The sequence below is a fragment of the Callithrix jacchus genome, chromosome 6 (assembly GCF_049354715.1).
Source record: "Callithrix jacchus isolate 240 chromosome 6, calJac240_pri, whole genome shotgun sequence".
Taxonomy (NCBI): domain Eukaryota; kingdom Metazoa; phylum Chordata; class Mammalia; order Primates; family Cebidae; genus Callithrix; species Callithrix jacchus.
In genome coordinates this window covers 129,127,404-129,255,965 of record NC_133507.1, presented here as the reverse complement: position 1 = coordinate 129,255,965, position 128,562 = coordinate 129,127,404, and the positions used below count along the sequence as shown (strand labels likewise).

Below are 128,562 nucleotides of genomic sequence, written 5' to 3'. Positions count from 1 at the left end.
AAAGTGCTGGGATTATAGGCATGAGCCACCGCACCCCGCCAATATTTTTACTTTTTTACTGCAATTGTTCCTGTCACTCACCCCCTTACACTGGACCAATCAGGAAGGAAGAGGCAGCAGTCTGAATTTCTGATGCAATTATCGACTTGCTCCTTTCACATTAATTTGCACACTTTCAGACCCAATGGCATGTGGGTGGGAGCTTCTACATTGGGATGTCTTATTAGCAGGACTCACCTACACAAGCTCAGCTTTTCTTTCCTTTATTTTTTTAATTTTTTTATTTTTGAGACGAGGTCTTGCAATATTGCCCAGGCTGGAGTGCAGAGGTGCCATCATGGCTCACTGTAGTCTCCACCTCCCAGGCTCAAGCAAGTCTCCTGCCTCAGTCTCTCCAGTAGCTGGAACCACAGGTACATGCCACCACACCCAGGTAATTGTTAAGTTTTTTTTAGAGACTGGGTCTCCCTAAGTTGCCCAGTCTGGTCTTGAACTCCTTTGCTCAAGTGATTCTCCCACCTCGGCCTCTCAAAGTGCTGGGATTACAGGCATGAGACACCACACTCAGCCTTGAATTCCTTAAGAAAAAGACCATAAATTATCTTGTCTAAACTTTCTGCTTACCTCCACCAGGATCTCAAGAATTCTAGAGTCAAAAAAATTCTTTCGTATGTGCTTCCTAAATCTTCATTTTATTTCTATAATTGTACACCTCTAGTACCAGCTACTCAGGAGGCTGAGGCAGGATGTGATCACTTGAGCCTGGGAGCAGAGGTTGCAGTGAGCAGAAATTGCGCCACTGCACTCCAGCCTCATGTTAGACCCAAACCTTGTCTCAAAAAAAAAGAAAAAGAAAGAAACCAGGCTGGTCAACATGGCAAAACCCTATTTCTACCAAAAAATAATTTTAAAAATATTTGGCCAAGCACGGTGGCTCACGCCTGTAATCCCAGCACTTTGGGAGGCCAAGGTGGGCGGATCACCTGAGGTCAGGAGTTCGAGACCAGCCTGACCAATGTGGCGAAACCTAGTCTCTACTAAAAATACAAAAAAAATTAGCCAGGAATGGTGGTGGTTGCTTGTAATCCCAGCTACTCAGGAGGCTGAGGCAGGAGAATCACTGGAACCTGGGAGGCACAGGTTGCAGTGAGCCGAGATCATGCCACTGCACTCAGCCTAGGCAACAGAGCGAGACTCCATCTCAAACAAACAGAAGCAGGATGCACAGCTGAAGACGTAGGTTAGATTCCAAGAAGTTCTCAGAATACCAACTGTTGCAATACTATTTAGTAGGTCAGAAAATAAGTGAGACGAATGCAAGCTGAGTGAGACTGAATGCTTTCCCTAAGCCTCAAATGGTGACTGCTTTTTCCTCTGTATAGAGAAGAAGGATTGAGAGGAAAGTTCAGATCATTTGAGATCCACCTGAATGATTCCTCCTGCGCTGTCCATTAAGACAATATTCTTTTTTCTTTCACAAGGTGACCACATAGTGGAGCTGTCACCCCACCCATTCATTCTCATCATTTATCGTGAAGTTGTCCTGGCACAAATGTTTGGCAATACGGCTGCAAGATCTGCACTGGAATTGCTAGACTCTTGGAGGTGCAGCCAGAGGCAGCTCAATGGGACCTCTCCCAGGGAGAGGACTCCGGCCAGCAGACTCACAATCATGGCAGAAATATGCTCTTGGTAATTGAAGCCTAGTTGGGACTCTGTTTTTGGAAAAAGATAGCTTTTTATTTTTTTGGTCTATGCAACCCCACTTTGGAGCTAAACAAGCACATTCTTTAGAATACAAATTATTTCTTCACATGAATTCATGTCACCAATGTTTCTAAATGACTGGCAAATATAGAGTTCATAGCATGTTAGAGGCAAAGGGGCTCCACAGGACCCTCCAGTTGAATCTCCTAATTTTATAAATGAGAAAAATTAGGCCCGGAGAGGTTGAATTGTGTGCCCAAGGGCACATTGCTGGCTCCCAAACTGAGACTTTTTTTTTTTCAGAGACCAGGTCTTGCTATGTCGCCCAGGGTGGTCTTGAACTACTGGCCTCAAGGGATCCTCCCATCTCAGTCTCCCAAAGCACAAGGATTACAGGTGCGAGCCCCTGAGTCTAGCTTAAGCATTGACTTGAATCCAGATTGCCCATGTCCTGGTACAGTGTCTCTGACCATCCTGTTTTTCATTTACCACCCCTAAAGGAAGACACCCATTGCGTCTTGCAGAAATTTTTTTTTTTTTTTTTTTTTTTTTTTGAGACGGGGAGTTTCACTCTTGTTGCCCAGGCTGGAGTGCAATGGTGTGATCTCAGCTCACCACAACCTCCACTTCCCAGGTTCAAGCCATTCTCCTGCCTCAGCCTCCCAAGTAGCTAGGATTACAAGCATGTGCCACCATGCCCAGCTAGTTTTGTATTTTTAGTAGAGTCGGCATTTCTCCATGTTGGTCAGGCTGGTCTTAAACTCCCGACCTCAGGTGATCTGCCCACCTCAGCCTCCCAAAGTGCTGGGATTACAGGCATGAGCCACCGTGCCCAGGCTGCCTCTGGCAGAATTTAGAGACTATTTTTTTAAAAGCTTGGAACTAAATCTGTGACTAATTAGAATGGAGTGTTCCACCACCTTTAAGTCACCAACTAAAATCCACTGCTCCATGTCCCAGCGCTCCCGAGGCCTTCTGGGTGACCAGCTCAAAGGAAAATTATTGTCTCAACTCAGGTCTCTGTGCGTAGGTACCCACAAAATGGAAATCGTTTTACCTGGGGAAGAACAAGAGGACAAGATGAGATAAAAAGGAAGCATGTTTAAATGGATAAAAGGAGGTACTTTTTTCCCCCACGACACGCAATTGACCTGGGGAACTCACTGCAGCAGGATATTAAGATCAATGGTGAAGATTTGTGTTTTAAAGGATTAGACATTTCACATGCATATCATCAACAGTGAGACTCAATAGGATAAAAGTACAGTGGATGAAAGTTCTCCAGCTTCAGTGTATAAGTTGATCACCAACTGGGTCAGGCAAAAAGAAAAAAGTTGTCTACCTGATTATCTAAGATGTCACGGGATGGCAGGTTGGGGGGTATTCAGGTATTCCAGTTACCACAACTGTGTAACAAACCACTCCAAATTAGTAGGTAAAACAAGAGCCATTTAATGATGCTCACGGATATTGCAGATCAGGAAGCAGGAGAGAGTGTAGCAGAGTGGCTGGTCTCTGCCCCATGCTATCTGGGGCCTCAGATGAAAAGACACAAATGGTGGGGAGTGGCTTCAGGCTGGGGGCTAGAATCATCTAGGAGCTTCTTTAGTCATGTGCCAGACACCTGGCCTGGGATGACTTGAAGGCTCACTCAGCTGGAACCATCACATGAGGATTCTAAGAGGGAGTGTCCTGGGAGAACAGTGTTCTATTTTATTTATTTATTTATTTATTTTTGAGACAGAGTCTTGCTCTGTTGCCAGGCTAGAGTGCAGTGGCACAATCTCAGCTCACCACAGCCTCTGTCCCCCGGATTCAAGCAATTCTCCTGCCTCAGCCTCCCGAGTAGCTGGGACTACAGGCACGTGCCACCACACTGGGATGATTTTTGTGTTTTTAGTAGAGACAGGGTTTCACCATGTTGGCCAGGATGGTCTCCATCTCTTGACCTCACAATCTGCCCGCCTTGGCCTCTCAAAGTGCTGGGATTACAGGAGTGAGCCACTGCGCCTGGCCAGGAGAACAGTGTTCTAAGAGAACCAGGTAGAATCTGCATGGCCTTTTGTGACCTATCTGTAGAAGTCCCATAGCATTGCTTCCCACATATTCTATTGGTCAGAACCATCACAAGTTCACCCAGATTCCAGGAGAGGGGACCCAGGACATTCTACCTTCCCTCTCCCAAAGGGGGATGCAGAGTAACATTAGAGAAGACAAACGGATAGGAATTTTTCCAGTCATCTTTGGAAGATACAGGAGTGGGAAATGTGAGACTGCAAGAACATGCAATCTAGTGGAAAGAACTGGTGTATGAACAGATAATCGAACTACAATAAAATATCATAAGTAGTGATTTATTTTAAATGCTACCATAGACTTCTTTTTTTTTTTTTGAGACAGAATCTCATTTTGTCACCCAGGCTGGATTGCAGCGATGCAATCTCGGTTCACCGCAACCTCTGTCTCCTGGGTTCAAGAGATTTTCTTGCCTCAACTTCCTGAGTAGCTGGGATTACAGGCACATGCCACCACACCTGGCTAATTTTTGTATTTTTAGTAGAGATGGGGTTTCACCTTGTTGGTCAGGATGGTCTCAAACCCCTGACCTTCTGATTTGCCTGCCTGCCTTGGCCTCCCAAAGTGCTGGGATTACAGGCGTGAGCCGCCGACCCGGCTTTTTTTCCCTTTTAGGAGTCATCACATTTACATTTTTCATTCATTTTCTGTCGTCCCACAAGATTGTAATCTCCATGCGTCTAATTAGTTCCCTGCTGTCTATCCTATGCCTGAAAGAGTACCAAGTACATAATAAGTGCTCAGTAAAGATTTGTGGAAAGCATGGATGAGTAAAGTGCTGTTAATAGAGGAGGGGCAGAAAGGCTATGGGAGTACAGCAATGACAAATAGGAGGACAGAAGTGACATTTGAGTGGGTCTTGAATGTTTTGGGTAACAAACCGGAAATAAATTCCTATCCTTAAATCTCCTTCAGAGACTTCCATTAACCAACTGTAAGTGGGCATATTCTCATCCCAAGTGTACAGGCTGCATGAAGTAATCTGGATGCTACTGGTTGCAAAGGACAGAAAACATGGATTCCACTGGCTTTAAAAATAAGCAGTGTGCCAGGTGTGGTGGTTCATGGCTGAAATAGCAGCTCTTTGGGAGGCTGAGGAGGGCAGATCACCTGAAGTCGGAAGTTCAAGACCAGCCTGACCAACATGGGGAAACCCTGTCTCTACTAAAAATACAAAAAATTAACGACAAAAAATACAAAAAGTTGCCACATGCCTGTAATCCCAGCTACTCGGGAGGCTGAGGCAGGAGAATCGCTTGAACCCAAGAGGCGGAGGTTTCGGTGAGCCGAGATTGCGCCATTGCACTCCAGCCTGGGCAACAAGAGCAAAACTCCATCTCAAAAAAAAAAAAAAAACCCTAAAAAATTAAAAAACAAACAAAAAAGCAATGAATTGATTGTATCATCTAACAAGAAGTGTGGAGGCAGGCAGCCTCGGTACCACCCCGCCTCAATGTGTCCGCTTCACTCTTGGGTGGTTACAGTGTAGCTGCTGCAGGGGTAGGCACCGCATGCAGAAAAATAAATAAATAAATGCCCAGCAGGAGGAAGGACCCTTTCTTTTGAGTAAAGCCTTTCCCATAAGCCCCTTGATGGACTTACTCACATAGGTCCCTTCCTCTGTTGGCCAGAATTGTGTAACATGCACCCGTGTAACTTCAGTACTGATAAGAAACCGGGGAGCTGGTGTGGTGGCTCTTGACTGTAATCCCAGCACTTTGGGAGGCCAGGACGGCAGGATTACTTGAGCTCAGAAGTTTGAGGCCAGCCCTGGCAACACAGGGAGACCTCATCTCTGCAAAGAAAACAAACATTAGCCAGGCGTGGTGGTGTGTGCCTGCAGTTCCAGCTACTCAGGAATCTGGGGTGGGCGGATTGCTTGAGCCTGAGAGGTTGAGGCTGCAATGACTGTGGTCATACCACTGTACCCCAGCCTGAGAGACAGACCGAGATCCCATAGCAAAGGAGAAACAAAAAATGAAAAAATGGAAAAGAAGAGGGGGAGGAGGGAGCAACATGGTCAATTGACCAACTGTGTGTTACATATTTGGGCTTGGACTGGAGTTCCTGCCTCCACCTAAGCACATGGCTGTGAAGAGAAGGGTAGATGCCCACAAATCAAAAACAAAAAACAACTGGGCTTCTGTTAGGAAACTGAAGGGAGACACGACTCGGGTAGTAATCAATAGAGTTTGTAGCATGAAGCCTGGGGAAGGTTAAGGCTCTGTTTTCTTCGTGGGTATTACCCAACACTCTTGTTTTTTCTCTCTTGTGCTTTTTGCTCCTTTGCTCTGTACTTCTGCATTAGTAGTGACTTGAATAAATCAAACACTGTATAATAAAGAAGTGTTGGCCATGCTCAGTGGCTCATACCTGTAATCCCAGCACTTTGGGAGACCAAAGCCAGTGAATCACGAGGTCAGGAGATCAAGAGCATCCTGGCCAACATAGTGAAACTCCACCTCTACTAAAAATACACAAATTAGCCAGACATGGCGGCACTCGCCTGTAGTTTCAGGTACTTGGGAGGCTGAGGCAGGAGAATTGCTCGAATCTGGGAGCCGGAGGTTGTAGTGAGCCAAGATTGTGCCACTATTCTTCATCTTGGGTGACAGAGTGAGACTCTGTCTCAAAAAAAAAAAAAAAAAAGAAGTGTTTTAGGTAGAGTGTGTATATGAATTTAACTCATTGAAAAAGCACTTGAGCCAGACCAGACACAGTGGCTCACGTCAGTAATCCCAGCACTTTGGGAGGCCGAGTTGGGAGGATCACCTGAGGTCAGGAGTTCGAGACCAGCCTAGACAACATGGTAAAACGCCATCTCTACTAAAAATACAAAAAAATTAGCCAGGTGTGGTTGTGTGTGCCTGTAATCCCAGCTACTCAGGAGACTGAGGCAGGAGAATCGCTTGAACCCAGGAGGCGGAGGTTGCAGTGAGCCAAGATCACACCATGGCACTCCAGCCTGGGTAACAGAGCAAGACTCCATCTCAGGGAAAAAAAAAATACTTTGGCCAGATGTGGTGGCTTATACCCTGTAATCCCAGCACTTAGGAAGGCAGAGAGGTGGGAGGATAGCTTGAGCCCAGGAATTCGAGACCTGCCTGGGCAGTGAGTGAGACCCTGTTCTCCACAAAAAGGGGCGGGGGGTGCCAAAAAGAATACTTTGTGAGTGACTAATCAGATATAAGTGACTTTCAGATACAAACCTTGACTCAGTTGCTTCTGTCACTTCTTGATAACCTGGTAATCTCCAGCTGTTCACCACTGTGCCAGCCTCACTCCTGGCCCTATGCCCTTTGCCTGGGTTGATTCCTCCACCTGGGAAGTCCTTCTCACTTTCTTTGTGCACACATAGTAGACACCAAGTCTTCACTCTCCTGACCTCCAATCTATCCTTCTAGTAATCTAGTTGGAGAGACTGGAAACCTCAAAACTACATTTCCAAGAGCCAGGTGTGGCAGTGCGTGCCTGTAGTTCCAGCTACTCAGGAAGCTGAAGCAAGAGGCTCACTTGAGCCCAGTTCAAGACTCAGCCTGGGCAACATAGTGAGACCCCCATCTTTAAAAAAAAAATTATTCTGGGCATGGTGGCTCATGCCTGTAATGCCAGCATTTTGGGAGGCCAATGTGGGCAGATCTCCTGAGGTCAGGAGTTTGAAACCAGCCTGACCAACTTGGGGAAACTCCATCTCTACTAAAAATACAAAATCAGCCAGGCATGGTGACACATGCCTGTAATCCCAGCTACTCAGGAGGCTGAGGCAGGAGAATTGCTTGAACCCAGGAGGCAGAGGTTGTGGTGAGCTGAGATCGCACCATTGCACTCCAGCCTGGGCAATAAGAGTGAAACTCTGTCTCAAAACAACAACAACAACAACAACAAAATTACATTTCCCAGACTCCCTTGTAGCTCGGATATGGATCTGAAATAAGTTCTCGTGTGAGATTTGGCAGGCAGATGCAAAGCCACCATCCCACTATTGCTGCAATGGCTGCTGCGTGAAGCAAGCAGGGTGAAGGCATTGAACGCTGCTGACCTCAGTGTCCCTTCCGACTGTGTGGCCACCAGCTTTGTGTGGCAGTGGCCTTTGTCACAGGCAGTTGCAGCAGCAGTACCACCATCCTGCTTTCTGGAGCATAGCTACTGTGGCGGGCCCTTGAACTCAGTACTCCAGGGATAGCCCCCTGACATGTACTCCTCCAGCCCTCGAACAACTGTGTAATCTCTGCTTGATTCTCAGTATTAAATTTTTCTCTGCTTGAAATACCTAGAGAGGCCAGGCGTAGTGGCTCAGCCTGTCATCCCAGCATAGCACTTTGGGAGCCCAAGGCAGGTTGATGGCTTGAGCCCAAGAATTCCAGGCCAGCCTGAGCAACGTGGCAAAACCCCATCTATACAAAAACCAAAAAATTAGCAGGGCATGCTGACACATGCTTGTCGTCCCAACTACTCAGGAGGCTGAGGTGGGAGGATCACTTGAGCCCAGGAGGTCAAGGCTACAGTGAGCCTTAATTATGCCACTGCACTCCAGCCTGGGTGACAGAGCAAGACCCTGTCTCAAAAAAACAAAAACCCCAAAAACAAAACCCGAAAGAAGAAATACGTACAGAGGTTTCCACTTCCTATACTAAACCCTGACAGACCATCTAACTCATAGGCCAGGCTGGGTCTTCCCCGAACCACCAGGCTGTGCTGAGTGCCTCATCTGAGCTCCCACTATGCCCTGTGTTGTAAGCTCCTGCCTTTTTGTCTTGTGACCCTAGCATCAGTGCTCGGCTCCCAGCAGGTGCAGAGTCAATGTTTAATGAACTGAAGCTCCCTCTGCCAAGATACCAGGAGGTTCTAAAATCCAGCCTAAGGGGCACTCCACCTCGCTCCACCTCCTGCTTGCTGTGCAAAGCCCAAAGAACATGTTGCTTTTGGACGTTTACTGGATTCAGGATGAATCCCAGGTCCTCAGCTTTTCCACACTTGAACCACCCAACCACAAGAGGCCACACCAGAATTGGGGAGTTGACCTGGTCCCGGGAAAAAGGTGCTAAGGAACAAGAAAAATTGCTTATCTGAAGATTTACCATCTGGTGGTTCTTAGGGCCTGTACTTGATGAATGGCTGCTGCTAGGCCTGCAGTGAAGGCTGCAGTGGATGAGAGCATCAGCTTTGGGGTCAGGAAAATCCTCCCAGTTGGAAGGTGTGCAAAGTTCAGCAAGTTACTCAGCTTGTGTAAATCTCAGGTTTTTGTTTGCTTGTTTTCTAGACAGGGTCTCACTGTGTCGCCCAGGCTGGAGTGCAGTGCAGTGATGTGACCATGGGTCACTACATCCTCACCTTCTGGGGCTTAAGTGATCTTCCCACCTCAGCCTCCGGAGTAGCTGGGACTACAGGTGCATGCCACCATGCCCCACTAATTAAAAAAAAAAAAAACTTTTGGCCGGGCATGGTGGCTCATGCCTGTAATCTTAGCACTTTGGGAGGCCTAGGCAGGAGGATCACAGGGTCAGGAGTTCAAGACCAGCCTGGCCAATATGGTGAAAGCCCATTTTCTACTAAAAATACAAAAAATCAGCTGGGCATGGTGGCATGCACCTATAGTCCCAGGTACTTGGGAGGCTGAGGCAGAAGGATCACTTGAACCAAGGAGGTGGAAGTTACAGTGAGCTGAGATCATGCCACTGTACTCCCGCCTAGGTGACAGAGTGAGACTCTGTCTCTTTTTTTGTAGAGATAGAGGTCTTGCTATGTTGCCCAGGCTGGTCTTGAACCCTTGAGCTCAAGAGATCCTCCTACCTCAGCCTCTAAAGTCCTGGGATTACAGGTGTGAGCCACTTGCCCAGCCATGATTTTTTATCTATAAAATGGGAATAATAAAATCAATCTTACAGGATTCTTAGGCATAAAAAGGTATGCATAAAATATCAAATGCTTAGTACAGTGCATGCACATAGGAAGTGCTCAATATTTATCAGTCGTGTTGTTTGTTTTTGCTTTTTTGAGATGGAGTCTTGCTCTGTGGCCCAGGCTGAGTGCAGTGGTATGATCTTAACTCATTGCAACCTCCGCCTCCTGGGTTCAAGTGATTCTCCTGCCTCAGCCTCCCAAGTTCCTGGGACTACAGGCGCATGCCACCACACCCCGCTAATTTTTTGTATTTTTAGCAGAGTTTCACCATGTTGGCCAGGCTGGTCTCAGTCTCCTGATGATGTGATCCGCCTGCCTCAGCCTCCCAAAGTGCTGGGATTACAGGCGTGAGCCACCGTGCCCAGCATCAGTAGCTCTTATAATGGTATCGTTGTTACTTTATTGCAATTCTGTTGCTTTGCATATTTTTTCCTTCAGCCCAAACAGCCTCCAACACAATTAGCCTAGAATGCAGTTCTTGATAACTTTCCCGGTGTTCCATTTTATACACTGATGTGAATAACCTTCTTTGCAAAAGACTCAGCAAGGCCCAAGTTTGGGGCTGTACTAGGAAACGCCAAAACCATCTATGCCAGTGGTTCTCCACCCTCGCCAAAAACAGGGTTGAGACTTATAAACAAAACAACCACCAAAACAAACAAAGAAACCAAAACACAATGTCTGTCCCTCAACAAGAGACTCGGATGAAATAGGGCCCAAGTTTCAGTATTTCTAAAAGCTCCCCAGGTGATTGTAATGTGCAGCTGAGAGCCGCTATCAATGTGGGAAAGATTAGTCCAATACTTCCATTACCCCGGGGAGAAAAAGAAAGCTGCTTTACTATTCTGTAATCTCCATCACATTGTGGGAGAAGAGAGGACTGAAGATTACTTCAGTTGAATTATTCCACTTACAAAAGATATTCTCATTATGAACCCGGGAAAATGGCTCAATGGCTCATCGTGTTAATCCTCTGGTTTGTGTCTCGAGGTATCTGATATGATGGGAAGTGGTATGATCAGAGATGCCATAGAACATGTTGGGAGCTAGTCTGGAAATGCCTGTGAGGGAGTCGGGTTGACTGGTGGCTCTCTATCCTCAGCCGCTACTTGTGCACGCACATGGTTGCTGATATCAGGTGTGTGCACTTTGATCATGGGCAAGTGACATCAATCTTGCTTTGGCACTAAATTTACCAATATCTAAGTGCCAGAGATAGCTGGCGAGAGCTGGCAGCGTGCTCAGAAATGAAATACATCTGGAGAAAAAGTTTTGTTTTTTTTTTCCCCCAAGACGGAGTCTTGCTCTGTCACCCAGACTAGAGTACAGTGGCACAATCTCGGCTCACTGTAACTTCCGCCTTCCAGGTTCAAGCAATTCTCCTGCCTCAGCCTCCTGAGTAGCTGGGACTATAGGCACCCACCACCATGCCCAGCTAATTTTTGTATTATTATTTTTTTTATATATAAAGACAGGGTTTCACCATGTTGGCCAGGCTGGTCTTGAACTCCTGACCTCCAGTGATCCGCCCGCCTTGGCATCCCAAAGTGCTGAGATTACAGGCATGAGCCACCACACCCGGCCTAATTTTTGTTTTTTTAGTAAAGACGGTTTCACTATGTCGGCCAGGCTGGTCTCGAACTCCTGACCTTGTGATCCGCCCGCCTCAGCCTCCCAAAGTGCTGGGCTTTATATAGGTGTGAGCCACCGCGTCTGGCCTATTTTTTTCCATTGTTAAAGTAATATGAAAAAGAAAATACAGAAAACTGGAAACATAGAATGAACCCTAGAAGAAACTAATAATAATAGCCAAGACCTATGTAGACTTAGGGGCTAGACATGGTTCTAAGCTCTTTATCATATAAATGTACTTACTCCTCACTCTAGCTCTATGAGGTAGATAACTATTTCTAACTCTATTTTACAGAGAAGAAAGAGGGCCTGGAGCTGTTAGGTGACTTGTTTGAGGTTGTTTAGCTAGTAAAGGCAGATCCAAAATTTGGACTTAGGCTTCTTTTACAGGACCTGGTCAGCCTCAGAGAGAGAGTTCATAAGACAAGCTGCATTCAAAGACTCAATGCCAGTTGCTAAAGCTGAAAAAGTTAATATCAGTTGTCATTCACTCATTTATTTATTTCACAAGTATTTATTAAAGGTGTCTAAATGTAGCATAACATTCCAGGCTTGATTATCAAGATGCTGAGCTGGGCGCGGTGGCTCACGCCTGTAATCCCAGCACTTTGGGAGCCTGAGGAGGGTGGGTCACGAAGTCAGGAGTTCAAGACCAGCCTGGCCAAGATGTTGAAACCCTGTCTCTACTAAAAATACAAAAATTAACTGGGTGCAGTAGCAGGTGTCTGTAATCCCAAATACTCAGGAGGCTGAGGCAAGATAATTGCTTGAACCTGGGAGGCGGTGGTTGCAGTGAGCCGAGATTGTGCCATTGCACTCCAGCCTGGGTGACAGGGTGAGACTCCGTCTCAAAAAAAAAAAAAAAGATGTTGAATAGCAGGCCGGGTGCGATGGCTCACCCTGGTAATCTCAGCAGTTTGGGAGGCTGAGGCAGGCAGGTCACAAGGTCAGGAGTTTGAGACCAGCCTGGTCAATATGGTGAAACCTGTCTCTACTAAAAATACAAAAAATTAGCTGGGCATGATGGTGCATGCCTATAATCCCAGCTACTGGGGAGGCTGAGGCAGGAGAATTGCTTCAACATGGGAGGCAGAAGTTGCAGTGAGCCAAGATCATGCCACTGGACTCCAGCCTGGGTGACAGAGTGAGACTCCATCTCAAAAAAAAAAAAAAAAAAGATATTGAATAGTATACATAGAAAGGCTACATGTTTATTCATTCCTACAGCATTGAACTCTCAAGAATCTCAACAAAATAATGCATATATAAACAACACAAACCTAGAAAGTTTTAAAATGAGGTACCTGTTCCCTGATAGCAAAATCCAAAACCAATACTTCAAAACTTATGGAATGTCACACACCTATTAGATGGAATATTTAGCTTTATCCTCTATGTTTTCTTTCTCTTTTTTGGGGGACATAGTCTCACCCTATGGTCCAGGCTGCAGTGCAGTGGTGCAATCTCGGCTCACTGCAACTTCTGCCTCCCAGGTTCAAGTGATTCTCCTGCCTCAGCCTCCCGAATAGCTGGGATTACAGAGGCCTGCCACCATGCCTGGCTAATTTTTTGTATCTTTAGTAGTAGAAACAGGATTTCACCATGTTGGCCAGGCTGGTCTCGAACTCCTGACCTCATGATCCGACTACCTCAGCCTCCCAAAGTGCTGGGATTACAGACATGAGCCACTGTGCCTGGCCTCTATCCTCTATATTTTCATCAATTAATGCACACAACTTGGACAATAATTTCAGTTGAATTTAATGAGTTTGGCTTTGTCGAATTATGTTTTGTAAGGCAGTAGTGTCTTCAACTCAGAAATTTGATGTTTGCTGAATGGATGGATGAATTGATAGATGGAAGAATACATGAGTGAATAAATAGACAAGGATGCTTAGCAATGTTCTAAATGCTTAACATTGCATCTTTAAAAAAATTTGGCTGGGCACAGTGGCTCACACCTGTAATCCTAACACTTCAGGAACTGAGGTGGAAGGATTGCCTGAGTCCAGGAGTTCAAGACCAGCTTCAGCAACATAGTGAGACCTGGTCTCTACAAAAAGTTTTTTAAAAATTAGCCAAGCATGGTGGTGCATGCCTGTAGTCCCAGCTACTCAGGAGGCTGAGGAGGGAGGATCACTTGAGCCCAGGAGGCAGAGGCTGCAGTGAGTCGAGATCAAGCCACTGCATTCCAGCCTGGGTAACAGAGCAAGACCCTGTCCCCCCACCAAAAAAAAAAAAAAAATCAGTGTTTTCTAGTTTGTTGGGTAATAAAGTATGACTCAGATGAAAATTGTGAGGTATTTTGTTTTTTCATTGACAAATAACAATTGTATATATTTATGATGTACCACATGATGTTTTGACATATGTATACATTCTAGAATGGTTAAATCAAGCTATTAACATATGCATTACCTCTACATACTTTACATTTTTTTGTAGTGAGAACACTTAAGATCTACTCTCTTAGCAATTTTCCCCTTTACAATATGTTATTAATGAACTGTAGTCACCTTGGTGTATACTTTTTTTTTTTTGAGAGGGAGTCTTGTTCTGTCACCCAGGCTGGTGGTGAGATCTCGGCTCACTACAACCTCCCCCTCCCAGGTTCAGGCAATTCTCTACCTCAGCCTCCTGAGTAGCTGGGATTAGAGGCGACTACCCAGCTAATTTTTGCCTTTTTAGTAGAGACAGGGTTTCACTGTTTTGGCCAGGCTGGTCTTGAACTCCTGACCCCATGATCCTACCACCTCAGTCTCCCAAAGTGCTGGGATTTCAGGCGTGAGCCACCATGCCAGGCTGAAAATTTTTATTTCTACTTTTTCTATAGACTAAATAAATAGCTTCAAGCAAGTCATTAAAGTCATTATGGGGCCAGTTTCTCCATCTGAGGATAAAATGAGGTCTAGCACCTTTCCTAATACATGTTAAACAGTCAGCATATTTTAAACTGCCTTTAAAATAGAGAAAAAAAGCAACACACTCTTTTGCCGGGTGCGGCGGCTCAAGCCTGTAATCCCAGCACTTTGGGAGGCCGAGGCAGGTGGATCACAAGGTCAAGAGATCGAGACCATCCTGGTCAACATGGTGAAACCCCGTCTCTACTAAAAATACAAAAAATTAGCTGGGTATGGTGGCACGTGCCTGTAATCCCAGCTACTCAGGAGGCTGAGGCAGGAGAATTGCCTGAACCCAGGAGGCGGAGGTTGTGGTGAGCCAAGATCGCGCCATTGCACTCCAGCCTGGGTAAGGAGAGCAAAACTCCGTCTCAAAAAAAAAAAGCAACACGATACAATATAAAAAGGTATACAATATGAAATGTCTCTCTCTCTCTCTCTCTCTCTTTTTTTTGTTTTGTTTTCTTTTTAAACAAAGTCTCACTATATTGCCAAGCCTGGTCTTGAACTCCTGGGCCGTAGCGATCTTCCTGCATCACCTTCCCAAAGTGTTGAAATTACTGGCATGAGCCACCTTGCCCAGCTGAAATAAGTTTCTTTCCATAAAGTTTTCTTCTATAACTATTATTATTAGAGATCTCCAAGCAAAACTAAGATTTTGCTATTGATGAAGAAAAGGTTTACAAACCAGTGGATAATATTGTTTGCTCCAAAACCGTTGCTGGAAAAGGGTCCCGATCCAGACCCCAAGAGAGGGTTCTTGGATCTCATGCAAGAAAGAATTTGGGGCGAGTACATAGAGTAAAATGAAAGCAAGTTTGTTAAGAAAGGGCCGGGCGCGGTGGCTCAGGCGTGTAATCTCAGCACTTTGTGAGGCCGAGGTGGGTGGATCACCTGAGCCCAGGAGCTCCAGATCAGCCTGGTCAACATCGCGAAACCCCAACTCTACTAAAAATGCAAAAATTAGCCGGGTGTTGTGGCATAGGCCTGTCTTCCCAGCTTCCTGGGAGGCTGAGGCAGGAGAATCGCTTGAACTCGGGAGGTGGAGGTTGCAGTGAGCCGAGGTCGCGCCACTGCCCTCCAGACTGCGAGTCAGAGCAAGACTGACTCGAAAAAAGAAAAAAAGAAAGAATAGAAAAAGAAAAGTAAAGGATGGCTACTCCACAGGCAGAGCAGCAGCATGGGCTGCTGGTTGCCCATTTTTATGGTTATTTCTTGATTATATGCTAAACAAGGGGTGGCTTATTCATGAGTTTCAGGGAAAGGGGCAGGCAATTCCTGGAACTGAAGCTTCCTCCCCATCTTAGACCATACAGGATAACTTACAGACAGTAGCCATGGCATCTGTAAACAATGCCCTGGCATTGGTGGGAGTGTCTTTTAACATGCTAATCTATTATAATTAAGGTGTAAGGAGCAGTGAGGACCACCAGAGGTCACTCTCCCCGCCATCTTGGTTTTGGGTTTTAACTGGCTTCTGGGCTGCACCCTGTTTTATCAGCAAGGTCTCTATGACCTGTATGTTGTGCTGACCTCCTATCTCATTCTGTGATTTAGAATGCCTTTACCTCTGGGGAATGCAGCCCGGTAAGTCTCAGCCTTATTTTACCTAGTCCCTATCCAAGATGGAGTTGCTCTGGTTTAAATGCCTCTGACAGAACCACGTGAAATAACACAAATAGTCTGGCTAAATTCCAGTGTGAATGATTAACATTCTCCAACTTCAAATAATTTTTATTATTAGCCAACACTTGTCCATCCCCAGTAATATACACGTTACATAAAGAGCACAGAATGAGACGGGCCTCCCTTGGCATGTTCACAGTCTGCACATACTTTCCACTGAGGGCTGCCCTTTCTTCTTCACTGCTATGCCCACAGCTTTTCAACTCCCACTATTTTCAATCCTGGGATGCTCTCTGACCCAGATCGCCAAGTAGTTCCAAAACACAAGAGATAAAACATGAACACCTGTAGAATTCCAGAGAATAAAAGATGTCATGTATATTTATTCATTTATTTGTTTATGTATTTTAGAGTGGGGAGATCTTGCTATGTTGCTCAGGCTGGTCTACAATCTCCTGGGTTCAAGCCATCCTCCCACCTTAGCCTCCCAAAGTGTTAGGATTACAGGCGTGAGCCATGGAGCCTGGCCTTTTAAACATTTATTATTAACAGTTTTGATATCGCCTGTAATGCTAGAACTTTGGGAGGCCAAGGTGGGTGAATCACCTGAGGTCAGGAATTCAAGACCAGCCTGGCCATCATGGTGAAACCCCATCTTTAAAAAAAATAAAATTTAAATTTAAAAAATAGTTTTGATATCTGCGAAGTGATTGATATTTGTTGCTTTTTAACATGGAGGCTGGGATTCATACATTTTTCTTCATTATTGCCCACAAAGCCTTGTTGATAGGCAGGAGGGGAGTGGCACTTTCTTCCAACCTGTGCCTATGGGATCCAGGACAGAGGATCGATAATAAACCGCGGTTGATCTGGATCTGGTCCAGTCAGTCCAGTCCCTATTCCTTCAAGTGTCCCCAGGCCCCTTGCCTAGTTTCACCCTTTGCCTAGTGGAAGGAAGAGTTTGGGGAGAAGGAAACAATTTAAACCCTCTTCCTAAGCGTGTGAATGAATTTCAAGTATGCTAATACCGCAGTCTTCCAATCTAATTAGAACACATAGAAAAGAGGCATTTTTAGGAAATTTAAAACTTGCAGCATAATAGCTCAACTGAAGAGCGTCGCCGCGTCCCCGCCATCCTTGCGCCCTCCGCCCCCCGCGATGCGCGAGTGCGCGGCTAAGCAGCGGGCAGCCCGGGAACCGGAGGGGACGGGGAGGCCGGCGCTCTGCCCAGCACAGAGCCCTTAGTCGGTGTCGCTTCTCTCTGCTGGAGACTTCGGAACTGCCTGGGATTATAAACCTCGACTAATAAAGGACTCACATCTGAGTTTTCTAAAGGCAGAAAGAAATCCACTTTCTTGTCACATCAAGATTTTGTTCCGAGATGCAAAAGTAAAGGTCGAAGTCAGGGAGACTGCGATCGTATAGGGGGAGGGATGGCTACGACAGTGAATGCCGCCGCCTCTACCTGGGTTCGAATCCCAGGGTTGCCATTTAGGCGCCTACTATGTGCCAGGCGCTCGGAAAGCGGCGGTGAAGTCGCCAAGGTCGCCCTTTCTTGGGGAACTACGACTAGCTCGTTTGCCTTGGCCAAGTCGAAGTCTGCGTTTCTTCACCTGTAAGGAGTACGTGCCTCAGAATTGTACTGAGATCTCTCGTCTTAAGAGGTAAACGATGAACACTTGGTGGGCACACAGTAAAAGGCTCAGTAAGTATTCTCTTCTTTCACATAGCTCCAAGTCAGCGCAGAAGGAAGACAGGAGCCACGGCTAAGAATGGTTCTTTGAGCGGTTCTTTCAAAGAAGCACTGAACTCTATAAGGACGCTTCCCTGCAGCCAGAAAGGGCCGGGGCCCGGGGAGCAAAGGTGCAGAAGGCAGAACGTTACAGGAGCGAGTCCCGCACCCAGGGCGCGGGCAGAGAACTCCGGAGGGACTTCAGGCCAAGGCTTCCCGACCGGGTTCGGCATAATTAGCATTCGCCCCGCCGCCATTGCCTCTCGGCCCGCGATTGGTCAGCGCGCCTAGGCGGCCGGCTCCGGGCGGGGCCGGAGGGCGACGGGGGAAAGGCCGAGCCCGCGGGGCAGTGGGCGGGGACGCGCGGAGAGCGTGGCGAGGCGGCCCACCAACCGCGCCCGGGCCTGAGGGGGCGGGGCAGGGGCGGGGCCTCCCGGCAGGCATTAGAAGCAGGTGACCCGGGCGGGGCGGGAGAGGGCAGCCGGCCCGCGGCCGTGACTCTACTGTCGCCGCCACGCTAGGTTCCGTGCTCGCCAGAGGTGGGCAAAACGGTGCGAGAGCGTGGGGGAGGAGCCGAGCCAGGCGCGTCCCGAGAGCGCCGCCACCGCCCCCAGGAGTCCACTGGAGCGCGGAGCCCCCTGCAGGGGAAGAGGCGAGCGGCGGGCGGGACGCAGCGGCTAGCGCGCACCATGCAGTCCCGGCCCAGCCAGCGCCGGCTGCTAGTGGTGCTGTGAGTCGGTGGGATCCCCTGGCGCCCGCATCCCGCCTTCCTCCCGCCCAGGTCCTGCCAGACGCGCTCGCTTTCCGTCCGACTCCCGGCCCCGGGGAGAACGCACGGCCTGCCCCTGCCCGACCCCGTCTGGATCATGCGGGGGGCCCCCGAGGAGGAGAGGGTTATTGACCGGCCTGCGCCGCCCCTGTTCTGGTGGCGCCCCCATCTCTGAGTCGCCCCCACCTGCTGCCATGTGCCGCTGCCACGGGTACCCAGCCTGTCGCTAAACTTTCCCCGCGCCGGCCCAGCTCTGAGTCGCACTTCTCGGCGGAGTGTCCCAGGGACGGAGGACCCAGGCTGGCTGCGGACTGTCTGCTCCTCTCGGCGGGATCCGTGGAGGTGAGAGCCTTCCCTTTCTCCCTGTTCTTCTCCCTCCCGGTTCCTGTGCCATTTTCCGGGAGGCTGAGCCTTTTGGTCTCCGGGCACTGCCTGGAGGGCCCAGCTTGGAAAGAGAGGGTGGGGGAGTCAGTAGTTTGGTTCCAGGAGGCGGAGGGGGGAGGAAAAGAGAGGGGTTAACTTAGAGATTTAGAGACCGCTCGCGGGGACCGAGCCATTGACGCTCCTCTAACCGGGAGTGGTTGGTTGCAATCTTCTCACCCTTCTTTTTTAAAGAGTCCTTTCCCTGGAATCCAAGCCCTAACCGTCTCCCCAGCCCTACTCGGCGAGGAGCGGAGCGCTGCCAGCCGAGGCAGCGCCTTCCTGAAGCAGTTGATCTTTGGACGAATTTCTTTAAAGGAAAAAGCAACCAACAGGTTGCCAGCCCCGGCGCCACACACGAGACGCCAAAGGGAGAAGCCCCGGCCCGGATTCCGCCTGCGTGGGTCCCTCGCGGGCTGCTGGAGGGGAGGGGAGGGAGGGGGCGATGGCTCGGCCTGACCCGTCCGCGCCGCCGTCTCTGCTGCTGCTGCTCCTGGCGCAGCTGGCGGGCCGGGCGACCGCCGCATCCAAGGCCCCGGTGTGCCAAGAAATCACGGTGCCCATGTGCCGCGGCATCGGCTACAACCTGACGCACATGCCCAACCAGTTCAACCACGACACGCAGGACGAGGCGGGCCTGGAGGTGCACCAGTTCTGGCCGCTGGTGGAGATCCACTGTTCGCCGGACCTGCGCTTCTTCCTGTGCTCCATGTACACGCCCATCTGCCTGCCCGACTATCACAAGCCGCTACCGCCCTGCCGCTCGGTGTGCGAGCGCGCCAAGGCCGGCTGCTCGCCGCTCATGCGCCAGTACGGCTTCGCTTGGCCCGAGCGCATGAGCTGCGACCGCCTCCCGGTGCTGGGCCGCGACGCCGAGGTCCTGTGCATGGATTACAACCGCAGCGAGGCCACCACGGCTCCCCCCAGGGCCTTCCCAGCCAAGCCCACACTTCCAGGCCCACCAGGGGCGCCGGCCTCAGGGGGCGAATGCCCCGCTGGGGGCCCGTCTGTGTGCAAGTGTCGCGATCCCTTCGTGCCGATCCTGAAGGAGTCACACCCGCTCTACAACAAGGTGCGGACGGGGCAGGTGCCCAACTGCGCGGTACCCTGCTACCAGCCGTCCTTCAGTTCCGATGAGCGCACGTTCGCCACCTTCTGGATCGGCCTGTGGTCGGTGCTGTGCTTCATCTCCACGTCCACCACAGTGGCCACGTTCCTCATCGACATGGAACGCTTCCGCTATCCTGAGCGCCCCATCATCTTCCTGTCCGCCTGTTACCTATGCGTGTCGCTGGGCTTCCTAGTTCGCCTGGTCGTGGGCCATGCCAGCGTGGCCTGCAGCCGTGAGCACAACCACATCCACTACGAGACCACGGGCCCTGCGCTGTGCACCATTGTCTTCCTCCTGGTCTACTTCTTCGGCATGGCCAGCTCCATCTGGTGGGTCATCCTGTCGCTCACCTGGTTCCTGGCAGCCGGCATGAAGTGGGGCAATGAGGCCATCGCGGGCTACGCGCAGTACTTCCACCTGGCTGCGTGGCTCATCCCCAGCGTCAAATCCATCACGGCGCTGGCGCTGAGCTCCGTGGACGGGGACCCGGTGGCTGGCATCTGCTACGTGGGCAACCAGAACCTGAACTCGCTGCGCGGCTTCGTGCTGGGCCCGCTGGTGCTCTACCTGTTGGTGGGCACGCTCTTCCTGCTGGCGGGCTTTGTGTCGCTCTTCCGCATCCGTAGCGTCATCAAGCAGGGCGGCACCAAGACGGACAAGCTGGAGAAGCTCATGATCCGCATCGGCATCTTCACGCTGCTCTACACGGTGCCCGCCAGCATCGTGGTGGCCTGCTACCTGTACGAGCAGCACTATCGCGAGAGCTGGGAGGCGGCGCTCACCTGTGCCTGCCCGGCCCCCGACGCCGGCCAGCCGCGCGCCAAGCCCGAGTACTGGGTGCTCATGCTCAAGTACTTCATGTGCCTGGTGGTGGGCATCACGTCGGGTGTCTGGATCTGGTCGGGCAAGACGGTGGAGTCGTGGCGGCGTTTCACCAGCCGCTGCTGCTGCCGCCCGCGGCGCGGCCACAAGAGCGGGGGCGCCATGGCCGCCGGGGACTACCCCGAGGCCAGCGCGGCACTCACGGGCAGGACCGGGCCGCCGGGCCCCGCCGCCGCCTACCACAAACAGGTGTCCCTGTCGCACGTGTAGGAGGGACCCGGCCGGAGAGCTGAGGGGAGGGGGGCGTTTTGTTTGGTAGCTTTGCCAAGGTCACTTCCGTTTACCTTCATGGTGCTGTTGCCCCCTCCCGCGGCGACTTGGAGAGAGGGAAGTTCTTTTCCGGGAAGAACTTGTCCCAAGTCTTCTCCAAGAGGCCCAGCTCACGAGTATTCTATTTGCATTTCTTACTGCCTTCTTTATGGGAACCTTCTTTTTAATTTATATGTATTTTTCTTTGTAACTTTGTTGCATTTTGGCAACAAAATTTACCTTTGCTTTGGGGGCTTTACAATCCTGAGATTGGCCTTGTCATGAAGTTCCACTTAGTTCAGGTTTCTTTGAACTGTGTGTTCTCAATTGGGAAAATATATTTCCTATACGTGTGTCTTTTTAAAAAAAAAAAATGTGAACAGTGAACGTCGGTTGCTGTGACTGGGAAGTTGTTGCGTGTGCTTTTTCAGCTAGCTTCTCCTGCCACTGCTTGAAGTGTCCATGATTCTTTCAGGTGAGCTGCAGTTTATAGCCCCAGGTCATACCTAGGGGTGCGCATGTGCTTAGGCCCTCCCCAAAGTGAGAAGGTTAGGAAGTACTTAGCGATTTTGTGTTCATTTTTAGCTTTGTTTATAGAGGGAGGTTCAGTTTCTTTTCTGTAGTGCTTGTAATAATTCTCACTCCTAACCTCACCATCGTTATGTCTCCAATAAGTTAGAGGTAGCATTATAGAGAATCTGGCATAAATATTTGCAGTCGTGAGACCCAAAGCGATGGTTATTGGTGGAGCTTGAATTCTAGGCTGGAGAGTTGGCAGCTTTGTGCCTGAGAGGGAGTGGGTGGTTTTAGGCTTCAGTGATTCCCCCCACCTTTTTTTTTAAGGAACTTGTGTTATAATTTTGGTAAAAATATAAACCCACTCCCTCTGGACAGTACTTAATGGTAGTTGCTAAAGGGGGCTCCTTTTTAAATACAAGGACTAAAATGGATGTACTTCCAATAATTAAATTTCTAACACTTGCCGTACCCTCTCAACGCCCCCTTTATCATGTTAAACAGTCTTTTCTGCCTTTTTCTTATTCCTCCTCTCCTGGAGAGCTGTGATTAGAAACCACACCCACCCTTGAGTGAAATGCTTGAACTGGGAGAGGGAGACTGGCTACCTGTGAACAAACATTGGCCCAAATAAGGGAAAATAAGTGTCGCTGGACTTTGGACTAGTTTATAGCCAAATAGTCCAAAAGCAGCAAGATGTTGCTCTCTGCCCTCTCTGAAAACAAATGAGACCCATAACATGCTTGCACAACCTTTTAAAATATAGATCAGTGTTTTGCTACCTCTATAGTTTTCTGAGAAAGCCTGTATGCTGATGAACACACACACACTTCTTGGCAATTGGTTTGCTTTACTAATCTGTTTAACCATGCCTTCATTCATTATGAAAGCCTATATATTGATGAACACACACACACAGGTTTCTTTGCTGTTAGAAAATTCTGTTTGCTTTTCTAATCTGTTTAAGCATTTATTCATGAAGAGTGTGGGGCCATTAATGGGGAAGGGGGTGACAGTGCCTCAGCCAACAAAATTCCAGTGACCAGGACTGGGGACTAAATTTAGGAAGCTAAAATAGCCAGAGCAATTAACATTTGAGAAAGCCTGTCTAGGAAAACAACTGGAGTCTAGGCATGTGTAATTCACTTCTACCAAAGTTGGAAAAGTAAAATTTAAGCCTAGGTCAGTTTTTACTTCATGGACGTTAATTTGACAAATGCGTAGTTCCCAGAGGGTATTGAAACACTTTACTGGTGGGAAGAAACCTAGTATTAAGTTTTAAGGACTCTCAAAAACATTTATTAAAATGCACTGCTCTTACCCAACTTATCCTCCAAATCAAAATTAAAATTTCAATGGATTCTACAAAATCTCCTACAAATAGCTACAGAACTTTTTGTGCCTATTTTATTCCTCTATTTATTCTTCTAGGAAGAAGCCTCTTCCTAGAATCTTGAAATAGATCCCTTGACTGAATGCCAATTCCTCTCCTGTTTTTCAAATGAGAGAATCTTTTCTGATCACCTTGACCTTTTCCCTCGTTTCCTATGTCTTCCCAGAAAGCACACAGACTGCTCTGCTGCCTTCAGTCATTGTGCCTAATTTGGGTTCCCCCTCCTTTTCTTTGTAGAGAAATCTAGAAATGATGTGCAGTGTATTCAAAAGCTGTGGGACGAAGTGGGTGAAAGTGATTTAATTCAGTTTTGAATTTTTTGTTTGTTTTAGCAACATGCTGAACAACTAATTTACTTTAAAAAATAAGCCAATTAAAATAAAGGATGCTAAGCCTAAGGGGAGGCAACTTAAGTCATGATCTTGGGGGTCTAATTCCAGACCAACTTTCAGAGGCACTTCTTTGTCTCTGTTCTCACCTCTGCTGTCTCTCTCTTCCTTTATCCCCTAAGAGAGGCAAAGATAAAAGCCCACCTGCTTCCCTAAGTCTTACTGATATCAGCCACCCCAGGGGAGAGAAACTGGATCTACTTATGGCCACCCCCTGTTTCCATCCATATACTTATTTCCCCCAATTTGCATATGATTATGGAAACAAGACATGCTCATGAAAACAACTGTAAAAAGGTTATGGAGTAGTTCAGCAACTTGGTCACAGCCAGCTTTGAGAAGCTGGGGCAGACTTAGGGCCCAGTTGAGTCTCATGTACAGCTTCAGGGCTGTCCCTTTAAGGTTTTTTTTTTTTTTTTTGAGATGCAGTTTTGCTCTTGTTGTCCAGGCTGAAGTGCAATGGCACAATCTCAGCTCACCGCAACCTCCGCCTCCCGGGTTCAAGTGATTCTCTTGCCTCAGCCTCCCAAGTAGCTGGGAGTATAGGTATGCACCACTACATCGGCTAATTTTTTGTATTTTTATTAGAGACAGGGTTTCACCATGTTGGTCAGGCTGGTCTCAAACTCCTGACCTCATGATCTGCCTGCCTTGGCCTCCCAAAGTGCTGGGGTTACAAGCGTGAGCCACTGTGCCCAGCTCAGTTTGATTTTAAGCAATGCCTCACTTAATAGTTTAGGGGGTGAGGATTCGATTCACGTAGTTGTCTGAAGGGACTAATGGGACCTCTCAGTGAATCAGCTGGCCAGATTTGAGGAAATCTTTAATTTCTATGATTTCCCTTCTCACATTTTGAAATGGTCAAATTGGCTGGAAACAATTTTCTTGGTGCCTTATTGGTTTATCCTTGCAAACCTTTGTCATATTTTCTCATGACTATTGCCAGTGACCAAGGCCCATGTGTGTTGTGTGTAATTGTGCACATGTCCAAGCTTAAATAATGTGCCAACAGCACTGTTTCAAAGTTGGTATTCATTAGGCTGTTTCCCCCTGGGCTGTACTAATCCTGACGCTGGCTGCCAGGAGAAAACGTTATGGATCACACACCGAACCTTAATAACAGCATCCGTGACCTGCACTCTCCAGTACAGAATGGGAACCCCAGAGCTAGGAAATGTAGTTTTATATTTTAATGAACTGCTACCCCTGCCAAAGAAGCTTCTTTCACTTTTGTGCTCTACAGAAAGCCCAAGGGGGGTAGGAGGGACAAAGCTTTGAGTAACTGCTTTCTAACACCAAATGCGGCCAACAGGACAGAGCACATCACACATGCAGGCAGGTGTGAGGGACAGTGGCTAAGAATTGCCCGCTCCCTCTGCCTGCTCTTGTTTCCAAAGTCCAATCAGGTGATCCCGGCAAAGAAAGCTGTCTAGGTTGGGGAGGGTCATTCTGAAAGAACTGCCAAGACATTAAAGAAGGGTGAAGGGTAGGCAGAATAGAAGTAGCTAACCCGAGTCAAGACTTTCAAAGGCTTCTTGCAACCTGATGATAATTGCAGGATTTATTTCAGGATAGTGTCTGTCTGTGGGTACATCATTTTAAGACCATATGATTTCATGTTGTTACAAACTGTGTGTATAGTATGTATGTTTTGTGGGTGTGTATATACATAATATATATTATATATAGGAAAGATTTGGTGACTTTTGATACGGGTTTGGTGCAGGTGAATTTATTACTGAGCCAAATGAGGCACATACCGAGTCAGTAGTTCGAGTCCAGGGCATTTAATACTTTTTCTGATTTCCATGTATGTATAGTGCCTATCCCATGCAGTAGTCACTGTCATGTTAAATCCAAATGTTACACATCAGAGCCAGCGATATTTTATTTGTAGACAATCAATTTGAATCCATAAATTATGACTGGCAGATGATACATGATTACAATTCTGAATCTGTAACACTTACAAAAGGAAACCCAGAGCCGCTGGATGAGTTTTTGTTTCTGCTTTGTTCCTGGGAGTCAGTAGAAACAGCAGTTATATGTGGTTATGTTAGTCTCAAGATACTTCATTTGTTGACCTTACTTCAGAAAAATTTTGTATGTATTATATTTGTGGGAAGGTAAAATAATGGTTTGAGATTTTTATCAAATACGAAGATTAGTTATTTATGAAAAACAAAGAAATGTCTATTTTTCTTTGTTCCCAATTAATGTAGATAAATTTTAAAATGCATTAAAGTAATGGTAAAGACAATACAAAGGTGCTGTAGACGTCTTTTTCTCCTCATGTTTTTATGAAAAGACATGGCTTTCTAAGAGTATTTGAGGAGATACATGGATTCTAACTTCATAATCAGGGTTTTCAGATGTACTTAAAAGGTAAGCAGCGAAAATTTTATTAGTAAAATCAAGCAAATTCCCATCACCAGAGACAGAACTAGCTAAGAAACATGTTTCATGGGCCGGGCGCAGTGGCTCACACCTATAATCCCAGCACTTTGGGAGGCCAAGGTGGGTGGATCACGAGGTCAAGAGATCGAGACTATCCTGGTCAACATGGTGAAACCATGTCTCTACTAAAAATACAAAAATTAGCTGGGCATGGTGGCAGGTGCCTGTAGTCCCAGCTACTTGGGAGGCTGAGGCAGGAGAATTGCTTGAACCCAGGAGGTGGAGGTCGCAGTGAGCTGAGATTACATCATTGCACTCCAACCTGGGTAACAAGAGTGAAACTCCGGCTCAAAAAAAAAAAAAAAGAAACATGTTTCACTTGAATATATTTCCTAGGTCTCACTCCCGCCAATCCTGTGATTGTCTCATGATTCACTTGCTGAAGGGAGATGTGTGGAAGAACAGACTTTGCCTGAGATTGCGTTCTATTTTATAAACTCTCTGTTTATACCAAACCAATTTGATTAGAGATGGTGCTGTTTTGTGTATCTGGTTGGAGAGCAGGAACTCACAAAACTTTATCATCCAGCAGTTGGATCTGCAATTTGTATTGTATTCTAAATACAAGTCAGGGAGCCCAGAAGAGACAGGAGAAGCTGACTGAACTGGCTTCTTCCCTAATCATCTGGACAGATTCTTAGCCTCAGATACTATTGTCAGACCACCTTCTGCTGGTGCTACTTTGGCAAAATGCAGATTAGCTACCAATGTACCGAACACCACCTCATTTTAATGCCTGGTAGGCAGGGTTCACCAATGCTCTGAGACATAAGTATGTGGGAGAACATGGGTTACTAGCTTAAAATATTTGTAGGAGACAACATAAATCCCATAAGAGGTTAGTTAACAATAAGAGTATGTAATTCAGTGTCAAGCTGAGCACTAGGAACTTTGTTAGACCGGTGCATGAGGTGGCTCAGAGAGGCAGACTAGAAAATATAGTTGAGTTGAATCCTAAGAGGAGAGCAACTGTACCTTACATGTACAGGACACTGTAGTTAGCACATCTTCCCCAGGCTTTCTCGTCACTCATTTTCCCTCATTGGGAAAGTGGGGAGAAGGCAAAGTCACAAGCTGGAACAGAGGGACTGTTGGGCTTTGTTGGCAGAGACAGACTGGGCACAGTGGTTTATGGCTGTAATCCCAGCACTTTGGGACTCTGGGGCAGGCAGATCACCTGGGGTCAGGAGTTTAAGAACAACCTGATCATCATGGAGAAACTCCATCTCTACTAAAAATACAAAATTAGCCAGGCATGGTGGCACATGCCTGTAATCCCAGTTACTCAGGAGGCTGAGGCAGGAGAATTGCTTGAACCCGGGAGGTGGAGATCGCACCATTGCCCTCCAGCCTGGGAAACGAGTGAAACTCCATATCAAAAAAAAAAAAAAAAAAAAAAAAAAGAAGGCTGTAGAAATACATGGGCTCAGGATAATATTGGCAACGATGCTTCTTTTAGTGATTTAGTTACGGAGCTCCTTAGTTTGTCCACAGATGGTAACAAAGTTGAGAGACAGAGCGGTTATGAGCATAGATTTGGAAGCCAGTCTTATTAGGAACTCAAACCCCGGTTCCACCACTTTTGGGCCGTGTGATCCTGGACACAACCTCTGGGTATTTCAGTTTTCTCATTTGTGAAGGGGAATTTATATTTTAGGGTTAAAAATATTTAAAGGATTGACTCAGGTTAAGGCAAAGTTAAGGTAAGTAAGACAATGAGGAAGCAGTGTTCAGACATGGAATGGAAGGAGATTGAGAGGGAGGTTAGATTTTCAAATTATTTGATAAGAATCATTTGGGGTTCATGTTAAAAATGTCAATTTCCAGGCCTCAGCCCCAGGAATTGAGATTCAGTAGCTCTGGGACCCAATAAGCTATTATTTTAAAAAAATAAGCTTTTAATTTTGGAATAATTTTAGATTTACCAAAAGTTGCCAAAATGAGTTTCTGTATGCCCCTTACGCATTTCCCCCAATATTAACATTTGTTAAAACTAAGCAGTTAATGTTGGCACATTGCTATTAACCGAAGACTTCATCAGATTTTCTACTAACATTCTCTATCAGTTCCAGGATCCAGTGCAGAACACCACATTGCATTTAGAGAAGCTTTGTTTTTCACAGGCACTTTTAGCTGATGAGAGACAGGTGGATTGGGGACCACATGGTGAGAAACACTGGGGCATTTAAGGAACTGAACAAAATTGACTATATCCCCAAATTGGGAATATGAATGCAATTTTAAAGTAGAAGGGAATAAAGTAGTGGAAAGGGTGGATAAAGAAGGTTGGTTTTAGAGTTAGAGATGGAATCCTCTCCACCAGATGAAAAGGGTTACTTTAAAGAAGGCATCAAATGCCAGAGCAAATAGGTTTTGGAAGGTGCAGATGCCACTTAGTCCTCAGCCTACATTGAGGATACATGACTAGGGTTGTGAGCAGGTGAGGAGGATGAATAAGGACAGTAAATTAGGAACAGCTGTTTTGGGGAACACAGATGGGCTCAAGGAGGTGATGAAAGGGAATTGCAAGAGACCTGTGAGCCTGAGGAAGACTGCATGTCCCGGAACCTGGTGCTAATGCTTTGGCAGTGGGTCACAGTGACCAACATCAAGCATTGCCACATTGGGTCATGGTGAGACCGGGATGATTTTGTCGAGGGAGGGTCCTAAAGATATTCATCTAAGAGTGAAGCAGAGGTTGGAAGACGAGGTGCATAAAACACTTGAAGGCTTTGTCAGAGACAGTTCTCACACTGAGGAGACGGGAGCCACAAGCTTGCAGGTAGCAGGTAAGCATTTAAAGAATTATAGAACTGAAGTTAAGAAGATGAAGCAACAGATTTTTTTTTTTTTTTAAGCTAGCAGTCTAATTTGGGAATCCTTTGAGGTCTTTTGAAGTAGATACTACTGATAGCTCATTGAAGACCTTAGGTTCTGGGACCATTACTGAATTTCCTAATCACATTGCAATTGCTTTACTCCCTTACAGAAGTTATAATAATCACTAAACCTGTCCCTTTTTTAAAGACTGTTAACCTTTTTTCATTGAACTCAGGACTCCTAATTTCTATACCATTTCACTTTCACAGTCAGTTGTTCTTCCTGCACCCTAGATATCCAAAACCACAAACTAATATTCTTAAAATTTATTTCATACTTAAGTGCATGTTCTCTTACTGGCCAAATAGTCAATGGAAATTCCCTTAGAAACCAAACAGAATGCTCCTGTATACTCGTGGAACAGGCTTCACTGAAGAGCTCCTAGATATTGCTTCCTGGCACATCATCAGGCCCAGCCAGGTCTACAGATAGGTACGTAGGCAGAAGTTAGACTTTAAGGTAAAACAATCCTTAATCTGTGGAGAGGTACTGGGTGCAATCTACAGATTCTGCATAGAAGCTAGCACTTATTGGGAGATTTCTCTGCAAACTGTCAGGTGATTTTCCAAGTAGTACTATACTTAATAAGCCTGCTTGAGGCTGCTGTGGTGGCTCATACCTGTAATCTCAGCACCTTGAGAGGCCAAGGTGGGCAGATCACCCGAGGTCAGGAGTTTGAGACCAGTTTGGCCAACCCGGTGAAACCGTGTCTCTACTAAAAACACAAAAATTAGCCAGGCATGGTGGTGCACACCTGTAATCCCAGCTATTTGGGAGGCTGAGGCAGAAGAAACGCTTGAACCTGGGAGGTGGAGGTTGTAGTGAGCCAAGATCACGCCACTGCACTCCAGCCTGGGTGACAGAGTGAGACTCAGTTTCAAAAAAAAAAAGCCTCCTTAAGAGTTCATCATAGCTATCTTAAATGTGGTTAGGGAGAAAGGCTGAGTGAGTGATGAGATTCTAGTTAACCTTCATACTGTAGATAAACTAGTTTCTAGAAACACTGCATAGCCTGAACACAGAATCAAGACTGAATCTATATTCTAATTAAAATTGGCTTTGGCTTTAAAAAGTAAAAAATAAAGGAATACTTAGAAATGTAGGAAAACCAGACCAAGAAATGAAACTTGAGCTGTTATAAGGCCAAGATTTAGTGCTGTTGGATTTCAATAATGTATAGACATATGGATTACATGAAGAGGAAATGTAAAAAAGAGGGCTAGGATAAAATTTCTCTTTAACCAGAAATACTGAGCCCTAAGTGGTCATCTTAGGGTGAACCACATGAAATTGCCAAAAGGCAACAAAAAGGCCTATAAAAATGGCAATTTGGTTCAAATATGTCTTTCATTTTCTTAACTTCACCCCCAAGACTCCTACCAAATATGTTTCAGGTATTTGTCTTTTTCTTGTAATGGAGATGTGGAAGTTCAGTTCACAATATACCAAAGTTAACATTTCACTGGGGTCTGTATTATAGTAGTTTAAAAAAAAAAAACCTACAAATGGGCCAGACACGGTGGCTCATGCCTGTAATCCTAGCACTTTAGGAGGCCGAGGTGGGCTGATCACGAGGTCAGGAATTCGAGACCAGCCTGACCAACATGGTGAAACCCTATTAAATATACAAAATTTAGCCATGTCTCTATTAAATATACAAAAATTAGCCGGATGTGGTGACACACACCTGTAATCCTAGCTACTCAGGAGGCTGAGGCAGGAGAATTGCTTGAACCTGGAAGGCAGAGGTTGCAGCGAGCCAAGATTGCACCACTGCACTCCAGCCTGGGTGACAGAGTGAGACTCCATCTCAAAAAAAAAAAAAAAAAAAAAAAACCTACAAATGAAAATAAATTTGAGTCTAGGTAATCAGATAGTCCTTTTTTTTTTTTTTTTTCTTTTTTGAGACGGAGCCTCGCTCTATCATCCAGGCTAGAGTACAGTGGTACAATCTTGGCTCACTGCAACCTCCGCCTCCCTGGTTCAAGCAATTCTCCTGCCTCAGCCTCCTGAGTAGCTGGGACTACAGGCACCTGCCACCGTGCCCAGCCAATTTTTGTATTTTAGTGGAGACGGAGTTTCACATTGGCCAGGCTGGTCTCAAACTCCCAGCCTCAGGTGATCTGCCTGCCTTGGCCTCCCAAAGTGCTGGGATTACAGACATGAGCCACAGTGCCCAGCCAGATTTTTTTTTTTTTTTTTTGTCTTATGTTAGTGAATAAATCTTCCCTAGGTATAAAACTCTTGAGAAAAATGCCAGTTACCACCCCACTAGCAACGTGGTTTCCATGCCCCAGAACATCTGTCAGAGAACCTACCTGCTTTTCAGGGACATTTATATTGGATTATCCTCAAGTGACCCAATTTCCCATTTATCAAAAAGTTGCTGTATTGCCTTCTAAAGTCAAAGGAAGGGAGCAACTTTAGTGATACTTATTTTACCAACTTGTTCAAGTCACAGATTATGCCCAATGTTGCTCTTCCAAACTTTCTTTTAAACCTTTGACCACTCAAATATCAGCATTTCTGCTCATTGGCATATCACAGGGTGCAAACCGTCTTAAAAAGTGACCTGTGATTTTTTTTCTAAGTTATTAGAAAAAACTACTATTAGATCATTTATCCTAGTCAGCAACTTATCAAGATACGGTGATCAGGTATTATTTTTGAAACAGTGTCTCATGCTGTCACCCAGGCTGGAGTACAGTGGTGCAATCGTGGTGACTCACTGTACTCTGTCTCCTGGGTTTAAGGGATTCTTGTACCTCAGCCTCCTGAGTAGCTAGGATTAGAGGCGTGTGCCACCACACCCTGCTAGTTTGTGTAATTTTATTTACTTTTTGAGACAAAGTTGCACTAGTGTTGCCCAGGCTGGAGTGCAGTGGTGGGATCTTGGCTCACTGCAACCTCTGCCTCCAGGGTTCAAGGGATTCACCTGCCTCAGCCTCCTGGGTAGCTGGGATTACAGGCACTGGTCACCATGCCTGGCCTTTTTTTTTTTTTTTTGTATTTTTAGCAGAGATGAGGTTTTACCATGTTGATCAGGCTGGTCTTGAACTCCTAACTTCATGTGATTTGCCTGCCTTGGTCTCCCAAAGTGCTGGGATTACAGACATGAGCCACCATGCCTGGCCATGATCATTTATTTATTTGACTTTAGGTAATGAAGATTTAAAGTGGATGAAAATATTGCAGTACTATCAGGATTTAGAGAGAACTGCAAAAGCTGATCCAACAGTGATTTGGTATATTTTTAACTGAATTGTAAGCTTGAAAATACCACGTTAAAGTCAAATTATGTGGTTTAAGACACCCTTTCCACAGCAACAAAGATTCTAGTTCCTGTGTTCCCATTCTTTCTTAACTGTTTGAAAACCTAAAATACCTCTTGTTCTAATTCTACGCTATTCCTGTTATTTCCTTTCCCTTTGGTATTTTACTTAATCCTAAATTCTAATGTGCTTTTCCCTCTCAGACACTATAACCAATTACTCGAGATGCCATCTAATGCACTATGCCATTAAGTACCATGGCCAGTGATTTTAAGTGTAATAAATTATCTTCAGGTTGAAAACAGCATATGCAAAAGAAACGGATAACTACATCTTAACTAGAGACCAACATAAATAGATCAAGTCAACTTATGGTTGGTTTGAAAATGGTTTAAGACATGTCAGGATTGACTTAAAACTAGGGTGGGCAGAGATGTAACATTATGTGAATAGAAGTGTTACAAAAACACACTAGCCATATTTTAATTAAAATAGAGTTTATTAGCTTTTCTTTTAATATAAACATGAGAAATAAAAACCACATAAATTGTAGCATTCTTTTCAAAATAAAACTGCAATCAATACTTGAATCTCCAAGCTCTGAACTCCACAAACAATTTTTTTTGAGGTGGTAGATTGTAGTATTTTTATACCATTATCATTTGTGTGTCTGTCCTTTAAAAATGATGGAAACTGCAGCACAATATGATGCCAAGCACTGCTATATTAGAGGAAGTATTTGTGGCCCAGAAATGCTTTGTTTATAAGCAAGATTCCTAGGATTATATTTGAGAAAGTAGAAGAAATACATTTCACATCGTTGAGAACACTAATCTCTTTTTAGTATTTCAAATTTAGGTGACATTGTTATCAGTCTCCTAAAGTTATTTGATCATTGCCTTTTAAAGCCTGAAGTAAGAGTTCCTAAGGGCTATGTAAGTTATTTCTTAAATAGCAGGACTTAATGGAACACCTACAGCCTGGTAACATGTAGGATGATAAAACAGCTGTTCATATCACCTTCTATCATTAGGGTCCAATTCCTTTTATTACATGTTAATTAACACTGCTCTTCAAAATCTTCCTTTACATTAAAGAAACTTCAGGGATCAAAGCATATAGAGCGCAGTCCTGCAAGTAACTTCTTTTAAAAAGAGGAGGGATTTTATGGAGATAAAAGGTATTCCAAAAGTTTAGTGTAATTCTAAGCTTTGATACTTGTAAAAGTATAAACGCTACAAACCTTTACAAAACCTTGTTTGGTTTCCTTTTTTTTTCTTTTGAGACAGGGTCTGGATGTCACCCAGGCTGGAGGGCAGGGGCATGATCATGGCCCATGCAATCTTGACCTCCTGTGCTCAAGTGATCCTCTCACCTCAGCCTCCAGAGTAGCTGGGACTATAGACACATGCCACCATATCCAGCTAATTATTTTTATTATTTGTTTTACAGAGAGGGTTTGACTATGTTGCCTAGACTAGTCTTGAATTCTCATGCTCAAGCAATCCTCCCACCTCAGCCTCCCATGTACTGAGATCATAGGCATGAATCACTATGCCCAACCCATTTCTTTTGCATTTTTTTTTTTTAAGACATGGCGTCTTGCTATGACGTCCAGGTTGGAGTGTAGTAGCTATTCCTATAGTCACCATCATGGTACACTGCAGCCTTCAATACTTGACTTCAAGCAATCCTTTAACCCCAGCCTTCCAAGAAGCTGGGACTATAGGCATGCACCACACCCAGCTTCATTTTGCAAATTTTGAATATAAAGCTTTTAATTTTTTCTTTCAGTCAGTATCTGCTATATTCAAGAGTGACTGAATCAAAAAATTAAAAGCTTAATATTCAGGAGACAAGTGCCGGGTATGCCTATAGTCCCAGCTACTCATGTGGCTGAGGCTAGAAGGTAGCTTGAGGTCAGGAAGTTCTAGGCTGCAGTGCATTATGATTGCACCTGTGAACAGGCATTCACTCCAGCCTGGCGACACAGTAAGACCCCCATCTCTTAAAAACTTTAAAACACTTTCAAACGATGTCTTTTAAAGGTTTATAGCATTTATACTCATGCTGCAGTGCCTTGGAGGGCCCAAACTATATTAAAGCTTAAAACTGCTTTACATTTTTTTCATTGTCACTGAACCACCATGTTGGTTGGCATTATGAAAATATCTTTTAATACATTTATTTAACAAGAGAAAAATTATCGAAAAATGAGAAGCACCATTTATAGTTCACAAGAAATGCAACATGGACCCCAAGAGAAGTAGATATCAGTAACTGATACTTCCTGTTTATGACCCCAAACATGCTAAAATGTTAAAGTAATGTTTGCAAAGAATATGAATGACAAATGTTATCCAGCAGCTTTTTGGTTTAAAATGATTGCCAATGACTAGCAGCTTCAGTGGTAACAGTAGGGAGGAAGAACACTTCAATACCTAACAATGCTGCAGTCCGCTCCTTAGTGGCTTTAGAGTCCCATGTTTCAATGGTAATACTGCATTGATTTTAAAGGCATATGCAGTAAAAGGGAGGAGAGGGAGAAAAACTGGAAGAAACATAAAAATTATATGGTTAGTGTCTTTAAAGTCTAAAAATTTAAACTATTGTTTAAAAAAAACCTTACATAGTTCACAGCTATTGGCCCACACAGTAAGCAAATATCTGTGTGTGGGATGGGAGCCTTCACTTTGGAGTGGTTTTTGTAACTCTGTTTACATTAAAAAGGACAAAAGAGTGTTTTGTTGCATTGACAAGGTCCCATTCTTTCCTATGGAGTATAATCCTTGTTGTCCATGTGTCTCCTGAATTCAATGATGAAAACACTAATTTTGCTGGTTCTTGAGCAGGAAAGGTGTTATTCTTCAGTCTTTGTAGATGAAGGTCCTGTGATGTTATAACCCCTCATTTCTCCCTTTAAGAGAGGATGGCTTTAGAGCGCTGAATACCAATGAAGTTATCAGCGCTGAAAGACCTTCTCATAGCGGCTCTACACAAGTCTTTGTCTTCACACAATCTAGAAATAGCCTAGGAAAGTCAATCAGATAGAAAACAGGTACAATTTTAAAAAGGGTTCCCACCTTTAAAAAGGCACCATTGATGAAAGCCACACATGTGGACTCCTTTAGATAGTTCACAGTTACAGCTACTTGAGCTGTTTTACACTGCCAGGTTCTGGGGATGCTACTTTCTGCCAATTCACCAAGGTAATATCCCTTAAGGGCTATGATTACATTGCCAGAGAACAAAAGGGAATTTATTAAGTTATTAAAAAATTACATTCCCAAAGATGTCAAAGATACTGTGATAGGCTCCGAACAGCAATAGCATCTGTTACCTGTGCACTTACTCCTTAACTATAACGAGCATACACTTGTGCAAAAAAATTTTATTCAGCTATTCAAATCTACCCAATCCTTATTAGCTATTATATATACTCAAAGTAAATTTTAATGAGGCAGGTGTGCACTGGACTATACAGGAACATATGAGGTCAAACGACTGAAGCACAAAAAGGTGCTACTTCACTTGCACGTTAATTATGGTAGAAATAGGTATTATTCTTTTTTTCTCTCTTGAAATGGAGTTTTGCTCTTATTGCCCAGGCTGGAGTGCAATGGCGTGATCTCAGCTCACCGCAACGTTTACCTCCCGGGTTCAAGCGATTCTCCAGCCTGTCTCCCGAGTAGCTGGGATTACAGGCATGTGCCACCATGCCCAACTCATTTTTTATATTTTTAGTAGAGACGGAGTTTCACCATGTTGGCCAGCTGGTCTCGAACTCCTGACTTCAGTGATCCACCTCCTAAAGTGCTGGGATTACAGACGTGAGCCACCTCACCCAGCGGAGAAATACATATCATTCTAAAGTACTACCAAGGTACCACGGAAAGTATCAGTTTAAAATATGTGTTCATTTCAGTCGTAATTCTGCTGTATACTCACTAGGCCATAAATATTACTTTGCCCCATAAAAGTTACCATTTCTGGATGGGCACAGTGGCTCATGCCTGTAATCCCAGCACTTTGGAAGGCTGAGGTGAAACCCTGTCTTTACTAAAAATACAAAAATTATCTGGGTGTGATGGCAGGTGCCCAGCTACTCAGGAGGCTGAGGCATGAGAATTGCTTGAACCCAGGAGGAGAGGCTGTGGTGAGCCAAGATCATGCCACTGAACTCCAGTCTGGGCAATAGGGTGAGACCCTGTCTCAAAAATGAAAACAAAAAACAAAAACAAAAAAGCAAATACTGGATTGTAGAAGTACATGGGTTTTTATTTTTTATTTAATTTTTGAGATGGAGTCCTAGTCTGTCACCCAGGCTGGAGTGCAGTGGCACAATCTCAGCTCACCGCAACTTCTACCTCCTGCGTTCAAGCGATTCTCCTGTCTTAGCCTCCTGAGTAGCTGGGATTACAGTTGCCTGCCACCATACCCATCTAATTTTTGTATTTTTTTTTAGTTGAGATGGGGTTTCACCAAGTTTGCCAGGCTGGTCTCGAACTCCAGACCTCAAGTGATCTGCCCGCCTTGGCCTCCCTAAGTGCTGGGATTACAGGCGTGAGCCACAGCGCCCGGCCCTTACATCCAGTATTTGAAACACCTGCACCCTATATAGTGAAGGGTATAGGTCTCTTGGCTTAGCCACTAATCCTCTGTCTAAAAAACTTACGGGACTGCAATGTGATATATAAACAATGACATGAATTTGCTAACAGAATAAATAATTAAAAGTCAGGAGTGGCAAGTGAATTATGTCAAGATAAAATTAGGAATACAGTCACAAAGAAATTTTTTTTGAGATAGTCTCATTCCGTCACCCAGGCTAGAGTATAGTGGCATGATCTCAGCCCACTGCAACCTCTGCCTCCCAGTTTCAAGCAACACTCATGCCTCAGCCTCCCAAGTAGCTGGGATTACAGGCATGTGCCACCATGCCCAGCTAATTTTTTTTTTTTTTTTTTTAAGATGGAGTTTCGCTCTTGTTACCCAGGCTGGAGTGCAATGGCTTGATCTCGGCTCACTGCAACCTCCGCCTCCTGAGTTCAAGCAATTCTACCTCAGCCGCCTGAGTAGCTGGGACTACAGGTGCCTGCCACCATGCCCAGCTAATTTTTGTATTTTTAGTAGAGACGGAATTTCACCTTGTTGACCAGGATGGTCTTGATCTCTTGACCTCATGATCCACTCTCCTTGGCCTCCCAAAGTGCTGGGATTATAGGCAAGAGCCACCGTGCCTGGCCCTTTTTTTTTTTTTTTTTTTTTTCGTATTTTTAGTAGAGATGGGGTCTCACCATGTTGGCCAGTGGCTAGTCTTGAACTTCTGACCTCAAGTGATCTGCCCACCTCAGCCTCCCAAAGTGCTGGGATTACAGGCATGAGCCACTGCACCCAGCTAAAAAAAATTATTCATGTATGATTATGTGAAAGAATACAAGTTCAAAAGGAAACCCATTAAGAACAGATTAAATTTGATTGAAAATATTCGGAATTATGGTCACAGAAGAGGCAGTATGTATAATTTTAAAATAATGTTGATCCTCGTATAAACCATAAAAGACACAGGAAATCTGATGCCAAATGGCTAATAAGCTCTTCAGTGTGCTAGTTGATTTTAAAGCTTTCCATTTTCCTAATCACTACTTAATATGATTTAGTCACAGATGTTGGCTTTGGTGGCTGATGGAAAACCCCACTTAGTGACTTCACAGACTTACCTCTAGGTTCTGTGCTCTTTCTTTGCTAAGAGGAGCAAATAGAAAATTCAGGTTGTTGTCATCTGCTAAGGAGCGAAGGTCAAAGTAGTATTTGGCATAAACACTGGCAGGAACATTAATATTAAACTGAAGAAGCTCCAAAAAATGCCTTTCCATTTCATTCCTGGAGGAGGAAGAACAGAACAGAACAATGTTAGTCAACTGGGCGCTCTTCAAAAATATCTCGTAGTTTAGAGCTACAAGAATGGCTCTAAACTCTGTTTTAAAATATAGGTTACCCAGATGCATTAACATACTAATGTTCACACAAGGTACAGTTACTTGTGGTTCCTTCTGCATCCCAGCACTCTGGGATTGGGATGAGGGTTGAAGGTTAAGGCCTCTGATGCACTTGTGCTGCTGACTCGGGCCTCATTCTTCAGAGTTCCATTAGTGCAGCTGTACAATTCATACTTCATGCTCACTCACAAGGCCCCACTATAGTGATCAGATGAAAGGAATGATGTATGCTGTTTATTAGCTCTGAAGAACTTGCAGACATTTTCACCGGGCTGATAACAGGAAGGGGCTTATTGAAGTAGAGAAGCACCAACAAAAGGAGTGGGCACATCACCACGGCAACAAATGGATCCATCGAGAGCCACTGCTATTATCTCTGAGGGGGAAAAACTCTTGAGGCAACAAGGATTCATCTCAAATAAATAAAATAAGCAAGCCACATTACAGGGGAAGGGAATCCTCTCCTCCTGTTCCAGTGCATGAGGCTATGTCAAAGGGCATAATGAAAGTTTCTGCTCACTTTAATATTATGAAGGTGAGAAATTGTCACTATGACAGGGTAAGGATCCTCTCCATCTTTTGGAAGGCAGAAGGATCAAAGGTGGATGTCTCAGCCAGACTAAACCCATTTTGATATGACTTCTGGTAGGTCACTGGATTTATAAACTCAGGCATTTCTTCTGAGTTGGGAATGAAACCCTAAGGTGCTTGTAGTCCTCAGCCACATGACCACAGAGCTGCCCTTGCCAAACGCTTAAGCAAATAAACATAAAACCAGAGAAAATCTTAACCACTTTGACAGTAACTCTTTTTTTTTTTGAGACGGAGTTTCACTCTTGTTACCCAGGCTGGAGTGCAATGGTGAGATCTCAGCTCACCACAACCTCTGCCTCCTGGGTTCAGGCAATTCTCCTGCCTCAGCCTCCTGAGTAGCTGGGATTACAGGCACGCGCCACCATGCCCAGCTAATTTTTTGTATTTTTAGTAGAGACAGGGTTTCACCATGTTGACCAGGATGGTCTCGATCTCTTGACCTCGTGATTTACCTGCCTCGGCCTCCCAAAGTGCTGGGATTACAGGCGTGAGCCACCGCACCCGGCCCACAGTAACTCTTTTATACAGTTAACTGTATTAAAATGATAAATACCTGAACAACATATTTGGTTTCTTGGTTTTAAAATTTTAATATTTTATCCACTGGCTAGGTCAACAAATGCTTGATGAGCCCCTGTATGGAGGGCAGTTAGAATATGAGCAGAGATGTGGTTTTCTCATTTGCTGAGCTTAAAAACCCAACTGAACCTAATTCCAAAATTAATTTCCTGTTCATACGTCCGAAAGTCTATAGAAATGTAAATCAGATAATGTTTTGATAATCAGCTAATCAGGACTTAATTTACTACAGTAATAAATGCACTTCACAATCCCTTTTATATTTTTTCCACTAATACATTTTAACTGTGTAGAAATATAGTACTTCATAGGATTAACACATGTATTAATAGGGGTTTAATCACTGAAGAAAAGCATTATGCCCATAGAATATGCATCTTCTAGGCTTTTTGTTGTTTTTTAAATGGCTAGATGGCTGAATAGCATACCCTTTACAGGCACAGCAAACCATCTGAATAGCAGCTGCTCAGTTTAACTTATTCTGTTAAAGGGAAATATATTCTAACATGACATGTAGATTTGAAAAAGTTTAAGAAAAACCTGAAAGGCACCAATATAAAATTTTTAAATTTAGACTCAAAATGAGACCACTACAAATAGTCAACAGCAGGGGGATGACATTTGTTTAATATATAAATGTTTATTAAACCGTTTGTTGAAATGCTTTGCAAAGATCATAAACAAAAGTAGAGTGTTAGTAGCAGAGCTCCTGGTGCTTCCCTGGGCATACACAAATAGCACTAGTCTTTGGAACTGGTCTTTTTGGAGCTGGCCCCTGCCACTGATGCTCCTGGAGCTCACATCTGTAGAAACCTGCACATTTCCCTGTGTGTTCTCTGATCTTGGGTTTAGAACTAGAGTCCCAGCCAGTTCGGTCGCAGATTTTGAGAACATTTTAGCTGCCATCATGGTATGGCTAAGTGTTCATAATTATAAATTTTGCTTCCTTCAAGAAACTAGTTTGCAGACTGATGACAGCAGTGATCGAAGTCACTTTAGCTTCTGCAACTTCCAAAAGTACTTACATTTGTTTCAAAGTTACTTGCTGTCATATCCTTTGCTAAAACGGCTACCAGCAATATCACCACAGCTGTTTGGTTTACATCATTAGTAAAGTGGTTAACTTCACCAAAAGCCACTTCAACAGCTACCACAATTACTGGTTCCTTTTTAGTCACAAGTCTCCTCACTTCAGTTGTGAGTATATGGTATGCTAATTCTGAATGACAGTCATATGGAGTAATGGCAAAGGCAATAAAAACAAGCTCTTGCCACTGCCTGTCTTGACCTCGATCTTCCTCTGCTGCTCAACATGAAATCAAGACGTGCTCCTTCACATTGTTCTGAATGCCACCCACAAAGCCATTCTCACTATCCAGTGAGTACCCTGAGAGTCTTTGCTGGAAATGCCTCCCTGGCTTACGCTGCCTACCAAGCTCCAAGGCCCTTCCCTTCACAGCAGTCATGAGGCCAGACTGGAAGGAAGCCCTGATGAAGCCGCTCTTTCAGGGTCATGTTGGTGCCATCTGTGAGGAACTCCATGACTCAGCATGACTTCTTACACTCTCATAGGTAACTCAAGGCCCCCAAAGTGGTGCTGTGGTTGTCCGAGTGCCCAGGGAGCCTCTCAAGTGTGGTGAGCATTGGGTGATGCCCCAGCAGTGCTTCTCAGATTGCCTGAGGGGAACACCGGAGCTTCATCAATCATCAGACCAATTTCAAAACACATGAAACACTCCTAATGGGGAGGGAGTCAGGGCCACAGGGATCTTCATATCTCAAGGCTTTTATAAAAAGACCTTCAGATAAAATGTGGAAAAAGACTAGCAAAAGCAAATATACAATGTGTGACTCAGGTTGAAGCTATAACTTCTCAACAGTCCAGAGGCCCTATGACCTTAAGAGTGGCCAATTATTTCAAAGGCCAGACATATGCCCTTTAGGGGCTGTTTATACCCCACTGGTCACATGAAAAAAAAGAAAAAGAAAGAAAAGATAAATAAATAAATGAAAAAGAAAGGAGCTTGAACTGGCAGATAACTTTTTAAAAGCCATAAAGATATTTACTGTACTATGTTGTTCTGGTAGTACACTTGTAAGATGTTTGCCAAAAACCACCAGAAAAAGACTTTTCAATTTATCAAGCAGATTATTACACAACAAAACCTATCAATTAATGATGAAAAATGTGAAGCTGGGTTTTTCTGAGACAGATTCTTGCTCTGTTGTGAACTGTTATATTAAGCTAGACAAAGTCTTATGCCTATTTCCGTTATCTGTATAACCTTTAAAAATATTCCTTAAAGTGTTAACTTTAGAAAGTTCACCAAAACCTTACAAACTCACATGTCCTCAACTGTAATGTCCTTGAGGATCTGGCAATAGTCCACGTTCCACACAGCCTGATCATCCCAAACCTTGGAGGCAAGAAGAATGGCTCCCAGAACAATCCTTTTCCAATTAGTGGGACAGATGTCGATTTCAGCATAAGTTAAGAGCCTTTCTAAATAAACCTGTAAAATAGAGCACTGGTCTTTGATTTCAGTTCAGTTTAAATGCTTTGATAAGAATTCTTACGAATGACAGATTTATTCTGTTTTTGACCAGAAAATAAGTGCCTTTTATTATGTTCTTCAGCGACTTTGCTTAGTTGGCCAAAGCAAGACACCAAATCACAGTTGTAGGTCAGGTATCTCTGCTGCCTGCTTTGCCCATCTACATTTCCAACCCAATTTTGGTTACAGGAATGATTGAACATCTCGGCAAAAGGCATCATAAAGAGAGGTACTCTCAGCGTATCATACCTAGATGGTAGATAGTTTTACAGGTAGTTATGTTATGCTCGAACATATAAAACCCAAGTAATACTGAGCACATGTTTACCTTCTCCTTTTCACAATAACTAACCCTTTCGTGGCACTAGCTTGAAGAACCGCTGGTCAAGAGAGCCACCCAGTGGCTGTTGTGCAAAGCAGCATGACAGGCGCAGGTCTTTGAGGCTGTAAAATAATCACCGTAGTGTCTCCACAAGAAACACTTGTACATGGAAAAAAGGATGTCTCTGGACCCCCTGGTATTCCTCTAAACCTGCCAAGCAGTTTATGAGACAATTGCATGAATTATTTTACATCTACCAAACATCCTTCAAAGAACTGAGCAAAGCAAACAGCTGAGAAAAGATTATAGAGGTAAGCTGCGATCTGCCGTTACCTCAAAGGGCTCTCTGCAGAAGAGTATGTCTACATGCTATTTGATCTCTTTATCAAGACAAAAGTAATTTTTTTTTTTTTTGAGATGGAATATTGCTGTCACCCAGGCTGGAGTGCAGTGGTGCAATCTTGGCTCACTGCAACCTGTGCCTCCTGGGTTCAAGCGATTCTTCTGCCTCAGCCTCTCGAATAGCTGGGCACCCACCAGCACACCTGGCTAAATTTTGTATTTTCAGTAGAGAAGCATTTCACCATGTTGGCCAGCAACAGGCCTGGAGCGGTGGGCTCATGCCTATAATCCCAGCACTTTGGGAGGCCGAGGCAGGCAGATCACTTGAGGCCAGGAGTTCAAGACCAGCCTGGCCAACATGGTGAAGTCCTGTCTCTACTAAAAAATACAAAATTAGCCAGGCATGGTGACACATGCCTGTAATCCCAGCTACTCGGGACACTGAGGTAGGAGAATTGCTTGAACCTGGGAGGTGGAGGTTGCAGTGAGCCAAGATCACACCATTGCACTCCAGCCTGGGCAACAAGAGCAAAACTCCATCTCAAAAACAAACAAACAAAGGTTCATTTTAAGAGTTTATTTATTGTCTGAAGGTTATCAGATAGTCGGCTCAGATCTGGCAGTGTTCTCCAAACTCAACTCTGTTTTCAAAAACGTGTATTGAACATGACATGTTCTTAAGAGAGATTCGGTTCCCTTTCCCCCAAATTCTGCACTCTCAGTATCCTAAGACTGAACCTCCTTCACAAGGTTCAACTCTCAATGGGAATAATGAGATAGCAGTGAAACAACACAATCCCTCAACTTCCTGTTGCCTTTACTGGTAAGATGATGATGTGCTGATGCTCACTGATACCATTTGCCCTTGTGCGTCAGTGTGAAAGTTCTTTTCTTCCCACTAAAGCCAACTCTATCAGTGCAGTTGATCCCATCCCACTTCTGCAGAACACTATTCCCACAATTGGATCTTTTTGAAGGCTTTTGCCTTCTCTGCCAGATTTTCCCCAATGTGTTTCCTTTGTTCCCCCCCGGATGTGTCCTCTCATTTGCTCTAAGCATCATGCCCTGGTGTCAGCTTCTCATCTCCCATCTCTCCTTAACCCACTTCTGTCTGTCCCTTGCTGCTGTCACTCTTCTGAGACTCTTCTTGCTAAGGTCTCCAAAGCCTTCACACTTACAAACCAGAGCTCTCCATCCCACTGCTCCACTTCCCAAGCTGTCCCTAATATTGTACAGGGCATTCCCATTCACCTAGTTGCTAAGGCCAAATGCCTACATTCGAGTTACCCCATTCCAGATTGTGCACAATTCCTCCTCTGTCCACCTTCACTGGTAGGCTGCCTGCTTTTCATTCTGAGCCACCATTTGTCACTGCTCATCTACATTACCCTAGTTAACTTCTTAACTCTCTTCTCTGCCTCGATTCTGTTTATTACGGTTTACTCTTGTCAAGGCGTCAGTATAACCTCTTAAATTAAGAGCACTTCACTCCCCTGCTCAAAACCTATACCCAACAAACTGGAATAAAAACCTCTTCCTGGCCAGGCGCAATGGCTCACACTTGTAATCCTAGAACTTCGGGAGGCTGAGGTGGGTAGATCACATGCGGTCAGGAGTTCAAGACAAGTCTGGCCAACATGGCAAAACCGTCTCTACTTTAAAAATAAAAATTAGCCAGGCGTGGTGGTGCATGCCTGTAATCCCAGCTATTCGGGAGGCTGAGGCAGGAGAATCATTTAAACTCTGGAGGTGGAGGTTGCAGTGAACCAAGATCATGCCACTGCACTCCAGCCTGGATGACAAAGCAAGACTCGAACTCAAAACAAAACAAATACTTTTTCCTGTGGCCTGCAAGCCAAAAGGCCCTATGAGTTATGTGTGGCATTGCCCATGTGAGCTCACCTCCTCCACTCTTTCTCTCAGTTCTCACTCCACCCACACTGTACACTTTGCTGTTTGTTCCTTGAACACACACAAAAAATCAGGTTCCTGTCTAGTCTTGGTACTTGTCTGGTTGCCTGTAATGCCAGCACGCCTTACCTTCCCTTACCTTCAGGTCACTGTTCAAATGTCACCTCTAGAGAGGTTCTTTTTTCCTGATCATTCTTTCTAAAACAGTGAGCGCCTCCTATCACTCTGTATCCCTTTATCCTGCTTCATCTTGCTACTTACCAGTACCTGAAAGAATAATGTCTTCTTCACCAGAAAATAAGCTCATAAAGGCAAGAAACTTGTTCAGTCTGTCCTCTTCTTTACCCTAGCACTTGGTAGCTCATGCCTGTAATCCCAACACTCTGGCAGAATCACTTGAGGCCAGTTCTGAGGCCAGTCTGGGCAACATAGCTAGACTATAGCTCTACTAAAAAAAAGTCTTAAAAATGAAACAAAAAAGAAGAGTGGCACAGAGAAGGCATCCAGTGAGTATTTACAGAATCAGCAACTTCTTGGCAGCATTTAACACCGGGACCACAGCCTCTCTTATCTTGAAGTCTTTGTTCTTCTTCTTCTTCTTTTTTTTTTTTTGAGATGGAGTTTCGCTCGTTACCCAGGCTGGAGTGCAATGGCATGATCTCAGCTCACTGCAACCTCTGCCTCCTGGGTTCAGGCAATTCTCCTGCCTCAGCCTCCTGAGTAGCTGGGATTACAGGCACACACCACCATGCCCAGCTAATTTTTTGTATTTTTAGTAGAGACGGGGTTTCACCATGTTGACCAGGATGGTCTCGATTTCCTGACCTCATGATCCACCCGCCTCAGCCTCCCAAAGTGCTGGGATTACAGGCTTGAGCCACCGCACCCGGCGAACTCTTTGTTCTTTTATTACCTTCTGGGTTTCCTCCTTTCACTCCATCTAAGAGCTTGTCACTCAAATGCTAACGGTCTTTAGAGATCTATCTTCTATCCACTTTCTTTCTTTTTTTTTTTTTTTTTTTTTAAAGAGATAGGAATCTTACTATGTTGCCCAGGCTGGACTCAAACTACTGCACTCAAGTGATCCTCCCACCTCAGCCTCCCAGTAACAGTGACTACAGGTGTGCACCACCACATCTAGCTGGTCCACTTTCATTCTGCACCCTTTCTCTGTATTTGAACAGCTACTCTTATTCTTCATTCCTTACCTTTAAGCTCAGATTCATGCTCCAGTCTGGTATATTCAAATGATTACTGGACACTGCCACTCTGCTCCCTCACAGGCACATATAGCTTAACCCATCTATAATGAACTCCCTCTCTTCCTATACAGCTCTCCCTCCTGCATCGCCTGTCTCTCTCTGTCTGGAAGCACCACTCCTGCTTCTCTACAGCATGTGCTAAGTGTTCCAAATGGCTTACAGCCCTATGAAAAGGCCTATGTCTGATCCATTACCCACTGAGGGGTTTCTATTCAAGTACATATCAGAAGCCTTCTCTCCTAAATTCCAATTGGATGCTAAAGGAGTAGGTACTGACCTCAATATTCTTTCCCTGCAGGCCATGCAGTTGACTTTCCTCTACAGGTTTGCTGTGGGGAGAAGTAAAACAATCCTAACCACTTGAATAGGATTTATTATTCAATGATAAAATCTTACCATAGGAATTCTGTATGGAGGACATAAAGTTAAACACACATGTATAGCTTAGTAAGCTAAGAAAAGCCTTTGTTCACATATTACTGGTATACCACATTGCTGGGCAACATCATGAGCAGGCACAAGAGGTAGGCAGAGACGGATTAAAACCCATCATCCAAGGAACAAAACATTTAGAACAATAGTTCTCAATCACAACACACGTCGGAAATACCTGGGGAATACAGCCTGGGACTTGGCTTAGACCTAAACTGGAATCAGTATCTGCCTCTGGACCACATGGTTTTGTTTTCACTTCCCATCACCCTCCAGCTCTGCCACCATGCCTTGTATGTATGCACACTGAATGTGCACTGATGTGGAGGAGGAGAAATCAGAAATCTCCACTGCTACCTTTTGTAGCAACTGTTCTGTGATGAGAAAAGCAATGGAAACATTTTCCACCATAATGATGATTAAATGAGAAGGTATTTACTTTCCTTTCATAGGTTTCTCTAAGTTCTGATGATAATTTCAGGAATCTATTTTTATTTGAAAAATAGGACCATAGCCTGTGTACAAGACTAATTTCTAAAGATGCTTTATAAATGAGAAATATCTTACCAAAGTTACTATTGCACATTCAGCTGTTAGCTGTGCAGCACTAAAAAGAGTACGAACAAATCTGTAAATAAATTTGTGCTCAGGATCATGCTTAAAGTATTCCTCTGGAACTTTTTCTCGCTGAAAGAAGAAAAGATGCAATGTTAGTATCCATTGAAGGACAAAATTTTAAGTACTCTTTTTTTTTTGAGTTAGACTTTCAGCTGGCACAGCAGCTCACACCTGTAATTCCAAGCACTTAGGGAGGCTGAGGCAGGTGGATCAACTGACGTCAGGTGTTCGAGACCAGCCTGGGCAACATGGTAAAACCCTGTCTGTACTAAAAATACAAAAAATTAGCTGGGTGTGCCTGTAATCCCAGCTACTCGGGAGGCTTAGGGAGGAGAATCACTGGAACCAGGAGGTGGAGGTTACAGTGAGCTGAGATCATGCCATTGCACTGGGTGACAGAATTAGACTCTGTACCCCCATCACAAAAAGAAAAGAGACAGACTTTCACTGTTGTTGCCCAGGCTAGAATGCAATGGTGTGATCTCGGCTCACTGCAACCTCTACCTCCCAGGTTCAAGCGATTCTCCTGCTTCAGCTTCCTGAGTAGCTAAGACTACAGGCACCTGCCACGATGCCCGGCTAGTTTTTGTATTTTTAGTAGATATAGGGTTTCACCATGTTGGTCAGGCTGGTCTCGAACTCCTGACCTTAGGTGATCCACCCACCTCGGCCTCCAAAAGTGCTGGGAGTGGATCACGAGGTGTGAGCCACGATACCCAGCCTGTGTATTCTTAAGACAGCAGCAATATTTACATTTGAGCCCATGTGCCCCTTAAAATGATTTTGGTTGAGTGACATGTCTTTTAGTTTTTAAAATATAAACAATTGGACCTTAAAGTATCTTAATGATTCAATACTAATCACCATTTATCATGAAGGAAAAATACAGGCCAACTCAGAAAATTTTTATGTTGTTTTCCACCTTCCCTCCACAGAATTCTATCAAAATGCAAACTACTTGTAGTCTTGAAAGTCTTATTAATCATATGTCATGATTCTCTTAAATAAACTTTGAAAAAGTTTCAGTTTCTGGTAACCATAAGGCTCTGGTAACCATAAGGCTTCACTGTCCAATACAGTAGTCATTAGCCACAAGGGGCTAACATATACCTGAGGAGGTGAATTTTGAAATGTTTATATCGTTTTAATTGATTTAAATTTAAACTGTTTTCTAATTATATTCATAGATATCATGTATATTTATTAGGACTATTTATAAATATCAGCATGAAATAAACACAGCTCTATGAGAGAAAAAATATTACCCCAAAAAAGTGATACTTACTGTAAGTGGATGTGATCTCTCATCAAAAATATCCAGGGATCTATTTGCATCTCTACAAAATAAGAATATCATTGAATAAATTAATTCAGGAATTGTTAATATCTGAGTATTAGTTATTATCTGCTGGAGATGGAGGGAGATGACTCCTGTTTACTTTGGTATTTGCTTCACCAAAGAGAACAGTAGTACAAACTATTCTCCTGTATCCCAGCCTTCAGAGGATTTCCAGACCTCTTTTAACTCAGCAGATGAAGTACTGTACTGTGAAGTCTTTTCTAAGTATTGACCCTCCCTAACAGGCCACGGTAATAAACATATTTTCACACTTCTAACCCCTCATTGGGACTGAAGGACATTTTACAGAGGAGTAGTGATGGGCAATAAAGGCTTTAGAACTTTAATGACTATGAATGAGATTCAGACTTCCCAGGCTTTTCCCCTCTAGTTCTCTGTATTACATTCTTATCATGTATTTGTTTTTTAAGTAGTTTGATGAGTTAAAAACCTTATTGCCTTTTTATTTTAAAAGAGACAAGTCTTTCATCATCTTTACAAGTTCATAAAACTAATACAACACTGTGCTCATTTAATAAAACCAGTGGTTCTCCAAGTGTGGTCTTTGGACCTCTGGAGATCTCCTAGACCCTTTTCCAAGAGGCCCTTGAGGTCAAAACTGTTCTTATAAAAAATACTTATTCAACCTGAGAAAGCTGATTGAAAATTTTAAAATAAAAATAATTATAAAAATACTAAGATATCGATTGCTTTTTCACTGTTTGACATTTGTAATGAACATGTAACAGCAAAAGTGGGTAAGCTGGTTTCTCAGCAGTAATCAAGGCAGTGCTACCAAATTATACTACTCATTTTATTCCTTACTCCCTCCTGCAGTTTAAGAAAAACACCTGCTTCACTTAAAGAATATCCTTGATGGGTCTGGCGTGGGGACTGACGCCTGTAATCCCAGCAGTTTGGGAGGCTGAAGCAGGCTGATCACCTGAGGTTGGGAGTTCAAGACCAGCCTGACCAACACAGAGAAACCCCCTATTTAAAAAAAAAAAAAAAAAGAATATCCTGATGAAGCAGTAAAAATTAATTGTATTATTAAATCTTGACCTTTCTTTTTACTATTCTGAGTAAGTAGAAAGTTTACATAAAGTACTTCTGCCTATGAGGTATAGATGTGTTAAGGAAAAGCACTTGTGATTTAATTGTGAGCTGAACAAGCCATTTTTTTTTCCACAGAGTAACATTTTTACTTGCAAGTACAACTATCATTCTAAAAAATGAATGAAGTGGTCAGGCGCAGTGGCTCATGCCTGTAATCCCAGCACCTTGGAAGGCTGACGCAGGTGGATCACTTGAAGTCAGGAGTTTAAGACCAGCCTGGCCAACATGGTGAAACCCTGTCTCTACTAAGACAAAAATTAGCTAACCATGGTGATGGGCACCTGCAGTCCCAGCTACTCGGGAGATTGAGGCAGGAGAATCACTTGAACCCAGAAGGCAGATGTTAAAATGAGCCAAGATGGCACCACTGCACTCCAGCCTGGGTGACAGAGTAAGAGTAAGTCTCAAAAGATAAATAAATAAAAATTCTAAAAATAATAAGTGAGCCTGTCATTTCAAGAAAAATCAACTATTGGCCGGGTGCTGTGGCTCACGCCTGTAATAACAGCACTTTGGGAGGCCGAGGCGGGTGGATCACTTGAGGTCAGGAGCTCGAAACCAGCCTGTCCAACATGGCAAAACCCCGCCTCTACTAAAAATACAAAATTAGCCAGTCATGGTGGTGTATGCCTGTAATCCCAGCTCCTCGGGAGGCTGAGGCAGGAGAATCACTTGAACCTGGGAGGCGGAGGTTGTAGTGTGCCAAGATCATGCCACTGCACTACTCCAGCCTGGGCAGCAAGAGCAAAACTCAAAAAAAAAAAAAAAAAGAAAGAAAGAAAACTATTTGTTGCCAACGATAAAATTCAAGCGTTTAAGCTAAAAATCTGATTTGGAGAAACTTGTACCTTATACGATGATCTTGACAGCTTCTCAATACTTAAAGACTTTTTAGTACAATTAGTAGTGATACTAACAAAAGCGAGCTTTTGACATTATCAAGAAAGGTGAGCCAGGTCAGGCATGATGACTCATGCCTGTAATCCCAGCATTTTGGGAGGCCAAGACGTTAGGATTGCCTGAGCTGAGGAATTTGAGATGAGCCTGGGCAATATGGTGAAACCCCATCTCTACTAAAAATACAAAAATCAGCCGGGAGTGGTGGCATGCACCTGTAATCTCAGCTACTTGAGAGGCTGAGACAGGAGAATCGCTTGAACCTGAGAGGCGAAGGTTGCAGTGAGCTGAGATTGTGTCACTGCCCTCCAGCCTGGTCAACAGAGCAAGACTCCATCTCAAAAAGAACCAAATAAATAAAATTAAAAAATTAAGAATACCCAGAACCATCTGAAAGCTTTAAAAATATACTTTTACCAACTATACATTTGTAAGAGGCTAGGCCATCTTGTCATCACTTCAAAAAAAAAAAAAACTACAGCTCACTACCCGGGTGCAATATTAACCATGTAACAAACCTACACATGTACTATTGTATCTAAAATAAAAGTTGAAATTAAAAAAAAAAAAAACTAATTGCAAAGACAGAGTTGAGAATCCAGTTGTTTTCTATTAAGCTGAACATTAGAGATTTGCAAAAATATAACACACATTTTATCCAACTTTGTTGCTGGAGAAGAGAGTTACTGAAAAAATGTTATTTATATTAACAATATGGTTCTCAGTCAGGGCTTATCTTTGTTGTCACAACCTGGGACAGCTGTTAAATATCCTACAATGCACAGGACAGTCCCCATAACAAAGACTTACCTAGCTCAAAATATCAACAGTGCCAAGGTTGAGAAACTAAAACTAAAAATAGTGTTGTTTTAAAATTCTCAATTTCAGTTTCTAATACAATAAATATTAATATAATCAACATAAATACTCTTTGGGATCCTCAGTAACTTGAGTTAAAACAGTCTTAGGGACCAGAAAAACCACAAATGATTCAGGTCAATACTGTAATAGCACTCTACAACTTATGATGTCTACAGTTATGACCTAATACTGAACTTGACATCATGCAAAGTAATTAGCTAGAATAACAAGACAGGTTTTAAAGGAGCTCACCTGTTCTTTATGTGGTAATATATTGCTAAGGTCACACTGTGAAGGGAAAAAAAATTATTTTTAACAACTGATCTTATCATTTGTTAGGCCTGAAGACATTTTTTAAATGGGGGAAGGGAGGAACCCTCCTAGCGGCCCTGAAATTCTCTAGTTCAGAACAGTACCACATGGGTACCTTCCCCTTGTTTTAGTTCCTTTCAGCAAAAATATGTGAATCAAAATGCTAATATGCTATTAAAATACATGTTTCTGTTGATTATTATAATATATAAATAATTACCTATATCTCCATTTGCTCTTCTGCCCATAGAACCTTTCATTTTATACAAGTTCTGCCTGTTTGTATACATGCTTAAATTTAAGCCATTCAGCTTTTTTTTTTTTGCTTTTTAAATTATTAGACTCTGCATTTCAGTTGATTTAATTAACTATCACCTACCCACCCATTTTTCATTATTTCCCCTTAAAGTAAATAATAAAAGTGTTTTATACCAAATAAATTTAAGATGAATTTTGCATCATTATTAGTAGAAAATTTATTAGTAAATAAGTGCACACAAAACCAGTGATAGGTGTAGCTATTCTGAAATAAGCAGTGCTAACAATGCAGCATAAAACTACAAAGTGTAATATTAATGGCAAAGGTTTCCAAATTGCTTTAAATGCAATATTAATGAACAGACATGACTCTTCAGATATGTTACTGTATTCCTAAATTACCCACAGATGTATCAGGAAACAAGGAGTTGTCTTAGGTAAGTTATATGCTTCCACTTGCCCTCAGTCTCTAAACCGAGGCTCAAAATAATTGAGGGAAGGCAAATCTGAATTTTAAAAGTCTATACAATGTTAGCACTTTTTAAAACCTGTAACATTATTAGCATGTAAGATGGATACTTCTATAGTGCTTCAAACAGTTTCATGTCCAAATTGATTTTAACGTTACAGAATTTGAAGTTATGTGCTAAAAAGGACCACGGAACCTTACATGACATTTAATCCAACACCCAGTTTATAGATCTGGGAACCAAGGCTTAAAACGGACTTGCCCAAGGTCCCCCCAAATAGAAGCAGTTCATCCTCCTACACTCAATTAAGCATTGGTTCTCAAACTTTCTGCACACTGCAATCACCTGAGGAGCTTTAAAAACTGCCTAACTTCCAAGTTGAGACATTCTGATTTAATTGGCATTGGGTATGACTTGAGGCCCGGGGATTGGTTTTATTTGTTTTTGTTTTGTTTTGCTTTGTTTTTGAGACTGAGTCTCACTCTGTCGTCCAGGCTGGAGTGCAGTGGCCCGATCTCCACTCACTGCAACCACTGCCTCCTAGGCTCAAGCGATTCTCCTGCCTCAGTCTGGGATTCTCCTGCCTCAGCCTGGGATTACAGCTAATTTTTTGTATTTTAGTAGAGACGAGGTTTCACAGTGTTGCCCAGGTTGGTCTCAAACTCCTGAGCTCAGGCAGTCTACCCACCTTGGCCTCCCAAAGTGCTAGGTTTACAGGCATGAGCCACTGTGCCAGACCTGAGGATTGTTTTTAAATTTCCCCTGGTGATGATTCCAACGTGCTGCAAAGTTTGGGAATTACTGAGTTAGGGTTAAGATCAGAATCATCTGGGATGTGCTTAATTATGCATCACGTGCCTTCTCCATTTTCCTAAAAGGCTTGACTGCCTAGAGATCAATGGAAGGTGGAGGTGAAATATGTTTAGACATACATTTTGAAAAAAGTTGCATAAGTGATTCTGATATAGCTCACCCATCTCATGAGAATAATGCACTATTAAGCCATGATAAATAGTTTTCAAAATCTTTCCAAAAGTCAATTTGCCCTATTAGTGAAACTTTAACCAACAATGAATTATACCAAATAATCGTTTCTAAAATTTACTGAGAACAAATTACTACTTACTGTACTTTCAAAAGTAGATTTCTAAAAGTTAGACTAAAGTAGGGGGGAAAGCATGATATCTATTATACTTGTTTGAGCAAGGTTAATCTTTAAAACTACTTTTGAATCTTATACTGACACATGAGAATCTTTTGAATTCAAAAGAAGCCAGGGACTCTAGCCAAAGTGGACTGGCTTTTTTACTCAAGGATTTAGGATCTTAGCTGAATACATTCAATGATTACTCAGTAGGTGCCAAAGCTCAGGACTTTAGACAGTCAGAGTCTAGTCTGCTGAAACACAATTCGATCTCAACTACTGTTATAGGTGAGAGAAGAAAGTGACATTATTATGAGCATAAATTTGCTGCTTTTAAAATAGAAGTTACTGACAATTGAATTAACTAAAAAAAAAAAAGGCTAGTACATTAGAAACAAAATTAAGTTTATAAGCTAGTTATGTTTTTAGACTGAAAAGTAAAATTAGGGATAAGGGCATTAATATTCTAGTGCAGCACTTCCCAAACTGTGTTCTGAAAATCAACACTCATAATCCAAGGAGATGTTAATAGTTTCCTGACAACCCCAATGGAGTTGGAGTTAGTTTTTAAATAAACTTGAAAGGTTCATTTTAGGGCATTCTGAAGGTGCACCTCAGATTGTCCCCCAGAGGTGCTCGTGCACAATGGGGAAAATTTAAATGCATATACACTATGATGCCAGTCAAAGACAAGCTGTTCCTTCTTCCAAGAGTAGTTTCCAAAATGGTACACATTGCTTTAGGCCTGGAACTCAAAACAAACTAATGTTTTTTCCAGAAACATCCAATAAAAAGCACCTCTCCTTCCTATTATGTTCAACACTATCTTAACATAAATGCATTAAATAAATAGCTACACTTTTTCTGGGACTATTTACTCACTAACTGGCTTTCCCTCCTTCCACCATGCAACCTAAGATTGAAACAGAAAATGAAAATTCATATTTAGGTCCTTGAAATCAATATATAATTGACACCAATTTCTTAAACTGATTGCTGAAAAGGACAATCAAATGGCTGAAATTACCGAGGATGGCTGGGATGCTTTTAGCATAAGGGGGTCTGTCACTCAGCCCTTGGCAGCCTAGTTGTACTCACCATTTTACTGTGGTTCTAAGATTAGGCTGGCTGACTGTGCTGTCATCTAGAAATATTGTTGAGCATGAGCTATACTTTTTAGTAAGCTGCCCTGGAGATACCTGAAGGGGAAGGGAAATAGAAGAAAATGTCACAGTAAGTTAAACCTATAAAAGTGTGGTTTTTTTCCTTGGTTAAAATGGCAAATGATAAAGCATTAAGATATTTCTTACACTCCATGAACTGCCTGAGTGTGGTATCATGTGCAGCTCTATGGGAAACCCAGTGGAGGCTCTCCCACAGAAGATGTTTGAGGAATGGGTTATAAAATGCTGCTCTTGTGGCACCTATAATCAAATCTGGCAAGCATCTGTTACAAATTCCCTGTATAAATTAAGGGGAAAAGTTTACAATAAGAATACAGTGTTTTTTCTTAAGCAACGAAAAGCAGCTGAGATTCTTCTATTTCTATTATTCATTTACTACAGTAAAATGTAATGCCTGCAAATCATATTTGCAGAAGAACATTTTACTGCAGTAAATGAAAGTCTAACACTACAATTACTAAGTTACTATTACTAAATATATTCGTTCAGGAGACAGTGTGAGAAACAAGTGGTTCACAGTCAGAGACTGTCTGCCAGGGCTGCTCCATCACCCACAAGTGAGAAGGCCTGTTTTTTAATGTGGAGGAGAAAAAGTATCACTTTAATATTCCAAATAACAGATGATAAGAACAAATTTAGGAATTTAACTTTCATTTAATATTTAAATGACTGCCATATTATTCAAATGAGAATGACTGCCATTACATTATTCAAATGAGAACCTCAGAGAACACTCTCCATTCATTTCAAAATGTTATTAATTTTATCCTGTAAGTTATTTGACAGGCATCATGGCACTTTCCTGCCTCACTCATGCTGCTCTGCCTGGAATACCTTGTTCTTCCTTCATATCCCAACAAGCCTAACCCCATCTACCTTCTGGGATCCCTTTGCCACCAGTCATACCACACAACATTTCCCTTTTGGTACACTCATCCATCTAATTCACCACTTGTTACAGGATACCAATTGCTTGTGGAGTATCCCCTCCTAAGAAAGTAAGCTTCTCCAGGAAAGGGAGGACTCATTTCTCCTCATACTTCTGGCTGCTTAGCACAGAATGGGGACAAATTACGGAATTCAACAAGTGTTTGACAAATTATTTAAATCAGTTAGAATTTGGAAAGTAAACACTACTACAGACACAAATTAGAATTTATCTGCAGTTGTATCAGAGAGGTAACGATGAACTTTTTGGGCCCTCTAGAAAATAAACCATCTTTAAAACACTTTAGAAGTATCCATTTATTTGGGAAGAGTACAATAAGTCAAATACTGAAACAGCCTGAACTATGTTAAGACAATTCTCTTCCTTAAAAATAAGGTCAGTAACCAAATCCCAATCACAGAAGAGTTGAAAGTAACAGTAGCGTTTTTTTAAAAACCACAGAATACTAAAAATTTTAACACTTTAAAAAAAAAGCAACGAATTCAGATAAGCCTTCCTTCTTCCTATTAATATGATAGTTTTTACCATGTTGTCATGATCTCCCATCAGTATCCCCCACATATACATGAAAGACAGGGCAGGAGAAGATCTAGTTGTTGCTTTTAAAAATGTATACATTAAAAAGTTGCCAATAGTCAATAATCAGAAATATCCATACAGTGTAACACCATTTTGTTTCAAACGTTTTTACTGTAGTCACTTAATTCTTACTAACAAAAAGTCCCAGATGTTCTATTTTTGGAAAGTATTACTATTTGAAAGATCAAATTCTCCTCCAAGCTAGAAATGTTTCAACTATATCTAAACTCATGTTTCTTAAGCTACTTAATGTACATAGTTTACATTAACTGGGTATGTGTGTTAATGCATATACTTTTATTGTCTCAAAAAAATACAGTATGAAAAAGGAAAATCCACTCAAATACTTTCAAAGTGGAAGGGGGGACTGGGCACGGTGGCTCACACCTTTAATTCCAGCACTTTGGGAGGCCAAAGCGGGTGGATCACCTGAGGTCAGGAGTTCAAGACCAGCCTGGCCAACATGGAGAAACCCCATCTCTACTAAAAATACAAAAATCAGCCAAACATCGTGGTGGGTGCCTGTAATCCCAGCTACTCAGGAGGCTGAGGCAGGAGAATCGCTTGAACCCAGGAAGTGGAGGTTGTAGTGAACCAGAATTGTGCCACTACATTTCAACTTGGGTAACAGAGTGAGACTCCATCTCCAAGTAATAATAACAAAGTGGAAGATGGTATCTTTTAAGGTCCCTACTATTTGAGGGCAATATGGCATATACTACACCATACCATAAGTCGATTCTCATGGCAGCCTTGAATTCTTGGGCTCAATCGATCCTCCCACTTCAGCCTCCCAAGTATCTGGGACTACAGGCATGAGCCATCACACCTGGCTTCTTTCTAAATTTTTCTGTAGGTACTAGGTCTCCCTATGTTGCCCGGGCTAGTCTCAAACTCCTGGGCTCAAGCCTCCCAAAGTGCTAGTATTACAGGCATGAGCCAATGAGCCCATCCTAGTTCATAGAGCTTTGGGTAACATTTCCCTCTATTTAAAAGTTTCTATCATAGATGCATATTGACTTTTATTTGCAAATATTGGTGCTAAACCATTTGAAATTTTGAATTAAATGTAGTCGTTCAATCCTATGGGAGCTCATAGTCAATCAGCAACTTATGGCTTACTGGCTGGATCCAGCCAAATAAATACTGAACATTTCTGCATCAGCCCAGGCATACTCTAAACTCCTGCTTCAAGAGAGAGTAACTCCTTTAAATACACTTTAAATAAAGGAGTTACTCTCTTTAAGCAGAAGTTTAGAGTATGCCTGGGCTGATGGGGAAATGTTACTCTCCAGAAAATGCCATTTCTGCTGTCTTTTATTTCTCCACCAGGCAATTCCCAAGTCTCAAAATGACTGGAAAAAATGAATGCAAAAACTCTCTGCTAACCAATATATAGCATGAGACACACCAACTTTCAAATGTTTTGTTATCAAGAGCATCCCAATATCTCTTGAGACTATAGAGGGTGGCAGAATTAAGCTTCTGAGCAAAGCAATTATAGCTGTCAACAGATAATTGCCCCATCATCTTGCTGGAAAACTCAACAATTATCCCTTATGGCTAAACCCTTACCAATGCTGCTTTACAACCTCAACAAACTCTACTGACAAACATAATAATAGAAAATATAAATACTTAAAAAAATCCAAACAGCAAAACAGTACTGAAAGTTCACAGATGTTATTTCAGGTAGTCACAAAATAGGGACAAAGAATGTATCATTGATCTTCATTTGGTCAGCACAAATGACAATCTTTAACAAGAAAGGGAAAGAGGAACAAGTAGACTTAAGGAAGAATAGGAAAGATAGAAAATAATCATACCTAGTAATCTACTATGTCACAATTCAATCCTTACCAAAGGTAAAGTACCTGGTGAACTCCCATACCTACCCACTGACTTTTCCCATTGTGCCTTATTTTAATCCGTTAAAAGAAAATGGAAATTCATTTTTTTCTCTCCCTTTTTACAAGTGTTAGATTTGTTTAATAATTAATGAATTTTAATTAACCTAAAAATTTCTGACACTGTGCATTAATGAAAACAGTAATGGGACAATATAGCAGGGTACAGAGTTTGAATACAATTCCTAAAGCCTTAGTAGAAGAGTATATGCTTATAGGTATACTAAAAAGTGTCTGGATTAGTATTATTATGTTGAATTTAAACTTAGATTTACACTTTAAACAAAGGTTCTAAATTTGGGTTAAACATGGAAGACTGACCATAAATTTATTTCCTTGCTCTCCTGAAATTTCGTTAGAATTAAAGACATAAAATAAAGGTTATACATAGGATCTGGCAACAGGATTGACAGCAGATAATTTTTTTAATTTTTACTTTATTATTTATTTATTTTTGAGACAGTGTTCTCTGTTGCCCAGGCTGGAGTGCGGTGGCGCAATCTTGGCTCACTGCAGCCTCTGCCTCCCAGATTCAAGCAATTCTCCTGCCTCAACCTCCCAAGTAGCTGGAATTACAGGCACATGCCACCACATCTGGCTAATTTTTACATTTTTTGTAAGAGACAAGAGTTTCACCATGTTGGCCAGGCTGGTCTTGAACTCCTGGCCTCAAGTGACTGTCTGCCTCAGTCCCCCAAAGTGTTGGGATTACAGGCATAAGCCACCGCACTTGGCCACAGCAGTGATTTTTAATAAATCTTGAAAGATGAAAAAGACAAAGGAGTAGTAACTGATATGAAAGCACAACTTTAGTGCCTACAGAGAATGACTGGAACAGGAACAATCAAATTAGTCTGTCCTGCAGAACCCAAGTCAGGCTCCAAACTCAGAGGCATATGGTACCTTGGAAGATAGAGTGAAACATAAAAACCAGCAAGATCAGCTGAAAATATGTAGTTAGAGTCCAAGGTCCACCTGTCCTCTCATCTTATAATGAATATAAAAGGTTCTGGGCTTAGAGATACTAGGACTGAAATCTGGGAAATGGGGAAAAAAAACTATACACCGAGAAGGGAAACTCCACCTCTCTTTTCCAACTCCGCTTCTGAAAAGTGAGCAGCCATGCTTGTATTCCCCAGGTAGAAAATTGGGAGATTCTTCTCTGAAAAAACTGAACAGTTTCAGAAAACACACACCCAGCCGGGCACAGTGGCTCATACCTTTAATCCAGCACTTTGGGAAGCCAAGGTGGGCGAACTTGAGGCCAGAAGTTCAAGACTAGTTTGGCTAACAAAGCAAAACCTTGTCTCTACTAAAAAAAAAAAAAAAAAGTACACCAGGCATGGTGGCACACACCTGTAATCTGAGCTACTCCGGAGGCTAAGGCACAAGAATTGCCTGAACCTGGGTGGAAGAGGTTGCATCATGGCAGAGGGCGCTGAGATCACGCCACTGCACTCTAGTCTGGGTGACAGAATGAGAGTCAGAAAGAAAAGCAAAGGAAAGGAAGGACAGGGGAAAGAAGAAAAGAGGAAGGAGGAGAGGAAAAAGGGAAAAGAAAGAAGAAAATGAGAAAAGACCCACCAGATAACAGACTGAGGTCTCCTAAGTTAAAGGCTGGCTTGGCCTCCAAATCCTTGCAGTAAGAACCAACAGTGAACCAACAGTTAACAAAAGTCATGCTTCCAGTTGGAGAAAGCCAGGGACCATCACACATTTGAGGGAAGCCTCCAACAAGAGAGAGCAAAACGACAGGAAAAGGAAAAACATGGGAGTGGTAAAAATTCAGGAGCAAATGAAAACTTCAAAAAATTCTTAAAACACCCTCAAAAAGATAAAAAATTCAATAGAAGGGTTAGAGCGTAAAGTAAAAGAATGCCCAAGAATTAGAACAAAAGACTAACCAGAAAAAGGGAAAGTGTGGGGGAGAGAATTAAAGATCAATGCAGAAACACTGGTCTAAGAAGCTCAGCATCTGAATAGTAAGAATATCAGGAAAAAAAGGAACAAAGAAACAAGAAAATTCTCTAGAAGGAATAGTCTATGGACTTATTGGTCCCAGTAAAAAGAAAAGATCAAGCCAGGCATGGTGGCTCACGGCTGTGATTCCAGCCCTTTGGGAGGCAGAGGCGGGCAGATCACAAGGTCAGATCAAGATCATCCTGACCAACATGGTGAAACCCCATCTCCACTAAAAATATAAAAAAAAATTAGCCGGGCATGGTGGCGGGTGTCTGTAGTCCCAACTACTTGGGAGTCTGAGGCAGGAAAACTGCTTGAACCCAGGAGGCAGAGGTTGCAGTGAGCCACTGCACTTTAGCCTGGTGGCAGAGCGAGACTCTGTCTCAAGAAAAAGAAAAGGTCCATAGCAATCCATAGTATGAAATTTCAGGATCTTAAGGATCTAAAAACCTTCCAGAGACATGTAAAAGCTGGTTACATGTACTGTATCACACAATGGCAAGAGATTCAAGAATACTATAAGGAGAACACAATAGAGAAATGTCTTCAGAACTATGAAATTTAGTTTCAACCTAGCATTTTATACTCTTTAGAAATAGGAAGCTTTGGCAGGTGCAGTGTCTCATGCCTATAATCCCAACACTTTGAAAGGCCGATGAGGGTGGATGGCTTGAGCCCAGGAGTTCGAGACCAGCCTGAGCAACATGGCGAAACCCCATCTCTATGGAAAAATATAAACTGGGCATAGTGGCACATGCCTGTAGTCCCAGTTACTTGGAAAGCTGAGATGGGAGGATCACTTGAGCCCAGTAGGTTAAGGATGCAATGAGCTGAGATCACACCACTGCACTCCAGCTTGGGCAACAGAGAGAGACCCTGTCTCAAAAAAGAGGAAAAAAAAATAGGAGAGGTTTTCAGACAGGCTAGATCTCTAAATATGCCGGTCTACGGGCCCTTTCCCAGGAAAATGGGCTCCAGTATAACTAGGAAGGATAACAAGATAGAGGGAAACACAGAATCTAGGACTTAGGGAACCCAACACAAGATGACAGTTATGTGAGATCCCAAATGACTTCAGAGAGATACCGCAGGAAAACAGGCACAGAGCAGGCTTAGGAAAAGCCCATCTGTATTTGAGGAGGATGACAAAAGGCTGAGGAAAGTTGTCACCAAGAGAAAATAGAACAGATACGTTTTGGTAGATGGAAAATATTTTTGATATGCATGTGGCAAATGCTACAACATTTGGGGGAAAAATAGCTGTTAGAAAACAGTCGAATGAATATAGTCCGGAAATTAATTCCATAAAAAAATAAAGTACATGAAAGCAAAGAGACCAGTCAAGGGTTACTTATTGCATTTAGCTGTGTGAGCTAATGGAGGCTAGGAAAGAGAAGTGCAGACATGCTCAGATTTCAGAAATATTTAAGAGAAACAAAGGATGCAAAAGGAGGAATACAGTGAGAATACTATATGACTCAGCAGTGAATAATATCTGCATAATCATAACAATGTAAACATCAAGTACTGATGTAATTAAAAATGTGACATGTGGGAAAAATAGAAGGAAGAAAATAAGGTAACAGTGGAGTGGGGAAACTAAGCTTTCACCTGCTATGACAGGAAGTCAACATAACAGTGCTAAAAATTGAGTGCTCAAGTAATTTTGTTACTTGATTTTAAAAAGATCAAAAAATTAAGGAAAAATATTTAAGGCAGACAGTTATACCACAACCAAATTATCGAAATTTAACTTAAATGTTAGAAACCCATACAAAAAGAGCATATTAAGTCAAAGACTTTCCTGCATAAATTTGATTCTTAGGAAAATAAAAATGATTTAGAAAATCCACAAAAAGAGGCCCATACTAACAGTATTGGGTCCCCAACATATTTTTACTGAATCATGACAGACGTACTTTTAATTCAATTATTTAATTTCTTAACTTTTCAACTGTTTACTTACATGGTTTAAATGGTTGCTCTTCCTCTTTTCTCGCACTAAGAATAAAAAAAATTAACTGATGAATTCTGATACAAATGCCATAGAGTAAAAGTAGTTGCTAATCATCTGACGGATTACCAATACACAAAATGAGATAAAATTTCACTTTAAAAAATAATTTCCAACAAAACTCATCATTTAGATCATCTGGCAAGATGAATCTCATAAAATAAAATCTAAAAACTTAATTTTACTTTTTGACCTAACAGATATTCTATTACATACAAATTAAAGAATTCCTATGTACAAAAGAAAAGGGCAAAACAAACTAGGGTAAATGAGAACTTTAGCTAGTAAGTTTACCTGTTACACATCTGAACCATCATCCAGTAGTATTTTTAAATTCTACATTTACAGGTAGCTCACTTTAATTATCAAGATCTAACAGCTGACAGTTCTAAGAACCAGTTTCTGGGTAGGTGCCAATCTCTACCTGCATCACAATCCCTAGAAGCATCCTGAACCACTTAACTGGCTATCTTCTAATACGTTACTGAAAAAATAAATGGGTCTTTTACACAAGTGGAAAGTAAACTATCTTAAATTGAAATGTTAAAATGAGTCTGTTAACCTAATTGAACATGGTATCTTTAGCACACAAAATCATTTTAACAAAAGCCAGAAGAATAAAAGCTCCAAGAGGAACTTGGGCCATGCTTTGTTTCCTATACTGCCTCTTCCTTTGATGCTAGACAAGTATCACAAGCACACACTCCTTACTACTGAAGAGAGAAGAACATGGGATCGCTTTTCTTTTACTGCTTCCACATTCTGTATGTGTGAGAAGCCTATGGCTCTGAAATAAACTGAGAAATACAACTATCCCAACCAGAAATGATCAGCACAAGACAAAGTCCACGCAAGCTTCAAAAATGTAGGTTAGAAACCCCCGTTTTGCATTGTGCTGCATTACTTCAAATATTATAGAACCCTCACTTCTTGTATTCTTGCTGTTGAAATCAACTGAAAAACCTTGTTGTGCATGGCTTTTTAACAAACAAATTAGGATTTAACATAATATTAAGGAAGATAAACAGGAGTACAGAAAAATACGACAGTTCTGATTCTCATCCTAAAATAAGTAGGAAAGGAAAACGTATATGAGTTTCACTTGCTGAAGCTAACCTTCTGGGAAACACCATAGGGCATGTTTACATTTACATTACATTAGGATGAAAAAGTTAATAGCTTAAAAGTTCTAAGTAGCATAAATTTGAATGTGATAGGCTCATGTGGTTAGAGCATTTATAAAAGGAAGCCAAAATCACAGATTTAATCCCTGTATATGAACTGATATTTTTTATTTGTTCAAATGAAACCAAGCTGCAGCTTAAATCTTACCATTCATCTTTAAAATGTATTCTTTTAGAGCAAGGGAAAGAGGTCAAAGAAGCATGGAGAAATAAGTATAAATCCATAATACTGGCTGAGTGTGGTGGCTCACACCTGTAATCCCAGCACTTTGGGAGGCTGAGGTGGGCAGATCACCTGAGGTCAGGAGTTTGAGACCACCCTGGCCAACATGGTGAAACGCTGTCTCTACTAAAAATACAAAAATTAGCCAGGCATGGTGGCAGGTGCCTGTAATCCCAGCTACTTGGGAGGCTGAGGGAGGAGAATCGCTTGAGACCTCACTATTGCACTCCAACCTGGGCAACAAGGGTGAAACTCCCTCTAAAAAAAAAAAAAAAAAAAAAAAAAAAAAAAAGGCCAGGCGTGGTGCGGTGGCTCACACCAGTAATCCCAGCACTTTGGGAGGTAGAGGCAGACGAATCCCCTGAGGTCAGGAATCCAAGAACAGCCTGACCAACATGGTGAAACCCCGTCTCTGAAATATAAAATTAGCCAGGCATGGTAGCACATGCCTGTAGTCCCAGCTATTCAGGAGACTGAGACAGGAGAATCGCTTGAACCCAGGAGGCAGAGGCTGCAGTGAGCTGAGATTGCGCCACTGCACTCCAGCCTGGGCAAAGAGAGTAAAACTCCCAAAATAAATAAACAAACAAATAAATAATCCATGTTACTGAATCAAGTGGCCAATTGTGTTGATAAAAATGTGGCAAAACCCATAAATAGAAGGTCTACATGTTATTACTAAACAATCACAACTAAAGGAAGTATATCATAATTAAAATAAGTAAACGTATGAGAATAAAAATTTAAATATATCAGTTCTTCTAAATACTTTCTATAACGCATCCAATAAAATAGAAAAAGTTTTCAGTCTTTTCCTTGGAGGAAAAAACAGTTTTATCTTACCATCTGTTTGAGATTTGCTCAGGAAAATTGTGCTTGCCCTTGGATGGTCAGAAGGGTTTGACTCCAAAGCTAAATCTATATAAGAGGAGGAAGAAAATGTGATACTTTCAGTAAATAGAAAAGATGATTTTTGAAACAGATACACACCCAGAAGTTTTAAATAATAAATATGAAGGAAATAAATAACAACAATACAGAAATGATACTGGGGAATGCAAAATTGTAGAATCTCTCCACACCATGTGGAAGAAAACCAGGCTGTGTCTGAGACTTTTAATAAAAAATCTGTGCCTAAATAATCTGAATTTTAGATGAATCATAAACATGCCCTCTTCCTTCAACTTATCAAATAGAAATATAACCACTCTCCTATCTGCTGCTATTGCTAGCACATTTCAAAAACAATCCCAAGTAGCAAGTGATGCTGTGGCCAAATACTGTTAGGCACCAGCTCAACATATCAAATGTGGTAAAACAAAGAGCTGTTTTTGGCAAATGTTCTTTAGACAATCAAATGGCTAATTCTAACTCCACTCAACCAGTGAACTAATTTGTTTAGCTGTGATTTTTTTAGGGGTTATTCATTATGGCAGATTCAAGAGGACTGAATAAAAGTTCTATGTTGTAAATATAGGAACATGTTAGAAAATGATTAACTTTTGCCCTCAATGTCTCACTTCTTCCTTCTAACAGCATGGTTAATTTGGTGTTTCATCAAGAGTACATTTTGGAGCAGGTCTTAGGGCTGTTTCTAAAAAATTTTGCTCAATCTATGTCAAGATAAATCTGCCTACAGCCCACCTTGCCCCAAAGTTGGATAATATATTTAGGTAAGATTACAAAACAGACTCTTGAATTTTCATGAAACAAACTTTATGCAATAAAAGTTGACATTAGGGGAAAAAATAAAAATCTATGCTATTCTTCAGCAAGGTCTTTTTTTTTCCTGAGATGGAGTCTTGCTCTGTCACCCAGGCTGGAGCGCAGTGGCACAATCTCGGCTCACTGAAACTTCCACCTCCCTGGTTCAAGCAATTCTCCTGCCTCAGTCTCCCAAGTAGCTGGGATTACAGGGCCCACCATCACATGCCTGCTAATTTTATTTATAGTAGAGATGGGGTTTCACCAATGTTGGCCAGGCTGGTCTCAAATTCCAGACCTCAGGTGATCCACCCACCTTGGCCTCCCAAGGTGCTGGGATTATAGCCGTGAGCCACCACGGCCGGCCCAGCAAGGTCTATTTCAAGCCACTTATCTTAACCAATCTTGTAAGAAACCGGGCCAAGATCCAGAGTAACAAGGCAACATTTCCCAAAATTACATGGTAATATAATTGCTTTACTTTTAAAAAAGGGATTTAGCGGTCAAATGACAATATACTCTATCCTTGGCTCTTACAAAATCAAAATGCAAATTGATATATTAAAAATTAATCCATTTAGTAGTGAATACTGTCTAGCTCAGCATTTCACAAATTTATCTACCTAGAATAGTTTTCTCCCTTCAAAGTAATTTGGTTAGAATCTTATATGAACATAATTTGGGACTTATTAGTTAAAAAATAAATCATCAATTTTTTTTTTTTTGAGATGGAGTTTCGCTCTTGTTACCCAGGCTGGAGTGCAATGGCGCAATCTCGGCTCACCGCAACCTCCGCCGCCTGGGTTCAAGCAATTCTCCTGCCTCAGTCTCCTGAGTAGCTGGAATTACAGGCACATGCCACCATACCCAGCTAATTTTTTGTATTTTTAGTAGACAGGGTTTCACCATGTTGACCAGGATGGTCTCGATCTCTTGACCTTGTGATCCACCCACCTCGGCCTCCCAAAGTGCTGGGATTACAGGCTTGAGCCACTGCGCCCGGCCCTGAATCATCAATTTTAATAGTACTGCCAGATCACTAAAAACTTACATACCTAAACCAACTGCTTTGTTCTCCATGGAAATTCCTTCACTGATCTGAAGTTAATTAAACTGCTTTTGGAGAAAACTATTCTTATGTATAAAACCCACATAAAAATTATGTTTAAAGTTTTGCTACATCTTGAAAAGATGATGTGACAATATTAAGCTATTTGGAAAAACAAAATCATTGGCACACAAAATGACGGCAGAGACTTTCAAAGCTGTCTCTACCTAAAGCTTATTTTATTTCTTTTTTTTTTGAGACAGAGTCTCGCTCTGTCATCCAGGCTGGAGTGCAGTGGCGAGATCCTGGCTCACTACAACCTCTGCCTCCTAGGCTCAAACCATTCTCCTGTCTCAGCTACCTGAGTAGCTGGGACTACAGGTGTACGCCACCATGCCTGGCTAATTTTTGTATTTTTAGTAAAGACTGGGTTTCACCATGCTGGCCAGGCTGGTCTCAAACTCCCGAATTTGTGATCTGCCACCTCATCCTCCCAAAGGGCTGGTATTACAGGCATGAGCCACTGTGCCCAGCCTCTACCTAAAGCTTCTAAATGGATTCATGACTACTTCCTTTCAAAAAGAAAGCAAATACACTATCATTTGAATCTAAAAAATAAGTAATGTTTATAGAAGAAGCTGTATTACGAATCAGTACCTATGTCATGATAAAGTTTAATTAGGAATTTTCAATGAAAGTCCAGGAAAATGAAGTACCAAAATCAAAGAGGAGCAGGCTTAACATACACATACAACCCCAAAACCAAGATGTGCTACTATGTATTTAAATGCATGGTCAATTAGGTACTACTTGACCCAGGTGCTACTATGTAAATATAAGAAATATCCAAGGGGGCTGGGGGTGGTGGCTCATGCCTGTAATCTCAGCACTTTGGGAGGCCAAGGCAGGTGGATCACAAGGTCAAGAGTTTGAGAACAGCCTGACCAACCCAGTGAAATCCTGTCTCTACTAAAAATACAAAAAAATTAGCTGGGCGTGATGGTGTACACCTGTAGTCCCAGCTACTTATGAGGCTGAGGCGGGAGAATGGCTTGAACCCAGGAGGCAGAGGTTGCAGTGAGCCAGGATCTCACCACTGCACTCCAGCCTGGGTGACAGAGTGAGACTCTGTCTCAAAAAAAATAAAATAAAAAAAGCTTTAGGTAGAGACAGCTTTGAGCAAGATTATGTCTCAAAGAAAGAAATATTCAAGGCAGCTGGGATAAAAGAAATGATAACATACAGAGAAAAAAGCCAAATTAGTCCAAATTACAAGCTGACACTCCCTCAACTCAGGGGTTTTCAGGTGGGCATGTGACTTACAACTAGCTAATCAATTACATTTCTCATGGGACTTCCCAAGAACCAGAGGAGAAAGGCAGAGCTGTACTCCAGCATTGCTGACCAACCAGAAGCTGCCACGAGTGGCTCCCTTTGGCATCACAAAGGGTGCCTTTTCAGGAGAGCTGAACAGAAGAGCAGAACCAAGACAGATTCTGAGATCACTTAATCCCTGGGTCAAGTAGTACCTAATTGACGACGTGAATCCCTGGTTATACAGTTAAAAAAAAATTTTTTTTAACTATTTTGAGATAGATTTTTTGAACTTACAAGTAAGATGCCTGGTTTATCAGCAATACTGATGTGATCATACTAAAGGTGGGGATAGGTAAAAGTCTCTAGCTTATTCCTTTAATATTTTATCATGAACAGAAATTTGCAAGAGTCAAAATAATGCTTCATTTGCAAATTACAAATTATAAACTCACCACCATTACTTTAAGTTGCTTTTCTTATTCTTTTTTTTTTTTTGAGATGAAGTCTTACTCTGTTGCCCAGCTGAAGTAGAATGGCCTGATCCTGGCTCAACTGCAACCTCCACCGTCCTGGTTCAAGCGATTCTCCTGCCTGAGCCTCCCAAGTAGCTGTAACTACATGCTCAGCTAATTTTTGTATTTTTAGTACAGACGGGGTTTCACTATGTTGGCCAGGCTGGCCTTTAACTCCTGACCTTGTGATCCGCCTGCCTTGGCCTCCCAAAGTGCTGGGATTACAGGTGTGAGCCACTGTGTCCAGCCTTAAGTTGCTTTTCTCATGCATGTTAAAAAAATATAGCTCTAGCCGGGCGCGGTGGCTCAAGCCTGTAATCCCAGCACTTTGGGAGGCCGAGGCAGGTGGATCACGAGGTCAAGAGATCGAAACCATCCTGGTCAACATGGTGAAACCCCGTCTCTACTAAAAATACAAAAAAATTAGCTGGGCATGGTGGCGCGTACCTATAATCCCAGCTACTCAGGAGGCTGAGGCAGGAGAATTGGCTGAACCCAGGAGGCAGAGCTTGCGGTGAGCCGAGATCGCGCCATTGCACTCCAGCCTGGGTAACAAGAGCGAAACTCCGTCTCAAAAAAAAAAAAAATATAGCTCTAATCCGTATACAACTTATGTCTTATTTTACAAATGATCTCCACTCCAGTGGAAAAGATTTACCGTGTAATGGATAAATAATGGCCCATCAAGTATTACTCCTATACTTTACTCAGCCAATCCCATATTGTTGGAGACTTAGGTACTTACAAAGTTCTGGTCTTATGAGGAAAACCTTCATTTTTACAGAATTTTAAGATTATTTTTAAAATCTCCTTCGGAAAGATTTTTCAAACATGGGATGATCAGACCAAAAGGTCAGATAGTTTTCATGGCTCAATATATAGTGCTCAGTTGCTTTCTAAAGGAGGTAAGGGTATATTAGGATATAATGTCACCAATTATACCAGTTTTAGCTCCTATCACAGCTTTGGATGCTTAAAAAAAATACCCTGCTGATGTGAATGAGGAACATCACCGTGGCTGTAACTTGCATTTATTTATGTGATACCACAAGTTCTTATATAACTTGCACTAACAACAAATACTACACATTGCTACTTTACAGAACGGATATTTAAGCCATGTGCGCGCACACACACACACAATCATTTCTGCATTGTCCATTAACTCTTTCCTCAAGAAGCTAGGGAGACTCTGATGAATGATACTACTCAATTCTCACTATCACAAAGGTAAGACTGCCAAATATTAAGCAAAGCATTAGACCCCACAAACATGCACATACAGATTTTAGAGAAATGTCTGGAAAATAGAAACTCATCAATTGCCATGCAACTTATATGTGAATCCCTTCAAAAAAAATTTTTTTTTTTTAACTCCTAAGAATGTTTGAAACTATAAGAAATGTTTTTCGGTATCATGGTTAGCGGTTATGACTAAAACGGTATTTTAAGACCCACCATTTTTGTATTATCAGTTTAAATCGCAACTTAATTTGAAAGCATGAGTGTATGATGGGGGGCAAATATAAAAAAAAATTAAACTCAGGTCTTAATGTAAACATCCCTCAGAAAAAGAAATCTGTAAGATCCACTGACATTGAACTTTTCCCTGAATCCTTCAGCCATCTCAATTCCACAGATGTTAAAATTGTAAAAATACGGAACTCAGAATAAATAAAACTCATTACTAAAGGCCAAAAGTATTAAAATTATGCAATCGTAAACTGTAAAGAAATCATTTCTTTTGTCAAATATTAAAGGGAGAGGGCAGCAACCAAGAAAGTAACTGACAGGACAGCACATTTCCGCGAAAGAGGTGGATTTCAACATACTGATTTCAGTACATCCCAATTAAACAGGAGATATCTGCAGTTTCTGGGCCAACTGCTGGGTATCTGCTTATTTAAAGGTTTACTGCATTTACTGACCTGCTCTATCATACTACACATTGTTTTAGTCTTACGGTCCATAACACAAACATTTCAAATCTCTCAATTATGATGTAAAGTCTGAGATTTTATTTAAGTTCACATGTTCCACCCAACAGACAAGTTTTACCTGATGGTCTTGAGCTGCCCTGTCTCATCTGAGGGCACAGAGTACACAGCCAAGCCATGAAGAGGGAGACTTCATTTCCCAGCTGCTGACAATCCTAACTCTGGTTTCCAAACCACTTCTCTACCTCCTTCTGTCAGTGCTCAGTCTTGCTTAGGACTTTTACTCCTCAATCTATGTTTCAGTGATTTTGACTGAGCTGTGACATTTCCTACGTTATACTATACTGTTCTCTATGTATTTCTTAATAGCATTTAACTCCTTTTTTTAGACTTTTAAGACTATTTCTGGGTGGAGTGCAGTGACTCACACCTGTAATACCAGCACATTGGGAGGCTGAGGCAGAAGGATTGCTTTAGGACAGGAGTTCAAGACCAGCCTGGGCAACATAGAAGAGACCCCCCCCCCGACCCACATCTCTATAAAAATTTTTTTGAAAGATTAGCTGGGTGTGGAGGCACATGCCTGTAGTCCCAGCTATTTGGGAGGCTGAAGTAGCAAGACAGCTTAGCCCAGAGATTTGAGGTTACAGTGAGCTATAATGGCACCACTGCACTCTAGCCTGGGTGACAGACATAGCTGAGACCCTGTCTCATAAAGAGAAAAAAAAAACACAGTCTGGGTTATGAGTACCTCCATTTCATTTTTCAATGTTATTTTACCTATATTTCATTATCCAATGTTACTGTTTTAACTCTAAAGCTTTATTAACTGAAAAAAAAAAAAAAAATGAAAAAAGACAGCAGCCAAAGAAGCCCATGAGTCATTCTATAAATTCTAATCCTATATGCCATATATCTGAAATTTACATTCTTGATCTACCAAGTCTTATCTGTTAAAACCAACTCTTAGTCCCAGCTACTTGGGAGGCTGAGGCAGGAGGATCACTTGAGCCCAGGAAGTGGAGGCTGCGGTGAGCAGTGATCACACCACTGCACTCCAGCCTCAGCAATAGAAAAAGACCATTTCAAAAACAAAAAACAAATTTAAAAAACTTTGGAAAACTTGATTTTCACCTCTCAAAGCCTGTCTTCTCATGTAAAACAAGTAGAATTCCTATACTACCTAACTCAAAATATAGTGAGAATAATATGAAATGCAAGAGCAATTGCTATAGGCCGGACTCATTGGTTCACACATGTAATCCCAGCATTTTTAGAGGCTGAGGTGGGTGGATCACCTGAGGTCAGGAGTTCAAGACCAGCCTGGTCAAGATGGCAAAACCCCATCTCTACTAAAAATACAAAAATTAGCTGGGCATGGTGCTGCATGCCTGCAGTCCCAGCTACTCAGGAGGCTAAGGCAGGAGAATTGCTGGAACCCAGGAGGTGGAGGTTGCAGTGAGCCATGATCAGGCTACTGCATTCCTGCCTAGGCGACAGAGAGAGACTCTATCTCAAAAAAAAAAAAAAGCAGCTGCTATCTATATACCACATAATGCACAACAAATGACAAAACAAAGCTTTCACAAATTAAAAGCAAAAGTGAACAGTTAGTATTCATTGAAAAGCACATACTAAAATAACATCTTGAGCAAATATGCACTTTGGCTGCCCCTAAAGTTAAGGGGAAAATAGTCACACACCATCACCAAGAATTCTTCTCAGTGGTTTTACATAAGCAAGCACATATTATTTCATACATTACTGTATGTTCTCTTCCTTTTTTTTTTTAATATAACATATCCTGGATATCACTCCAAGCAGTAAAGAGAGATTCGTTTGTTTTAATAGCTCCAAAGCTCTCCTCTGTGTGAATATAACAGTTTATTTTACCAGTCCCTTACTAGACATATTAATTATTTCTAATATTTAGCTACTAAAAATAATATGACAAAAACCTTATTCACATGTTATTTCATATTTATGGGATATGCCTTCAGGATAAATTCCTCAAAGTAGGATTTCTGGATTAAATGCATTTGCAATGCTGTGAGATTGTGCCAAATTCCCCTTTATGGAGTCAAACCACCTTGCATTTCCACCAGCAATATACAAATGCAACTCTTCACAGCCACACTGAAGAATGCATTGTTAAGTTTTTGGATCATCTCCTGACAGGAAAGAAGTCACAGCATGGTTTTTCAATTGTATTTCTTTTAGGTGTGAAGCTGTGTTTGAAAATCATTTGCATTTATTTTTCTGTGACTTGTCTATTCATCACTTTGTTACTTACTTTTACAGCTTTTTTTTTTTAAGATAGTCTCACTCTACGGATGTGTGCCAGCACATATGACTAATTTACTTTTTGTGGAGGCAGGGTCTCACTCTGTTGCCCAGGCTGGTCTCCAACTCTTGAGCTCAAGCAATTCTCCTACTTCAGCCTCCTGAACTGCTGGGATTATAGGCATGAGCCACCATGTGATCTTTTTCTTAAAGAACTGAAAATATTGGCTGGGCACGGTGGTTCATATCTGTAATCCTAGCACTTTGGGAGGCCAAGAAGGGGTGGATGACAAGGTTAGGAGTTCGAGACCATTCTGGCTAACACAGTGAAACCCTGTCTCTACTAAAAATACAAAAAAAATTAGCCTCCTCAGCACATGGTGGCATGTGCCTGTAGTCCCAGCTACTCATGAGGCTGAGGCAGGAGAATCACTTGAACCTGGGAGGCAGAGGATGCAGTGAGTCAAGATCATGCCACAGCACTCCAGCCTGGGCAACAGAGTGAGACTCTGTCTCAAAGAAATTAATTACTTTTTAAAAAATAATTTAAAATATTTCCCAGGCTGTAATCCTCCAATGGTTTCCTATCACAACTAAAGTATACATTCTTTGCCAAAGCCCACTATGCACACATGGCCTTAACCCACCATGGTCTTCTTGGCATTCTTTTCATTCTTCTGCAGCCACCCTGTGTCCTTCTGTACTTTGCCAAAACCAAGTTTGCTCCCATTCAAGGAACTCCCAAGTAACTATCAGTCTGTGTAGACTCCTGACTCTCCCCAACCATCCTCACAAGGCTTCCTCTCGCTTTAAGGATCAGTGTTAGGATGGGGCTCTGATTCTGGAACAGAGCCTGGCCACCCATTAAGGTACTCAATTAACATCTGTTTCACCATATCCCAAACTAATTAAGTTTCTCCCAGTTTTCCCACATCTTTTAAGATTTCTTCTAATGCTCTCTCTTGATTTGTCATCTAAGACAGTATCAAATTGTTTAAAGTGGTAGCTATTCAGAATTAAAGATGCAAGATAGGCTACCAAGAAACAAAAAAAATTAAATGATGAATTCTCATGTCCAGGTAAAAGTAAATGCTAACTTCAATTTGGCATAAGAACATTCAATACTAAAATATCTTAACTACAAAAAAATGACTCAATTCATAGATTTAACCATCTTAATTCCATAAGGAGGTATAAGTCATCAGTCATCAAAATGTTTTTATCAGTACCCTTGAAATTAAATATAATGAGACTATATATGATGTTATCATAAAAGATGTCCAATCGTAAAGGATAAGTACATAAATGACACTCCAACCATCTGATGGTACACTAAGCAGTTACGAAAGGCATGAGATAGAGCAGAGTGTCCTGGCATGGAAAGATATCCTGGAGCACTCTCTAGATGTCAAGCAGTGGTTCAGGAACTTATGTCATTATTTCACTTCTGTAAGTTGTGAAGCAGTTCATATAGAATGATCTCCTTTTTCTAAAATAAAATGTTAAATTCATATGCAGACAAAAAAAATCAAAAACCAAAATATTAATAAAATTCAGTATTCTGCATATAATCAATGACTTTTATGTATTTTCTAAGTCTTTTACATCAAACATATTGTTATCCAAAAAAAAGTGGGGGGGGGTATTTAAAATAGCTACTGGAAAGAGGAAAGATCTGTTGCTCAGAGGTTTTTCCACATCATATTGCCAATTCTTTCCCCTACCTCCACCCATCAGGGAGAGAATAGAAAGGGTCACTTCAAGAGAGCACCTTTAGCCAGCAAATTAGCAAAGCTCCTAAAGTCAGAACATAAAAAACTATATGAAAAGCCAAGTGTATTAATAAAATTTGACAATAAGATCTTAGTATCTTATTTTGTGCTACTGATACTACCATCAGTTATATTAGATACACTGTTAAATAAAGGCAAGGTAGTAGAAAATACTTTTGAGTCTATCTGAAATGTTTACTAGGTTCTTAGGAACATCTCTTTGAAATAGCTTGAAGAGGACAGACACAGTGGCTCATGCCCATAATCCCAGCACTTTGGGAGGTTGAGGCAGGTAGATCGCCTGAGGTCAGGAGTTTGAGACCATCCTGGCCAACATGGTGAAATCCCAACTTTACTAAAAATACAAAAAAATCGGTCAGGCGTGGTGGTGCACACCTGTAATCCCAGCTATTCAGGAAGCTGAGGCAGGAGAATCGCTTGAACCTGGGAGGCAGAGATTGCAGTGAGTCGAGATTGCACCATTTCACTCCAGACTGAGCAACAAGAGCTAAGTAACTTGAAGAATAAAGCCCAGCGTCATTTATATATGATTTCTGTTTAAGTAACAAAAATAATTCTTCATTGTAGAAAAGCTAAAATGTTTTCTTTTGTTTGATTGCTTTTTTTTTTTTTTTTTTTTTTTGAGACTGAGTTTTGCTCTGTTGCCCAGGAGTGCAGTGGCACAAACTTGGCTCAGTGCAACCTCTGCCTCCCAGGTTCAAGCAATTCTCCTACCTCAGTCTTCTGAGTAGCTGAGATTACAGGTGTGCACCACCATGCCCAGCTAATTTTTGTATTTTTAGTAGAGACAGTGTTTCACCATGCTGGCCAGGCTAGTCCTGAACTCCTGACCTTGTGATCCACCCATCTCAGCCTTCCAAAGTGCTGGGATTTCCAGCATGAGCCATCACACCAGGCCAAATGATTTACATCTAAATAGGAATTTCTGTTTCCAGGGAGACTGATATAAAATTGTCTGAAATAAAGATATTAAAAGCAAATTTTCAATGTGTCAATCCTTTACATTTGGTGTTCTGGCCATGTTTCTATGGAAACTTAAGAATAGGCAAATGCCGAAATTCAGATTTCTATTATCACTTTATTGAATGCCACAAAAATAAATTTTGAGACAAACTGAAATAAAAATGTAATACTAATTTTTACTAATTAGTCATACTAATATACAATGGTAAATTCTGTGTTTACAAATTCTATTTTTTCAACTTTTCTAATTTAGTACTCCTTATCATCATCCTGTGCTTACTGCCTATCATCTTACCTGCCCTCTCGCCAGCTTCATCCTAATACTCCTCTGTCCAGGGCATTCTCAGCTTCAATTCACAGTTATCGAACAAACTCTTTAAAATTTATCAACCTGTTTATTTGATGGGTATATTTAAGCCATTTTGTTACCTCCACTTTTATTCTTATCCACTGAAATGAATGTATAGACATAAGATGAAGCCAGGCAAGATGGCACACACCGTGGTCCCAGCTATTCAGGAGGTTGAGGTGGGAGGACTGCTTGAGCCCAGGCCAGGAGTTTGAGGCCAGCCTGGTCAACATAGTGAGACTCTTTCTCTTTAAAACAAAACAAAAAAAAGAGATGTAAATAAACGCTGCCTCTGAATTGTGTACAATAAACTTTGAAAGGAACTAATCAAGACCGAAGTAAGTTCTCAAAGATAGAACTACTTTATGGGTAAAACATACAATGCATTCTGGATTATTAAGTTTTTTAAGAACTAAATTTGGCATATCTCACCTCCATGTCAGTCTGGGAACTACGAACCTTAGTCTGTTCAGTGGCTGTCTTACATAGTCATTCCAGATACCTAACTCTTCACTTCTTCATTAGCAACGGTGCGGGGGGGGGATATACACAGGCCTTATTTTGGAAGGGCTAAATTAAATGTACATGAGCATGTGTGGTAAATCTACTAAGTGGTGTGTAAAATCACTCAGAGGTTTACCCGACACCACTGAGAGCATTAAGTTTTCACAAGTACTTACATGCTTTGTATATAAATATTATACACTCACATATTTGTTCATTCCTTCACAATGTTTGAATACTCTGCAAAGTGAGTACAGTAGTTCCCAGTTACAAAGGCACATCCATCATTAAGCTTAATTATTCTAACTTTTAAAGAAATTAAGAGCCCAACTAACACATTTCTTCTATAGTAATGAAATCTCTGGCATTTAAATGAAACAAATGAGCCCACTGGATTTAAACATCTTTATGATAGGATACTTTTCTACTTCAAAGGAATTTTTATTAAAGAACCACGTTGTGGCTGGGCGCGGTGGCTCACGCCTGTAATCCCAGCACTTTGGGAGGCCGAGGCGGGTGGATCACGAGGTCAAGAGATCGAGACCATCCTGGTCAACACGGTGAAACCCCGTCTCTACTAAAAATACAAAAATTAGCTGGGCATGGTGGCGCGCGCCTGTAGTCCCAGCTACTCGGAAGGCTGAGGCAGGAGAATTGTTTGAACCCAGGAGGCGGAGGTTGCAGTGAGCCGAGATCGCGCCATTGCACTCCAGCCTGGGTAACAAGAGCGAAACTCCGTCTCCAAAAAAAAAAAAAAAAAAGGAACCACGTTGTTACTCGGAATTATTTTTACCTAGACCTATCTCTTTCCAAAATTCTATAGGCAAAAAACTAAACGTTTCCTCTCTTCTCACCCCTACTCCAACTGTTTAGAGTCTGACAAACTCCAACAGTCTCATCTTTGATCAGGATTCTATTAGCAGGAGGGGGAGCCAAGGAAAACAAACGCTCTTGAGCAGGCAAGGTCTAGCATTTTAACTTCCAAACCATTACATTACAAAATTAAAGTCTGAATTTATGTTTTGTCTCTTTTGAAATTTCTGACCATGAATCACCCCACATCTCTTTTAGAGAGGGAGGTAATGAAGCCTGTTAAGTCACCAGAGAATGGCTGGAGATGTATTTCTGTCACTGTGGGAATTTTTAAGTAATCAGAATTCTGTGGCTAAACTCCTCTGGGTTAAAAACAACTGCAAGGAGTGGTGTCTCACTCCTGTAATCCCAGAACTTTGGGAGGCTGAGGTGGATGGATTACCTGAGGGCAGGAGTTCGAGACCAGCCTGACCAACATGGTGAAACCCTGTCTTTACTAAAAACACAAAAATTAGCCAGACGTGGTGGCACGCCCCTGTAATTCCAGCTACTCGGGAGGCTGAGGCAGGAGAATCGCATTCCAGCTACTCGGGAGGCTGAGGCAGGAGAATCGCTCGAACCTGGGAGGCGGAAGTTGCAGTGAGCCGAGATCCCGCCACTGCACTCCAGCGTGGGCTACAGAGAGAGACTCCGAAGAAGAAAGAAAAGAAAGAAAACAAAGAAAAGAAAATAAAAGGAAAGGAAAGAAAGAAAAGAAAGGAGAGAGAGAGAGAGGAAGGGAAGAAGGAAGGCAGGCAGGCAAGAACGAAGGCAAGCAGGCAGAAAACTTTTTTGCACTCCAGGTTAATAACATTTCACACCTTTCACAACCATTTTACGACCCCCGCCCCATTTTCTTTCTATGTTCAAATTATAGTTGGAAGGAATAAAGCAACTTCTTTCAAGTCGACTTAACCTATTAGGAATACCATATAGTGTCTCATATGGCAACCTCTATTTTGAGTCTAAATAAGAAATCCCCAAACATCTGGGTCTAAACTGCCGCGGGCATCAGTTACCATCACGGATGGGAGGAAAGGAACAATCAGGCCCTTATCTGGCTCCTTCACTTAGGTACCTTCTGGGTGGGTTAAGGGAGGGAATGGGATGAGTACTCCTGAGTTGAGGTATTTGAGTTTCCATTGAGAAAAGGGAAACAATATACCCAAAAAGTCTTAGCAAAATCCCACCAGACAATGAACAAAGCTACAAACAAGAAGGGCGGCGGACTGGAGGGTCCCAAGCCAGCTTGGGAGAATGGTAAGAGGGAGCAAGAACTGGGCGTTCGGGTAGGGAGGAGAAAAAGAAACTGGCCAGACGCAGCAGGGAAAGAATAAGGGGTGGGGACGCGAGGCAGAGCCAGCCTTCGTCCCGGAGCCCAGCCCCGGGAAAGCCGGTTACCGGCAGGAAGGAACCCGAAGCTGTGGATGCCTCCCGGGGGACCCTGGGGGAGGCGGCGGGCAGAGGTGCGCCCGAGGGCGAATGGCATCCGCCGCCTCCTTACCTTCGGGCATCTCGCGGTCGCTGATGTGCTGCAGGTGGTGGCCCTCGCCCTCTCCAAAATCCAACTCAGCAGGCTCCACAGCAGCGGGCGCTACCGCCACCGCGTCTCCCGACGCCGCCTCGTAGATGTCGGAAGCGCAGTACAGCTCCGCCGACCCCGCGCGCCGGCCCAGCTTGGGGCTGGCATTGGGGGACACGCAACAGGTCAGCGTGTTCCCCATGGGGCGCCTCCGCTTCTCTCCGCCTCCGCTTCTCTCCGCTCGCCCCCTATTACGCGGCCCTCAGCAGCTGCCCCCTCCCCCAACAATGGCGCGGCTGGCACCGGCAGCCCCGGGCTACGCCGGGGCTGCACCACGAAAGCAGACGCTGCCTCTCCCGCGGCTCGCCTGCCAGCCCCGCGGCCCGGCCCGGGGCAGGGCTCGGGCCTCGGCCGCACCCCCGCCGCAGCGCTGCCGCCGCTTCCCCTAAGCTGACTTGTCTGCGAGGGCGGTGACCAGCCCGGCTTATTTAAAAGGGGTGGAGAACCCAACAAGCGCTGTGAGACGCAGCCACTGCCGGGAGAGAGCGCGGCCGGAGCTCCTCCTCCTTCCGCCGCCGCCTACCGACTGAGGGCCGCTGGCCCTGGCCGGTGCCTGCCAACCGGAACGCGACCTGCGGTCACCTGGTTACGAGGAACCAATCACGCTTAGAGTTCCCTTCCGGCGGAGCCCGGGCACGTGACCCACTGCCCCGCCCCCGCCTGGAGGCTGCTCCGCCTCTCATGCAGCCTGCCCGGGACCCCGGTTTTCATTCATCTCTGGCTGCTGGGGGCTTTCCGGTCTTGCTGGAAGCGTACTGGCATTTGCAGCTGGAAGCTGTGTCAATGATCTCTGTAGAAAGCAGTTGTTAGTAAAGAGAGCATTCCATTAGCAACTCTTTTTCCGAGTCTGACAGCTTTCGTTTGCTCACTGAACTTGGTTACACCCAAATTGTTAACTGTTTTTGTAATTAAATGCTCCGCTCCTGTCTTCCAATGAGAGTTAGTTTTCACCTGCAATGTGATCTTAGCAACCCTGGGGCCATGGTCCTACTCTCCGTAAAGAGTTGTCGCTGTGGGTCTTGAATGAGACTCGAGGACACGTCACCCTTCCACTTCCTTGTCGATAAAATAGGGACCTAGCTCGTCCCTGCCAGCTCTGAAATGGTGGGACTCACCAACTTCCTTTTCTTGCCTGTTTCTCTCCTCTAGGCAGGGACTTCCAGATTTCCCTTTTTGTACTAAAAACAGCACATAAAGCACGATTTTCTCACACAAAAGTGAGAACCATGCAGTGGGGTACCACAGTCTTGATTCCACGAAAACCATTTGGCAAGCACTATGTGCCAGACACTATTCCGACTGTGGTGTATTCATTTAACCCTTAAAAACAATCCCATTTTACAGGTTTTATAGAAGAAATGGGACGCAGAAGTTACTTCCTCAAACTTACATGACTGCTCTGGGTGAGGGGCCCTGATCATGATGATCAGAAAATAAAAGGTAGAAGTCAAGCTTAGGGAGGAAGTGACGTTGTATATTTCCACTTTTTTTTTTTTTTTTTTTTTTCTTTTTTTGAGACGGAGTCTCGATCTGTCGCCCAGGCTGGAGTGCAGTGGCATGATCTCAGCTCACTGCAACCCCCACTTCCTGGATTCAAACTAATTCTCCTGCCTCAGCCTCCCCAGTAGCTGGGAGTACAGGCGCGTTCCACGACGTCTGACTAATTTTTTGTTTTTAGTACAGACGGGGTTTCACCGTGTTAGCTAGGATAATCTAGATCTACTGACCTCGTGATCCTCCCACCTTGGCCTCCCAAAATGCTGGGATTACAGGGGTGAGCCACCACATCTGGCCAGATTAGTACTTAATTTAATTCTGTTGAAAAGACTTAAGTAAAGTTTGAGGACAAAACAGGTAATATGCTGAAATGTGGAAAGCTAAGAGAAGGAGAAAGGATTCAACAAAGTTCAGTTTCAGTCACCAACATCTTTTTAAATCCTCAGGACCTAGCGACTCCATTCTGTGTTAAAATAATATTGTCTGAGCCTGGCACAGTGGCTCACACCTGTAACCCCAGCACTTTGGGAGGCCAAGACGGGTGAATTGCTTGAGGTCAGGAGTTCAAGACCAGCCTGACCAACATGGTGAAACCCCATCTCTACTAAAAATACAAAAATTAGCCAGGTGTGGTGGCATGTGTCTGTACTTGGGAGGCTAAAGCAGGAGAATCACTTGAACCTGGGAGGCAGAAGTTTCAGTGAGCCAAGATCAGACCACTGCACTCCAGCCTGGGCAACAGAGCAAGACTCCTCCATCTCAAAAAAAAATGTCTGAAGTCCTAAGAATCTCATTAGATACCCTTTTGGATGATTCTTGTAGACTTGAGATGATGCCTATTTTAAGGTACAAAATAATGCCTGCATTTAACAACAGACACACACAAAAATAGATATCCAAGACCTCAAAAACTGAAAAATTTAAAACCTTTTAAAATCTATTTTTATTGGGAAGCATTATTATAGAAATAGCTTTTAAAACATTTTGAATGAAGGGAATATTAGAGAGCATTAAGAAAAATTCTATTCTATAACAGTGGCAAGTCTGGGAGAGCAAAGAAAAGCAAGTAGGAGGAATGTGCTTTGAATTAAGCAAGAGTTTGATTCTGTGAAAGAAGCTGAGACTTTATATGGGTCCAGAGTTAACTCATACATTCACTATCCATTCAATACCTGAGCTCTTAGCACATGTCACATACTTTTTAACTAATGGGGATGTTGCTTTGACCAAAATTAAGGGAAAAAAAGGCTCCTGTTTTTGTGAAACTTCCCGTAAGGAAGTCAACAGACAACACTGGCCATCACCTCCACCTTCATAGCCTAGGATAGCTATTGATCTTGGGTCTCCAGAAAGCAGGGTGGAGAGGGGAAAAGAAAGAAAGAAAAATTGGTGTGGGAAGGTTGGGCATAGTGGCTCACATCTGTAATCCCAGCACTTTGGGAGGCTGAGGCTAGTGGATAACTTGAGATCAGGAAATCGAGACCAGCCTGGCCAACATGGTGAAAACCCATCTCCATTAAAAATATAAAAGAATTGGCTGGGTACAGTGGCTCATGCCTGTAATTCCAGCACTTTGGGAGGCCGAGGCAGGCTGACCACAAGGTCAGGAGTTCAAGACGAGCCTGGCCAACATGATGAAACCCTGTTTCTACTAAAAACACAAAAATTAGCTGGGCATGGTGGTACATGCCTGTAATCCCAGCTACTCAGGAGGCTGAGGCAAGAGAATTGCTTGAACTGGGATCTGGGAGTGGAAGGTTGCAGTGAGCTGAGCTGCCCCACTACACTCCAACCAGGGCAATAGAGTGAGACAAGAAGAAAAGAAGGAAAGAAGGAAGGAAAGAGAGAGAGAGAGAGAGAGGTAGGGAGGGAGGGAAGGAGGGAAGGAGGGGAAGAAAAATTTGTGGAAGGCCCACATAGCATAGCGCTTACGAATCATTGGCTTAAAGCTTAGTCACATAGCCATACCTAGCTGCAGGGGAGGCCAAAAAAAAAAAAAAAAAACCACAGTCATATAGCTAGGGTGACTAATACGGAAGGAAGAAATGGATATTGGAAGGCAACTAGCACTCTCTGCCACATTCTGTAAGGAAAAATTAAGGAAGTTTCTGTTTAAAGCAAGAATAGTAACAGGTCCAGCAAGGTGGCTCATGCCTGTAATCCCAGCACTTTGGGAGGCTAGGGTGGGTGGATCACCTGAGGTAAGCAGTTGGAGACCAGCATGGCCAATGTGGTAAAACCCTGTCTCTACTGAAAATACAAAAAATTAGCCTGGCGTGGTGGTGCATGCCTGTAATCCCAGCTACTCGGGAGGCTGAGGCAGGACAATCTCAAACCTGGGAGGCTGAGGTTGCCCTGAGCCGAGATCACACCATTGCACTCCAGCCTGGGCAAGAAGAGTGAAATATTTCTTAAAAAAAAAAAGAGTTTCTGTGTAAGTCATATGTTCATTTTTTTTTCTTGGCAGAGAGTCTATGGTTATCATCATATTCGCAAAGGTAGTTCTTAACAAAAATCTTAAGAATTACTCCTATGCCCAATACGATGTGGAACAGTTCGACTTCTCTCATTCCTAATTTCAAAAATTACAATCTGGATTTTTCAGTAAATTGGGTACACGATGGTGCTGGCACCTACAATTTAGTAAACCACCCAATTCTTCTACTTACCTCTTTCCACTCCTTCTGAACTATTCCCCTGACTTCTCTCCTCTACAGCATGTAGATTTGTTTCTGCCAAGTCAGTCAGTTGAGATGAGAAAGCTAATTTATGTGAAATGCTGCCCCCCTCAAAATTGAAAGGGTGTCAGTTTGCTGTGTCACCAGGACAGATGATGCTTATTGGACAGGTCAGTTTCTGCCCCATGTTTCCACTGTGATTACAGTTCCAAACATCAGGGTATTTTATGATACAAGTTCTAGGAAGGGCTTGCAGTTTTAGGAAGGACTAGGAGCTTCCTTTTGCCATCCTGGGCTCTTTATTCTCTGCCTTATAAACTGGGGTATTTGCTTCCAGTTTCATTTGCCTACGTGCTGCAAGAAGTCTAAAATCTTCCTCAGCTTTTTCAGCCCACTGCTAGACTTCCTCAGATCACCTCCCACTGTGGGTGGAAGATCCTTTTTTTTTTCCCCAGAAGGGCCTGTTCAGGTTCCTAGTTGTCTAAAGCAAATGCCTGCTTACTCACAGGTCCAATGACTATAACGACATGTTGTTTGCAGTTAACTAGTTTTATAAGAGAAATGCTGTCTACACTTGCCCGGGAAATAAACTTACTACCAAATAAATCCTGGAACAAGACAAGTATAAATAAACTAGCCAGGTGTGGTGGCTCATGCCCTTAATTCCAGCCCTTTAGGAGGCTGAGGCGGGCGGATCACCTAAGGTCAGGAGTTCAAGACCAGCCTGGCGGTCACAGTGAAACCCCATCTCTACTAAATATACGAAAATTAACCTGGTGAGGTGGTGGATGCCTATAATTCCAGCTGAGACAGGAGACTCTCTTAAACTCAGGAGGCTGAGGTTACAGTGAGCAGAGATAGCACCACTGCACTTTAGCCTGGGCAACAGAGCAAGAACCCATCTCAAATAAATAAATAAGGCAGGGCACAGTGGTTCATGTTTGTAATCCCAGCACTTTGGAAGGCCGAGGTGGGTGAATCACAGGGTTAGGAGATAGAGATCATCCTGGCTAACACGTTGAAACCCCATCTCTACTATTCCCCTGCTACAAAAACTAGCCCACCATGATGGCGCGTGCCTGTAACCCCAGCTACTCGGGAGGCTGAAGCAGGAGAATAGTTTGAACCCGAGGTTGCAGTGAGCTGAGATCGCGCCACTAGCCTCCAGCCTGGGCAACAGAGTGAGACTCCATCTCAAAAAAATTAAATAAATAAATAAATAAACTAAATGCTTTCAGGTGATTTTTCCCCCTATGGTACCAATGCTCCTTCTCCACTCTCTGCTCCTTCTCTCCCCCAGCATTTACATGTTTCTCTGTTTCCACTTATTTCATTTGTGTGATATCTTAGTACTTCAATATGTGTCCATTTCTCTCCTTAAAAAATCCTTGGTCAAGTTCCCTGACACTGGAACTATTATTTTTTTTTCTTCCTTTCTTTTTTCTGGAGACTGAGTTTCGCTCTTGTTGTCCAGGCTGGAGTGCAATGGCACGATCTTGGCTCACTGCAACCTCTGCCTCCCAGATTCAAATGATTCTCTTGCCTCAACCTCCTGAGTAGCTGAGATTACAGGTGCCTACCACCACACCTGGATAATTTTTCGTGTTTTTTGTTTTTTGTTTTTTAGTAGAGACAGGATTTTACTATGTTGGCCAGGCTGACCTCGAAGTCCAGACCTCAGGTGATCCACCCACCTTCGCCTCCCAAAGTGCTGGGATTACAGGCATGAACCACCGTGCCTGGCCAATTGGAACCACTTTCTTGCAGTAGCTTAGCATGTTCCCTCCAGGTTATTCTAGTAGCCTTTTTGACAGCTACCTCCTCAAATCAAGCTGACATTAGAAAGGCAAAACTGGAGGAGGAGGAGGAATTGCATTAAACTTGACAGCAGGGAAAAGTTTGAGGAAGTCTTTTGTACAAGATTTGCCCCCTAGAAACAAAGCTCATGGATTTTAGGACGTCATCTTTTTCTCGTGATGGCTCTATTGCCCTATTGTTAAGACAAATCTATTTTTATCCTCATAGCATGCAGTGCACCTGTAAGTACCTCCAGAGTTTTTCTACCAGAAGGGATTAGGCTAGCAATCTGGATGGATATAGGACCCAGAAAACTTGTCTTAAGAGATATGTTTGTATAGAAAGCACATTAAAGCAAACGAACAAACAAAATATCAACTTAGATTGAACTTTACTGGGAATAGCTCCTTGTCTCCTCTGCTGAGCAGACCTTACTTCTGTAGGATGCTTGTTTGATGAGCCTACTGTGAATAATGCCACACATTCCATGAGCTGTTTCTTTTCACCACACAGTTGAAATAGAATACTGTCTCTTTTTTTTTTTTTTTTTTTGAGATGGAGTCTCACTTTGTCACCGAGGCTGGAGTGCAGTGACATGATCTCAGCTCACTGCAATCTCTGTCTCCCAGGTTCAAGTAATTCTCCTGCCTCAGCCTCCCAAGTAGCTAGAACTACAGGCACGCACCACCATGCCTGGCTAATTGTATTGTATTTTTTAAGTAGAGACAGGATTTCACCACATTGACCAGTCTGGTCTTGAACTCCTGACCTCAAGTGATCCACCCGCCTTGGCCTCCCAAAGTGCTGGAATTACAGGTGTGAGCCACTGTGCCCAGCCACAAATACACTTATTAAAACAATATTCTGGTTATATAATCAGTGCTTTGCTCAGGAAAGGAAAAGAAAAACTCTGAACTCACAGGAGCAATTGAAGCCAGTGTCCAAACTGGGCCTGTCCTGTTCTTTGCACCCATAGTGTTAGGTCCAAGATCCAAAGAGCTGGGAACCCAGTAGCTGCCATCTGATAAGTCCCTACTCAGTCTTTGAGCCTCAGAGCTTTCATGAATTTCTTTGATTCTCTCAAGTTTGTGAGAAGCTGTATGTTCAAAGCAATCAGCTCCTTCTGCAAACCCTTACTATATAGCAACATTAAATTACGTTTATGCTAATTGTTTACTTGTCTGACACCCCCATTAAACTAGGGACTTGCTGAGAACAGAACTAATTTAGTTATTTTTTAGTATCTCCTATGCCACCTGGCTTTTAGCACTCCCAATACATTTTTCCTGAATGGATAAATAGATTAAAAAGTTGAGTTGACAATACTAACAATCACAATCTGAGAACTGTTTACAATGATTCCTTTTTTTTTTTTTCAGTAATACCTATTCTCTTTTATGCCTCTGCTTCTAGTTTCTGTTCTTCTGTAGCATTTTTAAAAACAACAACCAGGGCTGGGCGCGGTGGCTCACACCTGTAATCCCAGCACTTTGGGATGCTGAGTCGGGCAGATCAAGAGGTCAGGAGTTTGAGACCAGCCTGACTAACATGGAGAAATCTTATCTCTACTAAAAATACAAAATTAGCCAGGTGTCGTGGCGCATGCCTGTAATTCCAGCTACTGGGGAGGTTGAGGCAGGAGAATTGCTTGAACCCGGGAAGCGGAGCTTGTGGTGAGCTGAGATTGTGCCATTGCACTCTAGCCTGGGCAACAAGAGCAAAACTCCATCTCAAACAAAAACGAAAACAAAACATTGTATAAAGTTCATGAGTTCAAGTCAGGAAATTAGGCAGGCCATATAGGGACTGTTCATCCCTGCTCCAGGACAACTTGGGCCTCAGCTGGAGTGGATGTAAGAGTTGGACCTGGCTGAGACTGCTCACCTGGGGCCATATGTCTGGAGTGTTAGTTCTAGCTGTCAATGGGCTTCTTCCACGCTTCTCCAGATCACATCCTAAGACAGAAAGTTTATGATAACTTGCAAATCAGGTGACTAGTCAGTGAAAGCTGGCACATGTGGGACTGGCTGCACATTCCCCATAGCATGGTAATCTCAGAATAGTCAGACTTATTACAGAACACAGCTATCTAATCTCCATGCATTTCACTTCTCTGGGAAACATTAATCTAAATATATGGGGCAAGTAGAAGAAGTGTGGTGAGCAACATTCCTTTAAGTGAAGGGGGGAAAAACCCAAATCTCAAAACCAGTTTCTTCACTATTGTGAAGTTCATCCAGATCATCACTTTACAATGGATGATGCTAAAATTACTGTAACCAAATCTCAGTCTTATGCACTGTCTGGCATTCAGAGAATCCCATTTTTCTCCTTACCTCTGAGTTTTTTGGAAATTACAAAGAACACAGCTTTCTGCAGGTGCTTTCAGAAACAAATTTGCTATGAGTTAAGTCTGCTTTGTCATGTCAACTTATATTTTCAATATATATATTCAACTTACATTTTTTGAAAAAAATACACACATTAAATAAAACTAACAAGAGATTACCTAAACTTTGCAAATTAACAACATCATTTTTTTTTTTTAAGATGAAGTCTCTCTCAGCTGCCCAAACTGGAGTGCAGTGATGCTATCTCAGCTCACTGCAACCCCCGCCTCCCAGATTCAAGTGATTCTCCTGCCTCAGCCTCCCAAGTAGCTGGACTACAGGTGTGTGCCACCACATCTGGCTAATTTTTTGTATTTTTACTAGAAATGAAGTTTCACCACATTAGCCAGGATGGTCTCGATTTCCTGACCTCGTGATCCACCCACCTCGGCCTCCCAAAGTGCTAGGAGGCCAAGGTACAGGAATGAGCCACGGCACTGGGCCTACCTATCACTGCTACTTTTAACTAGCAATTACCATGTGACTGTGCACTGGGTATTGCCTTACATGCATAAACTAATACCCACAAAAATGGCAGGATAGGGACAGGCACAGTGGCTCACGTCTGTAATCCCAGTACTTTGGGAGGCCAAGGCAGGCAGATCACAAGGTCAGGAGATCAAGACCATACTGGCCAACATAGTGAAACCCCATCTCTACTAAAAATACAAAACTTAGCTGGACATGGTGGCCCATACCTGTAATTCCAGTTACTCAGAAGTCTGAGGCAGGAGAATCGCTTGAACCAGGGAGTCAGAGGTTGCAGTGGGCTGAGATCAGGCCACTGTACTCCAGCCTGGGCAACAAAGTGAGACTCTGTCTCAAAAAAAAAAAAAAAATCCCAAGATATGGTAATATGAAAGTCCCTCAGGAAACCCTCCACCAAGACTAAAGACCTCCCTAGCTACATCACACAAGAATCTCCTTCTCCCAGGAAGTGGAATGGAATGAGCAGACCATTTGCTATGGCCTGCTTTTGAAGCAAGGTATGCCCAAGTCTGGGTGCCTGTCCCCAGAAGTATTGGGGAGGAGTCTGCAACATCTGTGAACTCTGCTTAGTGCTCTTTTGGGTAGAAATCATGTGTTGCTGGCATTTTGTTTCTATAAAAGCATAGGGAGAAACTTGCCCTATGAGTTCTCAGCGAGGTACGAGAGCCACAATTAGGTAGCAATTGTGACTAGGTATCTATATAGAGGAAAGGAATAAACAGGGTCCGAAAAATAAATATTCCCTGCTGATATCCTAATAGAGCCTTGACTGAGAGCAAAACAAAACAAACAGAGTGAGAAATGCAGCTTCTGAGGCTCAAGACAATTTGGATAATTAATTATAATTAAGAAGTCATTAATAATGATTTGGATAATTGATGGTCTGCTCCCATCAGGCTGTGGGCTGGAAGCACTGCTTAACTCATCCATAACGGAGCCTGAGGCAAAGGAAAAATTAGTAATACTTACTATATCTTTATCAAAATTATTGCTATCTCGTTTATTATAGTTTTTATATAATTTTATGTTTTAAAATATTGCATGAACATATTATTTATGATGATTACCAAGTGGTTTTGGTGCCCTTAGGTTTGGTGCCTGTCGCAAACATTTTACTCCCTCACCCTAGTTCAGGTCCTGTGCCCAGAAGCCATGTGAGCAGTATCTGGATATTGCCTGGCTTGCCCTTGAAGGGGAATAAAAGGAGAGCCAAACCCTTGGACTAGTCTCTGACCCTTGGTGTCTTGATATTTCCAAATTGCTGAGATCAAAAGAATAAAATTCTAGCCTGGGCCAGAGACTAGTGGCAGCTCTATTCTTGTAAATACAGTATTACCCCATTTTACAGATGAAGAACCAGGACAGTGTGAGTGACAGACAAGCCTGAGATGAGAGATCTAGAAAGTGGCAAATGAGGACCTGAAACCAGATGGGATGGATTGCACACTATGTCCCCAGCTTCTGGGCTCTGAGACATCACTCACTTGCTGTGCTTCCCACCATTCCCCACTGAAAAGAAAAACAGCATCTTTTTTCTTTATTTTATTTATTTATTTATTTTTAGACAGAGTTTCACTCTTGTTGCCCAGGCTGGAGCGCAATGGCATGATCTCAGCTCACCACAACCTCCATCTCCCTGGTTCAAGCAATTCTCCTGCCTCAGCCTCCCGAGTAGCAGGGATTACAGGCATGAACCAGCATACCTGGCTAAGTTTGTATTTCTAGTAGAGACAGGGTTTCTCCTGTTGGTCAGGCTGGTCTCAAACTTCCAACCTCAGGTAATCCACCCACCTCAGCCTCCCAAAGTGCTAGGATTACAGGTGTGAGCCACCACGCCCGGCTCTTTTATCTTTCTTAACCTCACAGCCAGTTAAAAACGTGACAACATGTCTTCTATTAACCATTCATAACTTCTATTGTTTTTCCCTCTTGCAGAAGTATATTCACTACAGAGAAATTAGAAAACACACATAAATGGGTCGGGCACGGTGGATCATGCCTGTAAGCCCAGCACTTTGGAAGGCCAAGGCAGGTGGATCACCTGAGGTCAGGAGTTTGAGACCAGCCTGGTCAACATGAAGAAACCCCATCTCTACAAAAAATACAAAGATTAGCCAGGCGTGGTGGCACATGCCTATGATCCCAGCTACTCAGGAGGCTGAGGCAGGAGAAACGGTTGATCCCAGGAGGTGAAGGTTGTGGTGAGCTGAGATCATGCCATTGTACTCCAGCCTGGGCCACAAGAGCAAAACTCTATCTCGAAAAAAAAGAAAAGAATAGAAATAAAAAGAAAATACACGTAAATTAGAGAAAAATCAATCAAAATCTAAAGAGCCAGCCAGGCACTGTGGCTCATACCTGTCATCCCAGCACTTTGGGAGGCCGAGGTGGGCAAATCACCTGAGGTCAGGAGTTCGAGACCAGCCTGGCCAAGGTGATGAAACCCGGTCTCTACTAAAAATACAAAAATTAGCTGGGCATGGCAGTGAGTACTTGTAATCCCAGCTACTTGGGAGGCTGAGGCAGGAGAACTGTTTGAACCCAGGAGGCAGAGGTTGCAGTGAGCTGAGATTGTGCCACTGCACTCCACCCTAGGTGACAGAGCAAGACTCTGTCTCAAAAAATAAAAATAAAAGCCATTTGCTATTAGTAATTTGTTGCATATTTCTGTAAGCTTTTTTTATTTTTATCATTTATTTTTTCCAGATGGAGTCTTTCTCGGTCACCCAGGCTGGAGTGCAGTGGCGTGACCTCGGCTCACTGCCATCTCTACCCCTCAGGTTCAAGTGATTTTCTTGCCTCAGCCTCCCAAGTAGCTAGGATTACAGGCATGTGCCACCACACCCAGCTAATTTTGTATTTTTAATAGAAACCGGGTTGGTCAGGCTGGTCTCAAACTCATGACCTCAGGTGATCCACTTGCCGGGCCTCTAAGCTTTATTTGAATACAAATAAATAATATGTACATGCTTTTCAAATGGAACTATGTTACCCAAGAGGTTTTTGTAATTTTCTTTCTTCACTTGACAATATACTTGAACATCTTTCTCTGTCATTGCTTTTCTGCGGAGTAGTTTGTAATGGCTTCCTATGTGTTCATCCATTCCTGAATATTTATCAAGGGTCTGTTACTCTCCAGGCAGGGAGCTAGGCACTGGAGATACAACAGTTCATAAAGAATTCGGTGCTCTGGGGTTGACATTTAAGTAGAAGGAGACCTTGAAAAAAACTAAATGAATAAATATGTTGGGTTAATAAGGGTATTATTTTATAAAGAATGGTTGGGGAGTCTTCTCCAATAAGGGGCTGTTATAATCTGAATTTTGTATCCCTTTCTAACTCCCAGTACCTCAGAATATGACCATATTTGGAAACAGGATTTTTACAGAGGTAATAAATTTAAAATGAGATTATTAGGGCAGGTCCTCATCCAGAAATGGTGTGTGGTGTCCCTGTAAGAAGAGGAAGTTGGCTGGATGCAGTGGCTCACGCCTGTAATCCCAGCACTTTGGGAGGCCAAGGCTGGAGGATCACCTGAGGTCGGGAATTTGAGACCAGCCTGACCAACATGGAGAAACCCTGTCTCTATGAAAAATACAAAAAAAATTAGCCAGATGTGGTGATGCATGCCTGTAATTCCAGCTACTTGGGAGGCTGAGGCAGGAGAATCGCTTGAAACCGGGAGGCAGAGATTGCAGTGAGCCGAGATCGCACCATTGCACTCCAACCTGGGCAAACAAGAGCAGAACTCCATCTCAAAAAAAATAAAACAAAAACAAAAAACAGAAGAGTAAGTTTGGACATAGGCAAGTGGAGGGGAAGCCGTATGAAGACACAGGGAGGGAATGGTCATCTACAAGCCAAGGAGAGAAGCCTGGAACAGATCCCTTCCTCACAGCCCTCAGAGGAAGCCAATCCTGCCAGCACCTTGATCCCAGACCTCTAGCTTCCAGAACTGTGAGAAAATCAGTTCCAGTTGTTTAAGTCACCCATCTGTGGTACTCTGTTATAGCAGCCCAAGCAGACTAATAAGGGGCATAGAAAGTGGCCTGGATGAAGTGAGAGGGTACAAGCTCTATGTGTATTTGGGGAACAGCCCAAACATGGAGCCCTAGAGGAAACCCAAGGGGCCACGTACCTAGAAGGGTGGCTGGGGAAGAATAGAAGATGTGGTTAGAAGAGGTAGCAAGGTACCACTAGGTCCTAAAGTGTCTGCAGGCAGTGGAAAGGACTTTAAAGTATATTCTGGGGGTAATGGGAAGCCACTGGAGAGCCACTGGAACTGATGTATTTATAGGGGCTCCTTGACTTCTGCATGAAGCCCAGACTACATATATCAAAAAGTTTGTAACCCTCATATTAATTATTTAGTAGCGCAGCTTTAAGGTTTGGAGCAAGAGACAGAAGGAGGCACTTCTAAGGCACTGACCCCAAGTCCAAATCCTTCTTTGTATTCCTGCCATTCCACTTGGCCATCCTACTCCCCGATCTGATAAACTGGATAATCCGTCATCTTAAATTAGCCTGATTTGTTCATGAGTCCTCTCTGCAGGGTCATTCAGCGGGACCTCTCTCCTCACTCTTTAAGGCCAACCAGTTGCTCTGCCTTTCCCCTCCTACATCTGTTCCCTGTCCTGTGTTGCACACCCAGGCTCCTTATCCTCAGGCCTTTCTGGCTCACTGGTAGCAACTGCCATCTGCCAGGATTCCAGCCCTCATTCACTGTTTCCTCCCGGACCCCTACTCTCACATTCCAGGCTTCCCCTTAGGGAATGCAGAAATGTAACCCTCCTCTGAAATCTGCAAACAAAACTTCAGGGATATGAACTATCTTTGCCACTCAGGGTTTGGAGAAAAGTCATGGTGCACTGCCCAGTTTCTAACCGCCATCAAGTCAGCAGTAATGGCTTTGTGGGAAATAACACAGCTCAGAGTTGGCCCAAACTTTGACAGGCAGGATCCTCTTGGGAGACTTTTTTTCTTTTAAGATGGAGTTTTGCTCTTGTTGCCCAAGCTGGAGTGCAACAGTGCGATCTCGGCTCTCCACAACCTCCCCCTCCCAGGTTCAAGTAATTCTCCTGCCTCAGCCTTACGAGTAGCTGGGATTACAGGCATGAGCCACCACGCCTGGCTAATTTTGTATTTTTAGTAGAAATGAGGTTTCTCCATGTTGGTCAGGGTAGTCTCGAACTCCCGACCTCAAGTGATCCACCCACCTTGGCCTACCAGAGTGCTGGGACTACAGGCATGTGCCACAAGGTCCAGCCTGGGAGACTTTGAGATAAGAAGTCTCAAGATCCCTTTTACACTACTCAGTGGTCTACTCTTATGGAAAGAGCCTGCATCTATAGCTTCCTTTAAGGATGTGTGATGGTTAATACTGAGTGTCAACTTGATTGGATTGAAGGATGCAAAGTATTGTTCCTAGGTGTGTCTGTGAGGGTGCTGCCAAAGGAGATCAACATTTGAGTCAGTGGACTGGGAGAGGCAGACACACCCTCAGTTTGGGTGGACACCATCTAATCAGCTGCCAGCATAAAAGCAGGCATGGAAAGAGCAGACTGGCTGAGTCTTCCAGCCTCTATCTTTCTCCCATGCTGGATGCATCTTGCCTTTCAAGATCAGACTCCGAGTCCTTCAGCTTTTGAACTCTTGGACTTACACCAGTGATTTGCCAGGGGCTCTCAGGCTTTTTGTCACAGACTGAAGGCGGTATCATCAGCTTCCCTACTTTTGAGGTTTTGGGACTTGGACTGACTTCTCAGCTCCTCAGCTTGCAGACAGCCCATAATGGAACTTCACCTTGTGATCATGTGAGTCAATTCTCCTAATAAACTATCCTTCATATATTCATTTATCCTATTAGTTGTGTCCCTTTAGAGAACCCTGACTAATACAGGGTGTACGTGCTTATTTTTGTTTCCTTCTGGTCAAAGTCTCCCCACATCCTCCCCTAAACTGCCCACCACGAGGCCAATTGACTCCATCTACATATACTTGTCCTTCCACACTAGGCTGCTTTTGACAGTTATTCAACAAAAACAAGGGATCAAACTCAGGGCACGTGAATTAGAAAAAGATAATATAAAACAAAGAGTGCCATGAGTAAGAGCCCCAGTTCTTGGGCCTGTCTGCTCACCTGACCACAGAAGAAAGTTGACATTAAAAAGATAGGTAGGGCTGGGCATAGTGGTCCACACCTGTAATGCCAGCACTTGGAGAGGCTGAGGTGGGAGGATCGTTTGAGCCCTGGAGGTCGAAGCTGCAGTAGATGATGATCGTGCCACTGCACTCTAGCCTGGGCAATGGAGCAAGATCCTGCCTAAAAAAAGAAAAGATAAAAGGCCAGGCACGGTGGCTCATGCCTGTAATCCCAGCACTTTGGGAGGCCAAGGAGGGTGGATTGAGGTCAGGAGATGAAGACCAGCCTGGCCAACATGGTGAAACCCCATCTCTACTAAAAATACAAAATAAAAAAATTAGCTGGGAGTGGTGGCTCATGCCTGTAATCCCAGTTACTTGGGAGGCTGAGGCAGGAGAAGCCCTTGAACCAGGGAGTGGGAGGTTACAGTGAGCCAAGATTGTACCACTGCACTTCAGCCTGGCAACAGAGCGAGACTCTGTCTCAAAAAAAAAAGATAGAAGCCTGGCCAACATTATGAAACCCTGTCTCTACTAAAAATACAAAAATTAGCCAGATGTGGTGGCGTACATCTGTAGTCCCAGCTACTTGGGAGGCCGAGGTGAAAGAATTGCTTGAACCTGGGAGGTGGAGGTTGCAGTGAGCCAAGACCAGGCCATTGAACTCCAGCCTTGGTGACAGAGTGAGACTCCATCAAAAAAAAAAAAAAGAAAGAAGAAAGAGAAAGATAGAAATAAAGAAGGAATGATGGAAGGAAGGAAGGAAGGAAGGAAGGAAGGAAGGAAGGAAGGAAGGAAGGAAGGAAGGAAGGAAGGAAATGGAAAGGAAAGATAGGCAGAGGTGCCTGTCTATATAAGCTGAACATTTTCAAGTGCAAACCCCCTGAAGACTGAAAAGGGGACATCGGGAGGCCACTAGCCCTGGGCATCACTACTATCAAGGGCTTCAGGACCACCAGGTCACACCCATAGTCACAGAGAAGCACTGGCAGGTTTGAAGAAAGAAGACAGCATCAACCAACTTTAGCTCTCGGTCTCCTTACTGACCAGCTTTCGCTCTCTGTCTCATTACTGTCTCATCACTCGTGTGAACCATAAATCAATATTTTAAATAAATCCCCTAATAACTCCCCAGTCACTTTGGGAATAGAATAATTATATTGAACTGAACGTATGTGTGTATGTGGGTGTTGGAATTGCTTACTTGTTAAATATTGATGTTTAAAATACACCACAAATCTTGTAACCCTATTTTGGCATATCTTCTTCTTCTTCTTTTTGGTTTTTGTCTAACATGGAAGCAGCCAACGCCTCTCTTGACCTCTGAAAGCCCTATGAAAACCTGAAACCAAGGCAAGGTGACAAAGTCTGGTCATTCAGCCCTGAGAGCCTCCTCAGATTACTTCTTTACTTAGAAAAACAAAACGTTGTTGCGGAAGATTCAGAGCCACAGATATTCTTTCTGGGCCTGTCAGTTTCTGAATTCTTAGATTTTTCGTTTAATTTAGCCATCAGGGAATTTCCCCGACTAGAAATATCAAAGCAGAACCCAAACAAAATCTCTAGCATGAGCTCTTATCTTCCAGGCTGGTGAGAATGGGATGTGCCTCCACTCTGAAGTGAGCAAGGGTACTGGTTTTCACCCCGTGCAGTCAACCTGAGGATCAGAGAGAAGGTGAGTGAAAGGTTGCACGTGTCTCGCTGTGTATCTTGCCAGATTCCCATGCTTACTTTCTTGAGCAGTTCTAATATACCTTGTGAAGAATGTTTGCAAAACTATAGTTTAGTCTTTGTAACTGCCACTGCTAACCAGAAACTAGAATGCCCATATATGATCAGTACAGAAATGACAACATAAAATTTTTTAGCAACACTTGTCCTCTGTAATAGTACTGTCACCTTAAGTTTGAAGGATCATGACGCTATCTGTATGTAGTTTTAAATTCCCCAGTGATGCCAAATATATTTGTGTCAACAGATACTGTTCCAAAATACCGGAGTTCAATTTAGCTGAATACCAAGGGACTGACTCAAATTACTTTGAAGGAAATCAAAGTATCTTTAACGAACTTATATGACAAAATGCAGAAAACTCAGAAAATATGTATTATAAAGAGTTAGAAAGTAGTAAAGTAGGAAAAAGGCTAAAAATTTTGTGCTTTCTTTAATTAGCGTAGCTCTTTTCAATTCACATTTTTTTATCAGCCGTGTGTGAAAATGCTGACTTTATAACCAGTGATAGTATCTAATTAATTACTACTATATAATTATTGATAGAAATAAAGAAATCTGTCTTATACTACAGAACTTTTCAATATAGTGAAAAGCTAATAATCATAGAATAATAATCAACAAGTTAATACCTAAGTTTGAGGACTTAATATGAGCTGAGAGCTCTGCTGAGCACTTTAAAACATTTTTTAAATTTTTACTTTTTGTGGAGATAGGGTCTCACTTTGCTGACCAGGCTGTCCTCAAATTCCTGGATTCAAGCAATCTGCCCCCCTCCATCTCCCAGGGTTCTGGAATTACAGGCGTGAGCCACCCTGCTTGGCCGTTAAGTACTTTTATAGGTTGTCTCATATAAACCTCCCAACAAGTTTATGAGATAGGGGAAATAATTTTTTCCTTCATAGCCTACGGATCATAATAGCTAAGATTTTTATTGAATTTACCATGTGCCAGGCACTGTTCTTGGTGCTGTATGTGTATTATCTCATTCATTCCTCACAACTCCCCACAAAGCAGTACTCTCATTATTCTCATCTTAAGGAATAAGGAAACAGAGTTGAAGTGACCCACCCAAGGTCACATAGCTGTAAGTGACAGAGCCAGCATACTCAAGCTCTGGCAGTCTGACTCCAAGTCTGGCTCCTCTCTAAATGGCTATTCAACACTAATTACATTTGCTTTGAGACTTTTGCATGCCAAGCACTGTCTCAAAAGATCTTCAGCTGTTAAATTATTTCTTCATAAGGAGCTCATGGTTTTCCCCATTTCTCAGACAAAGAAAGTAAGGTAAGGGTCACTTGCCCAGAGTTTAGAGCTAGGATTTAAAATCTGGTTTTGCCTGATTCCCAGGCTCTTCCTGTTCCCACCTTACTGCACAGGAAAAGTTGGTATGGCTTCTAAAGATGCACTGTGACTCCAAAGGAAAAGCATATACACGGTGAGAATTTAATTAATCAGGTCACGAAACAGAAGAAATGCCCGCAAACACAATGCGCCACACACGTTAGACGCAGACACGGGAGTGGAGAGCTAGATGATCCTCTTCCTTTGTCTCTTTGGATCTTCTAGGGTTCTGGCCCTAGAAAAAGATTAAAGATGGGTAGGGGAAGCTGTCGTCTTCAGAAAGCAGCCTTGGAAGATATCCATCAGTCCTGGTCGCATCCAACCCAACTCTTTATTGCGTTTGCCCAGGCTGGAAGACACAGGGTCAGGATCTATCCTCATGGTTTCTCATATTTTTTAATTGTTTCCTGGGAGCAGTGGCCCACACCTACAGGGCCAGCTGCTTAGGAGGCTGAGGCAGAAGGATCCCTGGAGTTCGGGAGTTAGGAGTTAGAATCCAGCCTAGGCAACATAACAAAACCTTGTCTGTAGATTAGAAACATTGTTTTAGTTATTTATTTAGGCCAATGGTGTGAAAAGGCTCCAGTAGTAGCTAGGAGTGGAAGCACAAGAGAAAAACTATCTTGCAAAGTGAAGACCAGCTTGTAGTTTTCCTGTTATTCATTTTGTGTTTCCTCTTCCTCACCACTGAACATTGTTTAAGGGATTATTTAGGCACTAAGTTGCAGTAATTTCTACTTTCTTAAATTTCATAGATTTCTATTTCTCCAAATTACTTTTTGATGGACACTCACAGCCTCAGCTTTTTGCAGTGTACTTTCAAAAATTTGGAGATGGTGCCAGCCTAGCCTGGTGCACAAGGCAAGAGACACTTCCCCTGCAAAAAAGATGTTTCATTTTTATGAACTGTCTACACAGTTGTCACTTTTCTTTGTTTCTTCAGAAATATATCCCTTCATATAATAAACTATTGTCATTTCTTCTTTCTAAAGTCATCTCAGCCTGTTGCATCACTGAATTGCAATGCTTGAGTCCTCTGCCAGGGCTTGCTGTGAATGGCGCCCCCTGGGATTATTCAGCGCACAAACAACGATGAACAGTGGCCCTGTGGTTAGAGCTGTATGCTAGGAGAACTGAGCACTGCAGCAGAGAATTTAATAACAGGAACTATTGTCCCTTGATTTATCAACCCTGCTCTATCTATAACCTTCTGCCTTATTTCTAGGTTTTAGCATTATGACATTTATTTATTTATTTACTTATTATTTTTGGTTTTGAGACGAAGTTTTACCCTTATTGCCCAGGATGGAGTGCAATGGCGTGATCTTGGCTCACTGCAACCTCCACCTGCTGGATTCAAGTGATTACCTGCCTCGGCCTTCCGAGTAGGTAGGATTACAGGCATGCACCACCATGCCTGGCTAATTTTGTATTTTTAGTAGAGATGGGGTTTCACCATGTTGGCTGGGCTGGTCTTGAGCTACTGACCTCAGGTGATCCACCCATCTGGGCCTCGGCCTCCCAAAGTGCTGGGATTACAGGCATGAGCCACCACGCCCAGCCAGCACTATGACTTTTAAATCATTTTCTCTGCTATGGCAGAATCTGAACAGACATAAAATAGTCTACCTACCTCTGTGTTTAAGAATAGAAATCAATTGGCCTATTTGATATAAGTTCAACTTAATTGTTTTTAAATTTAGTTTTTAAATTTGCTGTGAGTAAATTTGGTTTGTATGAACAGAGTTAGGGTTGTTTCTTTTAGCTGAAGTAAGTAACAAAGAGTTGGAGTTTGTAAACACAGCTCTGAAATGTGTATGTTTTAGTTATTAGACATTTTGGTAAACCAACATAGTTTTTGAATGTTGTTACAAAAATTGCCACCAAATATAGAATTATAACAGGAAGCAAGTCTGGGAAGGTGGTAATTTGACTCACCTTACCTATTTGGTGCAGATACATTCTAAAGATCAAGTGAAAGAAACTAACACTCCCTCACTTTTGTCCCATCCAGCAAACTTGCTTTGCAAATTATTACTTCTTTTTTTTTTTTGAGATGGAGTTTTGTTCTTGTTGCCCAGGCTGGAATACAATGGCATGATCTCAGCTCACCGCAACCTCTGACTGCTGGGTTCAAGCAATTCTCCTGCCTCAGCCTCCTAAGTAGCTGGGATTATAGGTGCCCACCACCATACCCAGCTAATTTGTTGTATTTTTAGTAGAAACAAGGTGTCACTACATTGGCCAGGATGGTCTTGAACTCCCAACCTCAGGTGATCCCCCCAACTCGGCCTCCCAAAGTGCTGGGATTATAGAAATGAGCCACTGTGCCTGGCCTACTTTTTAAAATTTTTAAATTTATTTGCTTTTCTGAGATAGAGACTCATTCTGTTACCCACGCTGCAGTGCGGTGGTGCAATCTCAGCTCACTGCAACCTCTGCCTCCTCGGTTCAAGCGATTCTCATGCCTCAGCCTCCAGAGTAGCTGGGATTACAGGCACGTGCCGCCAAGTTCAGCTAATTTTTGTATTTTTAGTAGAGACAGGATTTCATCCTGTTTGCCAGGCTGGTCTCAAACTCCTGACCTCAAGTGATACACCTGCCTTGGCCTCTCAATGTGCTGGGATTATAGGTGTGAGCCACCATGGTAAGTATGGTGCAAATTTGTGTGTGTGTGTGTGTGTGTGTGTGTGTGTAACTTTCCTTGCATAGTGTGTCTTGCTTAAGCAAGGTCCAAATTTTTAAATGCCCAGCAAAAGTTCTTCAATTTGGAGTTTTCTTTTTCGGGCTTAGATCCTACAAACTGAACACAGAAAATAGCTGAATTCACTGATGCTTCATTTTTACTGCCTTTTCCTTTTTGAAAAACACATATATATTCCAAATTTTCTATGTGATGACTTTGACAATCAGAAAAACAAAACAAAGACGAATAATACGTGTCTAGGGAAAAGGTACGTGGTACTTAGTGAATGCTCAGTGAATACTTTTGAATACGTGAATTGCAAAGATCAAGGCTTGCCCCTTGATTTAAAAAATTAAATCAAGGGACATAGCCTTGTAGCCTAAGGACATAGTTAAACCCATAAACAAAGACTAATGCACAAATATTTATTGAAAAGTTATAACAATGAAAAAATGGAAGCAATTTAAATATGCAATAATGAGAATTATTAAATAAATGGCATGTCCATGAAGAAATACTATACAACCATTTAAACTATATTTACAGCAAATTTTAAGGACATGGGAAAATGTGTATGATGTATGTTAAATTTATAAAATAAAAGGTATACTAAAAAGTATTTCAGTGTAAGTTCATCTTCATAGAAAACATTGTACAGAAAAAGAACCAGAAGAGACTGTGCTAGAACATCAATAGTGTTGAGAAGCAGCTTCTCCGCTCCTTCTGGAATCTCTCCCTAGTTCAGCCTGCCTACCTCCACTCCTGCCTCCACCATGTCCACCAGGGTGACCCATAAGTCCTACAAGGTGTCCACCTCTGGCCCCGGGGTCTTCAGCAGCCGCTCCTTAACGAGTGGGCCCAGTGCCCGCTTGAGCTTCTCCTGAGTGAGCAGTAGTGGCTTCCGGGGTGGCCTGGGTGCAGGCTATTTTGGGGCCAGCGGCATAGGCATGGGAGGCATCACCGCCGTCACCATCAACCAGAGCCTGCTGAACCCCATTAAGGTGGATGTGGACCCCAACATCCAGGCCGTGCGTACCCAGGAGAAGCAGCAGATCAAGACCCTCAACAACAAGTTTGCTTCCTTCATCGACAAGGTGCGGTTCCTGGAGCAGCAGAACAAGATGCTGGAGACCAAGTGGAGCCTCCTGCAGCAGCAGAAAACGGCTAGGAGCAACATGGACAACATGTTTGAGAACTACATCAACAACCTGAGGCGGCAGCTGGAGACTCTGGGCCAGGAGAAGCTGAAACTGGAGGCGGAGCTTGGCAACATGCAGGGGCTGGTGGAGGACTTCAAGAACAAGTATGAGGAAGAGACCAATAAGCGTACAGAGATGGAGAATGAATTTGTCCTCATCAAGAAGGATGTGGATAAAGCTTTACATGAACAAGGTAGAGCTGGAGTCTCGCCTGGAAGGACTGACTGACGAGATCAACTTCCTCAGGCAGCTGTATGAAGAGGAGATCCGGGAGCTGCAGTCCCAGATCTCCGACACGTCTGTGGTGCTGTCCATGGACAACAGCCGCTCTCTGGACATGGATGGCATCATTGCCGAGGTCAAGGCGCAGTACGAGGAGATCGCCAACCGCAGCCGGGCTGAGGTGGAGAACATATACCAGATCAAGTATGAGGAGTTGCAGATGCTGGCTGGGAAGCACGGGGATGACCTGCGGCGTACGAAGACTGAGATCTCCGAGATGAACCGGAACATCAGCCGGCTCCAGGCTGAGATCGAGGGCCTCAAAGGCCAGAGGGCTTCCCTGGAGGCTGCCATTAGAGATGCTGAGGATCGCGGGGAGCGGGCACTCAAGGATGCTCATGACAAGCAGAAGGAGCTGGAGGCTGCCCTGCAGAGGGCCAAGCAGGACATGGCAAAGCAGCTGCGTGAGTACCAGGAGCTGATGAATGTCAAACTGGCCCTGGACATCGAGATCGCCTCCTATCGCAAGCTACTGGAGGGCGAGGAGAGCCGGCTGGAGTCCGGGATGCAGAACATGAGTATCCACACGAAGACCACCAGCGGCTATGCAGGTGGTCTGAGCTCTGCCTATGGGGGCCTCACAAGCCCCGGCCTCAGCTACGGCCTGGGCTCCAGCTTTGGCTCTGTCGCGGGCTCCAGCTCCATCAGCCGCACCAGCTCCACCAAGGCTGTGGTTGTGAAGAAGATTGAGACCCTCGATGGGAGGCTGGTGTCTGAGTCCTCTGACATCCTGCTCAAGTGAACAGCTGCAACAGCCCCTCCCAGCCTGCCCCTCCCAGCCTGCCCCTCCTGAGGCTGCCCCAGAGCCCAGGAGGGAGGTTGCTGTGCAGGGGAGCGCAGGGAACAGGAGACCCACCTGACGCTCAGCCCTAGCCCTCAGCCCACCGGCGCTCAGCCCTAGCCCTCAGCCCACCGGCGGGGAGTTTACTGCCTGGGGACCCCCCCTTGCCCATGCCTCCAGTTGCAAAACAATTCAATTGCTTTTTTTTTTTTTTTTTTGGTCCAAAATAAAATCTTAGCTAGCTCGGAAAAAAAAAAAAAAAAAAAAAAAAAAAAGAATATCAATAGTGTTTCTGGGAAGTGAGACTGTTGGGTTTTTTGTTTTTTGGGTTTATTAGTTTTTTTTTGGGGGGGGTCTCTCCTATATTTTAGAATTTATCTCAAATAAAAAAGTTGTGTTATTTTGATAATTTAAAGAAGTTCAAAATTAGAAAACTATTCCTATGAAAAAAATTTATTTGTATAGCCACTCAAAATCAATAAAAAAGCATGCATTTGTCATCTAAGCTAAACCTGTCAAGGACAAATGTATACATTTATCAACCTAGCTAAACCTGTCACATGGCTTTTAATATCATCCAACGAGAGTGACATAATCCAATGAGATAATAAAATCCAATGAGGTAATAAAATCCAGTGAGTCACATAATTCCTAAATCTTACAGGTAATTTATTTTAAAGTATAACCAAACACTTTAAAGCTTGCTTTCAATTCTCTGGTTTCAATTTGAATCCATTATGAATCAGTGAGTTTGTAGGAATACGTACACTTATGTCATATTCTAACATCTCTTTCTTTTACTGAATAGTATATTACTTTTCATCTTTTCCTTTTTGTGTTTTTTATTTGATTGTCTCTTTGCTCTTGTTGTTTCTTATCATTTACTATCTCAGTTTCTTGGAGTGCTAATTCTCCCATTTATTGGTTCCTGACTCCCCTGGTAGATCACTTCCTCACATGCTCTGTAATTTTTCATTGTGAACACATTTTTAACAAAGTGCAACTGTTCGTTAGACATTCCATGTGCCTTGAATTATAAAAGTGTCTCTAAAGAGAGATTTTGTGTTTGCTTCTGTCAGGGCTTTCTCGAATATCATCCTATTCACGGACCTCTCTTTTTTTTTTTTTTTTTTTTTTTTTTTTTTTTTGAGACGGAGTTTCGCTCTTGTTACCCAGGCTGGAGTGCAATGGCGCGATCTCGGCTCACTGCAACCTCCGCCTCCTGGGTTCAGGCAATTCTCCTGCCTCCGCCTCCCGAGTAGCTGGGATTACAGGCACGCGTCACCATGCCCAGCTAATTTTTTGTATTTTTAGTAGAGACGGGGTTTCACCATGTTGATAGTCTCGATCTGTCGACCTCGTGATCCACCCGTCTCGGCCTCCCAAAGTGTCACGGACCTCTCTTAATCAAATTTCTGGGTTTGGGTCGGGTGCAGTGGCTAACGCTTGTAATCCCAGCTCTTTGGGAGGCCGAGGCAGGTGGATCACCTGAGGTCAGGAGTTCCAGACCAGCCTAGTCAACATGGTGAAATTTGTCTCTACTAAAAATACAAAAAATTAGGCAGGCATGGTGGCAGGCACCTGTAATCCCAGCTACTTGAGAGGCTGAGCCAGGAGAATTGCTTGAACCTGGGAGGCAGAGGTTGCAAGATCACGCCATTGCACTCCATCTTGGGCGACAAGAGCAAGATGCCATCTCAAGAAAAAAAAATCTGGGTTTGGAATTTTCATACCATGAGAGCAGTATAAATTCAGATCTTACACTTTTGCATAGAATTTTATTTTATTTTCTTCTATTTTTTATCCCACTTCAGTGGGACACTTTTGCATAGAGTTTTAATTTCTCAAAGGTGACTCCTTTTTACCCACAAAGTACCCAGGGCTCAGGCTTCCTTAGGCCATGGGTGTGATGTGTCTAGTGCCCTCTCTCAAATCAGTCCTCTTGTCTTCCACTCTTAAGCAGAGGTTTGCTTCCAGCCTCCCTCCTCAGTAGTGTGCTCTCAGCCCTGGCTTTTATCATTTTATGGATACTAAGATGCCAGTCCAGGCTGGGCTTGGTATCTCACACCTGTAATCCCAGCACTTTCAGAGGCCAAGGTGGGTGGATCACTTGAGGTCAGGAGCTCAGGACAAGCCTGACCAACTGGGTGAAACCCCATCTCTACTAAAAATACAAAAGTTAGCTGTGCATGATGGTGGGTGCCTGTAGTCCTAGCTACTCAGGAGGTTGAGGCACAAGAATCACTTGAGCCCGGGAGGCAGAGGTTACAGTGAGCCGAGATCAGGCCACTGCACTCCAGCCTGGGCAACAGAGCAAGACTCTTTCTCAAAAATAAAAAACAAAAGGCCAGTCCTTGGCTATTGGAACTTGTATCTGGGTACGGTGCCCCACCACACCCAGGCTTCTTCGACATCATATTATACTCTAGTTTGAGTTCTATCTGTTGTTCTGGTGCCCAGGAATTTCCATTGGAAGGATTAGACTAGTCAAGTGAAGCAGTGGGAGCGAAGAAGGAACAAAGAAATATGTAACTCATGACCTTAGTTGTACACACCAGGCCACACAGACCAGCCTGTATTGTATTGTGTTGTACTGTATTGATTTATTTTGAGATGGAGTCTTGCTCTATGGCCAGGCTGGAGTGCAGTGGCCTGATCTTGGCTCACTGCAACCTCGGCCTCCTGGGTTCAAGAGATTGTCTTATCTCAGCCTCTCAAGTAACTGGGATTACAGGCACCCGCCACCATGCCCAGCTAATTTTTTTGTATTTTTAGTAGAGGTGGGGTTTCACCATGTTGGTCTGACAGGTATTGAACTCCTGACCTCGTGATCTATCTGCCTCGGCCTCCCAAAGTGCTGGGATTACAGGTGTGAGCCACCACGCCCCGCCCAGCAAGCCTATGTTTTAAAATGTTATTGCATTTGATACAGGAATCTTATTGTTTGAAGTGGGAGGAGTTCTGTGGAACTCTTATTACCTCAGCCGTATTTCAAGTCCTCAAGAAGGTTTCTAGATAAGAGCGTCTCTGGGTGGCAGCACACCTGTGTGTGATAGCAACCTGAGTGCTGCTATCCATCTGAGGAGAGCCACAAGAATTAACAATAGTTAGAACATCTAAATTCTCCAATTTTCACCTTCGAAAATAAATTCAAGGCTCTTCCTGTATGATAACATGATCCTCGATTCCTTGAATTAATCTTTCCTTCTTTTTTTCTTTCTTTCCTTCTTTCTCTTTCTCTCTCTCTCTTTTTCTTTCCCTCTTTCTTTCACCTGATCATAGCTCACTACTGCCTTGAATTTCTGGGCTCAAGGGATCCTCCTGCCTCAGCCTTTCTGAGTAGTTGCGACTATGGGCCCACACCACCACACTCACCTTGTTTCTAAAAGTTTTTGTAGAGACAGAATCTTGCTGTGTTGCCTAGGCTGATCTCAAACTTCTAAGCTCAAGTGATTCTCCCACCTCAGCCTCCCCAAATGCTGGGATTACAGATGTGAGCCACCAAGCCCAGCCTGTCTGCCTGCCTGCCTTTCTTCCTTCCTTCCTCCTTCCCTCCTTTTTCTCTCTCTCTCTCTTTGTCCCTTTTTTTCTTCCTCACTTCCCTTCCCTCCCCTTCCCTCCCTTCCCTCCCCCTCCCCTATCTCCCCTCCCCTCCCCTTCCCTCCCCTTCCCTCCCTTTTTTCTTTTCTTTTTTTGAGACACAGTCTCACTCTGTTACTGAGGCTGCAGCTCAGTGGCTCAATTTTGGCTTACTGCAAGCTTTCCCTTCTGAGGCTCAAGTGATCCTCCAACCTTTGCCTCCCAAAGTGCTGGGATTATAGGCTTGAGCCACCGCACCTGGCTCTTGAATTCTTTATTGGGTAGACATTATCTAAGAATGTTATCTTTCATGTTGAGGTGGACAAGAAAGCTAAGAGTTCTGTGTTCATGACCCTGGTAGTGCCAACTGAAGACACTGTCAATCTCAAACCATTATGAAATTAATTCTTTTTTTTTGACATGGAGTTTTGCTCTTGTTACCCAGGCTGGAGTGCAATGGCGCGATCTTGGCTCACTGCAACCTCCGCCTCCTGGGTTCAGGCAATTCTCCTGCCTCAGCCTCCTGAGTAGCTGGGATTACAGGCACGTGCCACCATGCCCAGCTAATTTTTTGTATTTTTAGTAGAGATGGGGTTTCATCATGTTGACCACGATGGTCTCCATCTCTTGACCTCGTGATCCACCCGCCTCGGCCTCCCAAAGTGCTGGGATTACAGGCGTGAGCCACCGCGCCCAGCCAATTTTTGTATTTTCTTAGTAGAGACAGGGTTTCACCATGCTGACCAGGATGGTCTCGATCTCTTAATCTCGTGATCCACCTGCCTCAGCCTCCCAAAGTGCTAGGATTATAAGCGTGAGCCACCGATGAAATTAATTCTTAAAAAGTAAACACTATGCTTCATAATGACAAGCAGAAAAGTAGATTTACTTTCTGCCTGTTTCTCAAGATTCTTCTTATGACTAATTCCAAAGTGCATTTTCACCAAAATGAAATATAATTTGTAAAGTGTGTGCTATAATTGGCCAGTTACCATAATAGGAAGCTGAACTGAACTTCTTTGCTCACCACAAGCCCTGTCCCAAGATGGGACATTTCTTGTGCTTCTACTCCATGCCAGGGGCCACTCTTGCTACTGAGATCTCTGGCATTTGTAGCCGTTTTGTCCTTACTGGTGGTGAAAAAATTTAAGAAGGGGCTGGATGCAAATAAGAACAACTTGGGAGCAGTTGTTTGATAGGTTCTGACATTTATCTACATCACTAAAATAAGTTTTCTTTAATTATATGACACCTCAAAGAGAGTAATGGGGCCAGGTGCAGTGGCTCATGCCTGAAATTCCAGCACTTTGAGAGGCAAAGGAGAATGGATCACCTGAGGTCAGGAGTTCGAGACCAGCAACATGGCGAAACCCATGTCTACTGAAAATACAAAAATTAGCTTGGTGTGGTGGTGCATGCCTATAATCCCAGCTACTAGAAAGACCGAGGTAGGAGAATTGCTTGAACCCAGGAGGCAGAGATTACAGTGAGCCAAGGTCTTGCCACTACACTCCAGCCTGGGTGACAGAGCCAGACTCTGTCTCAAAAAAAAAAAGCAATGCTAAGAATTTTTACCATTCTTACTAACAATAATTGTATTTTTTTAAAAAACATGAAATGTGTTCCTTGCTGTGTAGGACACCATCAAGATTTTTATAAACTCTTTTATTTTTATAAACTTTTAGAAACTCTTGTTGTCACCTGTCACCTCACTGACTTTAAGAGAGTCCTCTAAGGAAAGGAGATAAAATTACAACTCCACTCATTTAACAGCAGAGCTGACCAGTGCTGAAACCAGGACTGGGGACCCTCGTGCCATGGAACCCAGAGCATGTCCACTGGGTGACTCTGGGGATCTAGGTTAGCATCGATCTAAAACCTTTTTTGACTCCATAACTTTTTTCCTTAACTTTTTTTTTAAACTATTATTTTAGAGGTGAGGTCTTGCTGTGTTACCTAGGCTAATCACAAACTCCTGGCTTCAAGAAATCCTCCTGCCTCAACTTCTCAAGACGCTGGAATTACAGGTGCGAGCCACTGCTCCTGGCTTGCCACCATGAGCTTGACTCAGCCGTTCTCTCTCAACTTGATGGGTCTAACCTCTCATTTCAATTCCTCCATGTCTCAGCTCCAGCACTATGGAAATTCTCACACATGCCACTGCTTTACCACCATAAATCTTCCTCCCGTTTTTCCAGAAGTGGGTCTACGTGGGCTTTCACATGAGCTAACTGCACATTTATCACTTTGGCTTGTGTTGTCCATTGGCCATAATCTTCTAAGTCACAGCAGATGAACCAGTGTGATTCATGCAAGAATGGTAGGAATGACTGTGACAAATGTTTGCCTTCAGAAAGACAAACATTATTTGTAGCTCACTTGTGGTGGGAAAGTAATCTAACATGCAAAAGGCATCTGAATTTATTAGGTTGGTAGAGCTAAAACATTACTAATATATGGGATTTTTCTCACAGACTGATAACAGCTTTATTGCATGTAGTCCTTATCATTATTGCTTCCTCGTGCTATAAAAACTGAAAAGAGCATATTATTCCTTGACCAGCTGACACGAGTTTGTGATTCATTTGACATGTGCCCTCTAACCACGGCACTTCAGTTTACAGTCATAGTTGCTTTGACATAAATTTAAAAACATAATTAGAAAGCACTTAGGAAACTGGGCTACTTACCTAGATTAGCGTTTCTAATGTGGTTATTTATTGTGGGCCAAAACTCTACTTAAGTTTTGTAACTTTACAGAAGTTGTACAGATAAGTTAAAAGATCTATCTAGGTAATTAAAAAGTCATGAAGTCTCTTCATATTGCTTCAGCTCTGAACAGAAAGATCTGCCTAGGGTCACACTCATATGTGTAGCCTTAGGAGGCAGCAGGCACACGAGAGGAAAAACACTGTGAGCAATGACTCTGTGGCACAAAGATGAAAATAACCATGTTGGCAACAGATAATGGACAGCAAGGAGGGATGACTGTTCCTTAGCTCTGCCCCTGTGCCTATGCACAGAAACAGTGGTCCAGAGCCATCCAAAGAGAACACAAGAGAAACAGATCTTCCTATTTTGAAGCCAGGAGTTTGAGACCAGGGCAGCATAGCAAGACCCCATCTCTAAAGTAAGTTCTTTTTTTTTTTTTTTTTTTTTTTTAAAGAAAGATTATGACTGTAAAAGGAAAACTTGAGTCAAGGAAGTTTGGCATATAATGTTGGTAGGGATGGTCTGGGATAAACTAAAGAGGAGAGCAAATGAACTTGGGAGAAAAAATAACTATGAGTGGGATTGTTTTGACTTAGTACCTAGTAGTACTATACCTCCTAGTAGCACCTTTAATACCTAGCAGATGGATTATAACTGGTTTTAAATCTTGACACTGTTGTTTGATTTTTGGCTTTTTTTTTTTTGAGCTGGGGTTTCGCTCTTGTTATCCAGGCTGGAGTGCAATGGCGCCATCTCGGCTCACCGCAACCTCTGCCTCCTGGGTTCAGGCAATTCTCCTGCCTCAGCCTCCCAGTAGCTGGGATTACAGGCACGTGCCACCATGCCCAGCTAATTTTTTGTATTTTTAGTAGAGACAGGGTTTCACCATGTTGACCAGGATGGTCTCGATCTCTTGACCTCGTGATCCACCCGCCTCGGCCTCCCAAAGGCTTTTTTAAAAAAGAAATCAAAAGAATTGGGGGAGGCTAGGACAACTGCTGTTATGAGAAAAGGGGGAAATTTGGGAGTTTGGCACTTATAGGTTCTTATTTAAGAATCCCATAAAAAATTCCTGAGTATACATAATGTTCAGAGATGAGAGGCATTAACAAAAACGAAAGCTGGAAACTGATGAAGAGATCAAAAGGTAAAACACTGAACACCCCTCAAACTTCTAGCATGTGAACCCCTTAAAATCTCACTATCCCCCCAAAAAAATAAATACAAATACAAACACAAAAACAAACAAAAAATAAATAAATAAAATCTCACTATCCCAAGGCAATCCTCAAAAGACATTTATTGGCCGGGCACAGTGGCTCATGCCTGTAATCTCATCACTTTGTGAGGCCAAGGTGGGTGAATTACTTGAGGTCAGGAGTTTGAGACAAGCCTGGCCAACATGATGAAACCCTGTCTCCTTTTTTTTTTTCTTATATTTTTATACTTGTGTCCCATGTGAGAAACCCTGTCTCTACTAAGAATACAAAAATTAGCCGGGTGTGGTGGCACATGCCTGTAGTTCCAGCTACTCTGGAGGCTGAGGCAAGAGAATCAGTTGAACCTGGAAGGCAGAGGTTGCAGTGAGCCGAGATCATGCCACTGCACTACAGCTTGGGTGACAGAGCCAGACTCTGTTTCAAAAACAAAAACAAAAACAAAAACATAGTTTATTTTCCTCTTAATGACTAAGAGCCATCAGGCTGGGTGTGGTGGCTCTTGCTTGTAATCCCAGCACTTTGGGAGTCAGAGGCAGGTGGATCACAAGGTCAGGAGTTCAAGACTAGCCTGGCCTACTTAGTGAAATCCTGTCTCTACTAAAAAATATAAAAAAAAATTAGCTGGGCATGGTGGAACGTTCCTGTAGTCCCAATTACTCAGGAGGCTGAGGCAGGAGAATCACTTGAACCCAGGAGGTGGAGGTTGCAGTGAGCCGAGATTGTGCCACTGCACTGCAGTTTAGGCAACAGAGTGAGACTTTGTCTCAAAAAAAAAAAAAGCTATCAGTTTCCAACATAGACCATTTCTTCACGTAAAAACCATTCAATAGGCTGGGCACGATGGCTCACATCTGTAATCCTAACACTTTGGGAGGCCAAGGCGGGCAGACCACCTGAGGTCGGGAGTTCAAAACTAGCCTGACCAACATGGTAAAAACCCATCTCTATTAAAAATACAAAATTAGCCTGGCGTGGTGGTGCATGCCTGTAATCCCAGCTACTCGGGAGGCTGAGGCAGGAGAATTGCTTGAACCCGGGAGGCAGATGTTGCAGTGAGCTGAGATGGAGCCATTGCACTTCAGCCTGGGTGACAAGAGTGAAACTTCATCTAAAAAAAATAATAAATGTACAGTCAGGCTGGCATGTGGCTCACGCCTGTAGTCCCAGCATTTTGGGACTTTGGGAAGCTGAGGTGGGAGAATCACTTTAGCCCAGGGATGTCAAGGCTACAGTGAGTTGTGCCATTGTATTCCAGCCTGAGGGACAGACTGAGATCCTATCACTAACAAACAAACATTTTAAAACATGGAAAAGTACAGAGGGCTAAATTTATGTTCATATATGCCCATTGCAGCATTATTTATAGTATCAGAAAACTAAAAACAATAAAAATGTGTAACCCTTTGTATGGCTAAGTATCTTCACTTGATGAAAGGTATGGTGTTTAAAAAGGCGTAATAAACTTTAACAAAGAAAACCTAAAAAGCAAGAAACTATTAAATTGTATGTACAGAATGATCTCAACTGTGTTTAAAAATAAAGAAAAAAGATTCAGCACTTTGGGAGGCTGAAGCGGGTGGATCATTTGAGGTCAGGAGTTTGAGACCAGCCTGACTAACATGGTGAAACCCCATCTCTCTAAAAATACAAAAAAATTAGCCAGATGTAGTGGTAAACACCTGTAGTCCCAGCTCCTTGGGAGGCTGAGGCAGGCAGGAGAATCTCTTGAACCAGGAGGCGGAGGTGGCAATGAGCTGACATGGTGCCACTGCATTCCAGCCTGGGCAACAGAGCAAGACTCAGTCGCAGAAAAAAAATAATAATAATTCAAGGAAATTGCATCATCTATGTCTTTAATTTCTGAGAAGTCAACTATGTTCACACAACTTGTATTTTTCATACAATACAGGCCTGAAATGGAAACCAATGACTTCATTTGTTGCTGATCCACAGCAACAGTGATGGACTCTAACACTGGAGGAAAATCTGGCTGCACTGGATTTATGAAGAGCTGGTAAAGAAGGTATTAATCCTGACTACTACTATACACTGGACAACTCAAGGGATTTTTCCAGAGTAATATTCATAGATCAGATGCAATTTTCATTTGACATAACCGTAAAATACAGCTTTTGGTGCTAGTTTCAGCAGCACATATACTAAAATTGGGATGAGACAGAGATTAGAATATCCCTGCATAAGGATGACATGCAGAGTCATGAAGAATTTCATATTTTAAAATACCTATTAGGTACCATGCTTAGTACCTGGATAATGAAATATTCTGTACACCAAATTCTCATGACACAAGTTTACCTATATAACAAAACTGCACACATGCTCCTGAACCTAAAATAAAAGTTAAAAAAGAAAAAAAAGGAATATAATCTTTGGTTAAAAAAACTCCTACCTTGATTTTAAGAAAATTTTAATCATTTACTTTAATTCCATTCAGGGATCATAATTAAATAATAATTAAATCTTTCTCAATTAAAAAAATTAGATTTTTTTAAAAATTGAGAAATAATTCGGATAGCAGCACTCACCCTTTTAAAGTATAAATTTGTTTTGTTGTTTTGTTCATTTGTTTGTTTGTTTGTTTGTTTGATGCAGATTTTGCTCTGTCACCCTGGTGTGCAATGGCATGATCTTGGCTCACTGCAACCTCCGCCTCTCCAGTTCAAGTGATTCTCCTGCCTCAGCCTCCTGAGTAGCTGGGATTACAGGCGCCTGCCACCATGCCCAGCTAAGTTTTGTATTTTCAGTAGAGACAGTTTTTCATCATGTTGGGCAGGTGGTCTCAAACTCCTGACCTCAAGTGATTTGCCCGCCTCAGCCTCCCAAAGTGCTGCGATTATAGGTGTGAGCCACTGCACCCAGCCCGGAACCTCCCTTTCCAGTTTGGATTCCCTCAGGTCCTCGACTCATACCTCTGCACTTCCAGCATTACCTCCTCCTTCTCCTCCAGTCGAAATCCCACCCATTTTACAAGTCCCACTTCAAATCCTGAGTTCTTTGATAAAGCCTTCCCAGGCTCTCCGACCCACAGAGACAGCTTCCCAAATCTCATTGCATACAGTAGCTACACCATTTGTTTGGCAAATATTCTGCCTTTCTGGCATATATTCATGACACATTGTAGATGCTGCATGTATGTTGAATGAATGAATGAATGAATGAATCTCTATACCAGATTATAAAAAAATTGAAAGTCGTGTCTTATGCTCTGTTCTAATCCAGGGCTGTAGAGTCATTGAGGAGAGATATATGGCAATGATGAAAAGATTTTAAAAGCCTAGAAGCCCCAGGGAGGGAGTAGTATTTCCCAGAGTCCTCTCTGCTTCTCTAGTTTAGAGCAAGACCAATTTACCTTCTGGCTATGATTGAAATGTTTGTGTTCCCCAAAATTCATATATTAAAAACCAAATCTTCAAGGTGATGGATGGTATTAGCAGGTGGGTCCACGGGAGGTGAGTAGGTCATGAGAGGAAGCCCTCATGAATGGAATTAATGCCCTTAAGAAAGAGGCCTCAGAGGGCTGCCTCTCCCCTTTCACCACGTGCGGACAAGGAGAGAAGGTGCTGCTCACCAACCAGAAGGCAGGCCCTCCGCAGACACCACATTGGCCGGCACCTTGATCAAAGACTTCCCAGCCTCCAGAACCATGAAGAAACACACCGTTGTTGTTTATTTATTTATTTATTTATTTATTTTCGAGACAGATTTTCACTCTTGTTGCCCAGGCTGGAGTGCAATGTCGCAATCTCTGATCACTGCAACCTCCGCTTCCTAGGTTCAAGTGATTCTCCTGCCTCAGCCTCTGGAGTAGCTGGGACTACAGGCATGTGCCACCACGACCGGCTAATTTTTGTATTTTTAGTAGAGACAGGATTTCACTGGTCACGGGCCAGGCTGGTTTTGAACTCTTGACCTCAAGAGATCCACCTGCCTTGGCCTCCCAAAGTGTTGGGATTATAGGCGTGAACCACTGCACCTGGCCCATCGTTGTGGTTTATAAGCCACTCAGTCAATGTTATAGCAGCCCAAACAGACTGAGACACTCCTGCAAAAGCATGCCAAGAGCAAAGGATCTTTTCTTCTTTCGGGGTCAGGGTCAGGGATGGCCTTTAGTAACCATTTTGCCTTGGACCTTAGCTATCCAACTTCTCATGCTCTCTTGATTTGATACCCAGGTATATGGCCAACAGACTCCGACAGGGCCACCAACAGCACGTCTGGAAAGTGCTCTGGTATCACAAAGGTGTCTGTCATTTCTCTCAGCCACCACAGCCTATGGAGAGAGGGATAGAAGTAATAAGTGAGAAGACCCCTCATACCTCTCTCTCTCTACCTCATGATGATATTCTTCAAAATCTCTGGGCTCCTTTGTTTGAGCACCATTAGTATATTATAATATGGTATGTTATAATACAGTGTAATATAATGTAGTGTGGTATAATATATTACATTAGCCAATCTATTTTTTGTTCATTTTTTTAGGTTTCTGGAGGTCTAGTTTCTGTTACTCTGTTGTCCCATAAGTTGGATACCACTATTTTATGTGTAATTCAATTTTTCTTTTTCTTTTGTTTTCTTTTCCACTGCAACCTCTGCCTCCCAGGTTCAACTGATTCTCCTGCCTCAGCCTCCCGAGTAGCTGGGACTACAGGTGCATGCCACCACGCCTGGCTAATTTTTGTACTTTTAGTAGAGATGTGATTTCACCATGTTGGCCAGGCTGGTCTTGAACTCCTGACCTTGTGATCCACCCACCTCGGCCTCCCAAAGTGCTGAGATTACAGGTGTGAGCCACTGCACCAGCCTTGTAATTCGATTTTTATAGCTAATGACAATCACTTTCTGAAAATAAATGCTTTTACTTTTATCTTAATATTTTGAAAAAATATCTTTAGCAGAACTTTTTCCTTAGCGGTGAATAGCATTCATTGGATAGTTCTTCCTGGTCAAGGGAAAGGGAAAAGGAAACTTTGGGTTACTTTTGGCCTTACGATTCTAACTACCCATCAGCGGACACATCACAAAACGCTATTTGTTGTCTCACATATTTGACAGATGAGTTGAAATCCTTTTATATAATTCAGCAAACATTTAACATGGGAACACTGTGCTAGGCTTTTGTGAAATATGTAGATGAATGAGAAAGTCTTGGCCATCCGTGGATGATAAGACACGAACATAGATAACTGCACAAGAACTATTTCAGGCATCCCTTCTGACTCACCACTGGCAATAGATTGGGCCTTAGACCAAGAAAAATGAAACGCAAAATTGAAAAAAAAACAATCCTTTCAATTTACTGGGCAACCAACCAAAACTACAGACTTTTCAGGTTTTAGATAACATTACAAAGAATCTTTCTTGATTATACTTTTGTTCTTGTAGCAATACAAAATGTTTTCTGTGTTTATAGTTAAAGTGCTGGTTCTGGGACTGTTTTACCATTGGGGATATATGTGAATTTTTACTTGTGTTTAATTTCAGAGAATGAATACGTAATTCTGGTCCTCCCCAGCCCCTGCCTACCTTTGGGCAGTGGGGGGTGGGGGAAAATCAGGAAGGAACTAAAATACAAGGCTTTTCCTCCCATTTTACATTCCAACTTGTCTCACAGGAAATGAACAAAATAGACATTCTCAAATGTAACATTGTACTTTTCTGTGCTGTGCTACAAAAAGACCTTTACAGGAATTTTTCCTGTGTGTGTTCCGGAAATTGAATTTTTTAAGGACAAATGTGGAACTTGGATTTTCTTTTCTTTTCTTTCTTTTTTTTTTTTTTTTGAGACAGAGTCTCACTGTGTCCCCGAGGCTGGAGTGCAGTGGAGGGGTCTCAGCTCGCTGCAACCTCCAGCTCCAGGGTTCATGAGATTCTCCTGTCTCAGCCTTCCAAGTAGCTGGTATTACAGGCACCAGCCACTACACACAGCTTGTTTTTGTATTTTTCGTAGAGATAGGGTTTCACCATCTATCTTGGACCATCTATAGGCTGGTCTTGAACTCCTGGCCACAAGTGATCCACCCACTTCGGCCTCCCAAAGTGTTGGGAGTATAGGTGTGAACCTTTGAGCCTGGCCAAGAACTTGGATTTTCATTTCCTGAAGAATAAATGCCAAACTCTTTTACATTGAAGATCTGTAAAATCTCATCTCATTAAAATCATTTCCAGCTTTATCTATATATCCATCCTTACTCCATATATCCAGCAATATCCTGTGAAGCATGTCTAATATTTTTATTTCTGAAACTGGATTCTACCCCCCACTTTAAAATACCCTTTTCTTTCCTCTCAATCCTACTGCTAAAATCCTCATCTTTCAAGGCACATCTTCAAAGAGGAGGCATCCATAAAGCATCCCACTCACCATTCTCCAAGCTAGTATTTCTCCTTTCCTGAATTTTAATAATTTTTCTATAATTAAGAGTTATGGTGGGGCACAGTGGCTCACAGTCAATCCCAGCACTTTGGGAGGTTGAGGTGGGCGGATCACAAGGTCAGGAGTTCGAGACCAGCCTGGTCAATACAGTGAAGCCCCGTCTCCACTAAAAATACAAAAATTAGCCAGGCATGGTGACGCAGCTGTAGTCCCAGCTACACAGGAGGCTGAGGCAGGAGAATTGCTTAAGCCCAGAGGGCACAAGATTGCAGTGACCTGAGATCGGCCACTGTACTCCAGCCTGGGCGACAGAGCAAGACTCCCTCTCAATTAAAAAAAAAAAAAATGAAAAAAAAAAGTTATTGCTTTTCTAATTAGAAATAAAAACTAATTGGCTTGCCTTTGCTTTATTGGTAAATAAATTTTAAAAAACTAAAAAGTATGAACTAGCTTGTCAAATAAAACATGCACATAACCTTTTTTTTTTTTTTTTTGAGACTGAATCAATCTTGGCTCACTGCAACCTCCACCTCCCAGGTTCAAGTGATTCTCTTGCCTCAGCCTCCCTAGCAGCTGGAGTTACAGGTGCACGCCACCACGCCTGGCTAATTTTTGTATTCTTAGTAGAGATGGGTTTTACTGCAACCTCAATCTCCTGGACTCGAGCCATCCTCCTGCTTCAGCCTCCTGAGTAGCTGGAACTGCAGAAGTAAGCCACCACACTAGCCAATTTTTTTTTTATTTTTAGGTTAAAGCCAAGGTCATGCTATGTTGCCCAGGCTAGTCTCAAACCCAGATGGGTTTTGGCCAGGCTGGTCTTAAATTCCTGACTTAAGGTGATCCACTGACCTTGGCCTCCCAAAGTGCTGGGATTACAGGCGTGAACCATTGCAACCGGCCTAAACTTTTACACCTTGAATGTGAGCAGGACATAACTGATATCTGCCCAAAGGTGCATCAGCCTCATTCTCTGATCAATCTCTCCCGCTCTCCCACTTTCAGTCCCTACGCTCATTCCAAATATGTAGCAATAAAAAGTTTATAAAAAGGGGAAATAAAAATGATGTAGTTGGTTCAGAATGCAAAAACTTAAATACTTCCATGGCACAGAAACAAACAAAAATTACACAGGGAAGAGCTGAATCGCAGCTATATACCTACTTGCCTTCTATTCTCAGGTCCAGGGCTTTGGCTCCCACAAGGTAGTCAAGACTAACAGCAGACAGCATCACGCAGAGACCTTTGAGGATGGGGACTAGGGATGGGGCTCCCTCTTGTGATGGAGCCTGAAAAAACGTTGGATACCCTATGGCTTAAAGTTACGGAAGCACAGAAGTTGGGAAAAGAGGAATTCAAGGACAGAGCCTGATGTAGTGAATGCATCAAAAGAAAAAAAAATAGCAACATTTTAATGGAAGATTTTTTAAATGACAAATGAATGCATGTCATAGTCCTATAAATTTTTCTCAAATTGACACGTGGGTTTAATTTTTTGGTATTCCTGCCTTACTTTGATATTGTAAGTATTTACAGTGTGTAAATATTGTGGTATTTACAATATCAACATAAGGAAATAAGGCAGGAATACCAAAAAGACTTCTGTGTTTCTGCTTCTGAACTGAGGTCCGGGCAGCTTTGCGGACGTAAAGGCAATACTGTCAGGTAGGAAAAAGTGAGCATGGAGGAAACAGGAAAGAGACAATAAATAAAAGACTACAGCTCTTTCCGCTCAGAATAGCCTTGTGCAAAGTAAAATTCAAAACCACATTAAAATATTTTACATAAGAAACAGCATGAATTCCACCTCCCCAGTTAAGAGTACGAATTCACTCTAGATAAAATTAGGCTTGGCCACCTGTAATCCCAGTGCTTTAGGAGGTCAAGGCAGGTGAATCACCTGAGGTCAGCAGTTCGAGACCAGCCTGGCCAACATGGTGAAACCCTGTCTCTACTAAAAATACCAAAAATTAGTCAGGCGGGCACCTGTAATCCCAGCTACTCAAGAGTCTGAGACAAGAGAATCGCTTGAACCCGGGAGGCTGAGGTTGCAGTGAGTCAAGATCATGCCATTACATTCTTGCCTGGGTGACAAGAGCAAAACTCCATCTCAAAAAAAAAAAAGCAAAAGAAAATAAGCCTGGCATGGTGGCTCCTCCCTGTAATTTCAGCATTTTGGGAAGTCATGGGTTTGAGACTAGCCTGGGCAACATAGCATGACCTTGACTTTAATCTAAAAATTAAAAAAAATTAGCTAGTGTGGTGGCTCACTTCTGCAGTTCCAGCTACTCAGGAGGCTGAAGCGGGAGGATGGCTTGAGTCCAGGAGATTGAGGCTGCAGTAAGCTATGATCATGTCACCGCACTCCAGCCTGGGCTGCAAAACAAGACTCTGTATCAAAAAAATAAAATAAAATAAATAAATAATTTCATAGAACTGCTTGATAAGGAATTGAAAATAAATGTGCTTATGATACATAAAGAGATATATTCCCTCCTTAAAAAAAGAACAAGAAAGTAGGAAGCAAAAAAATCCATTATAGAACAAGAAATAGGTAGCTCTGAAAGAGAAATAGAAATTTAAAATTTGACATTAAAATTTTAAAAATCAGTTGAAAAAATGAACTCTAGGCTGGATATCTTCTCCAAAAGGAGAAAGAAGACGAGGGGAAATAATATGGTTTTGAAGTTCTGTGATAAATGGAATATTAGTAATTAAACATAATGGCAGGCGGGGCGCAGTGGCTCATGCTTGTAATCCCAGCACTTTGGGAGGCTGAGGCAGGTGGATCACAAGATCAGAGTTCAAGACCAGCCTGGCCAACGTGGTAAAACCCTACTAAAAATACAAACAAAACAAAACAAAAAACAGCCGGGAGTGATGGTTCACGCCTGTAATCCCAGCTACTTGGGAGGCAGAGACAGGAGAATTGCTTGCACCTGGGAGATGGAGGTTGCAGTGAGCTGAGATCAGGCCACTGCACTCCAGTCTGGGCAACAAAAAAGAAAAAGAAAAAGTAATAATATAAATTGATTTAATGTCCAAAATTTCTTATTGAATCTCTGATTGTCATTTTTGGCAGCTTAGCTCCATGTTGTCAGAAGGCAGCGTGCTATGCTGTGAGAAACTCTCTTGTCTCCTCAGAGCTATGCCAAATGCAGTGAGAACCCTGGCTGAAAGTTAGGAAGTTGATGTTAGCAACTTTGAGTGCTGCATCCACCTTCACCGTAGAGGCTAAATCCTTATGCTTACATGTATCCCTGAAAGATTTAAAGGCTCGTCACCCTTTCATACCAAAAAATATCTTCTCCATGCTTTAAAAGGGTTCCTTACTTTGCGGGGGGAGACAACCACATATATCATATACCGAAATTTATCATGATAAGGTTCCAAATCCTATTTTATATTTTAAACTACACCATGGTAATATTTAAACCATCCCATTCCAGACAATATCCCATGCTAGAAGAGTAGATATCTTTTAAAAAAAAATACTGGTCAAGAATGGTGGCTCATGACTGTAATCCCAGCACTTTGGGAGGCTGAGGTGGGCAGATCACGAGGTCAGGAGTTCCAGACCAGCTTGGCCAACATGGTGAAACCCTATCTCTACTAAAATACAAAAAATTGCCAGGCGTGTGGCATGCCCCTGTAATCTTAGCTACTCAGGAGGCTGAGGCATGAGAATCCCTTGAACCCAGGAGGCGGAGGTTGTAGTGAGCCAAGATCATGCACTCCAGCCTGGGTGACAGAGTGAGACCCTGTCTCCAGAAAAAAAAAAAAAAGAAAAAGGAAAAAAGTAGTTTATCAAATAATATACATATAAAAAATTTTTAAGTCTATTGTAAAAGAATCAAATTGTATAGCCTCCAGTAGGATAAAGAAATAAAATATAGGAAACTTTATCAAACCAATTGGTTAGTCCAGGCAAACAAGACAGGTTGTGTTAAAGCAATGATGGAGAAGAAAAAAGGAAAGCAAAAGGATAATAAACAGAAAGCCTCTACTGAAAGAGCTTTTAAAAATACCCATGCTCTTTGGAACACTTGTGCACAGTTTGTGGGAATGTAAAACGGTGCAGCTGCTATGGAAAACAGAATGGAGGTTCCTCAAAAAATTAAAAATATACTTACCATATGATCCAGCAATTCCACTTCTAGCTATATCCAAAAGAATTGAAAGCAGGATTTCAAAGAGATATAGTATTTGCATACCCATGTTCACAGAGGCATTATTCACAATAGCCAAGATGTGGAGACAAACTAAATGCCCATCGATAGATAAATGGAGAAAGAAAATGTGTTATGTATATACCATGAGATATTATTCAGCCTTAAAAAGAAGGAAATGCTCACACAAGCTACAACATAGATGAGCCTTGAGGACATTACGTTAGACATAAGCCACAAAAGACAAATACTGTACGATTCTACTTATATGAGGCATCTAAAGTAGTTAAACTCATAGAAACAAAAAGTAGAATGGTGGTTGCTGGGAGCTGAAGAGAAGGAGAAGTGGGGAGTTTTTTAATGGGTGTAGAGTTTCAGCTTTGCATTATGAAAAAGGTCTGGAAATCTGTTGCACCACAACGAACACTTACTTATCACTACTGAGCTGTACATTTAAAAATGGTTGAGATGGTAAAGTTTACATTGTGGGATTTTCTTTTGTTGTTGTTGTTCGTCTATTTTACCACAATTTAAAAAAAAAATGCCCATTCTGGCCAGGCGTGGTAGCTCATGACTGTAATTTTGAGGGACTATGTAACTTCACTTCTCAGGTCCGTAAGGGACGTGGTTTCAAAGGCAAGAACTTCCCAGAGCCATACATCCATCCACCTCCCCATCGGGGAGCCTAGAGTTCTTTGTCTAACTTTCCCCCGTGCAAGGGTAGACAGCCCAGGTGAGCTTACTTTGTTTAGAAAGCCAACCAAATGCCTTGGAAGGAGGGGCTCTATTGTGAGTCAGGCAGCCAATCCAGCATCAGAGTGAAAGATCAATCACTCCAGAGGAAGTTTGGAAAAGCTCCTCTAACTGGACGAAAACTTGAATGGGGTGGGAGTAACTCCGGGGTTAAATTTTCCCTACTCCCTTACCCCTGTACATACGGATTTCTCTCTCTGGGATCCCCTCCCATGGCAGTGTGGGAGCCTGCTTTCTGTCTCTCTCTTTACCTGTGTGGACTCCATATCTGGGTTCCCTCCAACGACAGTTCTCTCTCTCTCTCTCTCTCTCTCTCTCTCTCTCTCTCTCTCTCTCTCTCTCTCTCTCTCTCTCCTCTCTCTCTCTCCCCCTCTCCCCCTCTCCCTCTCTCCCTCTCTCTCTTTCTCTTTCTCTCTCTCTCCCTAATAAATCGCTTTTCTGCAAAGCTCTTTGGATCCGATATTTACTTGAACGAGCTCACCACGCTGCCAGAGTCCTCCTCCCCATTCTTGGGTGAGTGAGGCCCAAGGACTTGGGGAAAACACATCCAACTGGGGAACAGTGAGCGTCTTTGAAACATCCCCGCAGCCCTGCTCCTGTCACCCGGTTACAATCCCAGTAGTTTGGGAGGCCATGGCGGGTGGATCATCCGAGGTCAGGAGTTCCAGACCAGTCTGGCCAACCTGGTAAAACCCCATCTCTCCTAAAAATACAAAAATCAGCCAGGTATGATGGTGTAAGTCTGAAATCCCAGCTACTCGGGAGGCTGAGGCAGGAGAATTGCTTGAACCTGGGAGATGGAGGTTGCAATGAGCCAAGATAGCGCCATTGCACTCCAGCCTGGGCAACAGAATGAGACTCCGTTTAAAAAAAAAAAATTGGCCGGGCGCGGTGGCTCACGCCTGTAATCCTAGCACTTTGGGAGGCCGAGGTGGGTGGATCACCTGAGGTCAGGAGTTCAAGACCAGCCTGGCCATAATGGTGAAACCCCATCTTAAAAAAAAAAAAAAAAAAATTATACAGCAGGTGGAGGCCCAGGGTTTGAAGGAAGCTCAGCTTCTTCACTCACTGTATGTGGCAGCTGGGGCCTCACCTCTCAACTTGCAATGGACAGAGTGCAGTGGAGTTTCCTAACCAGGATGGGAGAAGCAAATAGAGAAATAAAGGAACTATTCAAAGAAAGGCCGATGTAGCAGTTATTGATACTAGACAAAATGGAATGCGAAGCAAAAAAGTTTAGCTAACAAAGGATGCTACATAATTATCAAGGAAGAAAAATTATATATGACCATGAATTTGCATGTATCTAACAACATGGTTAGAAGACATATAACACAAAAATGACAGAAGGACAAGGAGATACTTACAAATCATGATAGAGATTTTTTTTCTTTTTCTTTTTCTTTTTTTTTTTTTTGAGAAAAAGTCTCGCTCTGTTGCCAGGCACCAGGCTGGAGTGCAGTGGCACGATCTCGGCTCACTACAACCTCCACTTCCCAGGTTCAAGCAATTTTCCTGCCTCAGCCTCCCGAGTAGCTGGGACTACAGACGCGCACCGCCACGCCCAGCTAATTTTTATATTTTAGTAGAGACAGGGTTTCACTGTGTTGGCCAGGATGGTCTCCGTCTCTTGACCTCGTGATCTGCCCGCCTCGGCCTCCCAAAGTGCTGGGATTACAGGCATGAGCCACCGTGACCGGCCCTTTCTTTTTTTGAAAGAGTCTCGGTCTGTCTTCCAGGCTGGAGAGTAGTAGCTCGATCTCAGTTCCCTGCAACTTCTGCCTCCCAGGTTCAAGTGATTCTTCTGCCTCAGCCTCCCGAGTACCTGGGATTACAGGCATACACCACCATACTCAGCTAATTTTTGTATTTTTAGAAGAGATGGGGTTTCACTGTGTTGGCCAGGCTGGTCTCTAACTCCTGACTTAGTGATCTGCCCACTTCGGCCTCCTAAAGTGCTGGGATTACAAACATGAGCCACTGAGCCCGGCTGATGGGGAATTTTTTAACACCAGTGTCAGAAGCTATGGAACCCAAAGGACATAAAAACCTTAGGAAAGGCTGGACATAAGAGGAAATGAGAACCTTCTGAGAGACAGGAAGTGGAAGCTGCATCTATCAAGGCCTAGGTACCAAAACTATCACAGTCACAATCTTTTCCACTGTATTCTATGGATCAGGGCAGTTGCAGAACCTGGCTAAATTGAAGGGGATGAGCATGGACTTTGCCTCTTGATGGGAGAGACAAAGAATGAATAGCCATCCTTAATCTGCAAAAGGATGGCAGACCAAATGAATGATCTCCAACCCAGTGAATAGGCTACCACTGGGATGAGTCACTAGCAATGTCTGCTCTTGTGCCTGAGTTCCATCTCCATGAAGTATGATTACTTAGGCCAGGGGAGGGCAGGACACCGTGATGACAGTCCTACCAAGGACATGTAATAAGGAGGTGGTAGTTTCCCAAAAGAAAATCAAGGCATTCTCACCACGAAAAGGGTGAATGTGTGCTGCAGAGATAAAAACAATGACATTTGTTGTTTGTTTGAAATCTATTTTTGGTCAGGTGCAGTGGCTCATGCCTGTAATCCCAGCACTTTGGGAGGTGGAAGTGAGAGGATCACTTGAGCCCAAGAGTTCAAGACCAGTCTGGGCAACATGGCAAAGACCCTGTCTCTACAAAAAACACAAATATTACTCAAGCATACTGGCATGTCTTGTAGTCCCAGCTACTTGGGAATCTGAGGTGGGAGGGTTTCTTGAGCCCAGGAAGTTGAGGCTGCAGTGAGTTGTCCTCTGCACTCCAGCCTGGGCAACAGAGAGACCTCGTCTCTTAAAATACACACACACACACACACACACACACACACAGATTAGCTGGGCGTGATGGTGTGTCCCAGCTACTCGGGAGGCTGGGAGACAGAGTGAGATCCTATTAAAAAAAAAAATTAGTTTTGTTCAAAGTGAGAATCTTCACAGCAAGCAACACCCTTCCCCTCATCCTCTTCACACCCAAAACATATCCCCTATGTCCCCTCATTTTATTGAAATAAATATTTTCTGGCAGCAGTGCTAGGCAGGCATAGGCTAGGACATCAAGGACAAATCAGACATGGAATTGCCCTCGAGTAGTTCACTGTCACCGGGAGAAAAAGGCAAGAAATAACAGTAGCAATAGAGAGAAAGAGGAAAGTGTTAAAAGGGGCACAGCTAAAGCATCCTGGAAATTTAGAAGAGAGAGATTACTTCCAGCTGCACCCTAATCACATACTGCCTCACAGCTCTTGTATGATTGTCTTGTCTGGTTATTAACTCCTGTATTGTTAAACAACAACAACACTGAATAATTCATGATGTTGCTTCTTCCTCCACATCCAGATCATCAGCTCCCTTATATCAGAATTGGAGACTCTGAAGGGGCTAATATCTATATCCCTTTTTTTCTGAGACAGAGTTTTGCTCTTGTTGCCTAGGCTAGAGTGCAATGGCACAGTCTTGGCTCACTGCAACCTCCACCTCCCGGGTTCAAGTGATTCTCCTGCCTCACCCTCCCAAGTATCTGGGATTACAGACATGCACCACAAAACCTGGCTAATTTTGTATTTTCAGTAGAGACGGGCTTTCATCATGTTGGTCAGGCTGGTCTCGAACTCCTGATCTCAGGTGATCCACCTGCCTCATTTCCCAAAATGTTGGGATTACAGGCATGAGCCACCGAGCCCAGTCTTTTTTTTTTTTTTTTTTTTTTGAGATGGAGTCTTGCTCTGTCGCCCAGGCTGGAATGCAGTGGTGTGATCTGGGCTCACTGCAACCTCCATCTGCTGGGTTCAAGGGATTCTCCTGCCTCAGCCTCCCAAGTAGCTGGGATTACAGGCATGCACCACCACACCCAGTTAATTCTTGTATATTTAGTAGCAATGAGGTTTCACCACGTTGGCCAGGCTGGTCTCGAACTTCTGACCTCAAGAGATTCACCTGCCTAGGTCTAGAGCCTATCTACAGCCTATCTAAGCTCTATCTATAGCCTTAAGAATACCTGCTTCAGCAGAAGAGACCACCAATAAAATGTTATGGGAATAAAGTCTTTAATTATATAGTCCTTTATTAGCTTACTAATATTCCTTCCATGCATTCAACAAAATAGTAAATTCAAAGTGATAAATAGAAAACTGCTTTTCAGCCACGGTGGCTTATGCCTAGAATCCCAGCACTTTGGGTAGCCAAGATGGGCGTAGCACTTGAGGTGGGGAGTTCGAGATCGGCATCTAATAAAATACAAAATTAGCTGGGTGTGGTGGCACATCCTGTAATCCCAGCTACAGGGGTGGCTGAGGCAGGAGAATCACTTGAACCCAGGAGGTGGAGCTTGCGGTTAGCCAAGATCACACCATTGCACTCCAGCCTGGGCAACAAGAGTGAAACTCCGTCTCAAAAAAAAAAAAAAGACTGCTTTTTCCTATAGTCACCTTCTTTTTCTTCTAGCGGGAGAAAATGTCTTCCTATTGGTGTTTACTGTTTCCAGTGATGGACATCTCAGCTGGGTTTGTCCTTTCCTCTTGGCAACGTAGAAATGTCAAAATAAAGATAACTAGCTGTAATAGTAAATACATTGTGGGTGCTTAGACTGTTTCTGTATAGTAATCTCAGACTCTTCTGAAAGCTCTTTTGTGTGTGCGCCACCAGAGTATTGCCTTTTGGCATCATTTCCAAGTCTTTCTGAAAAATATGCCATATTTTCTTTTTTTGTTTCTGATTTTTAAATGACAGATGGTTAGGAAATGGCTTCTTTACTCTTATAATTATTTTCCCCAGCTTTTCTTCATTAAACAGCAATTACTGTCATGCATAATCTTCCTAAGTAGTTATTTTCTAGCTCCTGAAGAGTGTAATCACCGTGAATGCATTTATCTTATGCACTTCACGGTTTTTCTCAGCGTGAAACTTCTACCGAAAATAATTTGTACCATAGTAACTAACATAGGCACTTAAACGTGTGGTAGTTAATTTTTTATAAGCAGACCAAATTTTTAGATGAAACATTCATCAGTTTTACAAAGGGTCGTTTTCCTGGAATCTATCCAAAAGCATCTTCAAAGGGAAATTAGAAATATGACTACCATATTTTAAATATTTTCCAAGGGAGCAGTGGAGTGAGAAAAATCATTTTCTTCCGGCTTAAATTATCTCATATTTATACCATGCTAAGCAGTTTACAAAACATCCAAATTATTTGCTTTGTGGAGAAGTAAAATCCCTTGTAAATTTATTTCTTCATGCTAGCAATACAAAAAACAATTTCTTACATTATGCCAAACAAACTCTATTTATTTATTTATTTATTTGAGGCAGAGTTTTGTTCCGTTGCCCAGGCTGGAGTGCAGTGGCCGGATCTCGGCTCACTGCAAACTCTGCCTCCTGGATTCAAGTGATTCTCCTCACTGAATGCCAAATGTCAAGAATAAAATTTCTTCTAAATTCATCATGAGTGGCTTCTGGTAAAAGATGATGGCCTGTCAAAATTACCTTTAATATTACAATTCACACATGATCAGATCTCTTGTTTTGTCTTTTGATATTTCATTTACTGCTTCCAAACTTTTAGATAAGTTATAATTCTTCTGAAGATATCATAACTGCTTCTGTTTTCACTACTTTCTTATGACTTGATTTATATGTTTACCTGTTAAATCTAAAGTTTTTTTGGGCTGGGTGCAGTGGCTCACGCCTGTAATCCCAACAGTTTGAGAGGGAAGGCAGTTGGATCACCTGAGGTCAGGAGTTTGAGACCAGCCTGGCCAACATGGTGAAACCCTGTCTCTATTAAAAATACAAAGATTAGCTAGGTGTGGTGGCAAATGTCTGTAATCCCAGCTACTTGGGAGACTGAGGCAGTAGAATCGCTTGAAACCGGGAGGTAGAAGTTGCAGTGACGAGACTCCATCTCAAAAAAAAGAAAAGGATCCTATCTGACCCCCTGTCTTTGTTTGTGCTGCTATAACAAAATACCACAGACTGAATAATTTATTTAAAAAAAAAACCCAGAAATCTATTTCCTTCAGTTCTGAAGGCTGGGAAGTGCAAGATGTTGCCTGGTGAAGGCCCAGTCTGCTTTCATGAATGTTGCATCCTCAGGAGGGAGGTACGCTGTGACCTCACACAGCAGAGGGGAGAAGGGCAAAAGCGCTGAACGCAGCTCGTCAAGCTCTTTTGTAAGTCAGTCAAGCCTAATGCCACTCACGAGGGTTCCACTCTCGTGACTTAATCACCTCTGGAAAGCCCCACCTCTTAACACTGTGACATCAGTGATTACATTTCAAAACATGAGATTTGAAGGGAACACAGACCTTGAAACCATAGCAGACTCCTAGCACCTGAATTTCAGTGTGGCCTGCTCACTGTTACACACTCTCCAGAAGTCACACGTTAGTGTATTTGTACAAAGGAAAGCATTTATTACTGTGTTTTTTCTGGAATGTGGAGACTAAAAAAGGTCTCACTTAGGCCTGGCATGGTGGCTTAAGCCTGTAATCCCAGCACTTTGGGATGCCTAGGTGGGTGGATCATAGGAGGCCAGGAGTTCGAGACCAGAGATATGGCAAAACCCTGTTTCTACTAAAAATACAAAAATTAACCCCACAGCACTCCAGCCTGGTGACAGAGCGAGACTCTGTCTCAAAAAAAAAAAGAAAAGAAAAAGAAAAAAAGGGGGTCTCACCTTGAATGTACTTTGGGAGAATAGTAGTATTCCTGGAAAATTCCATAGAATGGAGATAAAAGAAAGATAAATGGCAAGTTAGTGAAGTTCTGGAGATAGTCTCCAAATCAGGACTCTCTAATTGGTTCGGGAGAATTGCAACTTTGAATACAAATGGCGGTATTGGAGAAATGGAAGAAAGAAAGAAAGAGGCAGAAGACCCTTTCCCAGAGTCACACAAAACAATGACCAACAAGCTAGTGCCCATGAATTCCTGACAGTGAGTCCTTTCTATCAAATGATCTCTCCAGGCAGTGGAGAGATCTCAGCAACAGACTAAGCTAAGTAATGCCCAGAGTTACTCAGCCAGGCAATGTCCGGGCTACACATCTCGGGAATGGCAACAGCAGCTCCAGGCCTCCCCTGCATTTCTGCATGTGGTTGCTTCTCCTTCCTGCTTCTCCCTGAGCCTGAGCCACCTCATTATGCCATGCTGAGCTGCCTGGCCCTGCAGCTGGCCTCCCAGGCTCCAGTCTGCCCGACTGTGAAGCGCCTTCCTTGGAGTTTGCTCCGTAAAATACAGGTGTGGTTGTATCCCTCCGAACTTTAAACTACTTTAGGGAATGGCCCATTGCTTTCACGAGACTGTTCCCACTTCATAATCGTGGTTCACACCCCTGTCGATCTGGTCTTAAGCCCCTTTTCATCACACTCTTCTCTCTAGTGAGAGAAGTTCCCCGAGGTTCCGTCATGGAGGAGTCGGACTATTCACATCTCCACTGGGAATTCCTGATGGGGTGTTTCCCTCCCTACCCTAAGCACATCTTGATGGCTGGGGCAAACCCACTTCTGTCAGAAAAAAAAATGACCTCGAGGGAAATCGCCTTTGGGAAGCTTTCTCTTACCATATCCTGTAGTCCACCAGCCCCTCCAACAGAACTGAATCCTCTTTCCTCTGGACCTCACTGGTATGCAGGGCTGATCAGGTGGGTGGGCTTGTGATATTTATTTATTTAAATTAAAAAAAAATTTTTTGAGACAGTTTCACTCTTGTTGCCCAGGCTAGAGTGCAATGTCGTGATCTCAGCTCACTGCACCCTCTGCCTCTCGGGTTCAAGCAATTCTCTGCCTTAGCCTCCTGAGTAGCTGGGATTACAGGTGCCCACCACCGTGCCCTACTAACTTTTTTTTGTATTTTTAGTAGAGATGGGTTTTCACCATATTGGTCAGGCTGATCTTGAACTCCTGACAGGTGATCCGCCCACCTAGGCCTCCAGAAGTGCTGGGATTACAGGCGTGAGCCACCACACTGGGTGTGATGTTTATTTATTATCTGCCTCCCCTAGAAGACCAGAAATCCTCAAAGGCAAAGCCAAATTTTTTTTTGTTTTTAGGCTGGAATGCAGTGAGGCTTCCTGCAGCCTCGACCTCTTAGGCTCAGGTGATCCTCCCATCTCAGCTTTCTAAGTAGCTGGGACCACAGGTGTCCTCCACCACACCCAGCTAATCACTTTGATTTTTTTCATAGAAAGGAGGTTTGGATGGGCCAGGCGTGGGGCTCACGCCTGTAATCCCAGCACTTTGGGAGGCCGAGGCGGGTGGATCACGAGGTCAAGAGACCGAGACCAACCTGGTCAACATGTGAAACCCCGTCTCTACTAAAAATACAAAAAATTAGCTGGGTATCGTGGCGCGTGCCTGTAATCCCAGCTACTCAGGAGGCTGAGGCAGGAGAATTGCCTGAACCCAGGAGGCAGAGGTTGCGGTGAGTCGAGATCAGGCCATTGCACTCCAGCCTGGGTAAAGAGTGAAACTCCGTCTCCAAAAAAAGAAAGAAAGGAGGTCTTGATATGTTGCCCAGGTTGGTCTTGAACTCCTGAGCTCAAGCAACCCTCCTGAATCAGCCTCCCAAAGTGCTGGGATTACAGATATGTGCCACCGTGCCCCACCCAAAGCCAATATCATATTCAGTTTTCAAACTCTGATACCTAGCACAGGGACTGCCTAGGTAATATGCATCTTTGATGTCTTCTGAAGGAAGGGAGGAGAGGAGGAAGAAATTTGGTGGGTGGGTGGACAAGCATGGGTGAAGGAAGACAAAGGACCAAGTTTCTCCTCTGCCCCTACGCCGGCTTTCCCTGCTGTTTGGGTCTCTGTGCTCCGGACCAGAAGACTTGCCCTAGCTGCTCCAGCTGCTGCACGCACGTCTCTCTGGAACCTGTCTCAACTTCCCAAAGCTAAACATCACTTAGTCCCCACA

General features: G+C 43.2%; 2 protein-coding genes, 1 long non-coding RNA gene, 1 other non-coding gene and 1 pseudogene across 7 annotated transcripts; 4 read left to right on the top strand and 1 right to left on the bottom strand.

Annotated features, from left to right (window-relative positions):
* Positions 1–18,045: 18,045 nt before the first annotated feature.
* FZD5 (frizzled class receptor 5) lies at positions 18,046–25,569 on the top strand. The gene is made up of 2 exons (XM_002749709.6): positions 18,046–18,685; positions 18,959–25,569. The coding sequence occupies exon 2, from the start codon at positions 19,209–19,211 to the stop codon at positions 20,964–20,966; it is 1,758 nt and encodes a 585-aa protein (XP_002749755.2). The 5' UTR covers positions 18,046–18,685; positions 18,959–19,208; the 3' UTR covers positions 20,967–25,569.
* A 6,823-nt stretch (positions 25,570–32,392) lies between these two features.
* CCNYL1 (cyclin Y like 1) lies at positions 32,393–78,297 on the bottom strand. 4 transcript variants are annotated; one of them, XM_078328317.1, is made up of 11 exons: positions 77,692–77,739; positions 74,983–75,079; positions 63,769–63,843; positions 61,471–61,505; positions 54,022–54,122; positions 50,992–51,027; positions 47,812–47,863; positions 46,476–46,595; positions 41,431–41,597; positions 37,633–37,795; positions 32,393–34,942 (listed from the first exon to the last, which is right to left on the bottom strand). In XM_078328317.1, the coding sequence occupies exons 2-11, from the start codon at positions 75,062–75,064 to the stop codon at positions 34,832–34,834; spliced, it is 942 nt and encodes a 313-aa protein (XP_078184443.1). In that variant the 5' UTR covers positions 75,065–75,079; positions 77,692–77,739; the 3' UTR covers positions 32,393–34,831. The 4 variants fall into 4 exon arrangements, with proteins under 4 accessions (XP_078184443.1, XP_002749754.3, XP_035161377.1 ...); XM_002749708.6 differs by lacking the exon at positions 74,983–75,079 and having other exon boundaries at positions 77,692–78,297; XM_035305486.3 differs by lacking the exons at positions 47,812–47,863; positions 54,022–54,122; positions 74,983–75,079 and having other exon boundaries at positions 77,692–78,297.
* A 15,890-nt stretch (positions 78,298–94,187) lies between these two features.
* On the top strand, positions 94,188–119,958 carry LOC118154651 (uncharacterized). Its single transcript, XR_004744828.3, has 3 exons — positions 94,188–94,436; positions 110,205–110,318; positions 110,909–119,958. It is a non-coding gene; the product is annotated as an uncharacterized LOC118154651 (long non-coding RNA).
* LOC100410214 (keratin, type II cytoskeletal 8 pseudogene) lies at positions 99,412–101,003 on the top strand (annotated as a pseudogene).
* On the top strand, positions 110,431–110,533 carry LOC118154934 (U6 spliceosomal RNA). Its single transcript, XR_004745188.1, has one exon. It is a non-coding gene; the product is annotated as a U6 spliceosomal RNA (small nuclear RNA).
* Positions 119,959–128,562: the final 8,604 nt, after the last annotated feature.

What these genes read in the sequence shown, in the direction of transcription:
- FZD5 (XM_002749709.6), top strand. Translation starts at nt 19,209, where the DNA reads ATGGCTCGGCCTGACCCGTCCGCGCCGCCGTCTCTGCTGCTGCTGCTC.
- CCNYL1 (XM_002749708.6), bottom strand. Translation starts at nt 77,911, where the DNA reads ATGGGGAACACGCTGACCTGTTGCGTGTCCCCCAATGCCAGCCCCAAG. An exon ending in GAGCAAATCTCAAACAGATG is followed by an intron (nt 61,506 to 63,768) that starts GTAAGATAAAAC and finishes TTTTATTCTTAG; the next exon opens with TGCGAGAAAAGAGGAAGAGC. An exon ending in AGAGATCACATCCACTTACA is followed by an intron (nt 46,596 to 47,811) that starts GTAAGTATCACT and finishes TTCTTCTTTCAG; the next exon opens with CGAGAAAAAGTTCCAGAGGA.